Source organism: Gouania willdenowi, chromosome 12, assembly GCF_900634775.1.
Source record: "Gouania willdenowi chromosome 12, fGouWil2.1, whole genome shotgun sequence".
Lineage (NCBI taxonomy): Eukaryota > Metazoa > Chordata > Actinopteri > Blenniiformes > Gobiesocidae > Gouania > Gouania willdenowi.
In genome coordinates, this window is record NC_041055.1 from 22759985 (window position 1) to 22904163 (window position 144179).

Below are 144179 nucleotides of genomic sequence, written 5' to 3' on the forward strand. Positions count from 1 at the left end.
TTAAATATTTGAAGATAATGTAGGTACGTTTGGGCTGTTTAAGCTTTATTTCAAACCCCATTCTTTTAAGGAATCAAAATATTTTAGTATGACATCGATATGTGTTTTATCTACACAATAAAGAAAAGAAAAGTGATCTTCGGTGAAAAATCTTGAGCAGGTGGTGCCAAATTCATGCATCTCTTACAATGGGGGGGATGTTGATCTCACATTGATTACATTCGATACAAATGTGTACAGTTTTTACTAGATAAGTACTATTCAATTTGAAACCATGCTTCTTTCAATGACGACACCAAGTTTCTAAAACAAAATAAAATTGAAGTTACATAATTGTGCTGGACCTTGTTAGCTTCAAGACCACTGCAGTATCTTTCTTACGGGGTGTAGACAACCATACATTCATCATAAGAGCTTAATTTAGGTATAGGTTTGGGCTGTTTAAGATTTATTTCAAACAACATTCTTCTAAGGAATCAAAATATTCTTGTATTACAGTAGATATAAGAAAAGAAAATTGATCTTCAGGGAAAACTCTTGAGCAGGAGTTTCCAAATTTATGGTTCTGTTACAAGTGGGGTGAATGTTAATTGATCTCAGATTGAATAAAACATGTTTGATATACATCTGTACAATTTTTTTCTTAAAGGGATCCCCTACTGTTTTTACACCTAAAACCTTTGACATTGTTAGAAGATCTGTGGCTAACAAAACTCATTATTTTGCACCATATTTCGTCTTGTAAACTTTTAAAACTGGGACTACTTTACCCTGTGTGTCGCCATGTTGAAATGACGTCATTGATGACGCCAATCGCCCCTTTTAGTTCATTGAGTTTAATAGGCGGTAAAGCATTCAGGATCATTTAGCAGCTTTTTCAGTCATAATGACAACTTGTGCTGCTTTGGGATGCTCTAAAAATCAGTAAAGGTTAAAAAAAGTCGATGTAAATTCTTTTGTTTACCGAAATTTGATCAACAAAATTTGCGCACTGAAAAAATCTGTGACCGCAGGGGGCGACAGTTCCAACTCTGCTGTTTCGTGGGGCGGCATGAAGAATGGCATGATCCCATCTTTTCTCTATTTAATCTTTTATTTTACAATTTCTAAAAACACACACGCATACACACACACACACACACACACACACACACACACACACACACACACAAAACAAGGATTCAAATGAAGATGAAACAAAACCATTTACCACCAGCCATGAAGTGATTCATTACAACCTCATTAGATCAGGCACTAAAAGTTCAGTTGAACTACCCTTCAAATGTTTCTCATCAAGAATCTCCTGGTGCTTAATGGCTACTGCAGAGGACCTTGTTAGCTTCAAGACGACTGAAATCTCTTTCTTACGGGGTGTAGATAACCATTAATTCATCACAAGAGCCTAAAGGTTAAGTGCAGCTGCTGACTAGGTGTTGCATAACCTGTAAAGGTTAAACAAGAGCTCAGCAATGTGGATCTAATTAAGATATGGTAATGCCAACTGTCACATTAACCTGTCTGACACGTTACGGGCTTATTTATTGGATTGGTGCATCAAATCCTTATGACAAATCCATATGGTTCATAAAGGGAATTCAAAAATGGTGGCAGCAAGGGTTCAGAAGGTTTCACGACCACCATATGGTGTGATTACATACAAGCATTCTGTGAAATATGTTGGAAATTGGTTACTATTCTGATTATTTGCAATGTATTGCTGCATTTCTTCATAACCCCCCCTGTTGACTCAGTTCTGATTTGTTCATACACGTCAGTTTGCTGATTAAATCAACCTCAGCCTGGTCCTGGTCCTGGTCCAAAGCCTCTGCCTCGTCCCTGAGGTCCATGATACCCTGATACTCTCAGCTGGACATACACCAAAGCTCGAAATCCTATTACAACACTACCGTCTTCCCAGCTCCAATCATGGTTTAATTAAAGTACGGTAGTCAGTCAGGGGACGAGAGTCCAAAGAGGACAGTGAATTAGTAGGCATGCTTGGCCCAGGAGGTGGATGATTTTTAAGTTTTTAATTTGTGTCTGTAACTGAGCTATGAGACATTTGTTTTCATGACACTACATTGAGCACATTAACCACAGTAGCTACACAAATAAACAAGATGGAATCATTTTGTATCTGTATACATACAGTATGTATCACAAACAGTGTTTGGAATAACGGCGTTTAAAATAACGGCGTTAGGTAACGGGGTAATCTAACTAATTACTTTTTACGCCGTTACAACGCCGTTAACATTACTGAACGTTAAATGCGGTGCGTTGCATGCATTGATTGAATAAACTGTGATTCGAAAGCACCCCTGGCTTCGTACGCAGCTGTAGTGAGGAGGTGGGTTAAAAACAAGGTGAGCGATTATGATTGGCTAAGGCGGCGTCATGTTTCATGGTAGCCAATCAGAGCCAGTGTTTTTACACATGTGCCAGCACACGCGCCACACACGCACACAACCACTACAGATTTGATGAAGCAGCAAGAGATGGCGAGCGTGGAGCAGTCCGATGAAAAGTTGGCATTTTTAAGGTGGCGATACAAACACTACTTTAAATTAATTGTGGTCAAAGGCAAGAACGTACATGTGAAGTGTTCATTATATCCAGTAGCGAAGACTTTGTCGACATCCATTGTTAGCAGCTCAAATTTAATGAAGCACCTCACGACACACGCATCTAAAAAATCTTTGACATATAGAAACTTTTTTATTTTTTTTTAACAGTAACACAAATAGTTACTTTCCTTGGTAATGAGTTACTTCTATTATAGAGTAATTCAATTACTAACTCAGATACTTTTTGGATCAAGTAGTGAGTAACTATAACTAATTACTTTTTTAAAGTAACGTTCCCAACACTGATCACAAGTGAAAGACTTTTATTTTTTTGTAAATCTCACAGTTTGTGAGGGTAGAAACCAGCTTTACGTTGAATGACTTGCAGTTAGTGGCGTCCATTGGGTCACTGTAACACAATGCTGCCATCCCGGAGCAGCCTGGTGCTATTTGTGGTACAAGCAATGGCTGGCAGTGGCAGAGCAGGAGTATGAGATGCACTATGTCCACATGAAGTATTGACCGTAAGCAGAGATGGCGGGATGTAATCTTAGCTACACAATGCAATTTCACAGAGGCCAATGAGATTGGGAGACGAGCCAGAGACAGAATTTACTACGTGGGATAATAGAGGCTTATATTTAGAAATATTTTCTATTTTCATCAAACTAAAGTCACGTTGTATTTTTTATTAAAATCTACAAATGCAACTGATCTCACCCAACATATGTGTAATTAACTATAAAATGAAACACATTTTGTATTTAACAAAATAAAGGGTTTTTTGTTTTTGTTTAAAAAAAAAGAACATTAGCTCTTGCTTTTTAAGAAGAACTGTTCTGCATTTAAAGGCGAGACGGTTCACTCAAATCTCCACAAGATTTTTCCAAGCCAGATTTAACCCATTTGTATGTATTATTTCATGAGATACGTTCTCAATCAGCCAATGTTATTTGTTGTTTTTTTTTTTATTTATACTTTGACATGTGAATGGGCCATCTGGAATATGTACTTGTTCAATATCAGCATTACTTTAAGCCATAAATCTTATGCAACATTTTTTTTTTTTTTTTTTATACCCCTCCCCGCCTATTAACAGAGTGACTGAAGTTACACAAGCTGTGTGCGAGGGGTAAACAGTTGGCATGAAAACTAATCCAACTCAACATGAGTCCAGCTGAGAGAGAACACACACACACACACACACACACAAAAAATAAGGGATGTCTTTTTTTTTTTTTATTTATAATAACCTTCAAATCTTTACATAACACAAGGCTGAACATGCAAAATATTGGAACTACTGTGTGCAGCCAGCTGCAGCTTTGAGTAGCCGTGAAAAGAGTGACTTTCTCGGTTCACTGCAGGTTCGTAATATCATGTAAATGAAGGATTTGATTAAAGGGCAGATGGACAGAAGAAACAGTCGTAAGTACATAGGATAATAGGATATAAAGAAAAACTGCTCACCTTGCATCATTACACTGAAAAGTGTTTTTCTTATTTCGTTTTTTGTTTGTTTGTCTGTTAGCAGGATTACGTCAAAGGTACTTGATGGATTTTGACAAACTTTTAACCAAAGCTAGACTCCACGCCATGGAAGATTCAGTAAAATTTTGGGGATTCAGAGCCATAGACTGATTTTGGATGAGTTTCAAAAATCGAATAATACCTACAGTATCTTTCATCATTAGCAAAATTTCTAAAATTCATATCTTGGTTTGTAATTTACGAAACTTTATGAAATTTGACTCAGTTGTGTTGGCTTGGTTCCTCAACACGTTTATCCAGATTGGATCTGGACATTGATTTTACATTTGGATTTGCATCGTTATTAATGAAAATAGAAATGACCATGGTACCATGATAACTGCCACTATCTGAAAAAGAGGATACACGGTGCGTGGTGGAGGTTTGTAATCTAGTTTTCTATTGATCCATTACTATAACACCAATATTCCATTATTCTGATGTACTTCTCTATCCACGCTATACTCATATCTGGATTAACGTCCACCCCAGCATTGAGTGGCCCATGTTAAGGTGTCTGATGTATCAAAACAGAAACTCAACCTGAAAATGCATTTACAGATGGTTGGTTAAACATAATTATTAATAAGGGTAATTTGTTGTTTCACTACAGTTTTATGATTAACAAAGCACACTGGCTTTGGGAGCAGTCGGTCATTTTGTAATCTGTGCAGTATGTCAGAATGCAAAATTGGATGTTATCTGATTACTTTGGTGTTCAAGTGCACTGGACCGATGCTTGCATTTTAGAGTTTAGACTGCAGAACAAATTTGAGGAATAGTGTCTTTTGCTATGCATGGAAATGTGTGGGAGGACGCCAATGCAAAGAGGTGCCTGTATGGCGGCCTGGCACACAGCCAAACTCAATGCTGGATTCTAACTACAACACCTTTTTAAGCTGTGATATCCTCAAGATGTTCAACTAGTTTTCTGATAACGACCCGTGGCACAGACTACGATCACACTGGCTTCACAATCTGTTTCACCGCGCCATCTTTCCTATAGCGGCTCAGTGGGAAACAGCACTGCTGCCAGCACAGCAACAGGAAGCGTACATGCTGCATCGACATCTTTATTTCTTGATGCGCTTAATAAAGAGAGAGATCTGGAAAATACAGCTAAGTGAAGGTGTGATCACAACCATTTTCAAAGTACTGCCAGTGGGATGAAGAGAAATAATGGTAACTTTAGTATAGATATTTACAGATTAACATCATGGAGTTCAGAAAAATTGTTCCCACGCCTGCTGAGAGAACTGTGTCCTTAGGACTCTAAAAAAGATGTTACTACAGTTGGTGGCATCAGTTATCTATGTACAGTAGGTGTTTCAGTGTTTTACAGGGATACACACTAAACCACGTTTAAATAGACAAATTAAAAAGCCCAAACCCCTTTTTCCTTATTTACTGTATTTGTCCTTTTTTTTGCCATTTTTCATCCCAATGAGCTATTTTTGCCTAATAAATAGCAGTTGTTTCCTTTTTTCCCTACATTTTGCCTCTTTTTTTCTACATTTTTGCCCTTTTTCACTATTGTTTGCCACATTTTGCCCTTTTTCCACTAGTGTTTGCCTCATTTTGCTCAATAAAGCTACCCTTTGCATTACATATTACCCAGTTCCTCTTTATTTGCTTATTTTTTGGCCACTCGTGACTGCTTTTTGCCCATTTTAGTCACTTTTCACACTGTTCTTGCCATGTTTTTGCCACTTTTGGACCATTTCTGGCTCCCTGTTACCATGGCTGCCTCCACTTGCTTGTGAAAACAAAAACATAGTGGACCGGCCCACTTCGGGTCGACGACCCACCGGCCAGTCCACCCCTGGCTTCAACTGTGAGACAGAATGTGAAAAGAAAATCCAGCAAATCACATTGTATGATTTTTAAAGAATTTAGTGGTAAATTCTGGCCTTCACACACCTGTTACTTCTTCATTAAGAAGCTCTTCTGTCCTCCACTCGTTACCTGTATTAATGCCACCTGTTTAAATTCATTATCTGTATAAAAGACACCTGTCCACACCTTCAAACAGTCAGAGTCCAACCTCCACCATGGCCAAGTCCAGAGATCTGTCTAAAGACACCAGGGACAGAATTGTACACCTGCACAAGACTGGGATGAGACATTCTACAATAGGCATGCAGCTTAGTGAGAAGTTGAACTTTTGTTATTGACTAAATATTTATTTTGTCCATTATTAAAAATTACAGATATTTTGAAGTGGGACAACTTGCACAGTTGGTGGCTGCCAAATACTTTTTGCCCCAATGTATAAAGTTCCCAGATCCAAAGGTGAAAAACAAATGCTAACCACTAAATCACAGCCTTTTTGTTACAATAAATGTGTGCCTTTTTGTTCTTTATATCAGCTATTCTCAACTGGTGGGTCGGGACCCTAAAGTTGGTCGCAGACCTGTACTGGGTGGGTAGCGGCCAGCTCGTCAAAAATCAATATAAGAAAATACAGGAAAATATATAGATTTATTTTTTTTAACTATACTGTACAAGTGTGTTTTCAACAGATATTTTTGAAAAAACTAAATTTGGTTGGTTAAATTCTGAAAAAAAAAAAAAAAGTGGGTCGTGATTTAATGACTGTGGCCAAATGTGGGTCCCGGGGTGAGCCCAAGAACCCTTGTAGAGAATCAGAAATACTTTATTTATCCCAGGGGGAAATTACTTGTTACAGAGGCTCACAAATTATTACAAATAAAAAGAAACATAGCCACTAAAGAAATAAAGAGAAAAGAAACAAAACAAAAAAAGAGTGCACACATAACAGTGGGAAAAAAATTACACATATATATATGTGTGTAATTGGAGAAAAAAATAGCAATATTTTTTATTTCATTACAAACCTTTGTTCCTTCAGGATATATGTTTCTATTGCTTGTATGTATATATATATGTGTATTTATATATATATATATATATATAAATACAAGCAATAGAAACATATCCTGAAGGAACAAAGGTTTGTAATGAAATAAAAATATTGCTATTTTTTCTCCAATTCAACAAAATTTCCCTTTTTTAAATACATAAAAATTAGGGGAATAATTGTAGATATTTTATTGAGAGAATAATTTTTTATTGTCATTGTACAACAAAACCCCACAGAACATTCAAGTACACTTAAAGATTCAAGCCAGAACAGACACAGTTATCATATAATAATAAAAAACATAAGGTAAAAATCTGTCTGAGCATTATTTATGTACAGTATTTATGATCTAATGTGTTCCTCGGATGTTGGCTGTATCCCAGCATGTGTGAGAGGTGGAGAGAGGAGGCGGATATCATGAGCCACACTATGTAAATAAGCAGCAGCAGCAGCAGTGTGAGCCTGCCCTGCCCTGTAAGCCCTGTGCCTGTAGCGGCTACACCGCAGTGACACCCAGCCTCTGGACGGCAGGAGCCCGGGCCGTCGGTAGATGGCGGTAACCCAAGAAAGCTGATCCAGCGGGCTGTCGGCCACTCTCTGCCTCAGTTTGCAGCACTCACACAGCTGAGGAAGGCAGAGGAGCTGCTCAACACTTTGAAGGACACCACAGGAAACCTGGGGAGAGACACGGCGGCTCCTGTCCACTTTTACGCGCCGGAGACGGAAGCTCTCTGTCCCCCTGTGAACACGGAACAACCCACAAGACCATGGAGGAAAAGTCGAATTCCTTCTCCAGCAACAAGGACGACAAGGCGGATGGGAATAATGTTTTTCAGAGGCAAGACTCGATACAGAAAAATAACACGGGGAGCCAGAACACCAAGGACCATGGGAACTCAGTGGGCTTCAAAGGGGAGCGGGAAGAGGCCATGGTCGGCTTTGACGATCTGGAGGGGGCGTCCAGGGCGTCCGGTTTTATGCAGAGGCAATTTGGGGCCATGATGCAGCCGGGAGTCAATAAGTTCTCCTTGCGTATGTTTGGCAGTCAGAAAGCGGTGGAGAAAGAGCAGGAGAGGGTGCAAACGGCCGGATACTGGATCATTCACCCGTATAGCGATTTTAGGTAAGGGGCTGCAAACAGACACCTGCTCCTCACCTTTATCACCTCATCATCAGCACAGGGTCTGCTCTGCACACTTTCTCTCTCTCACACACACACACACACACACACACATGCGCACATACACACACCAAAGCGCTAATCTACCGCTATGTTTATAGCCCAGCTCACAATCCCTGTTTCACTGCGGCATTTTTTTTTTAAATTATTATTATTTCTCATCCGTGCCAAACAGCAGAGGAGACGCATCGAGGCTAAAAAGGTGCAACAGAGAAACGTCCTTGAAAAAAGGATGGTGAATGTCACAGTTTGTGTCCATGCTCCTTCATTGCGACATATTCTACCTGCATGGGCACAACGTGACAATGTGCCACTGCACCATCACGCGTGTAAACATTTCCCAGTAGGAGGCTGGAGGACGACGGGGCCTGTGTGCATAAAAAAAGATGCGGTAAAAAAAAAATCTAAATCACGAATGAATGTGATAATGAGGAAAATGGCCGTGTTGTGAATGAATTATTGCATAGTGCTGTTCACTTGGTCAATGTGTGAGGGCTTGACTGATCATTGTGGGGGGGTTTGAAAAAGACCCACACAGGGGGGTTCATTGTGTTTCTTATTGTGATAATAAAAAATAATTTTTTTGCCAACCTTGCAAATGACCCTACCACCTACCATACATGCTTTATTGCATTTAGGCTCCTGGAGAACACATGCAAGCTCTCACAGGTAGTGCAACACCATTGGTGCACATCTTCCATCTTTCTTTGGCAATCATTCAATGGATCAAATCCATTATGTAGTCTTGGCATGCCATTTTTTTTTTTTTCTTTTCTTTTTTTTATAGCTGGCACTGTTCCAAAGTGGGTATCATCAGAGCAGACCTGGGCAACTTATGGCCTGGGGGCCACATGTGGCCGTCAATGGAATTTGTCCGGCCCTCAAAAGTAAATGCGCTGAAACATGCACAATTACAGAAACACATACAAAAAGAAAAAACAAGCTCCAAAAACACTCAAAACAACAAAAAATGACATCAACAACACAAAAGATGATTATAAAAAGTACGCAGAGGTTAAACAGACATATAGAGGACAATGCAAACACAGAAAATGATGACAAAAATGCACAAAACTACTCAAGCACACACAGAATCACCGAAAAACTCGTAAAATTTGTTTTTACCACCTGTATAATTGCTCATTATTCCATATTATTTTGATAATGTGACCCTTGGATCAGACAATGACATTTATTTGGCCCTCACTGTTAAGCCTGGATGATATATTGCTTCAGAAAAATAATGCGATAAACGATAATAGTACAATTTAAAAAAAAAAAAAAAAAAAAACCTTTTCACTGTATTTCACTAATTATTTGTCACAAGACACATTCATATCAGTGAAATTAGGTCAAATAACACATATGCCTAAAAAAAACCGCCAAACAATACAATAGATATAGTATGTTGTGACCCATACAAATTATTACTGCTTTAAATTGTATTTAGCAGTGGGGGATACAAGCTGATTTCATGCATATTTTGGGGGTCCCTGACTAAAAAGTTTGAGAGCCACTGCCATGAAGCAATTTTCAATTAGACCATTTCATTTTAAGGTCTGTGCTGAAAATAGAATTAAGTAATATTAAAGTGACTTCATTGTATTACAAAGAAAATACCAAAAATCTTTCCACTTTTGCTAAGAAAATGTACAGACGATAAATATTGAGCCCTAAAATATATTGTTTTATACATGCGTTATTGCTCAATAAGTCGGTATAGCATTTATTGTGACAGGCCTACCCACTGTGATAAAAGTTGCCCATCTTTTCATTCCTTTAAAACTTGATTCATCTGCACAAGCCAGTTTTGACTGAGCAGCCACTCATTTGCACACCACACTGAGTTTCAGCAGTAAACAAATGAAGCGCAGGTACATGCAGGACTGGTTTGCTCATAGGCTTTGTGTTTACACTCCACCACCTCACCAATTAGCCATCTCTTCTGGCCAGCTCCCAGCACCAGCATCCCCATGGCACAGCTTGATGCCCTACCATCGTGTGCTTTTCCGCTGTAGCTACATGTAACATGCCGGGACACGCTGCAGCCTCTGCCTCCATCATCAGAGCTGTCCGTGGTGCTGAACCGAGCCACGAGGGCCTGAGGATGCAGCACCGTCTCCCCTCTTTCCTTCCTGCTGATGATTTCAGAGCTGCTTGCGGCTGCCAGCTGATTTCTCAGCATGGGAGCTGCTTCACTCCAAGTCACAACTTTGCAGTGACGGAGAAGCTCTGCTTGGCCTATTTGAATAAACGCACATATATTTGCACTTAGCATGTTTGCAATGCTGAGCAGACAACACTCTGATCTGCATGTATCCCCTGGAAGATTTCAATGCACTTTCCATAAATCTACACAGAAGCAATCCGCGACTGACACACACACACACACACACACACACACACACACACACACACACACACACAGTGACAGACATATATGCATCATCATGTACACAGATGTACAATGATAGTGGGCCCGGATTAGCACAACACAACAGTCAATAAGCTTAAGCAGAGTCTGAAAACAATTGCGTAAGAAGATTGACCCCGTCTAAAAGATGGACAAAGTGAAGGACCTGAAAACTACCATTAGATGCAGACCTGTTTTTTTTTTTTTTGGATGGTTATGTGATTAATTCAGCAGATAATTAGTTGCAATAACTTTTTCCTGACTTTAGGAATTTTATTTTATTTTTTAAATGGGTTAAAGGTAGGCTACCCCTAACATATTTGACATTTTCAGTTTATTTGGGGTGGGGAAAAAAAAGTAGTTTTCTTTTACCTAAAGCAGTTTCTTTTATTTTTTTTCAATCTTGGGGTCACTTGGAATTAAAATGGGATTGTCTGAAATGTTCAGTAATTGATAAGAAAAATTACCGAATTAAATTATATTTTAATTATTATTCTTTGTTTTAATAAAACACCACACGGTTTCCCAAAACTGTAATCTGTACATTTGTTTCCTCAAATATAAATCAAGTTAAAATAAAATACCTTATAAAAATATCTGAGGTGGGGCATCTTGTCACTTTGTGCACTAATTCTGGCTACTCTGAATTTGTAACACACTATAACAACCATGATCAAAAACTAATTCTGGAGATAAAATGTCTCTAGGGTCACATCCTGAAAAATGTTGATGCATAACCTATTTCTACTTATTTTCCTCATTATTAGGCAATTATTTGTTGCATATCTTCAAGCAGCTGCTACGATATCATACTAATTATTACAGTGTTTATTTGCATTCGTGAGGTTGTTCTTTTTGATCACAAACTAATTTTCCCTGGTCATAGTAAACAGGGTTCAAGCCACGGTTGGCTACAGTCGTTCTGAACATGAGTGGGTTTTCCCTGGGTACTCCGGTTTCCTGTGTGTGTGTGTGTGTGTGTGTGTGTGTGTGTGTGTGCGTGTGTGTGTGTGTGTGTGGGCATAGTGTGTACACATTGTGCTCACCCTGTTCACTGCCATTCGCTCCCGTGTCCCACAACACTGAACAGGATAGCCTTTTAAAAACCGAGCACAATTATCACAGCATAGTCTTTTTTTAACAATGTGTGTTATGTAAGCCCAGTTTGTGAATGGCACCCCTATTCATGCTGGGTTAATAAAGCTCTGACAGTGTTGGAAACTCAATATCTGATATGTTCATTGTGTACACAGATGCTGCTCAAATATTAATGGCAGGTTAGTAGTATTAATTATTTATAGATTTTTTTAAGGGCCTCATCTACTCATGTAGGGCTTCATACACTTCTGGTTATAGTGAGAAGAGGTTTTTGTCCTTTAATTAAAAATACTCAGATGTTTTTTTTTCTTTTTTTTTTTCTAGCATATGCTTTAAAAAGCTTGATTTAAATTTATTGACAATATAGCTTTCATTTGTGTCTAAAGTGTGTTGTGTTGGAAAATTTGAACAAACCTTTATTTTTACTCATCTCTAGGCAATCATTAGCATTTTACTATTATAAATACATTTCAGGGGTGGGAACCTCTGGGTACGAGACGATACAAAGCTCACGATAACGATTATCTCACGATATGACGATACCGCGATTATCAATAAATTGGTCAGAAATCAATCTACGATAATCTGACATCATTTTATTTCATATCTCTGAAAGACAATAAATTGAAAAAGTGTCCTATGAACAGTGACACTATTTTAGTGCAACATTTCTGTAAATAAGCGTCAACATACCAATGTAAACGAAAAAGTATCTCCAATAGTGCCAGTACCAGTGACACCATTACAGTGAAATATTCCAGTAAACAAAATATTGGTTCCTTCAACAAACAGTGACAAAAATTCTATGAAGACCTACCTGCACATTTTAGTGAAAAAGTAGAAAAGGTTTTGAAAAAAATAAAATAAAATTCGATACTTAGCGGGAGCATATCGATAATCGACCGTGCGGAAAAATATCGCGATATATCGCCGTATCGTTATCGCCACAATCCTAATACATTTATTGTGAAATTGTCAGAAGATTCAATTCAACTTTATTTGTATAGCGCAAATTGCAACAACGATAGTCATCACAAAGTGCTTATTAAAATATGAAATTCAAATTCAGAAGATCATAAATAGTTTGAATCATATTGACCTAAACACATATTTCATTTTTGACCAAATACTATAATCTATTATTTCCTTGATTTGCTGATTATCCAAACATTATTTTATTCTACTTTATGTCTTGACTTTCTTAGCATCACGTGACCTGCGTTTGTGTGGTGTGTGCTTGTTACATCAGTTATTGGATAGGAACTGGTTTGCTGATTAAGGCTGTGTGAGGGATCCCTCTGTTGCTTGGCAGGAGTGTTCTGGCATTGATTAGGACAGATCACTTGTTAGAGAGAGTAAACCTACAAGACAAAATGTGCTTGCTTGTTTGAGACTAAATGATTCCTGTAATGATTTTCCTACTCTGACCAGAATTTATAAGACTTCCCCTTCTGTGAGGTTTGTTTTTGTGTGAAAATGAGAAAAATCTGACCCCAGAATGTAAAAGTATTCACTCTGGCAGTGATGATTGCATCATATTGGCAAGGATAACGTCGTAAAAGCTAGAGTTCAGTTCTAAATAATCATCAACTGCAACTTATTTGGACACAACTTCACGCGTGGGACAGTTTCTGCTTGTACAGAAGGTGCAGTTCTTGTTGTAGAACTCCGCAGGGCCACTGTTGGCTGGAGCTACTGGAACTCATTCAGGAATCGGAAATGCAAAATAAATGCACAGCTAGTGCTGAGGCAGTAAATTACTGTTGTGTGCACTGGATTCTGGAACAGGCTCAGTTGTGTGGGGGGATGTGTTCTTGTAAGGGAACCACTGGAGCAAAAGATTTATATGGTGATCATGTATAAGGAGCTGGGTGCTATCAGAGCTTTTGTTGGAGTTGCACTGGCTAACCCAGGATGGCCCATAACAAAAAAGAACTGTGAGGGGTTTTATTTAGCTTTAAGACTTTGTAAACACACTTTTTTTTTTATATTCTCAAAAGAAAATCTGTTTGGGAATCGTTGATATATTCCTTTGAGCAAGCTTTGATGCTCCTTTATGATCTGATTTTCATAGAAAACTCAATCTTTTATTCATTAGATGAGTGGGTGTCTCAGAGGTCATGTTCAGTATGTGCACCACCACCTACCTAGATCAAGTTCAACATAATAGTGTGGGTGCTTTGTGGGGATTTAGTAGTAACGATAATGGATATAACCCTTCAGAGACCTAAATAAAATAGTCGTGTTACCTAAAACACAGGCCGCATTATAAGAAGCTTATTAAGTAAATATAGAGTTTTGTAATGGTATAAGAAATATTGTATGCCAAGTGTTGGAAAAATGGCTGCACTGAAAATATTTATCTATGAAAAAGTTGTTGCCATGTAATTATCTCAGTTCTAATATGACGCGTGTTCCCAGTACCTGAAAATAAATGTTTCGAGCCTCATTTTGGCTGTCCACCCTCTCACCTTCAGATATTTAAATTCATGCATATTCAGAGTAGTGCATGTGTGAGGATCCTGCTCAGAAACAGACGACAAGTCTTCGATCTTTAGAAAAAGGCTTTGGTTTTTCTTCTTGCAGGTGCGTAGAAAAAATGTATTTCCCACTCAACAAGCACTTGCCCCGGATTCAAACCCATGCAGCCTTCAAGGATGTGACAAAGCAAAAACAAAGCCTCCACGCTAAACTCACCTTAGGCGGAACAAGCAAATATGATTTTATAAAGTGCATTGTGTTAGCTGAGGTGAACTCGAAGTGTGAGTTATTCATTTGTCATGCTCATTATCCTTGTTGTGTAAATGTCCTGCCGTTGTGCACGCTCGAAAAGGAATGAAAGTCATCCTAAAAGCCCGAGTGCATTGTGTGACATATATAAGCAGCTCCACGGGAATACGTTTTATGCCTGCTGGTGTAAAATCACCTCCAGTGGAAGTTTCAAACAACCTGGAAGTTCCAGTTTAGATGAGGTGAGGAAAAATATCAGACATAGACAAAGCCTGAATACATTTCTCCAAACAGTCTAAGAATAGGTGGTGAGTCTGTTAACTAAAAATGCATTTACTTAAATTTACTTTTGAGTCAGACTCTGGAAACTATCTTAAGTCTGTGTTCAGTGCTTTGTAAAATGTCTCAAGGTTGTAGTAGCCATTATGGTAAAATATTTTAGCAATATTTAGATAGCTTTTAATAATAGTGGCGTGGATTTATACAGCCCTTTTTGTGAGTTACAGAAACCATTATTCATTCACATCAGTTATACCGGTGGTGGTAAGCTACATTGTAGCCAGAACTGCCCTGGTGCATACTGACATAAGCGTGGCTGCCAATTTGCCCAACCAACCAATTCATATGAGGCAATGTGGGTAAAGTGCCTTGCCCAAGGACACAACAACAATAGCTGTTTCCATGACAGATTTTCGCAAAATAAAAGTGATATTTCTAAATGTCGACAAAGTATAATTGCGCTTTGAACTTGTTTCCATTCCCGGGAAACTTCATCCCGCGAGGAAGATGGACGCTCCAAACTCACTGACACTGAAACTCCTCCTCATGAAAGCGTACATTTTTTTTTTTTTGCGATATTTGAGTGTTTTTTCAAAATTCATGTGTTTCCATCACCAGTTTTTATTGCGCTATTTAGAGTTTGCGCATTTCCAAGGGTAATGGAAACACAGCTATTGACTAGGATGGAGCGGGATTCGAACTGATTCAGTTATTGGGCGACCCAATGTCCCACTGAGCCACGCCCCCCTGTGGTTTTATAAGCTTGTGTAAATTCATAAAGGTGGTTTAAAATAAAAAGAAGACAAAAAATCCTACTGATAAAGAGACAGTGTTGACAAAAAGGTAAAGAACGCAATGTATTAAAAGTGAACAATCATCCATCCAAGCATTCAATGCAAGAGACACTGAAAAACTTGTCCACATCCATCCATCCATCCATCCACTTTCTGACACACGCTCCTTTTTCAGGTTCCCAGGAAGAATAGTGGCTAATATTTCCGTTGTTAATGGAGATCTTAATAAACAGTGACTCCAGTCACCTTTAGTCATGTTTTTGGATGGTGGGAGAAAAATAAGTGTAGCGTACCCTGAGAAAGCCCAAGCAAGTACGAGGAGAACATGCAAACTCCACACAGAAAGGACCCACGTGTGTCTCCAGACTCTTCCTTGTATCTTCTCCGTTGCGTCGCTGACTTTCTGTGTGTTGCTCCACAGGTTCTACTGGGACTTGATAATGCTCATCATGATGATGGGGAATCTAATCATCATTCCTGTGGGAATAACCTTCTTCTCAGAGCAGACTACCACAACCTGGCTGGTCTTCAATGTGGCTTCGGACACCATCTTCCTGGTGGACCTGGTCATGAACTTCAGGACGGGGATCGTCAATGAGGAGAGCTCTGAGATTATCCTCGATCCAAAAGTCATCAAGATGAACTACCTAAAGAGTTGGTTCGTTGTTGACTTCCTCTCCTCCATTCCAGTGGATTATATCTTTTTAATAGTGGAAAAAGGCTTTGACTCAGAGGTATATAAAACGGCGCGCGCTCTGCGTATCGTCCGCTTTACCAAGATCCTCAGTCTTCTTCGTCTGTTAAGATTGTCCAGGCTCATCAGATACATACATCAATGGGAGGAGGTGCGTATATCATTTTAGTCAGCTGAAACAAAACAACATTAAATGCTTTTGCACCAGCTTTTTAAAACATTCAGGGTATTTGAGCAGCATGTGTCGACCATGACTGAATGCATTCTATGGTAACAACCTTGAAAGGTTAAGGACACCAGCTCCAGGAATAAACACTTCTAATGGAGGGCTGTCAATCACTTTTGCCTAAAAGGCTTATCAGTGGATAACAAGAGGTAGGATCAGTTTTGGCCCATTGATGGGTGAAATTCATGCAAAATCTAAAATCAAAAGTAATTACCTCCATCCCCTAGTGGTGCAGTCAAACTGCAGATATGGATCCACGGCTTAATGGACGTAAGGTGTCTTCATTTTACAAGAGAGCACAACAGTGTATAAGTCCCGGGGGGACCAATATAAAGGAGAATTGAAAGACTTTGTATCCATGGTACCTTGTGATGACTGTAGTGGGTTGTGTATTAATACCTCAAGGTTATGCCCCGCTGGACTTAACCAAGAGCGATACAATATTACCCACTACTGAGTCATTGCACTCCCTGACTCACACTATTTAACCAGACTTAAGTGTTCTCCATCTCCTGGTAATGATTCCATTACACTTTCCGATCGAATGATCGTGCTGCTCCGTATCTCAACCTTTGAGTCTATTGTACATCAAAAATCACAATGTGTGCATCGGCGTGCCTCCGTTTTTGAATTGTCGGTTAGTTATAATGAAAATGGCAGATCATCCAATTCCAAGGAATGAGCTCCCTTACCTTGAATGTACTTGTTCTCTCAGCGCTTGCATTTTGTTCATTGCATTTGTGCATTTGTCATTTGCTTTAGTGACGCAAACTGTGTAGGTGTCAGGCCAGAAACAATGCACATAATCTTTGGAGTGCACATCCTGTATATCAGACATAGGCAACTGGCGGCCCCGGGAGCCACATCATTGTGTGCGGCCCCCAAAACAAATCCCCAAAAATTGTATTTTAAGAAGTTTGCAGGAATATAAAGCACAACATAATAAACAAAATAACTCCCAAAACACACAAATCCACAGCAAAATGCACAAAAACACACAAAGTGACAACAAACACAGATGCAAAAACCACTTAAACAAACCGAATGACTACAAAAGCACAAAAAACAACAACACATTACAGAATAGTTCCGAAGATACACAATCTGTCAACAAAATTACACTGAATCAGAATCAGAATCAACTTTATTGACCAAGAGTGTATGAATACACACGAGGAATTTGTCTTGGTGACCTGTGAATGACAAGAAAATCCAGAAAGTGACCCCAAAAATGCACAAATTGACAACATAAATGCGTAAAACGACAGAAAAATACACAAAATTACAACAAGAACACAAAAAACAGCAAAAACACACATTATGACTTCAAAAACACACAAAATGACTACAGACTGACAAAACTACTAAGACAAATGTTGATAATGTGGCCCTCGGATCAGATACAATTACATTGTGTGGCTCCCGCTGTGATAGAGTTGTCCATCCCTGATCATCATCAGCAGCAGTAGAGCCTAACTTTTTAATATGAATATATTATTATCGTCAGTATGAACTGCAGCAAGTCAAAACTTTAATAAATGAGCATCATGTCCAATCCCCAGCACCCATGCCATGGATCAGTGCGCATTTATAGAGCAGGAAAAGATCATCTTTGTGCTTGGTTAACAATGAGCCCGGCTGACTTTTACAGCCTCTACGTTTGCCTATATATTTCTGTCTGGGTGTATTTTAAACAGTTTTATATAATCCATGCTGCGTAGTGTGGCATTTGAAAACAATTGTGTTATTTATGCCTCACTAGAGCAAATCTCAAATTGTGCCAGCGATGGATTAGTAGTAGGATGTGCACATGCAAAGAAGCCACATGTTTAAAAACCACATTTGAAATAGGCCTGGGCAATATATCAATATTCAACAAATATCATGATTTCTATTTTGGGGATATAGGAAATTACAATATCTCCTGTAATGATGTATTTTATTTTTATAGCTTTTTTTTGTATTAAAATACTTGTCTCGCTGCTTTCACTACTTTTCACAACATGAAAAGAACCGTTACATGGATTATTAAGTGCATCCTAACCCAGACCTTTCCCTAAACAAGCCACACTATGGAACTCACTCACACGTGCTGTCCCTTATAGGAGAAAAAGCCCAAAGTGGCACACATCATGTTAATAAATTTGCATGTGTTGCATTTTACATCAGCAAATTTAACCCAGAATTGTCTTTCTGGTAAAACAGGGGTCACCCCGCATTTACTTGCCAGGATTCAAACCCACACAGATGTATACAGATGACCAATCTAGTCAGTGCCTATGTCTATATATTATAGATTTTTGTATTAAATCAACTTTTATTTATACTGAAACATTGTGACAAACGATTTCATGTGTCACAGATTTGAATTTTGCTGTGATAAGATATGTAATATTTTACGAAAATCCACTTTTTAAAAAAAACATAATGGTTAAATTGTACAAACATGTTGCGATTGCTTAAAGTTGTTAGTAAAATAGAAACATGATGGTTTCCTGGGAAACCAAATGAAAATCAAACAATTGCGTGAATTTGAAGGAATAGAAAGTGTTACATGTTGAAACTTAATATGATAATTTAGTATGAAATGGGGATGTCCCCATACGACTTTTTTACTTCCTATACGATACCGATATTGCAGCCTTGAGTATTGGCCGATATATCGATCCGATATCAGCACGATAGTCAGCAACAGTAGATATGAGAAAAACTGACCCATTTATTATTAACCAATTGGTTACACACATTTTAACCTTCATAATATTATCTACACTATTCTACAATTGAATAAATATAATGTATATTGGAGAGTTTAGATGCAGTCCGATAAAATCCGATATTCGTTTTCTGGCTGATATCTGACCGATATCTGATATCACTATCGCATCGGGACACCCCTAGTATCTAATAAGTGCTTTCAGTTTCTGAAAGGTTGGTGACCCCTGTGATGGTAAGATATTACTAAGTTAAAAATGTATATCGTTTATCACCATTTTGAGAAAAAATATCGAGATATGAGTTTTGGTTCATATCGCCCAGCACTAATTTGAATCACCCACTGGTTGTTTTTAATGGTTAATAAATAGTAATAATGATACAGTGGATTTTATGTATCGCTTTTTTATCATAGACACTCAAAATGCATTACAGAATGAAGGCGTTATTCTTTCACTCCACACTTACTGTAATTCTCTTCTACTGGTATTGTAAAGATTAAAATGGAGAGCTAAATCATATTCTATTGGGAAATAGTGTTTTTTTTTGCAGCCTAGATTGACGTCATATTCGAGGTACAAGCGGGCTGCACCGCAAGGTTAACAAAAAAGTGCAGTATGTATGCAGCAAGACATTGCAGTATAGGGATGTGTCATAGTGGTCTGATGCGACAGCAGAGCTCACAGCTCTGAAGTTCATCGCTCTCACGTCATTTCTCATCTCCTCCAATCCATTTTTTTGAATGCCAAACTCAGGCTCCGACATCCTCTTATGTTCTCGCTCCTTTCCTCATTCACACTTGCCTTTTCTCACTTTCTCACACTCTCTCTCTCTCTCTCTCTCTCTCTCTCTCGCTCTCTTACAGTACGTCTTCCCTAATAAGCAGCCTCTATTTTGACAGAGATCCTTGTGTGCATGCTCAGTAGGCTTTAAAGATGCAGATCGTGTTATTAGTTATTTTTAGCAGAATCATATTAAAGACAGTGAGTAATGAAACGACAGCGAATCAGACACATCCGCTGGAGATGTTAGCGGGGGGTGGGGGGGTGGGATGAGGAAGACACTCAGTGGAAGATCATTCCAAGCTGTCGAATGATGTTAGATGGAAGGAAGCAAGATCAGGATTTTAAAGTAGGGACAAATGTGGCCTCCTGCCATTGTAATGGGCTTTGAGTAGTGAACCGTCTTCACATCAGTTTGGGACAGAATCAGTTAGTTATACAGTCACAGTCAGTTTCTACCATAAGTCATCTTCTGTCCTTAGTGTTCGTCCATCGTTCCATCATCTGCTGTGTGCTCCCTGCCCCCTTCTTCACTTTGTCACCCTCCATTCCCTCCATCTGTGGAGAAAAGTAGGCTGTGATCTCATTTTAGCTGGCCTATAATGGTCAAAACCATTTATAATAGGGATGCACCAAATATTTGGTAACCGAATATATTCGGCCGAATATTGCAAAAAAAAGCGAATTTCGGCCTTCGGTTGAGTGAGTTAAAAGCAAGGCCGAATAGTAGCGTATGAGGCAATCAAACAACGCGCAATGACGCAGTGTCTGAGGCAATAACGCTGTGTCCGACGCAATGACGCAATCAAACAACATGCAGTGACGCGGTGTCCGACGCAATCAAACAACGTGCAGTGACGCGGTGAAAAGGACAATAATTCATTTGTTGTGGGTTTATCCACTTTAATGCACTTTAGTTTTTTTTTTTGGAATGCATGTTTTGTTTTATTTGAACTCCGAATATAAATGAAAAACTTTGTTGTGCTTTTTTTGAAAAGCAAAGGCTATTGGATTATTTAAAAAGTGTCAGAATATTCAATAAACATTTACTTTCTTTAAAAAACATGTTTAAAAATGTATTCTAGGCTATTTATGCACTATAAAATTGTGAAAAACTTAACAACTGCATTCGGTATTCAGCCAAGCATTTATATTTTATTCGGCTTCGGCCACACATTTTCATTTCGGTGCATCCCTAATTGATAAGCCCAATTTCAATGTTATTCTCCTTACTTACCTTCTTGCATGCTTAAAGTGTGTTAAAATGTTGTGGGATCTGTTGAATAATGATTCCCTACTAAGGAAGTGATTCATCCTAATAGAGCAAGCTATGCAATTATATCACTCATTAGAGACGAAAGGTAAATGACTTCATCTTTCAGGGACAGTTAACTGACAATGGTATATTTTTTTACATTTGAATGTTTCATGGGGAAAGTTACAGTTGAAGTAAACAAACATATTTTAGTTCAGTCATTATTCAAAGATACATTTATTTGTGCCACACAAGTAGGGTTGGGCATCGTTTGAATTTGAACGATTCCAATTCCTCATTTTGATTCCAATTCTTAACGATTCCGATTCTTTGAAGAGTCATGGTCAAAGTTTACATGTTTTAAATGAGCTAGATAACCAGAGGTCCTTCTGGATGAAATAGCCTGAACCGCTCGTTGAATTTCAATTCTACAAACTTTTTACTTTTTATGAACTTTACTTGGAATTTATCCCAGGGCTGTTTTCAACTAGTATATAAATCTACGAACTTTAATTCTTTTCATGAAACACATTACATGATACATATCCTGAGTGTCTGATGCTGCAGATCAAAAGTAGGAATCGAAATTAAATTTTTTTTAACCATTTTAGGAGAATCGGAAAGTTAATCAATCGGAAATCATTACTCGATGCCCAACCCTAAGATAGTTCTAGTAATTGCAACATAAGGAAGTCATTAACGGCAGTCATCCACATCCATCCATTCAACCATTCTTTCTTGTTTTTCTTTCTTGGTTATTGGCGTTCCACAACCACCTGCTAATTTTATAGGGTTGGTTTTGAAACATCTCATACTTAACTTCACGTGAGGTAAAATACTAATATCAAGCTATCAAGTCTGAGGAATGGTCAGTCCATAACAGGTCTAACACAGACACCCAACAACAGACACATTGTTCACTCCTGTTCATTTGCACCTACTGACGCCCTATAACACGTAATTCTGTTCTGTTCTGTGTGAGTGCTGTCTTCAGCCCATCATACAGTGATGATCCATTCTACTCATCAGCATCAGTCTGCAGGCTTAGGTTAGTACTGTCTGTACACATGGGATACATTCAAATCACAGACCGCCATAGGAGCTATTGAACCGATACACCACCCACTCTAATTAAATTAATAGTGCAATCATTAATGAAGTGTAAACTCACTTATTGAACACTTAATGGTTACCATAATTTAACATAAGGCTGTATGCAGGCTGGTCCTTAGTTATATTTACAACTTGCAATTTCATTCAGCAAACATTTTTATCTAAAGGGACATACAAAATTTAATCGCAGTAGTTTTTTTTAAAGAGCAGAGGGCGCTATATCTATTTATCCTTCTCTTGTCCAGAAGTGTAGGCAGCGGGCGGAATCTTCTACTACTTTCTTTCTGGCCGCCTACTACTCCTAAACATGTTCATAATTGATTCCTTGCTTTAGCACCGAAAGAATATCTGTAATATTACGTGAATATCTGTAAAATCACGTTTTTCTATTAGCTCTGCCTGCTAGCTCATAGCATTTCTTCTTCACTGCAAGATATCTGCATGCCAACCGACCACTAGGGCCCTCTGCTGGTCCAAACAAATATCTGATGTAAATACAGTGAAATGACTGTTTTTTTTAAACGTCTAATTGTTAAGGCTCAAAATACATTTTCAGTTGCACTTTTAAAAAGAAAAAGAACTATTATGCAATTTTGCATTGTTTACTATAGAACCAGAATTTGAATTAATAGGCTTCTTCTTCATTTGTATTATTCCTTTATTTATTTCATTCAAGATTTATTTTTAGTTAAATTGCATTGTTAGTTTATCAAGGTATTCTTTTGACAATGAAAAATAAAAGGAAAATAATACAGTATTTTCAGTCATCATTTGTCAACAGTCCCATTTTGTAAAATAAATCGTGAGAGAATCATATCGTGAACCCAGTATCGTGAATCAAGTCGTATCGGGAGTTGAGTGAATCTATTAGCACAAAGTAGAGCACAGATATTGATGTCACTTTTGTTGTTTGGCTGAACAGTGAATGTGACGCACGACAAATCAAGAAATACTTTTGGATCAAGCAAAGTGAAGCGTTTAGCACCCGAAGAGCACTGTGTTTAGTTTTTTTTTTTTTTTTTTTCTTTTATGGGTTTACGGACCCAGCTGAGGATCTTAAAGTAGATGGGAATGTGTTTTTGATGCTTCATTTGCTGCCATAAAGTGGATCAACATTTCCTACTTGGCAGAAGAAAAACAATTTCCTAGTCATAGGTTTCAACCTCTAGCCTGTAGCAGTACGCTAGTGAAATGTACATAAATAACAGCAGGATACTTGCACTAATGCACCATGTAATTAAAACAGCTTTCAGGGGCATTTTGTGCCCTGTCATCTATAATTTCACAGGCGTTCTTCGATGGTTCAAGGTCATTTACCCCCCCCGTGTTGTGATTCATTCCCCTTATGTTTCTCTTATTATTTAATCTACTCAGAGATTCTGATCTGATTATCCCAATCACCTCAGAGTCTTATTTATTTATTTATTATTATTTTCCCTCCAAAACATTCTGTCTTCTGTTACATTTTGATGTTACCTAATGCACCTGCTTTAGGGGCTGCAATCCAGATGGAGTATATCTTGGCTTATTGTAGTTTAATAAAAAAAAAAAAAACAGAAATCTGAAGTAGACAAGTGGGAGAAAATCTTCTAGTGAGTCCTCGGAGCTCCCAGTGCCACATCTGGCTCATCATCACAGTCAGCAGGCCTCACACCAGAGCCCCAAAAGCAGAGGCTCAGGCCAGGCATGTAGCAGCAAAGCAGACCCTCGAGGAATGGTCCGAGTCTTCCTCAGACCGATTTAGTAGATGTCAAACAAGAGCCAGATTTGTAAAAATAATGACATATGTATTGTTTTATATCACATTACTTGGGTTGATTTGATTCTCTATTTAAAATAACTCATTGAGAATCCAGATCATGGTAGCACAGTTAGTCCTTACTGGTAATTTTGTATTTTTAACACCATGTCGACGCCTCAGCAACAACGAAAAACCCAACCGTCAGCCTGGAGGTAATGAGACATTTGTGGGTACGTTAGAGTCACCGAGCTGCCATTTTCTCCTCTGGTTTATAATATGTAATTAAACAATGCCCACTGAAAAACTACAACTGTATTGATAACCAAAATTTTAACACGTCGAGAGGAATTTCCAGTTTTGCTTTCTTTACTAAATGCCTGCATGATGAGTTAGTCATTGACGTTAATTTTTAACCTTCAACATAATATCTACAATATTCTACAATTGAATAAAAAAATTAAAAATTAATTAAAAAAAAACAAAAGTTAATTTAAAAAGTCCGGAAATTTTAATCCGATATCTGATATTCCTTTTTAGGCTAATATCAAACCGATATCGACTCTCATTATTGGTGAATTTTCTTGGGTTGTGATTAACCAATTTTTATTCAATTGCACTTGGCTATGTTGGGTTGGTTCTTTAATTACCTTACCAAATTTCACCTGGATTGCATCCGGACTTTGCATTTCATTGTGCTTTTTTAAGGAAAAGAGAAAATGGTGCCTATATATTTGGACATACTGTATCGTTATTAATGGGAATAGAAATTTCTTACAGGCCTTTTAAAGTGGATCACTGATCCAAATAAACGCCAATATTTTGGTAAACATGATATTTGGCGCTTGGCGGAGGTTTGCCCTCTCCTGTGCCCTTATTATTGCATGTTTTCCACATTGTAAATCTAGAAGAGGATGCAGTTGATTAAGTTATGTCATTATGTCATTACCGGATTTGGGTGTGCAGCATAAAGAGTCCGTATGAATGATTTTTTAAAAAAATTTCATTATTATTTTAGAGGTGAGGAGGCTCTGAATCATTGATTTTGGTATATTTTATGACTTGTTATGCTATAAAAACTATTTTAGACAGGAAGTAGAATTAAATGAAATATGAATACTGGCAATAATATGCTGTTTTGTCTTCTCAGCAACCTCGGGTGTGCTGGCTGACTGTAGAACATCATGCAAGGGATCTGTTTAATTACAGCGTCCCTGTAGGGCTCCCTCCTCAGGAGCAAAGGTTCATGATTCACAGTCAAAGTAAATTGATCTGAAAGGAGGAAAATGTGAGCCGCCTGACCTGGGTATCCAGTTTACTGTGTGGGAGAGGAGGAGGCTTTAACTACATTAACAAGGCTAAAGTCGGTGTCCTCTGAAATAACCAGTACTATTGTGTGACAGAGTGACATCTAATCTTTTTACAGCCTCTAATCCTACAGAGCAGGTCAATGTAAAGATGCAAATAATGACAACTGCCAGATAAGAATTTTTATTCTTTATTTGTACTAAAATAGAAATCTAAACTATTATCAAAATTAATACACAGACCCTGTCCATAAAATTAGAACATCATGGAAAAGTTGTTTAACTTTTTGAATGGAATGATGGAAATTAAACTTTGATAGATTATAGATTCAGTGCCCACAAACAGGAATTCAAAAAATTACAATAATGTGGTAGGAAGTTCCTCACCCGTCTTCCTCCAAACCCTTGGATCTTGATTCCCGAATGAAAGGCACAATTTACTTTCATCAGAAAAGAAGACGTTGGACCACTGGCCAACAGTCCAGTCCTTCTTCTCCTCTTTTTTCTGCAAAAACTGAGAAGTAAATGTGATTTCTTCACAGCATTCTACTTTTTAATTCCTGTTTTCATGGGTTTTATGAGCTGGAAGCCCAAATTATGTAAAAATTAACAAATAAATACTTGTTTAAATTGTAGGCCCTGATTCTATAATCTACGACAGTTTAACTTTTTGAATGGTATTATGGAAACTAAACAACAGTTCCATGATATTCTAATTTTTTGGAAAGGGTCTGTAATATCAGGCAGCAGTAGTATTGTTTGGTCCTCGTTTTTTTGTCTCAATGGCTTAAATATGAACAGCCATTACCTGCACAATTTGGTTACTTTAATTATTTAGTGACTAATGCAGTAAATTAGAACAACGTGCAAGCGATGTGACAATATTATGCCATTGTGCTGCATTTTGCCCTCTCAGCTCCAGGTCATTGGGTGCCAGATGAGGATTAGTGTGCCTCTGTTGACAAAGGCCCGCTGACGCGATTCACCTGCTCCAAAATAGGCTCTGCCAAGAACTCAGAGTCTTGATCCCGCGGCTCCACTCTAATGCTAGAGGGCAGGTGCACAGTCACCGATACAAATACTCCCAGACACACACACACATGCGCGTGGAAGCTTTGCTGAATCATAAATTGCTGAAGTTCAATTTTAAGAAACAGTATTTAGTGCAGTGGTTCCCTACCTTTTTTGGGTCGTGACCCCATTTTGGTATCAAGAATTTCTGGCGACCCTAAATACATTTGTTTTCTAGAATTAGTTTTTGATCATGTTTGAGCTTCAGAGAATAATTTAAAAATGTATTACATTTTTCAGAATTTTCAGACAACCCCATTTAAACTCCAGGCGATCCCACATGGGATCCTGACCCCAAGGTTGAAAAACACTGTTAATGCCTCCTGAATAGATTCAGTTCTATAGTTTTTTATCATTTCCGGTCATCTTACGCCTGGGGTGGGGCTAAGACTGACACTTTATTTGTTAATTTTCCTCTCTAGCTCTCACTCTCACTCTCTCTCTCTCTCTCGCTCTCTCTCGCCCTCAAGTAATGCCAATGCGTACGCCTAGGGGTACACTAGGGGTGGAAACCTCTGGGTACCTCACGATACGATACACGATATAAAGCTCACGATATGACAATACTGCGATTATTGATATATTGGTCAGAAATCAATCTAAAATAATCTATGACATAACAAGAAAAAAAAAAGATTTAGTGTAAAAATACAATGTTTATTTTATATCTCTGAAAGACAATACATTGAAAAAGTGTCTTATGAACAGTGACACTGTTTTAGTGCAACATTTCTGTGTCAACATACCAATGTAAACAAATAAGTATCTCCCATAGTGCTTTTTGTAAACAAAAAATAGGGTCTTTCTTACCAGTGACACCATTATAGTGCAATATTCCAGTAAACAATTTATTGGTTCCTTCAACAAACAGTGACAAAATATCTGTGAAGACCTTCCTGCACATTTTAGTGAAAAAGCAGAAAAGGTTTTGAAAATAATAAAACAAATCTTAAATTTAAAAAAAAAATTGTAATTTTTGTTTTTAGAAAATCGATACTTAGTGCGAGCATATCGATAATCGATCGTGTGAAAAAATATCGTGATGTATCGCCGTGTCGAAATATGGTCACACTCCTAGGGTACACGTACCCCCGTTTGAAAAACACTGTCTCAAGGGAGTTAAGATGCATTTTATTGTTCTGACCTTGTTTTGTGAAAACTAAATATTTTTTACTCATTATCTGCATACATGTTATGGCTGATGCACAAAAGAAAGGCTGAAGATAGGATCAGTTTATCACAGTGAACAGAAAATGGCATAAATAGAAGGATAATGAAAAGCAGCGTGGCTTCATTATTACGGCTTTCTCAGAAATGGCATTTAGTTGTAGGACACACATGCAGGAATGTAGCGCGCTGCACGAATGTTCTGTGAAAGAAACACGCTGAAGCAGAGCCGCCGGGAGATGACTGTACACAACAGCTTCCTGTTATGTGATGAGATTTGATGTAGTGTGGTGTGATGGGATGAGATACAGGAAGTTGGAGATTGTTGCAGTATGTTTGTGTGTGTGTGTGTGTATCTGGGTAGTGTACGCCCTGTCACCATGAGGTGTGACGTATACAGTAGCAGCTAAAACACAACAAAACCAATGCTTCTGCTATGATCCACCTCATTTCATGGTTCATTGCCAAATAATGACCCTGCAGAACAAGACACAGGAGAGGAAAAGTCAGTGTTTTAATGTTTGAAATCAAAAGTTACAAAATACTTTTTAAGTACAGGTTAATAACTATTATTTTTCTTTTGAAATAATAAGTCCACAATGATTCACGGAGGGATGCAGAGCACAGAACGTGCACAATTATTGATGCAGGCGTACGTTTTTGCAAGAATGCACAAATCACACAGCCACAGCTGCACAGTAGGTTGTTTATACCTAATGTCTTAAGAAGAACATTGTGTCTTGTTCTTTTTTTAAAAAAGGACGCTCTCATCCGGTTTCACTTTGGCATAATTTGCGTTTGCACTTTTTCCTCCTATGTGAACACAGAGGGAAAGCAGCTTAGTCACAAACAAACTTGAGGAAGACATGACATACTGCATGATTGACCTTTTGCTGCAATGGCATGTAGGTTAAGGCCTATATGCTATTCTTTGTTGCTCTCAGGAGATACTTTAGCTTTTTTAATTTGTAAGGGTCCTTGGTGTTCCTTCAGCTTTGGTGTTTTGGACAAATTTGCTCTCCAATCACATCAAGCTGACTAGTTTGCTTCAATCTGACAACGTTAGTAAACATAGCGTCTGTTCAACAGGCTTTTTAATTTACCTCCGAGCAGTGATGGTGTACACCTGCAGTTTTTTGATGGCAGTGGCTATCCGTACGGTTGCCGTATCAATATACCGACATTCTATTCGTACGCAGTGCCCCTATCTGGCCAGTTTAGGGAAAGTTATAGGTCAGTCATTGGCCAGTTTAGGTCACATGACTAAGACTAAACGTTACCCTAAACTTAACTCTAACCCTAAAAATTGTTGCGATATTAGGTTATAACCTAACGCTAACCCTAAACCTAACTCTAACCCTAACCCTAAACTAACCAACAAGAAACAGGCAGAAACGCACCAAAACACTTCCACCTCCACCCCATTCCTCATAACAGGTAATGGGGTGGAGGCTGGAACCTGGGATGAGGTTCATACCGACCCAGTTGCGGAACAAACAGGCTCCCACTTCTGTCCATCGGCTAACAGTTCGATGAACCCTCATACCACACCACACGACACATTAATTGACGACAGGGTGTCCAAACAGACACAGAATGGGGAGGGTGCAACCATCCCCCCCACGCTGTTCCTTGTCCCATATTTACAACACTGCGCTCACACCGCACTATCCTGATACAAACTCACAAAACCTTTTTTGATGAGTGGCACAAGGAAGAGAGGAACACGAATAACAAGCGTCTAACCCTAAGACGCTACATACTTGTACTTCGGTTACCATACCAGTAGCACCCGGGGTTGTCCGCACACCGCAACCATACAAATAGACACTTTCTTTTTTGATTGACAAGGTTCTTGCCGAGGAATCCTCCGGTTAGAGGATTTCATTTCTGCTGTTTGCAGATGATGTTGTCCTATTGGCCCCATCAAACAGCGACTTCCGGCTCTTGCTAGGACAGTTTGCGGCTAAATATGAAGTGGCTGATAAGAGGATCAGCACATCCAAGTCTGAGGCCATAGTTCTCAGTAAAAAAAAAAGTGGAGATTGCCAACTCCAGCTCCAAGGAGAGGTTTTTCACAAGTGAGGTTTGGATGTAGCGGTAGATCGACTGACAGATCGGAAGGACTAACCTAACCCATCCATTTTGGTGAAAAGAGAGCTAAGCCAGATGGCAAAGCTTCGGTTGCTGCTCCTCCACATCAAGATGAACCAGCTAAAGTGGTTAAGGCATCTAGCAAGGATGCCTCCTGGAATTCAGTGGAGACCCTTAGGCCAGCCTCGGACATGCTGGATGGATTCTATCTCTTGGCTGGCCTGGGAATGCCTTGGGATCACCTCAGGGAAGCTGGTAAAAGTGGCTTTAGGGAAGACTCTCTGGGCCTTTCTGCTGAGGATCTTGCCTCAGGGACCCGGACCTGGATGAGCGGCAGAAGACGAATTTACGAATGGACAAGTGTCAAGCGTTTTGTTGTTTGTTGGGGTTTGATCTGCTTTAATACAGCAAACATTTTTTTCTGCAAATTAAATAGATGCTCCTCCGTGCCATTTTGTGGCATTAGTCTGCTCAGTTATAAGTACGTTTTATATAAAATCTACACATCCTACACAAAATTAGGACAGAACTAGCAAAACCTGCTATGTATGTAAATGTACTGTATATTAACAACACTAACACAATGAAGTGATAGTGATAAGAAGTGTCCACAAAGGCGAATGTTGGAGCAAATTTGCTGAGCACTTTGTTATGGAACAGTGATTTCAACATTTCCTCTTTTCTTCTTGTACATTTTTTCTTAGAATTACAGCAGTTTGCATTTTGAAATTTGCTCAGCAGTTCAAAAAAAGATAGAAAAAGAAAACTACTTTATTTATATATGTAAAGAGAGAGAGCAGCGTTTTCTAGAGTATGGCAACACAGTGTGGAGGTTTGCCTGTTTGCATGTTCTCCTTGTGCACAGGTTTTCTCTGGGTAGCCTGGTCTCCTTACATAGTCAAACATGTGTGTATGTTGAATATGAAAATGAATGAATGGAGTGAATGAGGATGTAAATGTGTATCGGTCTTCATGTGTTGGCGTCATGTCCAGGCGGCATCCCTGCCTTGCCCGATGTGAGATGGCGTACAATCCCTAATTTGCTTCTTTGTCTTGTTATTTCTGATGTTTAATTGCCATAATAAGTTAACCTCTGTAGTGCATGATTTGTAGCTGGATAACAGATGCATGTTTAGTGTAGACACACTCCCAACAAACAGTTAAAGTAGATGATTGGTTGTCTCAGCAGAAGTAGAAGCCTCATCCTGTACGTGTTACTAAAGATCATGACAGGTTAGACTGTCTGTTGGAGTGTGGGAGTCACAGCCTGCAGGCGGCTTAATAGCGCTGTCACATGTCTATGTATGTAACTATCTGCCTGTCACTCGCTTGACATTTTGTGCGGAGGGAGGTCTTTCCCTGTTAAAATGAGTCACCGACTATGGGGTGGTTATTATCACTGTGAGACAATGGAGAGGTTTAGTCTGTAGGGCTGAGAGACAGGTGGACAATTAGCATGGTAATCATCATTCACACATGCATGCACAACGTGTGTGTATGCACTAACAGACACAAACCCCAGCTTAGTGAAGGACTCTTCTTCAATTGTGCAAAGCAAACCTAAATGAAAGACAATGGTTTCTCCCTCCCGTGTTGTCCGTGTTCTTGTCTTCTCTGTTTTAAGACCTTCTTTGACGATGAGCATAATGTGCCTTGAATTGTGTTCTGGCTCAGCTAACTGAGGAAAGCTCACGCTTGGCCCACGGGGTGAAAAATCCCAGTCTGCAGTGCCTGAAAGAACAAGTTTCCCCGCAGATTTAACCCATTTCCCCCCTTGCCAAGTCACTCAGTGCTCCTTCTGTTGTTCGTTGGTCTTGTTAACTGCAGTTGAACGTGTTAATTGCTTGTTTGCGTTGCAGAGTTAACTGTCAGTCGTGTGGTTAGCGTAGAAGCCAATGTATTGCTAAAGGCAAATGATTTTAGATCAGTGTTTAATGAATACGTTTTCCTGTTTCAGCCAGGGTGGAATAGCGAACATGGGATTTGGAAAGGCCAACTGACATTCTGAGTTTGATTTCTGGCTGGTATTTCCTTGTGCAATTTGCATAACATAAAATCTGGTGTTAGTGTAAGTCAGACATCGCAGCATATTTCATAATGACATTTACTGCAGCAGTCGCGCAGGTAACGGATTCATTTTTGGTGTCTTCGTGGACCAAGATTCTGACTTTAACTTAATACAGTACGTAAATAAACGAGGCCCATCAGGGCTTGGAACCTAAACATTCCTGTTGTTAAATCGTAAAATATTTAAAGCTGCGCTTCTAATTAGAGATATTAGCGATAAAATCAGATTTTGGTATTGGTTTTTGCATTGATATTAAAAAATGATATGCGCTGTTGTTTGAGACAATGTATTGAAAACTTATACGGCACTTTTTCAATAATTAAAGTTGTATAATGTGTATTAATAAATGTTTATTTGTTAAATACATCCAGTAGTGGATCACATTAAAAATGAGCTTAACCTGTCATTTCCATGGCGATATATGGGCAAAACTTTCATTAGGGGCACATTTGGAATGTTGAAAATCATGGAATTTAAAGGTGACAGTGGCTCACGTTAGCTGTGTTGTATGACCAGCAATTCGTAATCATTTTTGTTTAACAAGGGCTTGAATGACAAAGGTCTTTCCATTGCCTTTTTGTGGTAACGGAGTGGAATGGAAAACATGACATTTGATCACAGCCATCACACACTGAGGCACTGGTTCCTGTTGTAATACCTAATGTCCTTCATTGCCTTTTTAAAAATTGACATCAAAAAGTTGTTCTCGGGTTTCCATGGTTACGGTTGATGATAACTGAGTGGAAAGGAAAGGGAAAAGTGCTGAAAATTGTCAATCGAACCTGCATTACAAAAAAACTAGGGGAACGAGAAAGCTCGGATTATTCTGCTTTATTAAGAAAGACACTTGATATTTCAGTGGGTACATTTGTTCCTGAAAACAAAAGGTCAAAAAGTATTGGGCCCAGACATATTCTTCCCATATCTACCCCTAATAGAGATGGGCGATATTGACAAAAAATTTTTTATCACGATAACGATAAAAATCACGATAAATAAAAACTATAAATAAAATAAATAAATAAAAAAATTCACAACTTAATGTATGTAAACAGGTTCCTTACAAACACAAATAAATCTGAATACATCAACATTAGACACATTTAAAAAGGCTACAATAACTGCTGACTCAAACAGCTCATGAGCTGATATTTGTGCATGTGGATTACTATTAGTGTTATTGTATGTGATTCATTTATTTCCTCGCTTGAAATACAGTGGAAAAAATAAAATTTTAAAAAAAGCACATTATGAGCACAAATAACTTCAATAGGGTTTTTACTGCTGATGAAATATAATTAAAAAATATTGCGTTTAACAAATTGGGATGAATGAATAGTGACTTTAGTTATTATGCTAACATTTATTTCACACAACGTGTGACATGTTTAGCTTTTATTCTTCCATACAAGTGTTAAATCTGACCATAAACAAATTGGTGACTCTCTGTGGTTTGATGACAGTAAGACGTGTTATTTTTACTTGGTTTATTATTCCTTATATGGAGTGGTTAGCGTTAGCACTTAGCTCAGTTTGTGTGTCGGTGGGTTAGCTTAGCATAGTTAGCTTTAGTTGAGTTTCCAGTTCATAATCGTTGCTGCGGGTTCATCTCTGTCCCCGTGTTTGTGGAACTTTGGGTGGATCTGACGGAGGAACTTGAATCGGTTCGCTTTGTTGGATGGTTATCTGGTTTTAACTAAGTAGCGGTCCGGGTTGTATCGCAGCATAGTAGCTTCTGGTAGCCATGACGAACACCTCACACACACACAGACGGCGGTGTGTGCGGGGGGCGGTGGCGGTGCACACCGTGCACAGCTTCCGTAAACAACGTTCCGTTCCAGAGAATTATAAGTTGTTGACAACAAACGGGGCAGTTTTGGCCCGTGGAACGCGTTTTTTTTGGGGGGCATTCTTGGCTAAATTGAGGGACAAATGGCCCGTGGCCCTCGCTAATTTACGACATGGGAATTTATCGTTTATATCGAGGAATGACATATTCTTACCGGTGAGAATGTTTTTGACGATAAATCATAAACAAAAAAATATCGCACATTCCTAACCCCTAATGAAAATTTCGCCCATATACTGTACAATGTGACCTAAAATAAGGTTGTTGGGAAGAGGTTCTATGTATTTATTATTATCTGTAAATATCGGAAATCAGTGAAGAGCCAATATCAAAGATCTCTGCAGCTAACCACGTGTTGCGTATCCTGACTTGATGGATCAGAGCTGCTTTGGCAGCATGAAAAGGCAGACACAATATTAACTTATAATAATAATAATATTAATAATAATTTGTAAGAGGTTGGCAGAATGTACAGTTTTAGAAGTGCATTGTCAGTGGTAAAAAATAATATTTGACACACCAGATGAAATCTCACATTTCAAACATCTTAAAATCACAATCCATCAAGTTTGGTGTTAAAATATCACTTATGTGATGGATGGTTTTCCAATATAAGTTAAAATCACATTTCCCATTAATATCACACGTGCAAAAGAGCCAACGTTGGCGTGACCGTTCAAGAAACGTGGCCGCCACACTTTGCAGTTGCGAAGGTTGTAACAAAGACACATGTAATACTCTCTGGGACTTCATTCCTGCAGGTCGACTTATAAGAACAACAGCTGCTAACTGAGCTTTACAGGTCATTTCTTACCCTGCCATCACTGTGAGCCGATGTATGACATTTAAAAGGCTGTACACTCCTCCACTGGGAGTACCTCCGTATTTCTCTGTCTGTATCACTCTTTTCCTCCTTAACTGTTGCTGTCAGTTTATCTCTCACTCCAGTCCTTTATTTGATGTAAGATATAAACAGACATGTCTGCACAGTGAAGAAAGTGAGATAGACAGAGAGGCCAGCTTGACGTTGAAGGGAAGTAACTGTTAAAATGAGAAAGTAGGCTGCCCTGGACATCAGGCAGTCTTACCCACCCTTAAAAAAAGAGAGAAAAAGGTTAATTATAAGTATGTCACATAGAATTAAAAGTTATATTTTATGCTACGCAGATCACTGAATTTTGCCTCTTACATTTTGGAGCTATTAAAGATGCGCACATGCCCTCAAACCACTGCCATCGCCTGTTATCATGCATGAGTGTTACTGTGTCATCCACATCTGTATTTCCTTACAACTTCTTCTTTTTGGGGGGGGGGTTTGTTTCCAAGTTTATGTCAGATTTTCTCTTTAACAATTTTCCCTGTTCCATAATTTTCATGAACCCTCCTCTAGATTATTGAGCCATTTAAAAACCTCCAGCAGAGGTAGCTTTGATCATCTGTCCACCCCATGTGGGATATCCCCCTGTGCTCGGTGTGCACTGTACAGTAAGCAGACAGATGACAGATATAGGCTTGGGAGGGGGCTAAAGAGATAAGTGTGGAGATTAGGCTAATCTCTGTTATTTTTGTTAGCCGAGGACATGGGTGGCGGTTGCTGTGCGTGTGCTGGTGGTATGTTAGGGCAACGTATGGGGTCATAACGAAAGAGGGGAAGTCTTCTACTGAGCTGTGAAAGCTCTTATAACCAAGGTTGTGAGCACACTCCATAGTGGAAGGTGTGGATTTAGGAGTTTATCAGAATGTTTCAGTTTTACATTAACCTTGTCTCCAGACGTGGTCATAAGTTAACACTACATGTAGAGTAGTGCACGTTCATGTGCAGTTGAAATAAATGTCAGAGCGACTGACTGACTTGTATTGTGCATTGCTTTTTGGAACAATGAACTAATATGTCTCCTGAAATGTATGGTATTAACAATTATATTTAATTATAATTATAACTTTTTCTTTCTGAATAAGGAAATAAAAATCGCGATAATCGTGACTACTGAATCGCAATACTTGATAAATTGGAATCGCAATATTAATCGAAACCAGCACCTAAGCATCGAGATTAAAGTGGAATTTTTACAAAAGCGAATCTTCGCAGCCCTAAAATGAACCAAAATCCACCAAAGTCTTCCTTGCTAACAGAACAAAAAACACTCAAATATCGCTAAAATGTTTACTTTTCATGAGGGTTTTGAGATGTTTTGTTTTTTAAATGTATTGCAAAAGCGCTATGTAAACACTTTTTCCGCAATTATACGTCGCATGACGTGACGTACCTGGTCACATGACCATGACGGCAAACAACAAAGGATTGTGGAGTGTTTTAAGGAGGTTTTGAGCATCCATCTTCCTGCAGCAAAGTCTCACATGATGAGATTTCACAAGTGTTACGAGGCTCCACAACGACCTTCAATGGAAACGCGTTCAAAGCGCAAAAATCTGTAATGGAAACGCAGCTACTGACGACAACTGTGCTGTGAGGCAGTAAGGCTAAACATCTTCCACAGCGCGGCCCAATCTTCCAATCAGCTATTTGAATAATTGAGCAGTCTCTGCCAGTCCATCGGGGAGTTTGTCCTCATCCGTTGAATATTTAGAGGAGAGCGTTGTACAACTATTCATGACTCATAGTCTGCAATGATGCCTTGCGCTAATTATTTAATTGGTAACCAGTGAAGCCTTTAGATTCCTTTTGTCTTTCACTTCCCAGGAGTTAATCTTTGGTTGGATGAATTTAGTCAAGCACCCTTTTGTCCATCTGTCACAATGACAGCTGTGCATGTCATTTGAAATCGACTTGTTCATTTCAATTCATACCAAAGCATTTACTCGGTCTCATATAAAGCCGTAAACTATTATTATACCACTGAGAGGTATTAATATTGGTGTCGATGTGTGGCCACAGCCCAGATAGGATTATGTAGCTTATCAGCTGTAGTCATGACGCTACAGCGACCATAGAAAGTGGTATGTGAGACTAGATAATATTGCTGTTGTTGCACTCTGACTCATATGACTGATTACAACATCATCCTGCCCCCTCGGCTGTGTGTATTTGCTGGTTGCGTAGCACCCCGTATTGTGCTTTTTGTCTATAGCTATCCCACTTGGTGTCGAGATGGCTTCTAAACGACCCACATTTGAATTCCTGTTGTAAATCATCACCACGGTATCAAGAGCTGTGCATTAATGGCCATTAGGGGTGTGACGATACACTCAGATCACGAGACGAGACACGATATTGGGTTCACGAGAACGAGACGAGATTTTAAGAAAATGACAATGACAAAATATATACGACTGGACCAACGGACTTTTATTTAACCGAGTTGCACATGCATTTTGAAATGTTTTATTATAAATCTTTACATGCATGATGTAAGCGTGATCTTTTAATAACCACCTTCTTCCACAAATTGAAACTAAAATGTTCAAAAGTTAAAATAAAATAAATAAAATAATTCAATTATTCAAGCGCAAGCAATATTATGTGCAAAACCAAATCAAAGTTCTACTCTGTCAATACAGAGTACAAACAAATAGTGCAAACAGAGCCTGACCAAGTATGTCATTAACAACATGCTGCAACTACACAGCCATGTTCTTTTAACTGTTAATAAACTTGTTCTTCACAAATAGAGGGTTTTTACCGACGTCACTTTCTGGGCAGTAACCCGGATGTGCGGCCATGCTGGAGGTAAGCGGTTGTTGACACTACATGTTGGAGGCTCACGGAGGTGTACTCTGTGATGGATAAGTCACAGAAAAGCTCCTCAAAATGCATTATAGATGCAAAGACATACAGGAAAGGGCACCGAATTTGGAAAAAATATGGTTTAGTGATGGTGCAGATCCATACGAGTCGGCTTCCTGGTCTTGGATCAATGAGAGTCTTCCGTCTCTTATGTATCCTGATTTCACCAAGCCCATACGCAGGCTTAAATCTTATAGAAATTCGGAGGTTGGTTGCGGCTGCAGAGGCTCGCGTTAGCAACAGATTTACTGTATATCGGCAGATAACTCAGTCAGTTCTAATAATTTCAAAGTGAACCTGCAGCGTAGTTACTCTAAAATAGTATACGACTGCCAGGCAATATTAGATTTAGGCAAATCAAATAGTTATAGTCCGTTACATGTGACTACTCTGGACTTCGAGCCTCGGATTGCTACGCCGGCTACATCAAGCGGCCTAGGAAGCAGCGGAGCCTCGTACTAGCGGTGTCCGCCAGCGGAGGAGACGTAAGCATTATGATCGGAAGCAGGAGCAGGGCTAGCAACCAAGCTAGAAGCTAATCCCCACAGAACGCTACTTCCTTCCATCCTACGTTCTAATGTCCGCTCCCTGGAGAACAAACTGGACTACCTGGAGCTGGATTTAAATGCATATGCATCAACAACAACTGGTGCAACAATGGTGAGCTAGTCTCATGTCACTGCTCTCCTGATGTAGAACTACTGACTATAAAATGCAGACATTGTTCTCCCTGATTTGTTTTAGCTTTCTGCAGTCTGACCGGTTAGTACAGCCAAAAACACGGCAATAATTCACCATTTCCTCTCAAAATTTGGAGTTTGCTCGTTTGTGTGCTGTTTGTAAACCTGCCTCTTATCTCCAAAATGGCAACTTCTGGGTTGATGACGCTGTAGATGTCGCACCGTAAAAACCTTCTATTGAAAGTAAAACTAGAATTTACTCCTCCTCCTCCTCTTCTTCTATTCTTTCTCCTGCTTCAGGTTCTGGCAGGCGAGATGTAGCAAAGGCGCCCCCACAGGTCACAAATAGAAGTTTGGATAGCTCGCAAAATAAATAAATATAATAATAATAATAACAATCTCGCGAGACAGATTTTTAACGCTCTCGTGGCATGACATCTTGTCACACCGCTACTGGCCATGAGTTAGGAAGGGTCCTTCCTTCTTGCTGATGTTTACTTGAGCACAGCAGGTCATCCCTTTACAATCCAGTCAAATCCCTGCTTTCACATTGACACTAATCTTTACTGACTGTCTTCTTAGCACAAGCACAACTACGTCAAAAAAAACCTCACACTCCTGCTCCTTAACCTAGTCTCCATAACAGAACAAAGCTTCTACTTCTTCCCGTCTTTCTTTTTTTTTTTTTCCAGTGCTACTCTGTGAATTCATAGCAGCTGTAATTAAATCAGATGTACATGATGTTTATGTAATATGTTGTATTAGTCGACATCGTGAAAACATTAATGCACTAATATGGGTCACTTGTATGGTCACAGAGCCTTTATTTCAGGAGGGAGAATATCTTTGTTGCATTTATGATGTGGTTCTATCGCTTTATGAGTTTTAAGCTCCTTAATACCTATCAGAAAATATGATTAACCTCATGTTAATATTGACCTGTAATTGAATATTTGTTTGGTGAATATTTAGTCTAGAATAATTTTGTCGGCCTGAAGGAATGTCGTCCTATGGGGAAATTAATGAATTAATTTGCATACCAAATACAGAAAAATTATTTTTATTTTAAAAGATACAAGATATTTTATGGTATCTTGTTATTTGCTTGCTGTCATAATCCTCTTTATATAGTTTTCTCTCCATTGAGGTCAAAACTTACTGATTTTATATTTAAAAAATGTATATTACTATTTCTTCATTGTTTTGAGTCAAGGTGGTTTGTTTTTGCACACTGCTTACTGCTAATGTTTGGTAAACCCAGTGTATACCACATGATTTATTAGGGAGTGAGCTGACATTAGTTTCTGGTTTCAGGTACAAATCAATGGAACATTCATCCAGGAACGCATTTACTTGTTCTCTATAAGCAGTGAGTGTTCTTCATAGTGCCAAAAAGCATTTAACCTCACAGAAAACCAATGTTGGAAAAAAATAATGATAGAAAAATATCAGTTTGATGAATAGAATTACATTCTTAAAGTGCCTTGTAATTTGTCTTGATTAATGAATATGTTGTTTTGAGTAAAATAGAATATTCTTGTTGTATTGTGCATTAAAAGGCAAATTAAATTGTAATGGCGCGTTTCATACACAAGGCAATTGAATTTGCTTTACATGATTTAAAAAGTGCAACAGAAAACATTTACCAGTTTAAAAATCAATTAGAACATTCGAATCAGCAGTAAAAACATTTCAAATCAGAAGTAAAAACTTCAAATCAGCTATATTATGATTAAAAATCTTTAACTTGGATTTATTAATGTTCACATTGGATACTGACTTCAGCCTGCTTGCAGTTTGTTCCATTTCTTTGCAGCATAGCAACTAAAAGCAGCATTACCATGTTTGCTGTCAGAAATGCAATATAAACCATATAACAGAACTATTCATTCATTAGTACTTTTAGTCTCTCTGTACAAACAGATGAACTTTATAAGACGAGAACACAGACCTCATTTTTGCCCATATTGTGATTTAAAGTGTACAGCACATGCTTCCCTACCACTACTACATTACCCATAAACCACCGCGCTTAAGGGAGCAGGCACATTCTCCCATATTGTGATTTCCACAAGTGGTATTTTCTCATTTTTGGTAATCCAGAACGTCACTAAAATTGAATCGCCTGTTCCTTGTCCCGAGATCAACAATTCCTGAAAATTTTATCCAAGATTAGGTTATCTTGCTAACAAACAAACAAACAAACAAACAAACGCAGGGTAAAACATAACCTGCTTCGCGCTTGGCAGAGGTAATAAGCATACCTGTCAAGTATCCCGTTTTGGCCGGGAAACTCACGTATTTTACCCCTCTTTCCCGCCATCGTCCCATATTAGTATTTTCCCATAAATATCCTGTATTTTACTGTAATTATTATTAAAAGATGCCTTACTAAACTGAACGCCGTCACGAGCCTTGCGAGAACTACCACCTGAAATGTCCCGAGTGGCAGCAGAATAGTGCCGACAGCGGCAACAAACCCGGAAACAACTCAGAAGAAGCGATGGATGATGACAAACAAATGACTGGTGTAAATACGTTGTAAAATGTGACAGAGAGTTTACCTTCCTAAAGAGCAGCAGGATGTGACACAGTTACACGTTCTGTTAGATTAGTAACTGAGATTTTAGCGTGAAAAATCATGAAAAACCATGAAAAATCAGCCAATCACAAGCGCCACAAATAAACACTGCTTTCAAAAAGTGTTAAAGGATGTAAAGTCTGCAACAAATGTGTTTAATAAGTCATTAGTGAATACCAGAGAATCACATGAGTGAGCATGAGAAATTATAAGAAAATATGTAATAAAATAAAATGTAAATGTCTAACTTAAAGACAAACAATGTGAAATTAACAGTATATATGCGACGTGTTGACTTGTATATGAACTGTAAGTATATTAAATAAACATGTGCTTCACATTCATGTTTTTATTTAGGCTGTTTTATAATTTAGGAATTACAGCTGGGCAATACATCGTGAAAATGTATCGAGTTTTCTATTTTGGCGATTTAGAAAATACAATATTGCATATAAATATATAGCGATCGTAATAGATCGTAGCAGGCGCCAGAAAATTTCCCTTATTTTCAAATCCAAAACTTGACAGGTATGGTGATAAGTAGCAGTGCTAAGCGTGCAGGTCTTCCTCGCTCCTTCCCATTTCAAACAGTCTCTCAGTGGCATCTCTGTCCTTTTTGTGTTTGCTCACTGTTTTGCTTGAAACATCATGTGTAACATAAATGGCACATAGCTCTCGATGCACTCAATTACAAAGTGATTGTATAATCTCTTACTCGTCTAAAGCCTCAAATTCCTATTAATGTTCCTCACATTGCTTAGAAACAAGCTATTTAACTAAGGACTTTTGCCCGTTTACCCACCAGAAGGACAACTTCCTTTGTTATAGTATAGTAGCAAAAAACATACATATTGCACGTACTGTTCATCCGTAAAAAACGAGTATACCCACATGCTCCACCAAGGAAGTGCATGCAGGAAGCATGCTGTGTCAGATGTCGCCCCAAAAGATGCTGCTTCTCAAATGTTTCTGTGAATAGTAGAGCGAAGATTAAGGCAGAACAGAAGTGTTGAGGTTATCACGCTCACACGACCAAAATAGACGCCGAGCGGGTGAGACAGCGGGCAAAGCAGCTAGGCTTGCGGTAACACTGTGATGTGCTTAAGTACAAAAACAGGAGAATAAATGCTGACAAATGACAGAAGTGATGGAAAATGCGGGAAGACGAACTGCTCTGCTCCCACGGGGAAAGAGAAAGAAGTGTTCTTCCTCACCATCATTTCCAAAGGGATGAATTCTGTGGTTAAACGAACGTATCGATTGGTTGGATTTACAGTGAATAACCTCTCTTTGTCATCATATTTTCTTCAACAACAACAACACACAAAGACACACACATCAGTTCCTTGCTGTCTGATGTTTTTCTGTATCCGCTGGTGTAGCGTGCAGCTCTTCCGGGGCTGTGTTTGGCGCTCAGCAATTTGCATCTGAGGTCATGAGGTTGAATTCAAACATATGCAAATCAAACACGTTTCTGAATTTAATTCACAGTGGCTGAAGAAAGCAAAGAAAGAAAGATCACGTGTAGTTTCTGTGTCGTTTGAAAGCTCGAGCAGAGTTTAAATGTTATACAGTATATATCTAAGGCAGACATTGTTACATTTCTCATTTGTGATGGCCATGATATACGCACCATCCATCAGTGGGAGAAATATGTTTCTTTTTTATGTAAAATATGTCTGTGAGTCAGAGTGGGAGTGAGTTGTGTGGGATGAGTCGAATGTGTTTTGTTTCTCTGACATCTATATCAATATCTGCAAGGATGACTGAGAATTGTTTCATAATCTTTAGTCTTTTAAATCGGAAAACCTTCAAAGTCAAATTCAGAGGCGCCAACAACGACCACTGGGGATATAAGGATATATCCTAAATCGGCTAAAAAGAAGAGATTCAAATTGATGCAGCACAGTATGTGCTTCGATACTCTGCTTAAACAATAGGGGGTGCTGTGACTGTTTTAGTGGCGCTAGCTTTAGCTGCGGGAGAAGAAAACCCGACCCGAACCCGTCCGAACTGAATGAAGTCGCTGTGTCTTTAACCACGAACCGGATTTAACCCGATACTATGCGCATGTAGAGGCAAGTTATTTTCAAACTTGTGCATCTTTTTTCGCGATAATCGCAACGTATCACCTGATTTACCTCTTAACTGTCCCAACCCGGCCAGAGCCCGTGGTATAATGAAATTAAGCTTGACCCGTTGGTACAGAGCGACACAGGACACACACAGACTTTCAAAGTAAAATTCTGAGTAAAATTATATCCTAAATTGGCTGAAAAATGATGCAAATAAGAGGGAATTATAATCGATACAGCACAGTATGTGCTTCAGCACTCTGCTTAAACAATAGACCCATTTCATTGTGGACAAACATGAGACACGTGACTGACGTGCGCACGCATACTCGGTGCAGAAGCCATGTTGTTTACATATGTGATGCTTGAAAAATGTAAAAATGGCAATGAATGAATTGCTGTCAAGGCTCGAAAATAGTTGGTAGTATGTAGAAAGCTTTTCACCTGAGGACGCAGTCGCTTATTTATGGAAACTCACTTTAAGTACAGGTGAACGATTGTGGGACCCATGCAGCATTCCCGAAAACGAGTGGTCATCCGATGTGCGCTGCAGGCCCGATGTTCAATGGCCAGACATTTATACATATCTGATCGAAAAAAACCCAGTGTATATACGAAGGAAAACCTAAAAGCATACAGTTCTCTAGATTCTTATAACTACTTGTTATGAACTGGCTACTGTACTATTCCTTGTATTTCCACGTGTTCTGATCAGTTTCATTGGATGAGTTTCCATCTCTACATTAAGTCTCCTCCTCACTGTCCCACGTCTGTATATCAGTCCATTTTCAGCTTTTTATGGTCACTTTTTACTGGATCCAGACTGAGATAGAGCACCGTTCGCTCCCGTGCACCTTCGCCTCAGCAGCGATTACGTTTACACAATCGCTTCTGAACAAACGTAACGTGGTTATTTGCCAACTTTATGCTGTTTATTTGTATCATAACCCGGCTGATTTTTACTTTATCCACAATGTTTCAGTTCTCTCTCTCTCTCTCTCTCTCTCTCTCTCTCTCTCTCTCTCTCTCTCTCTCTCCCCGTGTGTGTGTGTCAGATACATTACGTCAACTGGCAGCCTCTGTTGGATAGCATACAACCATAAGTCTCGTCTATTCTTCTGAAAAGGGTGCCCACCAGCCGGTATGTTGTAAGATTTAAGTAGTGGATTTATGATACTCCTATTTGTGCAATCAACAACGCAACGCGATGGCAACCGTTTCAATCGCGTGCCGATGCTAGTACAATGCAGTTCTCCAGTTGTTTTGCACTGAGCCTGTGCGCGCATGCACCTAATTTAGTATGCACATGAAATGGGTCTATATACACACACACACACACCCTAAGAAAAACATTTGATATGTTGTTCAACTTTGTGGTGATAAATGAAGAAATGTGCAGTTCATCTTGGTTTATGAGTTCAAACAGTTGAAATGGTTTGTAAGAAGGTTATAAGATGAAAATATATTGGTTAAAAAATTTTTTTTGGACAATTTCAATAAATGGAAGAAGAATCTGCATTTTTCCCTCCAAAATTTGATCTCTATGTATTCAACTGCATCATTACGTCCCAATCTTTGATTTCAGTTTTTTTTTTTTTTTTCGAATCGTGGACGAGGGCTGGGCGATATATCAAGATTCAAGATATATCGAATCTTATATTTTGACATAATAGAAAATTACAATACTGCCTATATCAATTTATTTATATATTTTATAGCTTATTTTGTATTAAAATACTTGTTTGAGGAGTCGCTGCTTCCACTACTTTCCCTAAATAAGCCACACTACAGAATTCACTCACATGTGCTGTCCCTTATCGCAGAAAAAGATTTAAGTTACACATATTGTGCAGCTGTTTGGTAATACTGTGCCTGTGGGGCATTGGAGCTGACTTTAATGAGTTAAAGATATTTTATATCGTATATATTTGAGAAAAAATACAGAGATATGAATTTTGGTCCATATCGTCCAGCTCTATCGTGTACTCAATGTCATATCGTTAATTGAGTGTATCCTTAAACCCCTAACGATCACGTATACTTAATGCACCTGGACATGCATTTTTATATTAATTTATGCATATATTTCCATAATATCTTAGTTTTACACTGGTCTTGTTAAAAAAGGTGCACTGTCACACAAAGACTATCACCACTGTGTTAAAATAAAGATACTCCACATTGTATAGCATATGTCTCACAAAGAGGGAGAACAGGCAAACTAAGCAAACCATTGGACTCTAAACTGATCTCAGCTCTATTTTGTTTTTGCCTCAGGTTCAAACTCAAGTCCTATATAATTTATACAGCACTGAACTTTTGACTTCACATTTTTTTTTTCTTATGACCTTAAAAAAGCCCAGCAGTGGCAGAATGCCACGGCTGCTGACTTGATAAATGTAGGATTAACTTATCAAAGATCTCTCTGCTCTTTCCCTGCTTTGCTGCTGAAGCACAAGTGCACGCAGAGAGGGAATAATGCCCCCCCCCCCTCTCTTTAAGTGTTCTTTTATGAATGAAACACTGCTTGTTTCCTGTGCTTTTAAAGATCCTATTGATCAGTGCTTGCCTTTTAATTAAGTCTCTGGGTGGAAATTACTTTTGGGCCTCATTACCTAAATGTACATCATCTGGATTCAGAGCTTCTTCTTCTTCTTCTTCTTCTTCTTCTTTTTTTCTCTTTAACTCACTTTGTTCTTAAAGTGAATTATTGTCAGGAATTCCCTTTATCTTCTCTTCCTGTTCAGTCGGGTTTATTCCCAATTTCCCATCTGCCTTAAAAGCTGATATGCAGACTCATTGGCTTTTTTTTTTTTTTTTTTTTGTCGAGCATACAGTAGTTTGAAGCTTAAAAATAATGCCAACTCAGTTCATGATTGCTGAGCAGTCATTGCTGAACTATATGCTTTTATCACCATAATTACGCATTTTATTCTAGAACATAAAGAGATCGCCTCTGTACCTGAAGGTGGTTGAACACAGACGTGAACATTCACATGGAGACAGGGTCATCTATAATGGGGAATAAAGGGGAGAGCATCCATAAAGTCAGCAAAAACGATGGTCCATTGTTCAATGAACGTGTGATAACCACATTTATTTATCTGAATAATATCCACTGTTACCCAGGAGGTTTATTATTATTTGGGCCATAGTATATAGTCATCTTAAAGATGTAAATCCTTGTTTAAAATGTGTTAAAAGGGACCAAAAATGGTGGGAAAATAGGATTTTAAAAATCACAGAAATTGGTTAAAAGTAAAAAATTGGACAGAAAAAGTGGTAAAAAGGGTTAAAAGTGTCAATATTAGCTTAAAAGTGGCACAAATGGAGGGGGGTGGGGTTAGGTTATGGTAATTTAAAAAGTACGAACAATTAGTTTAAACTGGCAAATAATGGGCATGACAAGTGTGAATGTGATTAAATTAGCAATAATAAGCATGAAATATGATGAAGAGAGGCTAAAAGTCACAATAATGGGTCAACATATGCAATAAATGCCGAAAATGTCTTGAAAGTGCAAACAATGTGCAGAAAAGGCATTGTAATCTGATGGAGAAGTGGCAGAAATGGAAGTAATGTAGCAAAATGCATTAAAAAGTACAAAAATATGGCAAGAAAAAGTGATGAAAATAGGTTAAAATATGTCAGGTTTAGTGTAGTTGCAGAAAAAAGGGTAAAAATAAGCAAAAATAGGCTCAAATTGTCAGTTTTGTGAGGGCATCTGGCGACCCCCTACCAATGTCTTAGGACCCAAAATGGGATCCTCACCCTAAGGTTGAGAACCCCTGGTCTAGAATATGTAAAAAAAAAAAAAAAAAAAAAAAAAAAAATCAGCCACTGTAGGTTTCTCCTAAGACTTTCTACATGATATGGCTTTCACATCTACGTACATTCAACTCTTGATTTGTTTGACTAAGCAAATTCAGCTGAGATCCAAAAGAGGAGATTTGCAAAAAAAACCAACATTAAGCAGGAGACTTCCAGATATCCCTGGAAGCACTTTGGTCATCCCTCTATGTAATAGCCAGTGGTGGATTTAATCCCCTCAAATTAGTCCCATGCTAATCCTCACTAACCTCAAACAGAGGTCACTCATGTCCAATTTGAAGATGCATAAAGAGCATGTTGTAATTTTCTAGGACCACAGCTTGATGATGTGCTTTTTCTTTTCACATGGGGCTCAAAAATATCATCTTACATTTCACATCAACATGACTGATTGGGTCATGCAAAACTTAAAAGTAAAATTCAAAAACACATGTTAATCGACTACTCATTGAAATTGATGTACCTCCTAGGGCTGGGCAATATATTGTGATTCAAGATATATTTGGTTTTCTATTTTGGCAATATAGAAAACTCAATATGTCGCCAATATCGAGAGACAGCATATCAATAACTTTTATAACCTGTTTCGATTCATACAATCAATTTTCTATATTTCTGAGATATATATTTTTATCTTATTTTGTATTCAAATACTCATTTTAGGAGTCTCTGCTTTTGTTACTTCTCAGAAGAGCATCAAAAGCACAGTTGGATGGATTTCTGAGTGTATCCTAACTCAAACCGTTCCTAAAACAAGCCACATGACAAAACTCACTCACACATGCTGTTCCTTAAAGGAGAAAAAGGCAAAAGTGGCACATATTGTGCAGCTGTTTAACTCATTCACTGCCAGCCATGTTCAGAGCAGCCAACCCCTCAGTGCCAGGCATTTTAGATGATTTTCATTGATATTTCAAGACCCATAGAATATTTTGTCCTATGACAATCTGAAATATGACACCAGATTCTGAAAGATTACACTCTCTACTTTCATCAGAAAAAATATTTTTGTTTCTAGCTTTTTTCAGCAGTTGAAGGCAAGTTTCACACAAATTGCCAGTTTTTGCTTTAGTGACACCTCAACATCGGTTTTCTTCTATAAAGCTACAAAAACAACACTGAAACCGGGCTTTTGATGGCAACATTATTATTATTTTGCTATCTGTCAGAGTTGAATAGATTTCTTACTGTATTTTGGCCATCCTCCAAGTCTCTCCCCCCGTCGGTCTCCCCACACGCAACTTCCTCCTTATCCCAGTCATGCTGTGTCACTGCTTGCCCGTTTTTTGATTGTTTTATTTCACCATCGCAACACTCTCAATAGTCCACTTAGGTTCCACACATGCTCTGGTCAAGTGTGAGCTTCTGTGAGCTGCTGGGAACTTCAGCATCACCTCTTGTAGTGCCATTTTCTGTCTCGTAAACTCCTTTCCTCTCCCTCTGAGCTCTGCACACCACGGGTGATCTCTCATCCAAAGGTGCACTGCTGCCACCTACATGTCACCAGTTGGTCACTACATCATTGTACAAGTTAGATATTCACCGAAGAGCTTCGTCATACTGTCTCCTAGCAACCCCAGCCAAAAAACACAATTCACGTGTATAGACGTGAATGGCACTCAGTGAGTTAAGAAACGAGCCTGTGGCATTTTTCATCAGCAGGACTTTATTGAGTTAAAAAAAAAAAAAAATCAAGATTAATATCGTATATCGCCATTTTTGAGAAAAAATATAGAGATATGAGTTTTGGTCCATATCGCCCAGCCCTAGTACCTACATTTTTTTTGTCCTGTAGGACTGGTTTTTTTTTTTTTTTTTTTTTTTTTGGTTTTGATCGTCTTCCTTTTCCAGGTTGAAAGTCTTTTATTTGGTAATGTATTTTAAAGTGAAGCAATGTGAATATGTCTCCATGGCAGAGATCAAGTTAGAATGTTAGTTTGTGTCACTATCATATCAAATCTTGACTGTTGGTCTTCTGTATTAGTGGATTATGCTGACCTACAGTATGTCCCATCCTTTAGTCAACTGACAGCTTGATACACTTCATTTTTGGCTTATATTTCACAGGAGCCAACTGAGAGTGTTCGTGGTGCTTTTGGCTCCCTGTCAGTGCCACCTTGCCAGCAGTCACATAGTTTATGAAAACTTTATGGAGACTAAGAAATGAAGCCTAATCTGTTTCACATTAGACACAGATGCTGGAATTATGTTATTCTTGCTGTTAAAGCCTTTTCTATGTACACAGTGCCTTTATCACCTCGAGACACACAAAACTGCAATAATGAAGTAATGAAATATTTATCCGATGGAGGGCCTTCTTTTTTCCGTTTCAAAATTGACCAAATTTAGTTTTAGTGTTTACCCATTTCCACGTCACGTTAGACTTTTTCTGTTTTGTTTTCATTTCATCATCTTTCCCTGTTTAGATGACTTCTCTGGCTATTAAACTTCCCGAAATCATGCCAGTTATGCTAAATATGGTTAATAGAGTCAAATACTGTTGTCTATTTTGATGATTTGCTAAAGCAATGTTAGCCACACTGCTAGACGTTAGGGCTGGCCACAAAAAAAATTATTTAATCGATTTACCGAATTTGTAGATGAAAAACCATTTTTAAGTTTAAAAAAATCAAAATAATAAAAATTAAAAAAAAATAATAATAATTATTTTTATCACAGTTTATTTTGGACTTTTTCGTGTTCCGTTCTTGTGGGTTATCGTAGCGCGATGTGAGCCAGCCCCCTCTTTGTTTACATGTGTTTACCCTTTGAGTAGGCTATATGTGTGCCACAGGCATGTTTAATTTTTTTTTCGCACTATGCTGAGAATTTTTCTATTCAAAAATTGGAGATTTTTTTTGAGACAAAATTGCCCAGCCCTACTAGACGTTGAGCTATTCGTTTGACTAGTAGAATTCCATTGGAAATGCGTGATATGTCCCCAAAACCTTATTTGTCAAACCTTTTACAATCACCATGTCAACTAATAAATACACCAACAGCTAAACTTGTTTTTGTACCAGAAATCTCTTTAGATTTAAATGCAGTCATAATAATCTGAACCTCTTTATTAAAATGAAAAACACATTTCAGATGAAGTTCTGCATGTGTTTTCAATCACAGGATAGCATGATGACCACTCGAACCTTAACATGTAGTGTGAGATTTTGAATGGGATTATCAGCGGAATTCAACATAATTGTCAAATTTTCTGAACATTCAGATTCAATCACTAGTTTTCCAGTGAACAATACTGTGTAAAAAGTGGGATATTGTCCCAAAACATGCATGTAAAGCATTTCTGTGTCATGTTGGAGCCCCATTTTTTTCCATCTGTTTTCTGTGATCATGGAAAATCTGAGACCCTAGTGAACGTTTTTTTGTTTTATCCATTTTCATATCCTGGGCTGCATGCATATCTTTACAATACTGGATCTAAGCAGAAATACACAAACTTAGGCGGGTTCATATTAGACTGACGGGGACAGAGAGATATTAGATCAATTCTGCATTGGAACTTGTGCTGTTGAGCATTGACTAGTTTGCTAAAACTTTGGAACTCACCAGACCAGTGATGTTTCAATGCATGGTGTCCCATTTTAACTGGTAACTGACACAGGCACACCACTTTCACCAAAAATAAAAAGATATCGTGCTCACTATTAGGTACACAGGCTCTTTATCTTTACCATAATATATGAATTCTCTTTTTGAATTGTCATTTTCTGATTTCTTTATATTTTGCTGAACCTTTTGTTTCCATGTTGTGGTTTTAATTAAAACAAATATAAAAGCTAATGAGGCCAATAACTTGTTTAAACACTGGATAATAGAATGATTTGTATTATTTTGTACAAGTACATTATCCTTCCACCTGAACGGCTTCAGATAACTTAAGAAAAAAAATAATCTAATGCATATTCCTGGTTTTAACAGCACACAGTTCTTTTTTTTTTCTTTTCTTTTGTTCTTCTGATTGGTCGTTGGATAAAACAAAGTGTATTATGTATGACCACTGACCTTAGTCCTGTGAGTAATAATTATTTTACTATCCCATGGCTAACTTTAAAGTAAACAAGCAGTTTTAATGACTTTTAAAATCTCTCCACTCAGGCTTTTGTAGCTCAATATACTGTAAGTCCAAGGTAACAAAGGCTTTCTCAGCAAACCTTTACCAGCATCACCCATTTTCAATATATAACCTCTGTTTTTTTTTTGTTTTTTTTTTCTTTTTTCTTTTTTCTTTTCTTTTTTCTTTTTTCTTCTTCTTTTTCTCTTTTTCTTCTCTCTCTTCTTTTTCCCTTTTTCCCTTTTCCTTTTCTTCTGTCCTTTTCTTTTTCTCTTTTCTCCTCCTTTTTTCTTTTTCTTCTTCTTTTTCTTCTGTCTCTCTTTTCTCCTTTTCTTTTCTTTTCTTTTTTCCATTTTCTTCGGTCTCTCTTTCTTTTTTCTTTTTCTTGTTTTTCACTTTTTCTTCTGTCTCTTTTTTCTCTTTTTTCCTTTTTTTTTTTTCTTTTTTTTTCTTCTTCTCATTCATTTTCTCTTTCTTGCATCTCTTTCTTTTTTCTTCTCTATTTCTTTTTTTTCTTTCTTTAGATTTATTCTTCTTTCTCTTTTTTCTTCTTTTCATTTCTTTCTCTTTTATAGATGGCGCGGACGGTTCCATCTTCCCTGTTTTAAGTTAAAAATCAGAAATGCATGATTGACTAATTTCCAGATTCTTCCCAGTATTAATCTGCTGTTCAAAATGGAGCCAAATGCGCTCCTACTGGTTTCCCGTCTTGTTGTGGAAACATCCTGTGGGAGTTATGTGTTGTTGTCTCACAATATCACGCTGTTTCTGTATTCCCCCCCCCCCCGTTTTCCTTCTTACTTTCCTGCCCTTTGTCTGCTACCTTTACCTATTATGTCATCCATTTGTGATGAAGGTAAACATATGCCCACGCAGAGCAAAAGGAAAGTGAGAGTTCTACTAAATGAGGAGAACAGACGTAGGCAGCAGGAGAGATACTGGGAGCACTGAGACATCCAGGCTGTGAGCTCGTAGCTAAATTTAGCCTTTCAGGGCAGCGCAGTGTATCTCCCAGTGGATGAGTTGAACTATGGAGGGATCCGAGCATACGCTGAGGTTCTTGTTCACTTCTCTGTTCTGTGGGTGGACAGTACACTATGCTTTGTGTGAAAAAGGGCATTCACAGAGGGTTATGGGGGGGGGGGGGGGGGGGGGAGGACCTGAAAAGTCGTTCTAAAGGCTTGGTTTGGGAATATTTCAGCATTGCATAAAATTCAGAAAGTAGGTTTTTAAACACTGGTCAATAAAACTCATGATTGTTTTAACATTAACCATAAGCGAGGGAGGATAATGTATGTAGCACAGTGTTAATAACACATAATGGGTATCTGATTTACCATTCAGAATAAGCCTGCATGATTATGGTTATTTTGATCAATATTGTAATCATGATTATAATCACAATTATGATGTCAGGGGGAAAAAAAAACCTGTTTTTAAACAAACAATATGTGTACAGTTTACAGTAAAATGAAGTTTTAAATAAAAATTATACTAAAAAAATAAAAATTAAACCAATCATTTAAAGAAAGTCTCTATTTGTACGGTTGCCGTACGGACAACCCCGGTGCTATTGGTGCAGTTACCGAAGTACACGTACGTCAGGATTAGGTTATAACCCAATATCGCAACAATTTTAGGTTTAGGGTGAAGTTTAGTCTTAGTCACGTGACATGACCTAAACTGGCCAAATAGGGGCGCTGCGTACAGAAAAAAATTTGGTATATTGATACGGCAACCGTACGGATAGCCACGGGCCAATTTAAAATGTACCAAAGGCTACTAACAGAATAAATACATTATTACAGAGTACAGAGCCAGTATTTTCCATGTAAATATTGCCGACAATCAGGTTAATTTAATCGTGGCAGCCAAAATCATGATCATGATTAAAATTTGATTAATTGTGCATCCCTAATTCAGAAAACCTATTTGTGTCTTGTCAGCGTTCCCTAGTTTGTTCAATAATCAATCAAACTTTATTTATAAAGCCCCTTTTTTACAAATCCATCTGTAGAACAATTGCTTCACATAACTTTGCTAACGTGATTGACAAACATTTAAAATTATATATATATATATATATATATATATATATTTTTTTTTTTTTTAAATCAATGCAAAATAAAGTTACAATAATTCACCTCAAATTGTGTTGAATAGATTTCAAAAACTACTGACGGACCTAAAAAGATTGAATTATCTCTTTAATATAAAATCAAATCAAGAAGATTGTGAAATGTGAGTCCTACTGTCATTATTTAATTATAACTTTCACATTTGAAGTATAATTATAGCACATTTTTCTTACATTAATGTTTCCAAATTCTCTGCCAGTAAAGGCGGGGTCAGCCGTGCATCATTGTCAGTGTTGAAGCAAATTAATTCTGTCATAGTTGTTACAAAGGTTAAAATAATGCCATTTTGGAAAATAATTTGGACAAATATGTGTTATTGGAAGAAAAAAAATTGAAAAAATAAAGTGTTACTTGTTATTTGGTGATAAATCTTACCATTATTTGTAATATTGTTATGGAAAAACGTGATTAGTGATGTTTTGTTCTGTTTTAAGTCTTAAATTTGAGAATGAAAACCCTAACCCTGGAAATGTCATTAATTTTTCTTGTTGATTTATGGGTAATTAACAGATAATGTAAAGGTAACCCAGAATGTATTTTCATTAGCAGAGAAATGATCACATTTCAACCTAACAATCTGGGAAATGTGGAGGGTTTATTATGCAAAACGGACCAATCAGCTGCAGGGGAAGCCATATTTTTTTTACTGGAAGAGTAATTGAGCTTTATTGTGAGTGATCTTGTGGACTAACTAACCTGGAACTAAGAAATGGGTTTCACATGTTAATGAGAGGCTGAATTAGTGTTTGAGTCATCCAGGCGTGAGTTCAGCACATATGCTCACTCACCCTGCTGATGGCTTTCTATTCTCAAACTTCCTCCAAATTAAATCGCTGCACCAGGAGTAACGTAACATTTATCCAAGCGCGCGCACACATGCACTAACCCAGCGGTTCTCAAACTTGGGGTCACAATTTGAGCCCATTTTTGCTTATTTTATACCTTTTTTCTGCAACTACACCAAACGGTCCATATTTTAGCTTATTTCCATCACTGTTTCTTGCCGTATTTTTGCTCCTTTTAATAATTTTTTGCTACATTTCTCCCATTTCTGCCACTTCTCTATCAAATTTCATTGCCTTTTCTGCACGTTTTCCACTTTTGAGACAGTTTCGGCACTTATAAACCCTTTTTACCACTTTTTCCACCAAACGTTGCATATGTTGACCCACTTTTAACTTAGGCTGAACGATTAATTGAATTTGCAATATTATCGCGATATCATAAAACGCGATTTTCTAATCGCAAAGGCTGCAATTTATTTATTTATTTATTTATTTGTTTAAGAAGTGCAGTCCACATGTTTACATGTTTCATGAAACGTGAAGTTAGTTAGATATGTTGAAGAGGTAAAGCCACAGATTCGTTTGCTTTATTGTTGTAATCTGTGTTTTAGAATTTACATTATATATTTATTTAAAGTTGAAATAAATCTGAAATTGTTTATTATGAAAAAGATTGATTTATTGCTTGTGTTCATTGAAAAATACATGACAAGAGGCCCTTGAAAAAATAATTGCATATTAAATCGCAATCGCAATATTGAGGAAAAAAAAAATCGCAATTAGATTATTTTCCAAAACCCTTTTTTCACCATATTTCATGCTTATTTTTGCCAATTTAACCACAATCACGATTTGTTTCGCCCATTATTCTCCAGTTGAAACTAATTATTTAATGACATTTTGCCACTTTTTGTGCTCTGTTTTTGACCACTTTAATTTGCAACTTTTAACCAATTTCTGTGGTTTTTAAAATCCCATTTCACCAATTTTCCTACTATTTTTGGTCTTTTTTTTAACCCATTTTATTTTTATTAAAACAAGGATTTACATCTTTAAGATGACTGTATACAATGGTCCAAAAAATAATAACCTTCCTGGATAACAGTGGATAATATTCAGATAAATAAATAAATAAATGTAGTTATCACAGATTCATAGAACAATGGACCATTATTTTGCTGTCTTTATGGATGGACCCCAGAAAGCTCTCTCCTTTATTTCCCCTTTTAGATGGTCCTGTCTCCACCGTCATTATTCCAAGTGTGTGCAATCGCTCTGTCATTCATCTCTAAACTCTGCATTACGCATCCTCTGCCCGTCGCACGTGTGTTTTCCCACCAGTCTGTTTATTTTGGAAAGCATCTGTGTTGAATTATGCACATCGCAACATCTGTGAGTGCACGGAGGTGATCAAACACACCCACACACAGGCACGCATACATGAACGCACACCCACAAACATGCAACTGAATGCTTTTGTGTCCGAGCCCCGGGCCCTCAGCTTCAAAGGGAGCTGTACTTTTGAGCATTTTAAGGATATTTTTAGTCGGTTTTTGTTTAGTTTCGCAGGATCCTTCATTAGGGGTGGGAACCTCTGTGTACCTCAAAATATGATACGATACTCACGTTAACGGTTATCTCATGATATGACGATACTGCGATTATTGATATATTGGTCAGAAATCAGTCTACGATAATCTATGACATAACAAGAAGTGAAAAAATGCAATGTTTATTTCACATCTCTGAAAGACAATAAATTGAAAAAGTGTCCTATGAACAGTGACACTATTTTAGTGCAGCATTTCTGTAAATAAGTGTCAACATACCAATGTAAATGAATAAGTATCTCCAATAGTGCTTTCTGTAAACAAAAAAAAAAGGGTCTTTCTTACCAGTGACACCATTATAGTGCAATATTCCAGTAAACAATATATTGGTTCCTTCAACAAACAGTGACAACATTTCTGTGAAGACGTTCCTGCACATTTTAGTGAAAAAGCAGAAAAGATTCTGAAAAAAAAAAAACGATTAAATCAATATTTAGCGCAAGCATATCATTAATCGATCGTGCGAAAAAATATCGCGATATATCGCCGTATCAAGATATGGTCACACCCTATACTTCATGGTGTTTGTGGTGTTAAAGGGATTGTTACAAAAATGTGGATAAAAATTGTGTGTTTTTCACTAACTTAATTTGTCACTTCTGTCCCTTTCTTTGACAGATTTTCCATATGACCTATGACCTGGCTAGTGCAGTGGTAAGAATATTTAACTTAATAGGGATGATGCTGCTTCTGTGTCACTGGGATGGCTGCCTACAGTACCTGGTGCCTCTTCTTCAAGACTTCCCCCCCGACTGCTGGGTATCCCTAAACGGTATGGTTGTAAGTATTGCACATTTTTCCTTTTTCGTTTGTTGTTTTTCAGGAGTTGGATTTTTAAATATGCATCACATTCATCCAGTTACTGTAAAAAGCTTCCATTTCCTCCCTCACTTGCTGTTCTACCCCTTGTCAACATTCCCATTTAGCACATACCCAGTTTGCAGTGATTAGAGTGGCAGATTTATTACTTTAAACAAAGAGCAGAAACATTCGGTTCCAAATCTGCACGCTTGGTTGGGTAAAGAAAATGTTTTGTTTTCCTCGTGTGAAGAGATTCTGCCGTCTTGGAACCATTATCGGGTTCTGCGGATGTATTTTTAATCCTTTGCAGCTGCTACTTGAAATTAATAGTGACACTTATTTAAGGTGATTTTAACTAAAGGATAAAAAGTGTTGCTATTTTATTGTAAAATTGCATTGAGTTATTTTTTTATAAATGATTTATAATAAGGATTATGAATAATCCTTTATCCATTCCATTCCTCCGAGCAATTACTATCCTTTCTGTGTATTTTCCTCAAATGTGCGTCTCCCTGCTAATATTTATTTTAAAATGGTCAAATCTCCATTTATTTGTTTTTTTTGTCTCTGCTTTTACAATTGTGCCACTTATATCAGAAATTCTTTGATAGATTTAAAAAGTAGTTGTGCATGATTTCCGTAAAATAGGTGTTGATTCTGCTAAGGTGTATGAGAATTGAGAAATTCTTTTCAAATCCTAAAATAGATAAAGTAACCGATGTGCATGTTGTGTTTTTGCATCCATAGTGCTAAATAGTAAGGGTGGGACGATATATTGTGCAACAAGAGATCATATCGTCGATGGTGATGCATACCTCTCCATCTCTGCTAAATCTGTCCCAAGCGAGCGTGTCTTTTCACCTGCAGGAGGCGGAGTCAATGGTCTCAATTGCTGCCTAAAAGTGTAGACATTCTCATATGGTTGAAAAAAATAACATGTCCATATCGTCGATTAGGGTTGGGTAGTGTGTGTCTAGTGTGCATAACGAGATTTTGAAGACATCAAAGTTCATGCATGGATACATACATTTTTCTTAGAAGAATGTCATGACGATGACATGATTTTATTTTACTTCACGTCATGAATTGTCAGTCCCTTGACAGATCACCAGTCCAGGGTGTACCCCTGCCTATAGCGTCCAATGAGAGCTAATTCAATTGTAGAATACTGTAGATATTATGTTGAAGGTTAAAAGTTATGTAACCAATTAGTTCATAATAAATGGGTCAGTTTTTCTCATCACTACTGTTGCTGACTATTGTTCTTTGTTTGAGTGACATCACTTGTTCAAGCCTTTTTTAATATTCCACACTAGAAAATAAGTAATAAACGTATGTATTATTCGTGCTGATATCAGATCGATATCGGTATCGGCCATTACTCAAGGATGCAATATCGGTATTGCATCGTGAGTAAAAAAAAGTTGTATGGGGACATCCCTGTTAAATACTAAATTATCACGTTTTCACTTTAAGTTTCAACATGCAACACTTTTTATTCCTCCTAATTCTTGCAATTGTTTTTTTTTTTTTTTTATAAAAGAAAAGAGAGAAAAAAAGTATGTATGATTCATGCTGATATCGGATCAATATCGGTATCGGTATTTCTAGTTCGAATGGACTGGCGTCCTGTCCATGGTGTACCCAAACCTAACGCTCATTGACAGTTTTTTAGTAACTAGAGATCACCAGGTGGTTGATTTTAGTCGGTAGGTTGACAGATGTGGAAGTTATTGCCATGACATAAAGCATTTCATTATTTTGCTAAAAAAGAATTGCTGTTAGTTTAACAATCGTTATTCTAACTCCTCCATGTCAGTAGGTGGCAGTAGATAGTTTTACATTGTGTGGTTTTTAATACATAGTCATTCAAACTCAGTTAGCATAGGCCTCAGTTTGAGGTTTGGATCCAAACCTTCTTCTTTCTGCAGCATCTTTCCAGCTTCTATTTCTTCTGCCTTTGACTCCAGGTCAGGCAGACTGTGGCTGCACTTATTGTAGGGATGTGATATTATGGAATTGCATGCAAACCTATAGGGTGCTGGTAATTGTAAATGCTTGCCTTTGGATATGCTATGTAGGACCACCATTACTGTGCTTCACATGCACTCTGAATGTTTACAGGCATCAGGCCGGAGGAGCAAATGTCAGCTTTCCTTAAAATCACGTTTCTCTCTTCTTTTTACTTCAAGGGCATGAGTTTCAGAAGTAGCTAACATGTGTTACTCATTCAGACATTAGCTTTCTCTGTTTGAGCCAAACTACACTGTAAAATGTCATTTCCCACGTTCAGTCAGTCGTCGCTTTAACCGATATCGCTGAGCATTTGACTAACGGCTCCTTTGTGTTGGCCAATCGCTTTATTCAGCTTTAATCTCCAACACTCAGTCAGATTTACGTCATACAGCCATCGAGCCTAAAGATAAACTACCTCTTGCGTTCGTGCTTGGTGGTGTTGCTGCTCCTGCTCACCATGAATCAGTTACATGGTCTTTCTTGTATGCAAATCAATATGAAAGGGAAACGGTGTAAAAGGCTAATTTGCTGCCCCCTGTGTGCCAGAATCATTTGCACAGCAGAAAGCTTGAGCCACGGCTGCAGATTTCTAACGGCTTTTCAAACAAAGAAGGCTCAAATGTGTTTTAGGAGCTTACGAGAGGGGCTTAAACAGCTGTGATTACTACTCGGAATAAATATTTTCTCTTTGATAACACAAAACCTGCTTAATAATTAGAGCGAAACAAGATTGCAATGATTCCTAGGATCCTCACACACGCACTGTATATACAGTACGACATTAGCAACGTTTGACTGTCGCTGCTTCTCCTGCAGGCACAAGGCACATAAAACAGGTCTCATCTTTCTCTTTTTTTTAACATTTATGATTTGAAATCAATTTGCACACAGGAAACAATTGCGTTGTTTTTTTAATTACTTGTGCAGATGCATCTAAACACCTGCTAGGTTTCAGCATCACTGCTGCTACAATTAAACTGCTCCCTCTATGGACCGAAACTCTCATCTACGACGATTTAAATCTCAATATTTTTCATCCAAATAAAGTCAGACCAGAAATGCAATTAAATTACTAAGTAAAATGTTCTGATTCAAAATGCCACACAGGCACATTTATTAACAGCTGCTCACTATGTGACACTTTAGGCTTTTTCTCCAATAAGGGACAGCACTTGTGAGTGACTTCTGCAGTGTGGCTTTTTTATGGGAAGGTTTGTGTTAGAACGCACTCAGAAATCCATCTTTTTGTGTTTTTCATGCTGTTCTTAGAAAGCAGCAACTCCTGAAATGAGTATTTTAATACAAAATAAGATATAAAAAGCATATATCGATATTGTGATTTTCTGTATTGCCAAAATAGAAAGCTTGATATATCTTGAGTCTCGATATATTTTTTTATTTTTTATTTTTTTTTCCTAAAAAAATGCACAATTTATTTTATTTTATTTTAAAAAAAAATTGCCCTAAAAAAACCACAATTTTTTAAAATATATTTCCTTTGAAAATGTGTTCATCTCTACGATGAAGCTCAATAAGAAATTCTTTATTAAAAAAAAAATATATATATAATGTATTCAATATCATTTTTTTTTTTATTTGATAGCATTTCCTTGGTGTGATTATGTGTATCATAGTACTGGAGAGCCACTGTCCTGCATGTTTTAGAAGTCATCATGCATACTTATCTCCCAGCGCTGTATAGGCCTAATTATGACCTTATAATTTGTGTTGAAACAGAAACATGAGATACAATCAAAACCAGTCCTAGAGAGCCCCAGCCCTGCATGTCTTGATATATATCTTTTTACAAGTGATAATTTGTCTTTGGATTTAGTCAAACAAAACATTTTGTCGAGAAAACATTAGATGTCATGGGTACTTGTTATTAAACTTCTTGAATTTTCGATGCGAAAATCACATGAAATTATTTAGCGCAAGATTTTTCACAATATTTGATATGTTCATTGAGCCATATTTCAGAGATACATTTATGATCTTGTGCTAGAACACGATACATAAGGTTGATGTCCATGTCATACAGCTATTTCCATTTCAGGAGGTGAAGTCCATCAAATGGTGAGATTTGACAGTTCAGTCTCTATGCATTCAACATACACATGTTTACAGAGTGAAATGGCATGAAAATGCATGTTAATCCCAAAACATGCGTCTGAGGGTACATTTCATGTCATAATGCAGTTGCCTCTTGATTTTATTTAGATAAATGAATAATAATAATAATAGTAATAATAATAAAACTATAGTAATATTAATAATAATATTGCCATTTCCATTTCAGATTGGAATTCTCGGATATCTGTCCTTTTTTTGTGATATAGAAAACCGAAGATATACAGCCAGCCTTGCTGTGCAGACTCCATTACTGTGTGTGTTGTTTTTTATATTGATAATTTATTATTAATGGTTGATATGTGGCTCTCAGTGAAATGTTTTGATATTCCATCTTTCTCTCCCTTTTTCAAATTAATCAATAATTTGTGAGACCCTAAAAAGCTCTGAGACTTCCCTACATGTGACATATGGTCCCCAAAGGCTCTTAAAAGTGAAAAATACTGTAAGGATGAGTAGCCAGAATGGTTATTCTGACTCCGATGTGGTCGAATGAGCAATTTGTGGAATCTTTTCCCCGTGAATCCTCGTAGTGCTCCAGGCCTGTTGGCTCACAGTGGTCTGGCAAATCCAAAGTGATCAGCCTTTCCTACATGTGGGTTCTCTCTTCTCAGGCCGTCCCAATATATGAGCATTCTTTAGAATTAAATCATTCATTCATTCATTTGGAATGCAGATTTTAAACATCAGTAAAACATTGGCCACGGTTGCATAATATTTTTTTAATTCAGGAAATAGTAATTCCGAATTGAGGCTTACATGGAAAACTGGTTCATTCAGCTTTATTCAATTCCGCTTTAGGTCTGGGGGTTGGGAAGTGTTCTGATCGGACAGGGGGCGAAAGTGATGTATTTATGTCGATCGGAAAAAACTCAAAACAAACCTTTTCTTTTCGGCTCCAAGGTATTGTAGAAGAAGACCACATAATAAGAACTGTTGTCACTTTTATTTTGATTGTTGTTTTGAAGGAGCAGCTCCACAGTAACATACTGTTTCACTTTAGTCCACTGAGCAGGAGACGGAGATAGGAACTAATCGCCGGTAAATAAAACTCTGGAAAACAATAACCAGGAATAAATATTTCTAATAACAGGTACAATGATAAACTTGGTGATATTACAGCCTGTGCAGCAGTATGGGGACACATTTACTTCGTCTCCTGGTTTTAGTATCACCCATCCGATGAAGTCTGTTCCGTTTGCCGATATCCGTGTGTGTATTAAGTCCATTTGTTCGTGTGAATGTCCACATGTTTATGCTTTTGTCCATTCACTCCTTTCATTATATCCATGTTTTCTAAGGCTCTTATTAAATAAATAGTCTCGGCTCGAGTCCAGGTGGCCATCTTGGATTATGTCATCACCAGCGCGTCATCGCGACTGGAAGAGCATTAATGTTAAATATTGTTCTGGAGGCACTGTCCTGCATGTTTTAGAAGTCGCCATGCGCACTTGAATTATCTTCCAGTTCTGCATGGGCCTGATTATGACCTTATATTGTGTGTTGAAACAAAAATATTAGATATATCAAAACATGCAGGTGTTGGTTATAAGGCTCTTATTAAATAAATAGTCTCGGCTCGAGTCAGGGCGGCCATCTTTGATTATGTCGTCACCCGCGAGTCATTATGACTGGACAAGCATGCTCAGAAACAGATCATTTTGAAAATGTTGCCATGTGAATGTGGAACTTTTTGCAAACACAATTGGAAACAGAAGCAACAATTTAATGCAGAATTAAGCGTTTACAAGATAAAGGAATTATTTCAACCAGCCACCTAATTCAGATTTAGGTTTAATTCAGAATTCCAATTTTTCTTTGGATTTAAGTGTGTACAAGGTCAGTTAAACAGTTATTGTGGATTAAAGGGGAATTAAAGCTCTCATGTAAACATAGCCATTGTTGTCAGCGACATGATTGATGACATGATGCTGTGTTCAAACACACTTGCGTCATATTTCTGTGCTGCTATTGTCTGTGTACTTTCCGTCTTTAGCTGTGAACAGAACACAGAGGCTAAGCAGTGCTGCAGATACTGCTGAGTGGTGCAGTCCGGACCGTAGGGCTGTTATCTTCTTGACTAATGGCCTGAGAGTAGCTTCTTACTCTTTAGGGGCTGCATTTACTTAATCACCAGACGAGATAATGTTGCTATCACAGTGTTGGTCCAAGGTTTGCGGGTGATGTGCTGTTGCATTCACGTGTTTAACGTACAGAAATGAGGATGTGTGTTTAGGACCATGTGCGTTTCACTGCATGTGTGATCAGTGTTCATGGCCAGGCTGGTGTTAAGATAGAGAGAGCTGAGAATTCATGTCTCAGAGAGGGAGGCATGAATCAGAGGAACAGGCACATACTGCAGGTATAGGCCAGCCTAGCCATGCATGACCACTTTTCAGCATCAGCCACGCTTCCTGCTTTCATTTCTGTCGCTGGACCGCCCACAACGATTTCATCTATTTCATCCCTCAACCCCTTCAATGGGTCAGTTGCAACTGCCAGAATCATAGTTTAATTATTCCACTCATGAAATGGCATTAAACTTGATGCATAAGTTTCAGCTACTAATGGAGTAATGGCTCTTTTATTGGTTCTCTTCCTTTGTTGCACTTTTTTTTTTTTTTGCAGAGTAGCCAGCTTTTAATTATTGTGCTGTTTTTTCCATACTTCTTGTGTCCTAGTTTGTTCACATTGTCTCCATTTTTTGGGGTTGTTGTAGGACATAGGAAAAAAATATATTTTCTGCTCAGTAGGGATGTAATGATTAATTGTACGGCAGTTAAAAATCGATTCATAGGTATCACGGTTCATATTGATACTCTGAAAATTGAATCGCAGTACTTTCTTTAAACAGCAGAACGCGCTAGTGGAGTGGAAGGAGGCGGTGCTACTACTTTCTTTCTGGCCGCCTTCTACTTTTAAACATGTTCATAAATTTTTCTTTACCCCTTTAGCACCGAAAGAATATCTTACGTGAATATCTGTAAAAGTCATGTTTTTCTATTAGCTCTGTCTGCTAGCATAGTATCTCTTCTTCACTGCAAGAATATCTGCATGCCAACCGACCACTGGGTTACCAGCGCCCTCTGCTGGTCCAAACAAATATCTGATGTAAATACAGTGCAATTTTTTTTTAAGTCCAATTGTTAAGGCACAAAATACATTTAAAAAAAAAAAAAACTATTATGCAGTTTTGCATTATTTACTATAGAACCAGAATTTAAATTAATAGGTTTCTTCTTCATTTGTATTATTCCTTTATTTATTTCATTCAAGATTTATTTTTAGTTAAATTGCATTGTTTTGAATAGTTTATCAAGGGATTCTTTTGACAATGAAAAATAAAAGGAAAACAGTACAGTATTTTGTAGTTTTTTTCCCAAAAAAAATAAAGGAATATTTTTCAGTCATCATTTGTCTACCGTCCCATTTTGTAAAATAAATCAATAGAGAATTGTATCGTGAATCGAATCGTATCGGGAGTTGAGTGAATCGTTACATCCCTCGTGCTCAGCCTTTTATGATAGACACTGATAGGTGCTTTTTTTGTCTTTATTATTTTATATTATTACTGTATTGTTACCATACTAAAATATGCGATTGCGCATTTTGTGTAAATGTCATGAGGTTTTAAATAATATTTTCTCATTTTCAAATATGGTTACATTTTTTACCCATATTATTGAAATTTTGTTGGAATGAAGGGCCCCAAAAATTGATAATTTTTTTCAAAGGGGGTCGCAAACAGAAAAAGCCACTGCCATAAACAAAATACCAAGAAAATTTGTTCCACAAATATATGTATATATATTATACATATTAACATTACTGACAAAGTAATGCAATTTTTCAAGTAAAAAAAACAAACTGAGGAAACACTACCCCACACTCGTAACAAATTACGAAAGCAAACACTGAAGTAAATAAAAGTAAATCATACAAAAAAATTAGTTAAAAAAAAAGTTAAAAAAAAATGTAATAAAGTAAAATAAAAACAATGAAAAAAATAATTATAGGATATCAGATCATTAAAAATAAAAAAAATAATTGAATATTATAGGGTACGTTAAATCATACAACTATGCTTGATTCATGATGTGATAACATTAAAAAGATAAATGTACATAATTAGGCTTCTTTAATTGAACAGATGGTTTAACTGTTGTTCCCAGTACCAGAAAAACAACTTCCATACAGTTTTTCACAATAAGAGCCAATAAAAGCTAATTGTATTCTATTTTTTTAAAGCTATTTTTTTTAGTTGAGACTTATAATTGTGCTATCACACCAGAAGTTGGTGGCATTATCTCGTTTAGAATAATGTCCCCATGCAGTAACATTTTTATGAGAATGTCTTATTTTCTTCTCAAGCTGAAATGCACAAACTAAAAGGCCTTTAAAATTGCTAATTTTCTCCTTATGTGTAAACCAAGTACAAAGCCACCCATGTGCGTTTCTTCCCTGCCAGCGTCCAAACATTGCATTGCAGTGCCTTCTGTGCACTTCCACAGAGAACAGCTTGTAGTTTGATTATGTAATTGAAAGAAATGAATATTGTGCATCATTTTTCTTTTTTTTTTTTTCTCCCCCATGTGTGCACATGGTTTTTAGAGAATTATAGGATTGAGTGATTAAAATCCTCACCTAATGCAAATGTTTTTCGCAATCAGTGACTTTCTCGGTAGTTCCGGATATGTGTACATGCAGGGTGGATTTACATGAAACAACAAATTAAAAGGGGAGAAAATATGGCGCTTTAGTCAAAGTATGATATTAAATCCAACCGCAAGGACATTAACTCGCAGTCGTTTCATTCTTCTTGGAATTTGTTTGGGGAAATCCTTGTATTTTATTTTATTTGGCTGTTTTTTTTTTTTTTTTTGTGTGCTTTTTTTCACGTCGTATTTTGCTTCCCTACCACCAAAAAACATGCTCTCAGATCATTAATAGTTTTCAGATCATTTGAAATAAAGGCTCAGATATTTACTGGACTTCTTTAATATAATAATAAACTACTGTCGATACATTACTTGACGATGCCCTTTGCTTTCTGCACCAGTAGCCTAATGATCTTTTGAATAAGGTTAGAGGGCATAAAATGCATGTTCTGCACAAGGCAAATGTATTAAAACCAAGAAGATTGTATCATTTGTTAGAAAAGTGAGCACATTTCTGTAGTATAGCAGTAACATAGGTTTTGCAGTACACAACATATGAATGTAGGGCTGCAGCAAACAATACATTTAGTAAATATTTTAACAATTAATCGATTAATCATAAAAGAGAAATCACATTTGGCAGGTTTAATACTTTACTATCTTATTCCCTAACTAAAAGATTTACATGACATAGAAGAAAACACATAAACATACAATAATCTAATGACATAATTTCACATGACCTTTTTAAATAGGCATTTTTATCCCCCGCCGCAAAGTGTGGAAGGGGGATATAGTTTTGGACTCCCATCAGTCTGTCCGTGTAGTTTGTCCGAGGTAAAGGCTTTTCTCAGAAACTGTTTAAGATACAATAACCAAATTTGGTGTGTGGCTTCAGGGTATCAATACCTTGAGGGAGTTCGAAAATGAGAAGCGTGCACCTATTTTTTTCCGGAGTTATTGCCCTTGTTTTCTTTTCTTTTACTCTATTCAAGGTATTTTCAAAGTGGACAGCTTTTCTTAGAAACCATATAAGATACGATGACCAAATTCAGTGTGTGGCTTCAGGGTATCAATACCTTAATGGAGTTCGAAAATGAGAATGACGCAATTTTTTTTTCCGGAGTTATTGCCCTTGTTCCGTTTTATGGACTCTGTTCGAGGTATCTTCAAAGGGAACAGCATTTCTTAGAAACTGTTTAAAATTGTTCATAATGTTATATTCTGATGTGATAAAATTTTCTGATGTATACATCTAAGTTCTTAGATTTAGGGCATTTAAGAAAAGGTTGTGAGTTATAATGACAACAAATCTGGTGAGGGATGTTGATGACTGTATTCTTGTTTCAAATATTACTGAATAAGAAACATTGCATATACAAACACAACACACTAAACAGTGCATAGATCCAGATTGAGATAAAACAAAACTTTGAATCCCCCAAAGTTCAACAATAAACAGTATAATTTTATGTTGAACTGAAAAAGTAAGAAAAAACAAGAGATTTTTACAATTTTTTTAGCTGTATTAATGTAATGCTTGGAGCTATGTTTTAATGCCAATGTCCTTTAATCTATAATAACAAACATTATTCTCTAAGTAATAATGGTATTTATTTCTAAGTGGTTATTCATATTAATGCTCACATTTTTATTGTTATTCATATATCAACAAATAAAGCATTGTTTTAAAACATTTAAAATTACAAGAGGGTACATGTGATTATATGCCCCGACTAAACCTAAACTAATGTAAATAAACATTGGTATTAAATACAATCTTTTTGATTGAGCTTGCAGTTAAAATTCACTACTGGTTTAAAAACCAATTCTTTGAATTTGTTTTCAAAAAATGAAAAGTGCGGACTTTAAAGGTTTTAAAGGTTTTCTTTGAGAAAGGCCAGACTGTTTTTACCAAAAAATATAGTCCAAGGTAGTCCATTAAGATAAAGTGCATTTATAATCAAACTCTTAGATTTAGAACAGAGAACTGCAATATAACTTTACACCTTGAACATCCAAATCTGTTCAGACACAAACTATTGCTCATTCAGCAGCTGCTGAGGCACATAGACACAAATACACTGTATTTATGTCTGTTTTTTTATTTTTTTTATTTTTTTTACCCCTGCTGCTTTAGAAACTCATTCATAACTTTCATTCAAAAAATGAGTCACTAATTAGCTGTGGCATGCTGCTCAGATTTAGGACCCAACGTCCCCACGGAGCTACCCCCAGCCTTTTATCACCTGCAGCCTCCATACCCACAAGTCACTTCCTGTCGGATCTTTTTTTTTTTATTTGCTCCGATCGCACGCGAGTGTGAGCGGCAAAAGGTGCAAGTGAGTCACCCTTGTTTATGTGATAACATCTGGCAAAGCTACATTTGCTTGTTTCTCCATGCATGCAAATATGTCAACACAAACACTGAGTGGGCCGATGCTGCTCAGCTACCAGCCACCCGTCCTCTCACACGCACATGCTTTGGAACCCGCACGTGAAGCTTTCTTGCATGTCGTGCTGTGTTCTCAGACAAGAGTGCAGGAATTTCCTTTGCAACATACGCTAAAGCAGAAATGGCCAACTGCTATGATCACAGTGGGGGCCACAGAAATATGTTTCTGATCTGAGGGCCACATTATTAACTTTCACGTCAGCATTTAGAATAATAATGACCAATCTAAGCATCAATACAGTAAAGAATAAATGATTTGTATGTATTTGTATTGTGGGGTTTTTTTTTTGTTGTGAATTTCCAGTCATTTTGTGTGTTTTTGGAGTCATTTTGCATATTTTTCTGTCATTTTGGAAATTATTGTTGTCATTTTGTGTGTTCTTTGGGTAATTATGTGTGTTTTTGTCATTATTTTGTGTGTTCTAGTTATTATTTTGTGTATTTTTCTGTCATTTTGAGAATTATTGTTGTCCTTTTGTGTTCTTCCAGTCATTATGTTTGTTTTTTGGTCATTTTGTGTGTTCTAGTTGTCATTTTGTATATTTCTCTGTCATTTTTGGAATTGCTGTTGTCATTTTGTGTGTTTTTTAAGTCCTTATGTGTTTCTTTGGTATTCTTTTGTGTTTTCTAGTTGTAATTTCGTGTATATTTCTGTCATTGTGTGAACTTTTGCTGTCATTGTGTGTTTTTTGTTATTACGTGTGTTCTCGTCATCAGTGTGTATTTTTGTTGTCTGTTTTGTGTAATTTTGTCATTATTTTGTGTATTCTAGTCATTTTATGTCATTTTGGGAATTTTTTTTTTGTCAATGGTGTTATTTTGTATGTTCTAGTCTATGTTTTTCTGTCGTTCTGTGAAATTTTGATGTCATTGTGTTTTTTGAGTCTTTATGTGTTTCTGTTGTCATTTTGTGTGTTCTTTCAGTCATTATATTGTTGTATTGTTTTGTTTGTTTTTTGTGAATTTCCAGTCATTTTGTGTGTTTTTGGAGTCATTTTGCATATTTTTCTGTCATTTTGGAAATTATTGTTGTCATTTTGTGTGTTCTTTGGGTAATTATGTGTGTTTTTGTCATTATTTTGTGTGTTCTAGTTATTATTTTGTGTATTTTTCTGTCATTTTGGGAGTTATTGTTGTCCTTTTGTGTTCTTCCAGTCATTATGGTTTTTTTTGGTCATTTCGTGTGTTCTAGTTATCATTTTGTATGTTTATCTGTCATTTTTGGAATTTTTCTTGTCATTTTGTGTGTTCTTTGAGTCATTAAGTGTGTCTTTGGTATTATATTGTATGTTCGAGCTGTAATTTTGGATTTTTTTTCTGTTGTTTTGTGAAATGTGTGTGTTTTTGTTGTTATTTTGTGTGTTCGAGTTATCATTTTAGTTAATGTTCTGTCATTTTAAGCATTATTGTTGATATAATGTGTGTTTGTTATTATTTTGTGTGTTTGTGTTGTCATTTTTGGCATTTTGTGCATTATGCTTGTGTTTTGAGTGTTTTTGGAGTTATCCTGTGTATTATGTTGGGCTTTGTGTTCCTTCCAACTTTCTAAATTACAAATTTGTTTTGATGCTGCACAAAATTAAACAAAGGGCCATGTTTGGTCCCCGTGCCACTAATTGAATATTGTTCACAATCTGTGTGAAGTTGTTTTTTCGATACAAAGCAGCAAATGTTGTTCAGACAAACCTTCTCACCCGCCTTTGTAACAAACAGCTAATCTGCATGGAGATGAGGATTGATGAGTCATCCAAAGCTAATGATTAGCTGTAAATGTACTCATTTAGTAAATGTCAGCTGATTAACAGTGTGGAGTCAGTCATAGCAGGGAATGTTGACGGAACAAAAAGAACATATTGTGATGTGTGTTATGCACTCTCTAATCTTGTGGTAGCGGCACAAAGAACCCAGAGTTTAACGAAATTTCTTTGCGCTTTCGTATTTCTTTCATTTGCTGTTCTGTCGCAAAAGAGATTCTCTACGAAGAAGCGCCTCCTCAGCACTCCTTCCTTTTTTTTTTTTCCTAAAGGAAAGGCAGCGCTATTGGAGGAGTCAGCAACTCCACTGTGGAGCTGTCGCATTTGTCTCTTGGTGGGAGCTAACGGGGTTTCACAGATAAAACCTCAATGGGATCGCTCGATTGCCGACTTGAGCCTGTTCAAATCCCCAGGGAAAAGCCGCCCTTACACATTTGACATGTTTTGTGTTACTGTGGAGCCTAAAGCCTGCTGCTCCACTTCACAGACATTACTGGTACTTCACCGACAGTGCAGTATATGAAAAATGCTAATTTGAATGCTCTTTTTATGCTACCTATTAAACATGAGCAAAAGGATTTAGGAGTTAAATATTAAAAGATTTCATGGGGTTTTCAAAAATAATGAGATAAAAAAAAAAAAAGCGTTCTTATAAATCTTATAAAACTGCCGTGCGGCAAAGGCAGGCTTGAAACAAATGATTTCATTTAATGCTGAGTCGCTGTAAGCTGCCTCATTCAAAGGTAGGCAGGTACTGATGCCTGACATTATTATTAAAAAAAGAAAAAGCTGTACTCATTCAAACACCAGCACTGCTGGCCCGTGACTGAATATCAAACTCACTGGAGCACAAAAATAGTTGGAAGCTGATGTGTAATTAATGAAACCAGGGTTTAATAGCCAGGTTTAGGATTGAGCTTGGGTTTCAGTTTACGCTGTGTGGAATTTCAGACGCTGGCCCCACATTGCTGCGAGCACGCTCAGATCAGATCTACCCCGTTCCTTCCTCCTCCCCAGAGGTTTCAAAATGTTTTCCTTAGATTCAGCATTAACCCCAAGCGTCGTGAATCCTGCAGAAAGAACTCATAAATCTGCCTTGACCAGCATAGATATAGAGAAAGACCTTTAATGTATCACTGCCCCAGAGCACATCCTGTCACTATGTATTCATGCTGCAGTTGTTTTTCTCTTGTGTTGTCAGGAAAAACTAACACTGTATAGCAGAAGTTCACATACTTGCTTATTGTTTATCAGGCTTTAACCACCACCTTCCCTTCTTATACGATTGCTGAGAAAACTATGAAACGGAGGGGTTAAAACTTGTCTTGATATTCATTTTGATATTTAAAACTACACTAAATGACCTTTTGTTCTTTAAACACAAGCTCTAAACTACTGAAAAATGACTTTTGCCCACTGAAATCTTGCAGTTAAAAAGCTTTTTTTGACAGCACTCGCCTCTCATCCTCTTTTATTTTGCTTGTTATAAAAGATGCAAGCTCAAAACTGGAATTGTGACATCTCCATACAAGGGGCATCTTCCTTTTAGGTTCATTCAAATGTGATCTGCTTTGCCTGACATGACAACAGTGGGTAGAAGTGAGCAGGAAGGTAAAAAGGTAGAAAGTTCAGACGGTGAAGAAGACATTAGGCTCTGAGGCATTAAAGGGATGTTTGGTTGAAGTTCAGTGATCCATCAAAGAGAATCCTGTCTATTCTATCCTCCATTGCCTTGCAGTAACTCGTCCCCCCCGTCTCTGTCTCCCTCTTCCATCTATCCAGAACGTTTCCTGGGGTAAGCAGTACTCCTACGCCCTCTTCAAAGCCATGAGCCACATGTTGTGCATCGGGTACGGAGCCCGGGCACCCGTCAGCATGTCTGACCTGTGGATCACCATGCTGAGCATGATTGTCGGGGCCACGTGCTACGCCATGTTTGTGGGCCACGCTACAGCTCTCATCCAATCACTGGACTCCTCAAGAAGGCAATACCAAGAAAAGGTAAGAAGATCAATAACTACACAGGTGTGAGGGTGAAGACGAGGCCGGGATCAGGGTTGGGGGTCCGTTAGAATTGTAGTTGCGTGATTGACAATTAATTGCAATTATGATGTATTTATAATTGTAATTTGCTGTTGTAATCATAAGTGAATTGTAATTGTCTTCAGAAAAGGTGTAATTGGGATGGAAATCCTATAAAAATGGTCCATTGTAATTTGAGAACCATGTTACAGTTCTATGGCTTACACATACCAAGTTAACAATCGTTAAAATATGTTTCAGATCAAGTGTACCTGTCAATTTTTATTATTTTACCATTTAAAAAAAAAAAAGAAAAATAGAAATCGAAAGCTATACTGGAAGAAAAAAGGCTCTGATGCCTACACCAAATCATTAAAATCTATATTTTTATGGATAAGGTAGTCTAACAACGTAACCAAGGGATGAAAAACAAATTAGATTTTTTTTTTGTATAATCTAAAGCTGATTTAAGACTTGGCTCAAAACCGACCTGTTATCATAAGAGATGCTAACAGAAAGCTAACAATTTTTTATTATATTATTTATTATTTATTTCATTGTAATTGAAATGTAATAATTGAGAATGCAATTTTAATTGACTTTCAGGGGAAAAATAATCATTGTAATTTTATTTGTAGACATATTAGCAATTTAAAAATATAATTGAGCCCAACCCTGGAGAGGATACGGTGTACATTCTGGGACATCCTCAGGTCCCAGAGTGATGTATCTGGTATGAAAACCTCTGTTATTTGTCAATCCAAACCCCGTCAGGAGACACGACCTCAGGCTTCAAAATAAAAGTCATCAGACTCAACGGCCTCAGGACGTAAAACACGACTGGACGTTGTATTTTGAAGATAGATTTGGATACGAGACTGAGTTAAAAGCTGTTATTTTCTATTTATTTTTAAAGTTTAAGATATATCAACGTTTTATTTATTATGTATTTATAAATCAAACAATACGTTGATGTATTTTAACTTTAAAAAAAAAAAAAAGAAAACGAAAGAAAGGCTTTTCAACTTACTTCGTCATGTGTGCTTCTAGTTCCTTCAAAATAAAATGCCGTCTTGTGTTTTACGGCCTGAGGTTGTTCAGTCTGATAGACAAACTATTGATTTTTTTAAACGAGGCCTAAAAACCTTTTTTATTGATTTTATTCGCTGTTGGTTTTATTATTGATTTTATCTGTTAAACTTTATCAGCCTGTTTCTGCAGCTTTACAAATTAAAGTTATTAGTATTATTACCGCTATAACTCTCATATACAACGTTCAAATCATCTCATTTTTGATACACATGTTAACTGTCCATCCCTAAACAAGAATCAATGTGAAAAGATTTATATATATATATATATATTTATACTTTTTTGCCTATAACTTGGCCACAAATTGAGATACAGTAGTGCTCAGACTAGTACCTAATGAAAGTTTCCTTTCAATGTGTGACTTTGACCTTCACTCAAGGTCATATTTAAGGTCAAGGTCCGTTTTCTGTTTTGCCTGCGTTAATATTATTTTCAATTGAATTTGTAAAAACACCAATATTAACGGACATTACTCAACAACAAAACACACACAATAAGATGTCTTTCACATGGACAATTCTTACAATTCAGAAATGTGTACTTTTAACCAGTTTTATGATGTAGAATTTTTTTTCCCACAAACGGTTTCAATTTTCAGTCTCCGAATACGTATTCGCATTGCCTAGTTATTATTATTATTATTATTATTATTATTATTATGATGACTTTTGAGACTACTTCAGTGTAGGGATAAAGCGCTATATAAATCATGTTCATTTTACCATTTCCCATTTTATTTGACGGCGTTTGGTTTGACAGAGGTTTTGCTGAGTCATGATACCTCACTCTGAGACCTAGGATGATTTTGTTCCTGTGGTTTTTGGATTTTAGTCTTCCCGTTAATAACGACAGGTGCCATGTTCTTAATAATGGGTTCATTGTTTAACGGTGTGTAATGCCGATGATACACATTTGAAGGGTTTGCTCTTTCTCCGTCACTTAAAATCCTGCTCATTAGAGCGAGACTTAAATAAATGAGGTCTTTGTCTCTTTATGGTGCAGTGTGATCAGTGCTCAGTGATCACAATATCTGGAGCATTGACAGGGAAATGGGATTTTACAGGACCATCACATAAAGCCAAAGGTTCAACAAATGTTATCAACCACCTCTCTGTCCGTTAGACGCCACTGAGCGTATTTTATTCTTTGCTCTTGTTACAGCCACTGTTATTACATCATTTCTTTTTGAACCAAAAAAAGAAAAAACAGAAGAGAAAAAAGTCATGCAGAGGGATTATTTAACGTTTGAACCGAGCTGCCATCTGTGATCCCGCTGAGGGGCCTGAGCAATTCCCAGAACACACACACACACACGGCCATGACTGATGCGCTTCGTGTTTGCACGCAAGACGCTTGGTTTAACCCCCAAACTTCGCCTGCGTTCATGCAGTGAAATACCATGCACATACTGTAAAGCAGATTATATTCCTCTGTGGCATGTCTCAATCCAATCCAAAGCTATGCTCTGATTAAAATGAGTGAGTGACCTTTACCTTATGTTTCTCCTTCTGTGGTCAAAAAAAAAGAAAAAGAAAAAGGGAAGCTCGGTCATGCAGATATGTATCGAACAGATGGTTTTCAAACTATTTCTTACAAAGACAATGACGTGTTTTTTTAATGGTAAAATTGCACACATTTTATAATTATATTATATTAAACTATTAAACTAATGACCAACTCAAATAAATGTAGTATAATGCACTCAAATAAAACTTTTTATGAGAATTTACTAAAAAAATTCTAAAATTCCTTACTTTTAATTTCAATTACTACATTTTATGAGTGTGGGTTGTTTAGTTTTTTTTTTTTTTTCTCCCATTGAACAATATGTTTTTTTTTTTTTTTTACAAGTTTAGAGTCTATTGAATAGTTTTTCTTAAACATAAGCTGCAGCTGGAAGCATTTTTCATTTAAAATAGGAGGAAAAAAAGGCATTTTAGTGAAGGAAGGTTGACAAAAACGTCTAGCAAGTTTTGTTGCCCTAAAGCAGTGTTTCTCAAATGGGGGTACGTGTACCCCTAAGGGTACACAGTGGCGCTATAGGCACTATTTGCGAAAGAGAGGGGAAAATTAATAAATGAAAGCTATTGAATATTTTTATAATGGAGTATTCTGTCGATTTGTTTCATCGATTAATCGAATAATCGGATAAATAAATCACACTTTTGTGTTTGTAAACAACCATATCAATAGTGTGTTACGGAATATGAAAGACCTCTTAAAATGAGCATGTAATTGTCAGTTATTCCTCAAAATGTTATTCTAAATTATTTTTGAAAACTTCAACACTTCAATTTAACAGTAAACAAATACCGGGGGAAAAAAAATAAAAATAAATATACAACCTATTTCCTTAGGTTTATCATAATAAAAAAGCAAAACAGATGTAGCCACTGCTATAGCCCATCTGGTATGACCTGCAGCTTCAAAAACATCAAAAACATTGATTTGTACAACAAATTAAATAAAGTCGCTCATAAGTAACTCTATATGCTAATGAATGCAGCTTTGACCATATTTAGCATTTATTGAGCATTTTTGAGTAAATATTGTTTAGTTAGTTTGTTGTTTTTTTTCTTCCCATTTTTATATTTTTGTCGTTTGATGTATTTTTCTGTCATGTATGTTTTTTTGGAGTCATTATGTGTATTTTTGTATCTTTCTGTTGTCTTTTTGTGCATTTTTTGTTTAGTTATTTTTTTTTTTGCCATTTTAGTGTGATTCTGGAGTCACTATGTGTATTTTTGTATCTTTCTGTTGTCTTTTTGTGCATTTTTTGCATAATTATTGTTTTTTTGTTGCCATTTTAGTGTGATTCTGGAGTCACTATGTGTATTTTTGTATCTTTCTGTTGTCTTTTTGTGCATTTTTTGTATAGTTATTGTTTTTTTGTTGCCATTTTAGTGCGATTCTGGAGTCACTATGTGTATTTTTGTATCTTTCTGTTGTCTTTTTGTGCATTTTTTGCATAATTATTGTTTTTTGTTGCCATTTTAGTGCGATTCTGGAGTCACTATGTGTATTTTTGTATCTTTCTGTTGTCTTTTTGTGCATTTTTTGTATAATTATTGTTTTTTTGTTGCCATTTTAGTGTGATTCTGGAGTCACTATGTGTATTTTTGTATCTTTCTGTTGTCTTTTTGTGCATTTTTTGTATAATTATTGTTTTTTTGTTGCCATTTTAGTGCGATTCTGGAGTCACTATGTGTATTTTTGTATCTACAACTCATTGTGTATGTTCATTGATGTACTAACAAAAGACAAAAAGTCATACATCAATAAATCTCAGCGTATTGTGTTTATGCAGGTGTAAATGAATGCATGAATGTTCTCATTGTCAATGGTGGAGCACTAAATGAAGAAGTACACACCATAACTCATACTAGTCTAGGTTGTAGCTGTAATTCTTCTAAGAGTCACCTTGTGTCTGAGGACATGCGGGCACGCTGAGCTGCCATTTCACTCATTTGCGCCTTGTTTGTGGAAACATGAAGTCATTTCCACAGTATGTTCGAAAGCTTGCCCTTGCTGCTGCTTCATGATCATTCCAATCCCAAATGGCCAAAAAAAGGATCATAACTAATGCTTAATTATTATTTTAAATAGAAGTTGACAGTGCAGGCATTTGCTTTTGGCCAACATCTTGAATGATGCTGTGTTCAGATTGGAGACATTTTTCTCATAAACTCAGATTAGCGTTTTTTTTTTTCTCAGATGATTTCTTATTGTTTAATGGATTTTACAGTACTAATAATATCAGCAGGTTCCCCAGAGCAAACATGAGAGCTAATCGAAGTGTGGCAAGCCTCCCGCTCAGCATGTGCCGTGCCGTACATCTGCTTCCCAGCAAATATGTTCAATCTGCATCCTATTTGATCCTTTTAGTGTCCCTCCAGACAGCTCTGAGGCTATTAATGCCACGGTCATGATAGCGATGCCACCAGTGTGTAGCCGAGTCCAGACCAGGCTGATCTGCTGCGTGGCCGTGCATGTCAGTGGAGCAGGCTGAGGAGCAGCAGGGCGCTGGGCCTTAAGTCCTCACATTCATCACTGCTGTTGGCTGGAGAAGGGAAAGGGGGGCGATTGGAAACATGGATGGGGAGCAGGCTAACAGGGGGTGTGGGGTTACATGTGATGCAAGTGCAGAGAAACGGGGAACAAGTAGGAGAAAAAAATGAAGCAGATTGTTCGTATTTCTATTAAAAATCTCCTCTTTTAATTAGTATAATACAGTGTTTGTCAAATGGGGGTACGCGATGGCACTACAGGGGGTACTTGAGAGAGAGAATAATAGCAATTGCAAATTTTGTTCTGCATAAATATAATGAAACCCTATTTTTATTTTCATTATATTTTATTGTTTTTCACATTACAAATGTTGCTATTTTTTAATATATGTTCTTGTCGTGTGCACATTGTTTTATGTCACACTGTTTTGATTTGAAATTGAATTGAGTGGAAAAATAACAAAGTGATAGTCTTGGGAAGACCGGAAATGATCAAAAACTATGGGAAAAAAAAAAATCTATTCAGGAGCCACTGAATCAGTGTTTTTCAACCTTGGTGTCGGGACCTCATGTGGGGTCTTTTTTTTTTTTTAACTTAACACAATCTTAAACAACTGTATTTCCATACTTTCACTTTGTGAATCTAGTTCAAATAAAATGCAGTAAGAACAAATTATCTTTGGGGTCGCCAGAAATTCTTCATATCCAAATGGGGTCGTGATCCAAAAAAGGTTGGGAACCAGTGTACTTCCTCTTATTGGAAAAATTCGATTCTTTAAAATGTGTGTCATCACTCCTTCATTCCATTTATAGTTCTTTTTAAACAGTTTTTTAAGCAAAATGTTGTAGTCGGTTTTTGGCATCTGAAAATAAGACAACAAAAGTTAAGCACCCCATTGTTAATCACATATGTTATGTAGAGTTATGGAAAGCTGAGGGATTAAAAACAAGTTGTGGGCATGATGCAGATTCAAGATATATGGAGTTTTCTATTTTGGCGATATAAAAGAAGCTATAAAATAAAAATATATCATAATAGGTGATATTGCAATTTTCATTGTTAAAATACTCGTTTTAGGAGCCGATGCTTTTCTTTCTTTTCAAAACCGCATGAAACGCAAAGTTTGATGGATTGCTGAGTGCGTCTGAACCCAGACGTTCCCCCCTAAACAAGCCACACTACAGAACTCACTCACACGTGCTGTCCCTTAGAGGAGAAAAAGCCTAAAGTGACAAATTTCTTGGAGCTGTTTGATAATAAATGTGCTTGTGTGACATTTTTCATCAGCAAATTTAACCCTAGAATTGTTTAATGAATTAAAATTATTGAGATTTATATTGTATATTGCCATTTTGCGAATAAATGTCGAGATGTGAATTTTGGTCAGTATCGTCCAGCCCTACTAGAGTTGTGCTGAAATGCTGTTACATCTGTGTATGTGTGTGTCAGGTGTTTTATTTCAGGACTCGACTGAATCCTTTCACCCTGTACATCGAGGTCTCATGATTCCTTATAGAATTCAAAATAGCATCCAAAAATACTCCACTGCTAGTGAGGTATAGGTAGTAAAGAATAACCTAGAGGAAATGAATGCCACACGAGTAGGAATGACTGCGGATTGGAGCACTTTTGACATTTGGGTTTCGCACGCTGCCACATTCAAAGGAATATTTTGAGAGATTTTAGATGTGTGCATTTTTGACAGAAGGTTTAGGGATTAAGCAGCAGTCAGCAGCTGTTAGGTTAGTTCAGCCCAGAGACCAAAGGCAAGGGACTGAGTCATTGGTTTGAATTTTTAAAATGTATTATTATTATTATTATTATTATTATTATTATTATTATTATTATTATTACCCCCGCAGCCCTGAAAACGATAACAAGTGGGTCTGCAAATGGATGGATTTATTTATTTATTTATTTATTTATTTATTTATTTATTTAAATTTATTTATTTATTTATTATTATTATTATTATTATTATTATTATTATTATTATTATTATTATTATTATTATTATTATTATTATCCTAACTGAATAATGATAAACTCTAGAACAGAGATTCTCAACTGGTGGGTCGGGACCCAAAAGTGGGTCACGGACCTATACTGGGTGGGTCACGGACAGCTGGTCAAAAATAAATGAATAAATAAATAAATACTCAATGTCTCTCATGCTGGACTTGTCTTTTATTTTGAAAGAAACTTTTCTTTTGATAGGCATGCTGTGAAATTCATGTTGCACAGGAATTGTTTTTCTTTTTTTTTTTTCTTTTTTTAGTGGAATTCTTAAAAAAAAAAAGAAAAAAGTGGGTCGCGATTTAATGACCGTGGCAAAATGTGGGTCCCAGGGTGAGACCAGTTGAGAACCCCAGCTCTAGAATATGTAGTGGCTGCTTATCCTCCAGCATGGATCTGTTTACGTGTAATTTGTAAAGTAATAAAATAATAAGTTCTCTCCAAAACTATGATTTAAAACTAATCCCCTCTGGGAAGTTCAAACCCAGTCATTTCCTGACACTTGCCATGTTTCAGGCCGAATTAAATGCTATGTTTGATGAAGGAGGAAAAAACCCATTGAAAGGGAGAAACAGACCATCTGTTTAACTGGTTTTGTGTCAGTGGAAATAAAGGAGAGAACTGAGCAGCACATATCACATGATTTTAAGACTGGAAATGATTATTAACCAATTGCACAAAAGTAGAAATACATTCAGAAATTTAGAGCAAAAGGAATGTTATCTAATTAGCCCCAAATATAATAATAATAAAATAAATACATTTAAAAAAAAATCAACTTTCTGATGGTCCTTGAACGCCCCTTGTTTACCGCACTACAACAGAGCGACAAAATCTCTGTATTCTTCGCCAGCTTCGATGCCAACATTAGGGTGACATTACGTATGGATTTACTCAGGGATATTTTATGAATTAATCAATCTGTCCAGGTTTCCAGGGACCCTGAACGCATCTCGGGCAACCCATTAATTTACAACAACGTAACTCGGCTAACATTAGCTTTATCTGAGAATTTTCACCAGTTTCTGAAAGCCAAAGAGTTGTTCTTTACAGCCAGTATCATGTCATGTTTGAGGACAATAACAACTTATTTATCTACTGTATTGTATTTTACTTTGACAAAAGGTAAATTCAAGAAAACATTGGGTACTTTTTGAGTATGCCAAAGTCGGACCAAGTGTCCTCTATTTTGGAAATCAAAATACAGTCACCCTAAACAACATACCGGTACTCTACAAGATAAATAATAATATATAATAATATAATAATAATTAATTATTAATTACTTGTCTCACTTTACTTTGAAATAACTTGAATGGAACTTGAGGTGTCTGGGGATAAGCAGTAAAGCAGTTAGGTAGTTATTTAAATTTATAAATAACTGGATATTTAGTTTATTTAGGTAAAGCATTATAAAAAATTGGTAACACTTTAATTTATGGAACACCTTTTAACCATTAATTAGTTGCTTATTAGTATTAGTTACATATTGGCTTTTAATTACTCGTCATTAAGTACTTATTAATGCCTTATTAAGTGCTTATTAATGCCTTATTAAGTGCTTATTAATGCCTTATTAAGTACTTATTAATGCCTTATTAAGTGCTTATTAATGCCTTATTAAGTGCTTATTATTGCCTTATTAAGTGCTTATTAATGCCTTTTTAATGCCTTATTAAGTGCTTAATAATGCCTTATTAAGTGCCTATTAATGCCTTATTAAGTACTTATTGATGCCTTATTAAGTACTTATTAAGGCCTTATTAAGTACTTATTAATGCCTTATTCTTATTAATGCTTTATTATATACTTAATGGCAGTCTCGCAGTCCAAACAGTGTTAGGGTTAGGATTAGGATTAACGTTAACCATAATCCTAACCCTAGCATGTTGAGATCGCAATTCATATCCAACAACTTCCTTATTTACAACTAATAAGTAATAATTCTGAGGTTATTGTGGGAAAACTTAGTTAATGGCTCACTGGTTGTATAATAAGGCCATTCAGAGTAAGGCATTAATAAGTACTTAATAATGACTAATTAAGAGTCAATATGTGACTAATTTAACATGCTAATAAGCAACTAATTAATGGTTTATAGGTGTTCCCTAAACTAAAATGTTACTAAAACATTTTGCATGTGCAATAAAGCAAACCAAAAAAAAAAAAAAAATGGCCATTTTCCTCTGGGCTAAGCCGTGGATGTTTCAGAAACCTAGAGTCATCATCGAGTTGGTATGTTAGTTGTGAACCTTGTGGTGCTTTATCTCTAACGTTTCTAAAAAGGACCCAACAATAGTAGAACATGTGTATCCATCTTATTGTCCTTTAGATGACATACTGTACATGTTTTAGATCCATTTCTCTCAATCAGAGACCAAATTGAGCACATACAGAAGGCACCAAACTCGATCTTGGTGCAATAATTGTCCTTTTTGACGTGCTCTGTTCTTTATTGATCAACTAGATTTTCCAGAGGATTCACCCTGTGAAGCAGTGCATGTGTTTCATTTGGATAGTTAACAGAGCAACCAACAAATTAGGACTCCGTGAAGAGGTTTTGCCCTCAGTAGGAGAGGAATGGGTTAATTTTGTGTCGAGTGGCGTATTAATCTGAGTGGATGAGAGTGGAGAACAATGTAAAGGCATGAGGATGAAGAGCCATGTTAGCTGGAGTCCTAATTGCTTTTAAAGCATTGTTGTATAATTATCTTAATTATGTAATAGGACTACAATTTTTAAAGTAATAGAAACGAGCCCTCATGAATACTTGACACGGCGCCCCAGAGAGGACAAACTGTCCGAAAAAGCTCAGCCGTGCCACTGCGGACACTCCTCAACTCAAAATAAATCAATTTCCCACAAACAAAAGCTTGGGGCCTTATCACCTTTCTGCAGCTGGGAGTGGAATCAATGAAAGAGCCATTGTGACTGCAGCGTCTTCTCTCTCGGTGACAAATATCTTTTAGCGGCGCTGGACGAGGAGTCAGAGCCTCTGGGATGGGGGGGCTAAACCACACCGCCGCTAGTGGCTCTCACCCTCTGCTATTATTACCAGTGGTTAGAGAAATACTGTGTTTGAAATGGCTAACACACTATACTAGGAGTGTGACGATATCTCGATATGGCGATATATCGCGATATGCTTGTGCTAAGTATCGATTTAAATTATTTATTTATTTATTTTTTTTTATTGAAGATTTATTTTATTATTTTAAAAACCTTTTCTGCTTTTTTTTTTACTAAAATGTGCAGGAACATCTTCACAGAAATGTCACTGTTTGTTGAAAGAACCATTATATTGTTTACTGGAATATTGCACTATAATGGTGTCACTGGTAAGAAAGAAACTATGTTTTGTTTACATAAAGCACTATTGGAGATACTTATTTATTTACGTTGATATGTTGACACTTATTTACAGAAATGTTGCACTAAAATAGTGTCACTGTTCATAGGACACTTTTTCAATTTATTGTCTTTCAGAGATGTGAAATAAAAAATATATTTTTTCACTCAATCTTTTTTTTTTCTTGTTATGTCAGATTATTGTAGATTGATTCCTGACCAATATATCGATAATCGCAGTATCGTCATATCGTGAGATAATCGTTACCGTGAGCTTTGTATCGCGTGGCCTAAAACACTATACACTACAAACTGAATACCATAGGGACACCAACCTTTCTGAAACTGTGAGCTACGTCATAGGCACTGTATAGTCTGAAGGGCTACCAGTTAGAAAAGCACCTCTTAAATTCTTCATTTTCACGGAATGATAATAAAGGAAGGCTAGCAGTGACTTAAAACTGTGGGAAATTTTGAGGTTTCAACATAAAACACTTTATTTCTTTCAATTTATGCAATTGTTTCATAGAAAATCCACCTTGTGTTTTTAAAATATATCACATTAAATTTAACATATTATTGACCGTACTCCAGATATGCAAATTTGTCAGCGTTTCAGTGAAATTAAAACTTTAAAGATGGTTAATTTAATACAAAAACTTTATCACGTGCAGCAGTATTTACCTTTACTAAGTACTAACTGTGTCTGTCATGTGTATTTATCTTTGTGAGTTTGAATCCTGGAAAGTAAATCAAATTTTAGATGGAGCTCATTGGTGATTGTAGCTCCTGAGGGAACTTCACATGGTCCATGCGGGCTACCTGGGGCCCGCGGGCACCGTGTTGGTGACCTCTGTATGATTAGGATGGTGACCGTACTTCCATGTTTCCTAAGATGTATTTCAAACCTACAACGACACAAACCTGAAGCACACTGAGGTTAAATATCTCCGTTGATTCTCCACCTTTGAAGGTTCTGAAAACATTGGAAAATGAGTAGATTAATGATATATTAAATGAGTAGATTATCAACATGTGGTCATTTGAGCCATAAAACTCACGTAATTTCAGCATTTCAGAGATTTTCAGTGAACTTCAAAACAAGAGCCCACTTTACAAAAGTGTTTAAAAACTATTGGAAGACAAGAAGAGATGCATTTATTTTGAAAAGGGGATGTTTGATTTTAAGCTTGAAGCCGGTGTCATGGTGCGCACGTGCACTACCGAATATCGAAATTTTGCTTAAAAAAAAAGATGAATTCATTTTTGTTTTTAACGTGAACGGACACGTGTTTTATTTGTTTATTGGATTATGTTCGGGTTAGCGTTATAATCTCAGCATGGAGGTAAACTCAGACCGTGACACCAGTGTCACAGACTGAGTTTACCTTTGTACTGAGATTATTTTACAATCTCAGTATGTGACTGCTACGTACTGAGATGTACCCGTGCTGGAATTGCTATGCGCAATGTCATACAGAGATTGCTGTAAAAAAATAAATTTAAAACATCACATCAGTTGACCAACGATTTAAAAATCGACCAATGATAAAAAATAAAAAATGACTGTCATGATCAGATTGCTCATTTATATGAATGCAACAGCTTATTATTGTAAAGTTACATTAGATTAACTGTTATTTATTGCAGTGTATAATATGCATATCATGTTTTTTTGAAAAATAAATAATTCCTTTTCGTATTGATTTTTATTATAATCATGTTTTTTGGAGAATAAACTATTCCTATTTGTATTGAGATTGCTGCATGAGACACTATTGCTTTACTCGAGTTGTTGACTTAGATTGTCACTCACTCAGCACGGCAGAAGTAGCAAAAATCACAGCGGAACTAGCAAAAATTCATTTTCCAGTAGTGGGCATGCTCATAATCAACCTCAGTACGAGGTAAACTCAGTCCGTGACACAGGGACGATTTTACATTCTCCTCGCAATGCATCATGGGGTGGTTGAGTATGACTATTGTGCCCAACGTGCATACTAATAAAAAATGTCCCAACATAGTATACATCTGGGTCTTTTATCGCATACTCAATCTTTTCATACTATCTAATGTGAACGCACTACATGCTCATTTTGACGTCAAACTTAGTATGAGTAGGTGGTATGTTAGTATGCCATTTCAACCACAGCCACTGCTTGTGTTCAGGGAAGGATTTTCTCTTTATCACATGACCAATATAGTTGGAGTACTTATCAATCAATGCTGATTTAGAGGTTTTTTTTCTTTCTTTTTTTTTACCATGTTGGGTTCAGCATTTGCCTTAATTTTAACGTCTATAGTTCAAATAGTTTATTTATAAAAACAATAGACATATCTATTGTCAAATCTCTAGAAAAGTCATCCAGTGCACTGACTTCACTCCCAGGTAACCCTTAAATTCAACTATTATTCAGGCTAACGCTCATTTAAATCCAAGTTTTGACACAAAAACTATAACTAACTCCATTGGACTAATTAAAGGCATTGTGTACAATCCTGTTCAGAAACACTTTTTGTTATACTGGGTAAAATGGTCCTTCCATCCTGGGAGTAGTCAATACATACCAAACCAAAAAACATAGACCTCTGTAGCAGCTGCAATTCTGTAAAAACTCTGACCAATCCTTGCCATTTGGTACGGGTGGAAAGAACCAATCAGGCGCCTTCATGTCTCGTCCTGCCCTCACCTCCCTTTGTCTTTTCTTTATTCCTGCGTGCACACTCGAAAATGTGCTAAAATGGCTTAGTCAGCAGAGGGGGTGGAGCTTAGAGGAGGCCTTGCTAGCTCAAATCTTACTGGCTTTCGAAAATTGCAGACTGCACCTTTAAGTGTGCTTTAAAAAGGGAAATAAAACACACTTTCCTGTAGACAAGATATATTAGCTTGAACAATTGTCAATGCAATGATGACTACTTTATTAGATTTATAATACATTGTCAATATTTAAGAACAAAAATATACAAATAACAACTACACACATGATTATAACCTGAGTCTATTATCTATATCCCAGGGGTTAAGTTGTTGTTGCTGGTTGCTGTTCTTTAATTGTGTGGCTGTGGTTATAAGGATGGGGTTTCGTGCATGGGTGGGAGCACTGGGAATGTTACCTTGGTCTGACATACCCCCCGGCCTGTGTTTGTTCTTACCTGCCTGTGTCTTTAACCCTCTTCCCCTTCAAAACAGGACGTGACACTGTGACTGCGGGAGGTCACAGCTTGTCCTCAATACACAAACACAATGTTTATGGAGCTTTGCTGTTTATTGTCTGCAGCGGGGTTTCTCAAATGGGGGTACGTGTACCTCTAGGGGTACGCTGTGGTACTACAGGGGAAAATGAACAAATGAAAGCATTCAAAATATGGGTTTATAATGTATATTTTTAGTTAAAAATTATAATTATTCTAAATATTACCAGCAATAGAGAAAATGACACCAAAAACAAATGCACTAAGAGACAAAAATGCTTACCATCAACACACAAAACACAACAAAGACACACTAAATGGGAGAAAAATACACAGGATTATTACATAATGCACAAAAATAACAGAGAAACATACAAAATGACATAAAAAACAACAAACACACAGAGAGATAATTTAAATAATACCAACAACACACAAAATAAACTGAATAATAAAAAGAACTGACAAATAAGAACAAAACCCACAAAATGACACAAAAACACACAAAATTAGATAGATAGAAATGATATTGATTAGAATATCAACTGAAAATACAAGGGTCTTGATCCCACATCACGAGGGTGATAAATGACTGTAAATGATAAAAACTTTAGAAATAAATCTAATCTGGAGGCACTAAATACTGTTTCATTCCACTTATTTACAAAGATAGATTCTTTAAAGTTGTTTTTCTGAGCAAAATGTAGTACAGTAGTTGAAAAAAGGGGGTACTGGGTTAAGAAATAAAAGAAAGGGGTATTTACATTCAAAAAAACATTGAGAACCACTGGTCTACAGTATATCATACTGTAAATGGCTATTAAAAAGGAATAGATGTATTTATTTTATTGGTGATGCTGCTTGATTTGGTGTCTAAGATCTCTTCTTTGGTGTCTCTTCCAGTACAAGCAAGTGGAACAATACATGTCCTTCCACAAGCTTCCAGCAGACATGAGGCAGAAGATCCACGACTACTACGAGCACCGCTACCAAGGCAAAATCTTCGATGAGGACAACATCCTAAGTGAACTCAATGACCCGCTCAAAGAGGTGAAACCGCTTTTCTCCTAATAGGCACGGGCGCGCTCTTTCGGAAGTGTTCTTTGCTTCATGAATTTTATAAAACTTCAGTTTCCATTTGATGGCTTCAGCGCTATTTTTAGAATGAAACGATTACACGCAACGATTGCCTCAGACAGATACGCCTTTACAGATGAGTTACATTTAAAGCATGATTTCCTATTTTTACTGTATTTTAATTTTTACATTTTATTTTACGCTGTGATTTTTTTATTAAGGAACTTTTAAAAATGCAGTTCTCAAATGTAAAATAAGAGCAGATGACATCTCAGGGTGCAAGGTTGAGCTAAATTCCTCAGAGAGAATTCAGACAAAAACATCAAACTCTCTTTTTCACCTATTTTTCTGTGATGTTGAGGCCTTACAGTTGAGTGATTACGTTTTGCAAAATTGCAAAATAGTTGAACCCAAATGAGACACTTATTACAGCTCCACTGTTTTTACAAATGTGGCCTAAAACCTTTGAAAAGAAATCATTTATGACTAGCAACACTCATTATTTTGCACCATATTTTACTAACTTTTAAAAATGTAATTTACTCGTAAACAAAAGAGGATTACGTCGACATCTTTAACTTTTACTGATTATTTAGAGCAGGGGTCTCACCCCGGGACCCACATTTGGCCACGGTCATGAAATCAGGACCCACTTTTTTTTTCTTTTTTTTTTTTTTTAGAATTCAACCAACCAAATTTAGTTTTTTCAAAAATATCTGTTAAAAACACATACAGTATAATCTTTAAAAAAAAACAAAACATAAATCTTTATATTTTCCTTTGCAACATGCATTTTTATTTATTTTCTTATTTATATTGATTTTTGACGAGCTGGCCGCGACCCACCCAGTACAGGTCCGCGACCCACTTTTGGGTCCCGACCCCCCAGTTGAGAATTGCTGATTTAGAGCAACTAAAAGCAGCAAAACTTGCCATTTTGACCGAAAAAGCTGCTAAATAACTTAAAAATTAATGCTTCGCTCCAATAGAAAACAATAGGATGTTTACAGGCAAATGGGGCATTGTGACATCATCAATCACGTGATTACAAGATGGTGGAACAACTTTAAAACGGTGAAGTAGTCCCATTTTTAAAAGTTAATAAAACATGTATGGTGCATAACAACGCGTTTTGTTAGGTATAGATCTTTTAATAAGTACATTTCAAAGGTTTTAGAAAGATTCCTTTAAGGCAGGGGTGCCAAACTCATTTTTATTCAACGGCCACATCCGACCCAGTTTGATCTCAAGTGGGCTGGACCAGAAAAATGCATGTTTTTGTGAAGGAAAAAAGCATAAATTCAGGCAAAATCCAGAATGTTAATCAATTTGTGAAATGTATTTGACTTTGCAGCTAATTTTCTCAAAGTTTACAATATAATTTGCCAGAATTCTGTGGGATTATTTGCTAGACTTTTCCAGCTTTTTAAAAGTAATTGCGATTTAATTTCACTGTAAATAATGTAGTATTGCAACCCCCATCATATTTTATCTACAACTTATATGGTAATTTACAAAAAGTCATGTTTTTGCTGTAATTTCTACTTTGAACAAAATCTTCCTGCAGGCTGGACTAAATAATCTGGCAGGCAGAATTTGGCCTGCGGGCCTTGAGTTTGACATAATGTGCTTTAAGGCAGTGTTTCTCAAATGGGGGTACGTGTACCCGATGGCACTACAGGGGGTACTTGAGAGAGACAGAGAGGGGAAAACTAATAAATGAAAGCATTAAAAATATTTATACCAGCAACTCTCAAAACAACAAAAACACACAAAATAAGAGAAAAATATACTGAGTAATAAAAAAAAAACAAACAACAAAATACACAAAATGACAGCAAAAACACACACACTGAGAGAAAAATACTTACTATTACCAGCAACACACAAAATGACAAAAAAGACACACTAAATGAGAGAAAAACACACAAGATCACTACAAAATACACTAAAATAACAGAGAAACTATAGAAAACGACATAAAAAACAACCAAACGACAACAAAAACTCACGCACTGAGGAATAGAATCATTTAAATAATACCAACAACACACAAAACAAGAGAAAAACACACAAAATGATGATAGAAATTATTTTAAATAGAAGATGACCAGAAAATACCAGGGTCAGTGTTGGTCCAACATCAGGAGAGAGATGACCATAAATGAAAGAAACTTTAGAAATAAATCTTTTCAGGAGGCACTAAATACTGTTACATTCACTTATTTCAAAAAATGTATTTTTTAATTTCATCATTATGCTTTATAGTGGTTTCTTCACAGAATTCTGAGCAAAATGTAGTAGTCGGACATAAGTGGGTACTTAGATTCAAAAGTAAGAGAAAGGGGGCTTTAAGGGAATAGGGGAAAAAAAAGATGTACATTAAAACTTCTATCAGAACAACAATCGCTCAAGATAGTATACATTTTTAAATAGTACTAATACTCTTTAGACAGAATAGAAAAATTGGCCTGTCAATGTTCCTGATGTCAGGAGGGAGAGTTTTAGGCAAAGGGGGAAGAGAGAGCAGCTAAAAGCATTTGCCCCGATGGTGGTGTGGAGGAAGTTGATGGATGAGGCCGACCTGAGGGGCCTGCTGGGAGTGTTTGTGCGAACCATGGGGCAAGGTTATGGATGCTTTTCAAAGTGTACTGTAAGATTGAAAAGTTATACAATGGGGAGCTTGTGCAGCTGCTGAAGAAATGGTGTAATATAAAAGCGTGGCATGGGTTTTTTTTTTTTGTACCTAATAAAGAGCTTAGGTATGAACTGAACTGTGTTTTAGGTAATAGAGGTAATAAAAAGAATACTGAAGTTTATTCGTAAGTCAGGAACAAAGTTCCCGGCTGACCTCATATCTGCACATTATACGGGTAATTATGCAGCGGTATATGGAGAAGAGAGGAATAAAAAGCTACGCAGGCGTTGGAATCATGGCCATCTCTCATGTAGCCCCATTAAGTCACCATGCGGGGATGAGAGCTGCAGGGTGGGAGCTGCTACACAGCCAACATAAAAAAGGGAAGGTACAGGGGTTTTAAACTGCAGCTTTAAACCTGGGGAATTCTGCAGCCAGGTTAGCAATACACTGTATTTTACTCTGAGATTGTAGTAATAAACAAGTAGGGATGTAACGATTCACTCAACTCCCGATACGATTCGATTCACGATACTGGGTTCGCGATACGATTCTCTCACAATTTATTTTACAAAATGGGACTGTAGAAAAATGATGACTGAAAAATATTCCTTTATTTTTTGGGGAAAAAAAAAAACTATAAAATACTATACTATTTTTCTTTTATCTTTCATTGTCAAAAGAATTCCTTGATAAACTATTCAAAACAATGCAATTTAACTAAAAATAAATCTTGAATGAAATAAATAAAGGAATAATACAAATGAAGAATTCTGGTTCTATAGTAAACAATGCAAAACTGCATAATAGTTATTTTTAAAAGTGCAACTGAAAATGTATTTTGTGTTTGTATTATGCACGTTTGTATCGTGAATCAAATCGTATAGGGAGTTGAATGAATCGTTCCATCCCTAACACACACACACACACACACACACACGTCTGTGACTGTGTGTGGGTTTGCGAGGCTGTTTAAATCTCACATGAGAAGTGAAATCGCTTCACACGTTGAATGTCATGTCAAGGTCCAGATGAGGTTGTGGTGCAGATAGACGTGTAGATGTGGTCCAGACCGACCGACGCGTTATGAACGTGATCTGGAGGTCCGTGGTCGTCGGATGTTTAGCGGGAAAACAAAGTTTGCCTCAAAATAGGTTTGCGTTAGTCATTTGTAGTGCTCTTCACAAAATGCAGTTCAGCATAGATATTAAAGTGAAATATGATCCACAGCAGTGTTTTTACTGAATCTTAATTTTATTCCTAGCTATAAATAATTGTCCCAGGACTCTCTTGCCTGCTTTGATTCATTCAATGCAGTATAAAAGTCACCTTTCGGTAAACTTAAACTTGTTTAGGACAAGTAATCCATCACATTGAAAGGTTTGTTGCTGTGGAAAGAGATTCCTTTAAAAAGAAAAAAAACGAGAAGTAACCTTTGTTGTTGCATTCAAGGACACGCCAGCGTCCACCCATTGATTTGTGGCTACTCAAAAGCATCACATTAGTCAGAGTTGGAAAAGAAATTGTGATTCAAGAATAAAGGTGTGTTATGAGAAAGGAGTTGTGGATAATCTCATCTGTCTTATTCCTGGAGCTGCTTCACTAAGTAGAAATTAACCAATTAGTCAGTCGTAATAATATAATATTATTTCTTGTTTGAAAGGTGATGAATCTTTATATTTAATTCCCGACTGCCTCAAAAAGATTAATCAGCTGAGGTCGTACTATGGTAACGGTAATTAATTATACACTGTTATTGTTCTTGTTAGTGTTAAAGACTGTTCTTAGACCATTTCTTGTACCTTGATGCCCTACAGTGCACATTTTGGTGACTGAACATTTTTTGTTATAGTTTTCAGTGACTACTTTTTTATGGGATCAATGAGATTATTGAAAAAAAATAGAGGTGAACAAAAACCATATCTAAATTCAAAACTCACGTATACAGATTTCAACCCAACATTCCTGAGATTTTCAGAGACCCACCATTGTGTTACTAAGCTTCCTGTTAACTTCAAAACAAAAGCCCTAATTACAAAAGCGTTAAAAACTAATGGAAGACAAGAAGAGATGCTTTTATTTTGAAAAAGGGGATGTTTGATTTTTAGCTTGAAAACAGCCCCAGGATGAATTTATGTTCTGCTCGCAATGCATTATGGGACTAGTGTACTCACCGTGCATACTTAAAAAATGTCCCAATATAGTATACATCTGGGTATTCTTCGCATACTCAATCTTTGCATACTATCTAATGTGAATGCACTACATACTCATTTTGATGTCAGACTTAGTATGAGTAGTATGCTAGTGTGCCATTTCGAACATAGCCTTTGACTAATAAAAAAAATATATAGATGTGAATGAAAACTATATCAAAGTAGATTGATATTCCATTAACTAATAAAAACGAGGCTATGATGTTCACATGGGATAAAAACCAATCAGAGCAAAGTTTTTTTGTTTTTTTTGAAAGGTATCCAATCAAAAGTAGGTATTATTGTTGCATGGAAGGCTGGACAGGCTGGTCAGTGATCCAATAGGAAGTAAGATGATTGTGCTTGTGGAATGAGACATAGTGATCACGTCAAATCCGTCTGTGTATTGAGAAACATTCACACCATCCCATATCAGGTCGATAAATGTTACAAAACCATGTTTAATGCAATTTATGGTGTTTTTTGCTAAATTTGACTCACAAACTGTCGCCCCCTGTGTCCACAGATTTTTTCGGATCACGGTTTTTTTAATTAATCATCTCTCAGTAAACAAAAGAAGTTTATATCAACTTTTTTTTTTTTTTAAAGTTTTACTGATTTTTAGAGCAACACAAAGCAGCACAAGTTGTCATTTTGACTGAAAAAGCTGCTAAATGATCCTAAATGCTGCACCTCCTATAGAACTCAATGGACTAAAAAGGGCGACTCAAGTCACCAATGATGTCATTTCAACATGGCGGCGCACAGGGTAAAGTAGGCCCAGTTAATAAAACGAATATGGTGCAAAATAATGAATAGATTTTCTAATAAAAACAGTGGAGGATCCCTTTAAGGCCTACTTTCTTTGCTTTCTGTCCCACTGCCTTTTACTCTGCTGATAAACAGTCTTTCTATGAAAAAACCTGGCAAAGGGAGAAAAGTGTTTCCTAGCAAAAATACAGTTTATTAACATTAACTCACACAGACTGGGAACTGCGGACGATACTGGTTTTCATTTTGTCAGTATACAGTAGTGGTTTGAGGAGAGTTAGCCCTCATACGGGGTCAACGAGACACCACTGGAGATGCCAAGTGTTCTGTTCTTTCCATCTGCACAGCCACAGAGATGTGTGGGTGAACACACAACAAGCTCCTAATCTCCTGCTGGGTCTGAGGGGACCGGATGAGACCAAAAAAATGGCCTGCCGCCGGCACCAGAGGGCAAACTCATCAGGATCCTTGTTGTGTGCCAAAACATTTGCTCTCAAGAGATGCAGTGCTTTAGAAGTATTAGGGATAAAGAGGCATCCAATTCATTTATGTCTGTAACAGCAAGAAATGGAAGTGTTGTATTTATTTTTTTTGCTGTTCAGGTGGCTTCATCTGTCTCATTTATTGCATTTTTTTCCCTGTTTTTTTTTTTTTTTCCATTAGGAAATCGTGAACTTCAATTGCCGTAAGCTCGTGGCCACCATGCCTCTGTTTGCCAACGCGGACCCCAACTTTGTGACAGGAATGCTGAGCAAGTTAAAGTTTGAAGTATTTCAACCCAACGACTACATCATAAGAGAAGGCACTGTGGGAAAGAAAATGTACTTCATTCAGCACGGCGTCGCAAGCGTCATCACCAAGTTCAACAAAGAGATGAAGCTGACAGACGGCTCATATTTTGGAGGTATGTGTTAATATATGGGAGAAAAACACATTTCAAATAACCCCCTTTTATCCCTGGGGTCCATTTGGTCCTATTCAATGTTTATCATGAAAAAATAATAGGAAATAATACTTTTCTTTTTTGGAGCAATTTATTGGGCATGTGCTGAACACATATTGCACGCGTTGGTGTTTTTCTGGGGTCAATTTGACCCCAAGCTGTTTTAGCTGTGTAAAACGTGTGTGTCTGTGACCCACCAGTGGCCTTACGTCCCAACACCTGCAGGTGCAGAGTTGATACTTTTGAGTTGATACATGACATTTTATCCTTGGGGTCAATTTGACCTCATTCAATAGTTTTTTTTGCTTCATATTTCATGACTTTTCCTATTTGATGATTGGTAAATGATTTGATGATTAAGCATACATTGAACATGATATTTTTTCAATGTGCTGAACACATATTGCACACATTAGTTTGACCCCAAGATGTTTTAGCTGCGTAAGACTTGTCTGTGTGTGACCCACGAGTGACCTTACATCGCCACACCCACAGGTGCAGAGTTGATACATGACATTTCTTTCTTTAACCCTCTTGTTTATCCTTGGGGTCAGTTTGACCCCATTCAATAGTTTACTTGGTTGTTTTTTTTTGCTTCATATTTCAAGACTTTTTCGATTTGATAATTGAAATATTATTTGATGGGTACAATTTCTTAATGATTAACGTGCTGAACACATAGTGCATGCCTTGGGCGTTGCTCTTTAGCTGTGTAAAACAGCTTACATCCCCACAACTAGATGTGCAGAGTTGATACATGACATGGGGCCGGGGGGTTATTCATGTCTTCAATTTTTGGAAAATAATGTATTTTCTGGAGGGAAAAATCCCTGGGGTCACATTGACCCCAATGGTAAAATGTGTTAGTAATATTTGAGGATAATAGGGGTATTAATGTGCTTTGCCATCGATCACTATTGAAATCATAAATTATATCCAGTATGTTAGCACTGGGAAGTTACCAAGATGTTACTCCTCTATACATGCCGGTCCACCACTTTCATACACTCATAAAGTGAGATGTGAGACTAGCCCAGGGCTTTGTGTTTGATGCTGTTTGAAGTTAAGTTAATGTAAATGTGGATTCTCATTAACCAGTGTTGGACGTTAGTCAGTTTCTGAGGTTGCGTAACTTCTCATCTGGTTTGCTGGAGACCAACCAAGACAGAGCAGCAACTATAGGCTCTCCTTCTGTGTCAAATCAAGAGCAATTCACTCCACCGTGCTTTCATTTTCTGCCTTCCCAGCTCGCGCTCGGCACGGATCCCGCTCCCTCGTCAAAACATCAGAGCTATCATTAAATTTTTAAACGTCAAATGTAATTTCGCTGCACCTTGTTTACGCCGGCGAAATCTGCAGTCGCACATTGTCGAGTCTGATGGGAATTTTTCCTTTTTTAGAGGTTCGTGCATATTTCATTTTCCGAGTTCATCCCCCATCATGATAGGAGGTTGACGAGTCTAAGAATACCTTCACTATAGTGTGTCTGTTGCGTGCAGCTCATGTCCCTCAGGAAGGCAGCGAATCCAAAAAAAAAAAAAAAAGGAGTGAGTCGACTTTTTTTTTTCTCCTGCTTGCTTGTTCAGGGTTACTGTCGCACACCCTCTCCTCATAACACGTGTGTAAAACTGCCTGATTTATATGTTGGAATTCAACAGTGGGGTCGACTTAAATCCAGCAAAGAGTTATACAGTGATTTGTATTCATGCAGCTCAGGTTTTTGGCTTTAACTTTCCCGAAACAAATTTGCTGTGGTTAAATGGAATTCATGAGAGAAATGGGGCATGTCAGGATAGTAATGTGCTGACAAAATAAAATGAAAGCTTTATAGGAAATAGATGAGTTAGATTTTTCCCAGCTTTGACTTCATAGTTTAAATATAATACTATCATACCATACGTATTTAAAATACTATACCATATAGTGGTGTACATTGCCATGAATCTGACGATACGATACGATTCACGATTTGCATGTGACGATACAATTTATCCCGATACTAAACAATACGATATATATTGCGATTTCAGTATATACAAATTTCACCTTTATGAGTACAAAATAGTATGCAATACAGTTCATTTAATTTTTTGCAAACTTTCGAGAACAAGTAAAAGGTAACTAACTGTAATTCAAGTAACAATATGAAAAACAAGTGGTATGTTTATCAAACTGTCAAATTACATTTTTCCAAAAATTTAACTTTTGCTTCTACAACAGATTCTGATTCTTTTAAGTTCTTCCAAGCTAAAATGCATTAAGGAGGTAGTTTAACAAGGTCTTATCTGGTTCTCTGACACTTCGTGACTGGGTGTTTACTTGCTACGCATATGTTCGCGCAATTAAATGTTTTTTTCTTTATGAAAAACAGGATTTAAAAAAATTGATTTAGACATTTTTTGGATTGACATGATAATCGCACGGTGAAATATCACAATATATTGTCGAAGCGATTTTTCTTACACCCTTAATACCATACATCGTATTTTTGAGGAAAATGTATTTTAAGAAAATAAAATGTGTCCTATTACATGTGTAAAAAGAGCTGAATATTTTGACATTAGGCCATTTACATTATTATGTATTAATAATGCATCAGCTGCAGAAATATTATTTGTTTTAGATGATTAACATTTGTATGGGATTAAATGTTCAGAATTCCTTTAACCAAACTTCCACACGTTGCAGACTCGTCTAATGATCCTGAAGGGATTGAAAAACCAAACTAAGATCGAAAAAAATGTAAAAATGAATAAAACCTGTAGGGAAAAGAACAAAGAATGTTTTTATCATGGAATAATGGAGCCTGCAAACAAAAACAGAGGCGACGGTGGGGGGCAGTGCAGAAAAGGTGTTAAATTAAACAGGAAAGTCCTTACGAACTATATATATCATAGACTAATAGCTCAAGAAGAAATCATTTGATAGCATATATTAATAACGCAAATTATTATGTTCACTGCATTGGCTAAAGCTAACGGATTGCACCTCAGCAAATAATCATGACTGCGAGGCTCACCGGTTATAGTAAGTTTTATGCAGTTTTTGCTATTACTCAGTTTTTCAATAATGGTTTCTTTTGGGCTGGATTCTAAGTCACAAAGCATAATGGAGCTGCAGCGGTACTACACGTGTTAGAGGACGGCACAACAAACAAAGGACAGTGATGCGCACCACTCACAATGTATTTAAACATACACTCATACTACTTACTCACTGATGATGGTCAAAAACACACCTTCTTTAGTACATTTTTGGTCACAATTCTAATCTTGTTTCCAATTCACGATTTCCAGTCTATTGAAGGGGTAATAGATATGCGGCCAATTTTGTAACAAACTATTTGTGTGCACACAGTACAGTCCGTGCGTCCGTACCTTAATCCGTACGGATTAAGGTGTCCAGAACCCTGGACAGCAAATAGTGTCACGATTTGATGACATGCATACGAACGTCAATACAGACACAGAATGTATTACACGCACACAAATGGTTTTACGCGTTGCAATTCTACACACACGGATTGAAGCACGCGCACACGGATCGAGGTACAGACACACAGATTGTATTGCGTGCACACACACCAATAATGGCCCCATATCTAACATTTAGTTACCCCTTCAGTAGACTGGCAATCATGAATTGGAAACAAGTTTAGAGTTTAGAGAGACAAAGACTTATGTGTCTGTGTTTTTTTTTGTGACCATCGTCAGTGAGTAAGTAGCGGTAGTAAGAGTGTATGTTTAAATAAAGAGTGTGCAGCCTTTTCTCTTACTGTCCCTCCCCTGCTGTTGTGTGTCTCACTGTTCTTCCTCTTCTCAGATGAGTCCCACTTTCCTTACCACAAGGCCAAACCTCAAACAAGAACTCAGTCAGCAGGGGAGAAAGAGGAAAGAAAGCACAGAGCCTGGCCGTTGGATGCTATCAGCATAGTAATGATAAGGACATCTAAAGGTGGACTGTAGCCCCAAACCATGCGCGGTCATTGCTACACCTGCAACAGGGTTGGAGTCAATTATAATTACAATTATAGCGTCATTGTAATTGTAATTTTTTAAATCTGTTTCTATTGTAGGTAATTTACTTTGTAATTGTAATTGCCATGAAAATTTGATAAAAGTTGTCAATGATAATGTAACGCAAAACTGAGGAACCATGTTTCAGTTTTATGTACAGTTGTACACATATGTAGTTAACATTTATTAAAATATGTTTCATATCAAGCTTTAACACATTTTACTATTTAAAAAAAAAAATGTAATTGAGGGGTATGATGACACAAAAAAAAAGCTGACACCCACACCAAAAATATGAAAACCTATATTTTTATTGATAACGAAGCCTAACAAGGTAACCGATAGATAGGAAAATAAATTAGATGATAGATATTTGTTTTTAATGTATTTCACAGCGGATTTAGGACCAGTTATCATAACTAGGGTTGTCCCGATCAGATATTGATATCGGACATCGGTCCGATACCAGCCAGAAAACTAATATCAGATTTTATCGGATTGCATCTGAAATCTCCAGTATAAGTGCTCTGATAATTTTTTGTTGTTTTTGTCCCCGCCCTCAGTTGTTCCCATCATATACTGACGGTAAAAAATAAATAGTTTGCACTTTAAAAGTATAATGTATCATCCCTTGATCAAGCCTTTTCTGACATTCCACACTACAAAATAAGTCATAAAAGTATGTATGATTCATGCTGATATCGGATCGGATTGATCCAGGTATCGGCCAATACTCAAGGCTGCAATATTGGTATCGTATCGGAAGTGAAAAAGGTTGTATCGGGACATCCCTAACCATAACAGATGCTAACACAAGAAGAAGGTTAAGTTTTATTGGGTTATTTATTTCATGCTCAGTAATTGTAATTGAACTTTAGTAATTAAGAACGTAATTGTAATTCACTTTCTGAGGATAAAAAATAATTGTAATTTAATTGTAATTGTAAAAAAATGCTGGTCACTGTAATCATAATTGAATTGAACACGTAATTGTAACTGAAGAATGTAATTGCCCCTGACTTGCAATGCTAAAAATATATTGTGGTAATCAAAGTTGTGCCTAAGTAAGCAGGATTACAGTGATATTAATATTATTATGGATAGGACAGAGTGATGCTGAGGGACGTTCAATGCCACAAGGACAAATAACTAAAGAAAATCATTCCCTGTGGGCTCAAATGTCTCAGTGACACATTCTGCCTTTCCTCACGAACCAGTCATAAGGAAGGAGAACTGGTTGCCAGGGGAAAGTGTGACACGCGCTCAATGCTCCAGGGGTTAGCGGTGATGCTTTGTGACACGTGTCAAGCTACGTGATGGCTAGTGTTAACAGGGCTTCCACTTAGCCACAATAACACAGAACTTGTTCACACAAAGCTTTACCAGGTGACAGGGGTCATTATACCGGAGTTACTATTGAAGCACAGTCTACAGTAAATCAGTGTGTTTCAACCTTGGGGTCATGACCCCACGTAGGGTCCCCTGTAATGTCTACAGGGTTCCAGCAGATCCTTAAAAAGTCTTAAAAAGCATTCAATTCATGACTCTAAAAATAAGGCCTTTATTGTTATTAAAATGTCTTAAATCAATGTTTCAAAAGTCTTACATTTTAACACATAAGTATGATTTTATGATTGCAATTAGTCTCACATTTCAAAATAAATGTATTGTTCACCGTAACATCACGTAATCACGACAGTGGAACCAATTACAAAACAGAAATGTGGTTGCAGCGGGACTTTCAACAAAATGGGTAAATGTAAATTTAACAAAAATTGCCTGTCCAACAAAGATTTTTCTTAATGATTTTTATTTTTTGCATTTTTGTTGTTTTATAGATTTTGGACTATTTCTGTAGTCATTTTGTGTGTTTTTAGAGTGATTTTGATTTATTTAGTCTGTTTTATTTGTGTATTTTACTGTCATTTTGTGTATTTTTGTGTTTACTTTAGGGGCCACCAGTTGCACATCTATAATCAACACTGGGAAAAATTGGCCCTAACCCTATGCAATTGATGTAACTACAATCTTAAACAACTATTCTATACTTTCACTTTCTCAAATATAGATATAGTTCAAATAAAAATATCTAAGCTGTCGTATCTCGTCACTTTTTTGCTCTAATCCAGGCTACTCTATATTTTTAACACAGTATAATAAACAAAAAAAAGACTGGGGTCACCAGAAATTTGTGAGGTCAAAATGTTGCATTCAGGGTCTGTCAGAATTCTTAATCAAAATTTTGAACGTTACGGAAATGAATTGTTACATATTTGTACAGGCCTGCTTTACACCATCCCATTTGATCAGATTTGCTGTTTTTTGACCAAATACGTAAGTATTTAAGGATTTCTAGATCACGTGTCAAACTCAAGGCCCTGGGGCCAAATCCGGCCCTTTGGAGCATCCAATTCGGCCCTGAGAGTAAAAATGACAGAGAACACATGAACTGTTGTGTAAATCTTAAATTCACCAATTTAATGAAACTCTACAATATGTTTAGGGGCTTGCATTTTTCCTTTGTTTTAATTACATGAATGCAGTCATTTTTAATTGCAAATTGTGAAAAGAACTCTCAATTTTGCCACCAATCTTGTAATTTTACCACAAACAATTACACAGATTTACTCTAAATTACACAAAAAGTGGTTACAAAATTAAGAATGTTTGAAGTAAATTGAACTGATATTGAAAACTCCGGCACAATGATGTTAAAGCAGAACGAAGTAACTTTTTCACCCTAATAAATCCTTCTCATAGTCCCTGTGAGGGTTATACGAGTGTTTATGGCTTTACGGCAGCCCAATACAAACACACTGTCGTCGCGGCAACAGGAACGCACCCAGCGCTCCATCAGGCAGCACACACACAAATATCTATCCATCCCTCCATCCATTTTCAGAGCCGCTTTGTCAGCACACAAACACATCACACATGTCCACACTGCCTTCCGTATTACTCCCACATCATTCATTCATTTTACCTGTCTCTCTTCCTCATACTGTTCACGTGGTCACATGGGACTATATGTGTGAAAGCACCCTTAGTGTCACTGTTGTGTTAGGATTTTTCAGTGATCGGTTGCTACCGTCTTGGGAGAGCAAATGTGCACATGTAGCTGTGGGTTTACCACAGTGACATAACCAAAAGGGACTTTTAGGGGGAGCGCTAAGTGCAAGTTACTTAACTCTGCTTTAAAACTTTTCTTCCCCCCCCCACCTAAAATCTTTGGCCCACTTGAGATCAAACTAGTCCGTATTTGGCCCCTGAACACACCCCTGCTCTAGATATTGCCTTCTGGATGGGAGTTTGTTGATTTTGTAGAAACAGCAATCTTGTCTTTATAATTAGCAAATCTCTTGTTTGTATAACTCTTCACCACTAGTGAGGTTTCCTGTCACCTTCTCCTCGTGTGTATGTTCTGGTGTGTGTGTGTGTAACCCAACTACCACTGACACAGAGCTTTTCCATTATAAGAGCTCTGTCGCCCTTTTTCACACCCGCAGCTTGAGAGTGTTGCTCACGCTACTTTCATGACAGCGCTAAGAAAGATCACACCCTAACAAGCAATGAGTCTGTTTTTTTTTCACACAAACTACTAGTTTCATGTAAAGCTGTCCTTACATTGTGACAGCTTTAGTAAATATCACAGAAAGTCACTTTTATAGGAGTTGCAGACTGCACCTTTAATCTACAACTTCAAAACAATGTGTGAAAATTGTAAATTATTTAAAAAGAATATGTCATGCAACTTATATCTGGCTACTTTAATTGTAAATGAATAGGGTCTCCTTTGTAAAATGTAGCTAATGTTATTGCCAGAAGTGTGATAAAATGGCCTCTACAGCATAAAATAATCCTGTTTGAATAAATAAAACATATTCAGGCCCAGACCTGCTTGGCTTCCTAGATCTAACGGGATCGGGCAATGACAGGCTGGTATAGACTTTTTTCAAACCGCAATTGTTGACATCTCCAAGGACTTGTTTTACAGACACTGTATTTTTATACATTTTTATTCATTTATTTTGCACAATTACAGAATAATACACATTATCACATAAAAGGTGCAAATGGGTAAACAGTGCAGGAAAAGGCAGAAAGCTTGAAGAGCTTATTTGAAGCCTTTACCTAATAATTAGTAATCAGTAAAGAACAGACACACACCATCATCATCATCATCATCATCATCATCATCAAGAGATTTCTAAAGTGACCTGGAATTTTATTTACATTCAATGCAAAATACATAAAAAATGCATATTTGAGAAATCTTTATATTCTGAATGTTTAGAACTGGTAGTTTTTGAAATGAAGGAGCAGAACAGGTGTACCGATCTGTGTTGAAAAATGAACATGAACCTGAGTCATTTTGTCCTCATGTCAGACTAACTTAACGCTAAATATAGATGTCTTTGATACAGGCTGCTCTGCAGTGTTGATGATGATGTATTAAGCTTTGTTGAAGCTGGGAAACAGGAAACCATGTTCCTGTTAAGTTATACACACCATTAGAGACCAGGACAGCCTTGTGTACGCGTGAAGGTGCAGCTGACTTCTTTATTATATTATTATGAGACTATTATCCATAAACAGGATGATGAATTATCTCACTGTAATGTAAGTGACAGCACTGCTGACGAGGCTCTCCTTTCATTTACTTTCACATTAGCCTCCTGTACCCAGGGTTCATCTGTATGCTAATAAGCCTTGTTGTTCCACTGTAACCATTGCTGGTTTTTTTAACCTGTTTTGTTTTTCTCTCCTGTTTCTCTCTGTCTGTGCAGAGATCTGTTTGCTCACCAAGGGCAGGCGGACGGCGAGCGTGCGCGCCGACACGTATTGCCGACTCTTCTCCCTCTCCGTCGACCATTTCAATGAGGTGCTAGAAGAGTACCCCATGATGCGGCGCGCTTTCGAAACGGTCGCCATCGACCGATTGGACCGCATCGGTAAGACACGCCCCTACATCCGTGTGTGCCTTTTCCTCTGATTGATCGGAACTCTTGCCTGTCATCGTGGCCTCAGTGTTCGTCTGCCTTTTGTTCTTCATAAAAAGCATTGTGTCTGCCATCTTGTGCTGCATGAGCCGTTTGCTATCTTCTCTCTTCGTCCTTTGGTCTTAACACTCCGAAAAACAAGTGTCTATGTTGTGACCAGCATTAATCCTCCTAAAGAACTACAGTGATGTTTTGTGGTTGGATTAACTGGGAAGGCGGTGCATGTCGCTGTCCGGCGGGGGGAGTCAGGCAGGGTTGGGGTCAATTATCATCTGCATGATTGCGTAATTGATAATTAATTACAATTAGATTAGGTTATCCTTTATTTTATCCCAAAGTGGGGAAATTCACACGCTACAGCAGCCAAATGCACAAAGAACAAGCAAAGAAGAAAGCTAATGTAAATACAGATAGAGTGAGGAAAAACTAAGGCAAAAATATACAATAAAAATCAAATAAATAATGAAAAATAAAATGAATAATAGATATTGGTCAAGATAACAGTATAGTATAAAAAAAATAATAAAAATGGCGTGATTGTAATTTTAAAGATCTGTTGCTGGTGTAATCGTAATTAAATTATAATTGAGTTTAGATGATTCCCTTTATAATTGTAATAAAAATTGTCAGTTTCAACTGAGCAACCGTGTTACAGTTCTATGTACAGTTCTACACATACAGTATGTAGTTAACAATTATTAAAATATGGTTCATATCAAGATTTATTACATTTTACCATTTGAAAAAAATAAATAAAATTTCAATTGAGGGGTATACTGTCACAAAATAGGCTCACACACCCACACCCAAAATATTAAAACCTATATTTTCATTGATTAGGAAGCCTAACAAGGCAACCAATAGATAAGAAAAAAATCAGCTGATTTTACACAGGGTCCCCACAGTCATGAAATTACTGGAAAAGTTATGGAATTTGAAAAACCGATTTTCCAGTCTTGGAAAGTCATGGAATATTTTAACTGTTTTGGAAAAGTTATGGAAATATAACCTATTTTATTTTAATGTTTAAAATATGTTCAACTCCAAAGATACACTTAAAAAAACACGAAATGCATACGCACAAAAAGATCTTAGCGCTTCAGGACTAAGTCACAGAAATTTGGCGAAAAGTTTTGGAAAATAATTGTGAAAAAAGTGTGGGAACCCTGTTTACAGCTGATATAGCACACGTTATCATGAGAGATGCTAACAGAAAGCTAACACAAGAGAAAAGTTAACTTTTATTAGGTTATTTATTTCAAGCTCAGTAATTGTGATTAATTGTAATTTAACTTTAGTAGTTGAGAATTTAATTGTAATGTACTTTTTAAGGGAAAAATGCCGGTTATTCCAATCGTAATTGAATGCGACTAATTGAAAATATAATTGTAGCTGAAAAATATAATTGACCCCAACCCTGGAGTCAGGTCACCCCCTCGTTGGGTTGGTGTTGACCCCTCCACGGGATAACAGCGAGTGGATGGAAGCTAACCTCACATGCATGTGTGTGTTTGACACTCTTTCCACTCATCTGCACTCCTGGGTATGAGCAGCACCCCGTCCTGTATCAGAGTTAAAAAAAAAAATAAAATCAACCAGACATAAAACTTCTAAAAGGGAGAACAGGGAGAAAGCAGGACTAGGTGGCGATAGAGAGCTGGAAAGAAGGAGCCTGTATCTCCTCTATCAGCGAAAAAAATCAATTACTCAAACTAATTGTACTACATATAAACATGTGAGTTTAAGGGGGCACATGTATGTAATCTAAACTGTTCATTTTTTGCACATTTTCTCACGTTTTGTATCGTAAAATGAAGTTCTAAAGTTCAGTAGTCCCATAACTTAAATTACACACATTACAAGTTTAAAAGAATTTGTCATATGCGAGGTTTCTTCTGATCTGTGTTCTGAGTTAATCTCATTAGTTTTAATAGACAGTGATGTCTTTATTCAAACATCCTCTCCACGCAGATGGATTTAAAAAAGTTAAATCTCCAAAGCTGACTAGAAATGTTTTCATTTCTTACATAACAGTATAATAATCATTAAGCTTGGCTTGAAATGATGAAGTAACATCTGTGTTTGTTTGTTTTATATCATGCATTCCATACATTTCCTATTTTACTCCAAGGGTGGGAATGTTTTGAAATGACTATTAAGTGCATTTCTTTCCTTATGGGAAATCTACAAATATTTGGTCATATTTGGAATATGTTGGCTCTGTCCACCTTCACAATTGATTATAAATTTTATATTCTAGTAACATATTTTACATGATAAGGACGTGAGGCTTTGTCTGCTCCAATTATAGTAATACTAGGGGTATCCCGATCCGATATTGATATGGGTCCGATATTAGCCTGAAAACGAATCAGATTCAAATTTCCGGATTTTCCTTTTTTTTTTTCTTTTTTTTTTTGTAATTTTTTTTATTCAATTGTAGAATACTGTAGATATTATGTTGAAGGTTAAAATGTATGTAACTAATTGGTTAATAGTAAATGTTCTCTGTTTGAGTAATAATAGTAATGATATCGGATCAATATCAGTATCGGCCAATATACAAGTCTGCAATATCGGTATCATATCGGGAATGAAAAAGTTGTATCGGGACATCCCTAAGAAATACCACTGTATGGCAAAATACTTACTCAGATGGGTTTATGTGTACAACATCAGGTATCTACAGGTTGCTTTACAAAGTTAGCTTTAAAAAGGTCTTTTTATATCCGAGGGCGTATTAGAGCCACATTAAAATAAAAAGATATCTGAGCATTACAAGATTAAAGTCGTAATATTTTGAGAAAAAATTCGTAATTTTATGGGAATAAAGTTGTCATTTTATTAGATTGAAGTCGTAGTATTTTGAGGGTAAAGTTGTAATATTTTGAGAATGAAGTCGTCATTTTATGAGAATGAAGCCGTTTCTTATAAAACTGGTAATGGTACAGTGCTCAGAATTCCCTGTTGGAACAAAACGCAAACATCGGTAAAGTCGCCAAAACTGATGACAGTGTAGATGATGATGGGGCAAAAGGCTCAGTATTTCACCATGTGTGAAACCAAAACGGAAGTAAAATCTTACTAAATGCTCTACATTTTCCCTAACGCACGAGTGACTGCAACATAGACGAAATCCTGTTTGTATTTACATTTCATTCTCATAAAATTATGACTTTATTCTCGAAACATTGCGACTTTAGTCCTGAATGTTATGACTTTATTCCAATGTAATTACGATTTTTATTAAAATACAACTTTATTCTGATAAAATGACAACTTTATTCTTGAAATATTATGACATTACGACCAGATTTCTTTTTTATTTTAATATGGCCCTAATACGCCATCATAGTTTTTTGTTTAGTAGGCTATTTAAAAAAAAAGTTTCCTAAAAAGAAGTGTTTTTCTCTAGTAGACGTACTTGTACTAGTAGTAATTAGTTTAAGGTCGTCATCATTAAAAAACAAAAAGAACACTGTTCTACACATTAGGAACATGTTTGCAGCGGGCAAACATCTTTCAAATAAAGTAAATCATGTAGTATTGAAATCAATAACATCCCCAAATGCAAAGTTTGCTTTATGATAATGCTGTGTCTCACCACTATAGTTGTTTCCAGTTCCTGCATCTTTTTATTTTTCTTAATAATCCATTTTATTATTATTATTATTATTATTATTATTATTATTATTATTATTATTATTATTATTATTGTTGTTTTCCATTGTGAAGGTGTGTAGAGCCAAAATGCAACAACTTACCAAACCAATGTTGCAATTTAGCCACACCCTTTTATTGAATGACGTCAGAATCCACAGATTAACTCCAATCTACACACTGCCAAGACTTTGTTTATGTTAAACAGAAAACAAAGTCACATGCATATAAAAAAATAACATGCATTGCATAACAATGTGATGATTATTTATTTTTTTCCTGTATAAATGTCTCACCATCTTTTTCCCCAAATTTTTTTTTTTTTAAATCTCAATTTCTGTGTTTTTTTTGTTTTTTTGTTTTGTTTTTTGTTTTTACCTGTTATTGATTTCTGCATTTGTGTTGTAGGCACGACGCTATTGGAAATAGCTGTAACTCACTCACTCACAGAAGATTTAACGATTATTGTGGTCAATCAGAATCTCCGAAAGAGACAATTTCTCCTCCTGCTTGCGTTCATACCCAACTAAGTGTAAACAGATTTATAATGCTGAAGCTTTTGGAGCGTGATCGCTTCATTGTATGTCAATATTTCTTTACCTTTTTTTGCCTGTGGTTTAATGCTGTGACTGAAACCAATTATATATCCAGTACTGCAATGCTAACAATTATTTTTAGTTGGTTATGAACGTGGATAAGAGGAGATACACTTTTATATCAGATCAAGTGTGTGTTTTTTTTTTTTTTTTTTTTTAAAGTAACCTTTGTTGCAGTTTGCCCTTTACTACATACTGCATGCTCCTCCTCGACCTCTACAACCCTAACCTACATTTGCCCTTTTATGAGAACTAGCAGCTGAGTCAGCATGTCTCTTTAATAGTTGTTTGAAACATTTCTCTCCGAGTGAAGTCGATCCAAAGCATCATTTCAAGCTAACAAACAAAAAAAAAAAAAGGGGGGTTTTGTCTCATACAAGGGAAGATACTTTTGTCTTGATCCGTGCTGGTTGTGCCCTTTTCTATTTGAACTGCATTTGGTTACATGCTTGTCTTGCTCTAAGAAGGAAAGAAAAAAAAAAAAAAAAAAAAAAAAAAAAACGTAACCATGCTTTGAAACTCAATGACATGTTGCACATGTGACATTATCTTTTATCTATCTAAAAACTATTTGACCAGGAGTCCGTCTTGAGACGAGCACATCTCGTTTTCAAGAGTGTCCTGGCCGACGAGTAGGCACCAGGTAAACACTTCATTCCAGCTCCAACATAATCGAAACTGAGGCTTGCTTAAATGGATCCGGTCTCTAATTCACTCTCCCGAGAGTTTGACCTCTTGCTGAAGGTTAAATTAACTGGTAAAATCCCAGCATCAATGACACATAATTTAAGTCCCCTGCAAATGTTTTGAAGGACACATTCAAGTTGTGTAAAGCAGAGACAATCAAGGAAACAAAGAGATCTCATTTGAATGTTACATGTCATATTTGAATCACTGAATAATCAACACGATTATGAGCAGCACATCCACTTTTCTGAAAAGTGATATTCAATATTCAGTCTTTGAATCCTTTGTTTGTTCACGGGCAATGCCATGTATTGCAGATTAGTAAAGCTTTTACTAATGCACTGCCACATAACAGAATAGAGCTCATGTTTTTATTTTGATTTAAATCCATGCTTTCACCACCAGAATAAGAGTTTATGTTATCTTCATTAAAACAATATTAAGTATAATATAATTTGATGATATATAAGAAAAAATATATCATCTTTACAGGCTTCAGCATTAACTTTCAGTTAATATTTACATTTTAAGTTAAATAATGAAATAACTTGCTTTTAGAAGTTAAATGTTTAGTCAGTTCTACAACATATCTATAAATTGAGTAAAGTAATATACTAGGTCATTGTTAGTGACGTATTGTAAAATTATGTAGACTAATTATGAATTGAAGTGAAATACATCTCAGTCATGTATTTTGAGCACGTTCATCATTAATGATGTTTGTTACCATTATTTGATATAAATGTGTGTGTGTTTTCTTTCAGTCTGCTTCTGTTTGGTATCATCGGTTACTTATGTCTTAAGGTTTTGTGCTCAGATGCGAGTTACGGTAAATGGTACTGGTAAAATTCTAAATTTAAAATTGTATTTAACATATGTAACAAAATCAGGCTTGTCATGTTTTTTTAAAAAAACGTACAAAAATATATGCAGAGTAGCAGATACTAAAGACAGCAAATATGACATCCACGTGGTGACGAATCACCTCCACTGACCCAATATGAAGGAATACAAGTAAATGTCAAGTGCTCTGCAGAACGGCAGGTTAAATAGCTTTGCGCTTTGACTTTCTGCCATGAAACATGTTTTGGCCAGTGTCAAACTACCACTCTGCAGGAATCTAACCTCACCACTCACAAAAGCAATAAGAATGTAGTTTCCCATAATGTGCACATGGCAGAAGGTCTGACTGCACACTAACTAAATACACATGCTTTGGGCTTTTTTATTGCTTATTTTGCAGAATAACCCACAGGTGCTTCTAACTATACTCAGCGAAGCTTTGCATTAATAATCATTGCTGCTAATATCCATGCCACGTTGCGTCATCGGAACAAAAAAAAACATATAAATGTGTGCACTGGAGTGTACTGGAGTCTCCTGGAATAAATATAATGAAATGAATATATGTTTTGTTTAGACAGGATTTACTGCATTAAGTTATGTAACATCTGTTTTGACAAAGTTGTGGTGGCTGAGTAAGTAGGCTTTTATTAATCTGCTTTGCACATACAGGTTCCTTCATAGATGTTACAATGGATTTACTGTAGCAGCTGTCAGAGGAAGATCACAGAGGGCTTTACTGAACAGAGAAAACGCTGACATCACTTTAGGAACAAGAAAGCTTGACTGAAAATACTGAGTTTGACTTTGTTTAATCAACCTGCTTGGTTTTTAGCCTCATAAATATTCTTTAAGAATTTGCATTTAATGCTAGCCTGCTCTACTTTTAGATATTTAACTCAACTCAACCTTATTTATATAGCGCAAATTACAACAAAGTCATCTCTCTTAACAAAATATAAAGTCCATAGTAAGAAAAAGAACCAAACAAGATCCACATGAACAAACATTTAGCGACAGTGGGAAGAAAAAACTCCTTCTCTTTTATAGGAAGAAATCTCCAGCGGAACCAGGTTCAGAGGTGGCAAACAGAATAGGACAGAAGGACAGACCATCCGAGTGCCTGAGACAAGTTGAGCCGCGAACCAATGACCAGTCCATCTGAGTGTCCCAGACTAGTTGAGTCGCGAACCATTGATCTTGTACTGGTCACATGTAATGATATATGGGGTGGACATCAGTGTAAATGGTGTGAATCAGTGTGAGCAGTATGATGGTTTATGCAACAAGGGACAGAACTATGTCTGACTAGACATCATCCCATTGCAGCCCATTTGAGCTGTGTGTAGATGGTGGATCGTGTTTGGTGTTCTACTATATCATCTTGGTTTTTAGTTCCTATTTTTAGGTTTAGGGCTTTTTTCCTCGTGGTTAGGTTAACGCTATTATATAGATATATACTCTTTAGCAAATAAGTTTTGAGTTTAGCCTTAAAGGTGGAGAGAGTAGCAGCCTCCCGTACTAAGACTGGGAGCTGGTTCCAAAGGCGAGGAGCCTGGTAGCTGAACGCTCTAGTGTTTTCTCTCTTTCTTACTGGTAGTTTTCTTCCTCACGGTTACTGTTTCTGTGTATCACTAATAAGAGATAAATTACAGATAAATACACAAAATGACTCCAAAAAACATAATTCAAAGAAAAATACTCAGACTGACACATAAAACAAGAAAAATAATAATAGAAAATGAACTAAAGAAAGGAAAAACATATAAAACCACACAATCCCTTTGCACCTTTCCTGTATTAATGCTCATTATTCTAGTCTAAATGTTTTAATAATCTAAGATTTTCTTACACTGAAGACACTAAAAAGGAGTGTGATCAAACTGTTTAATCACAACATTGACTGATATGAAACGTTTTTCAGAATCAGAAGTACTTTATTTATCCCAGGGGAAGTTACTTTCTTTTACAGAGGCTTGAGAACTTTACAAAAAGAAAAGCATAACATAATTAAGTTCATTAAAAAAGGATTAAATACAAGTTCACACATTACAGTAAAAAAAAAAAATAATAATAATAATACCACCAATAACCCAGCGGGTGCAACTGGATGTACAGATCTCTTGTGATCTATTTTCCGAACCTGAAAATAATAAACATGTGTTGTCCTTCCAATCTACAGAATTTAACCCCATCACCTTTAAAAGTGCAATGCAAGAAGCTTTGTAAGTCAACAGTAGTCTCACTGCTAGTTCCTGGTGGTTGTTTTTAGCTCTTAGCTTCTCAACCCTTGTAGTAGTGATTGTTAACGTCAACAGCGGGGATGGATTTGGAGAAAAAAAAACAATTCATCAGAAAGCCCTGATTCATATGGGGTGACTCACTGGCAGCCTTGAGAGGACTCCGTCCAGAAAACGCTGCTAAATGGTAACACTTGGGCGGTGAAAATGTCCCGCCCTCAAGGATAGGGCTTTAGTGATTGATTGACTGTAGCCAAAGCCTTCGGCATAGTAAAAGTCAACTCTGTCTTCTTCACTGACAACGTTTCACAGCATGTCGATACACAAGGTCACCAATAATTACAGGAAGCACATCCTCTAAAGACTTTTTGGACAGTCGGTCAAAGCAAACGTCACACATATGTCTTTGTTCTTATCATTATTACTACTACAGCTCATTCCACTAAAGACCAGTTCCGAACAATTTAGTAGCACTTTAGCATTTTACCAGCGTGGCTGGCTTTTAAAAAGCATCTGTCAAGCCTTTATAATAACCCACTGGCCCATGTGACATGTGACAGGCTGACAAAGTTTTACCCCTTTGGGGTTAAAATGCTCTTTATAGCACAAAGCTGTTTGTTTACACCCAAAATAAAACTATTGCTGGCAATTTGTTATAAAATCACTTGGTTATTGCTAAATTAAAAAGCATTCTGTGTTAAAATGAAGTCACAAAACCATATCAAATTTTAGTAGATGATTTAGCTTTTGGTCCAAACCTTTAATAAAGAAAAACCTTGTTCTAGCTCTGCTCGTGTTGTGTTTTAGCCGAGTTTTTTGTGAGATACAGATTGTGGCCCTAAACTAAATAGTGAAGCTTAGATAACTTTGTCTTTTCTCCTTTAAAAAACTGTCCAGTCTTGTCTTGTGTGGGTTTACCTTATTGGTATTCCTCTGTGTTCCACTGTCCACATCAGCACTTTCACAGTCTTTCACACTTTTAGTAATCTTTGTCTCCTTATGTGTCCTTCACTCCTTTTTCAAACTGTATATTCCCCATAGTCATTACCATTAAATACCCTTTGTACTGTTTCTATTCAAAATGACAGTTCGTAGAGAGCATGTGAAGATGCAGTTTGTGTAAACCTGGAAAAAGTTGTAGCTTTATATTGACGATTTCTGGTTTTTCACGAGTTTTTCTCTTCATTGATACAAGCTGCATCTTTATTGTTCCAATTGTAGATGTTTTTCCTGTATGACCAAAGTTTGCCACCGCTGTTTGTGTTCACCTCTTCTGACTGCACTCCTACAGGGAAGAAGAACTCATTGCTGCTGCAGAAGTTTCAGAAGGACCTGAACGCCGGCGTCTTCAACACGCAGGAGAACGAGATATTGAAGCAGATTATACGCCAGGACAGGGAGATGGTGATGATGGTGGATCGCAAACAGTCCGTCACCGGGATGAACTCAACGCCAATGTCTGGAAACTCCATCATTAACTCGCCAGCGCAGCCGCCGTTCTCCGCCGCCTTTGGCTCCAATCAGCTCCAGCAGTCCTCCGTCCCCATGACCTACAGTGCTTCAGCCATCGCCAACGCCACCGCTGCCCGCATGCTGCCAGTCGCCGCCGCACAGGGGGTCTACCCGGTCCCCAGTGTCTCACACGGCAACCTCAACTCTTCCTCCACCAACCCACAGACGCCTATCCAGCAGCAGGGGGCCATCATGTCGCCCTGCTCCTTCACCGCTGCTATGTGTAGCCCACCCATGCAGACCCCTTTAGCCAACAGGAGCTTCCAGTACGGCTCACCCACAGCCTCCCAGCTGTCACTGATCCAGCAACCCATGGCCCAGCCGACCCTACCACTACAACCAACTGGATCGAGTACTGCTGCAGCTTCTGGTGCACAACAGCAACCGCAGCAGCAGTCGCAGCAGCAGTCGTCACCTCAGCAGCAGCCACAGGTCCCTTCACCTCAGAGAGGAGACGTCCACAAGAGCACGCAGGCTCTGCAGTCCGGCAGCTTGAGTCGCGACGTCCGACATTTATCTGCCTCGCAACCGTCACTGCCACATGACACATCCCTGGGGCCCAGAGCACACCCGGCCTCAGGAGACTCTCTGGCCTCCATTGTGCCACCAACAGCCGCGGCTATGCAGGGAATGAATCTACAGAGTGGCCTCCGCACTACGGTGCCCCAGCGGGTCAATTTATTTCGGCAGATGTCGTCAGGAGCGTTGCCTCCGGTGCGCTCACCTGCAGCGGCGGCGGCGGTAGCGGCGGCAGCAGCAGCAGTGGCAGCAGCATCATCATCGACCTCGACTCAGCACAGGGAATCCCCCGGATCCAGGAGAGATTCCGTGCTGAGCGGTACAGAGACTGAGCAAGACAAAATGCGTTTTGCCTCAAATTTATGATCCCATATTTCTGCTCTTTTTTTTTTTTAAATGTTACTCTTCATTGTTAAAGTGGAGGTAGAACAAAAAATGTGTAAATGAGGAACTTTGACATTTTTTTTTTAATTTCACTCCAACTTTCATTTAAAGCAACCTCATAGAAATCCTGTATGTATTAAACCTTGTATTATATTTTAGACACATTTGTCTCCCTAAACTTAAGAATGTATAATATAAAGATTTTACAGGTACATGTCTTGGATGATATATATGTATGATATTTGCTCATATATATACATATATATGAGCAAAATTGGCAAGTGCGCATGAGAGAGAGGGGGTGGCTGTGAGTAAACGTGTGTTGAATCAACAATATTGGCAATGGCAATTTCAAGCTGTAGTATAAACATGAGTCTTCCTTTATAAGCTATATATATATATATATCTGTATATAGATAAAGATATATATATATAGATATATATAAGATTTTTATTCCTTGATTTTTATCAGTTAGAGTAGAAAATTCTTATCTAAGCAGCTTTAGACGGACAAAAAAAAAAAATGCAAGAACTGATGATGAATAAAATCAAAAGCACACACTCGTAAAAATGAATCCTTTACCAATTGTTTTGAAAACCTCCTCTAAGAACGACACAAAATGCTGTAATGAAGTATTATTGTGAAACTCCAGTCTGCTGAGCCACTATAAACCCACCACCACCACCACCACTGAGGCTCACCTACAACCACAACAGTGTTATGGGTCCAAAGGGAATAGATAATAGTAATGCTGCTGTTTATTTTTTTGTTTTTTTTTTGTTTTTTTTTGCTTTGTTTTTACTTTTGAAGAAAATGGAGTGCGACGACAGATGTGGATGGTTTCTATTGTTTTCTATTTCTAAGTTCAGATGGCTGAGATGTTGTATAATTGTTGCTTAAAAAATTTCTGTGTATATTTATAATATTTATAAACTAAAGATTATCACCATTATGCAATAGACTGTGACATAAAGATTATTAAAAAAAAAAACAAAAAAAAAAAAGCTATGTGTGCTGTAAATAGTTTTGTAGATCTATAAGGTACTGTGTGGTGCATTCTCTATCATAGCAATGTCTTACTTCTATCAGGAACCTGGATATCATCTATACGCGGCAACGTTTCTAAGTGACAAAAATACATGTTTCATAAGAGATGAACAAACCTTAATGCAATAGCTGGCAACGCTTGTTGCAGATGCCTGAAGGACAAATCACTTCCCTTGCCTTCTCTTTTTCCGTATGTTTCCTAATTGTGATATCATTTCTGAAAACACATTAAGATTACTTTGGGGGGTATACGATACGTACCTTTAACACATTTATTTCAGTTTTTAATGCATTTTTTTTCTATCAAACGTTACATTTATTGACCCTTCTGCCATATTTCACAGAATTTTATTTTAAATACTCATTCTGTGTGTGTTTTTGTTTGTTTATGGATATCTTTCAGATATATTTGAATGAATGAAGTCATAATGTACCCTGTCTTATTACACTTACTGTAGATGAGGACAAGCCCGGTGTGACATTTTCAAAACTCTTCGTGAGGTTCAGAAAATGCTGGTTTGCATTAAGGTTTCTGTCTCATGTAAATCAATTGTCTGGGCTTAGTGACTTTAAACTGACCTGAAAATCAAGACAAAAGCATGTTTCGTTTTTTTGTTTTTTGGTGTTTAAAAAAGAAGAAAAAAAAGAAAACAGCTAAAAAACAAAAAAAGTCTATTGGGATATGTGGGTTTATTGTATATAATAATTCAGCTAAAATAAGCCAGCCATTAGAATTCCCAGGTCGATTCGCGGTTCATACAGTACGCATTGTGCTCAAGGCTTTCCCGCAGTCCAAATGTGGTAAATCATTGAGTATCTATCAGCAAATATTCCATCAGTTCATAGTGACTAAGCCCTGCGATGTACCATTCACTACAGACCCGTGTCGATGGTGTACCAAAAACATTTCAATCCACCAATGTCATGAAAGCATGCGCTGTCACAAATACTTAAAAAGATACTATCTCGAAAAAATGTTAAATGTATTGTTCGCTCATGTTTGGCTCATTGTCTGTCTGCCTAGATGTTTTATCTGTGTGTGAACAGAGGCGTTGACTCTTCTTCACACGGACATTCTGAAGTATTTGTGCCTAAACTATAGCCATGTTCCATCCTTTGTTACGAGTGGGGTGCATTATTGAGACCCGGGGAGGAGGGTAGGGGGATTTTGCTTGTGCACACCACCGGCGCGTTCATTCTTACTATACTCTACGTGTTTTTTGTCTCTGTGTTTTTTAGACAAAGAAAGGAGTTCAACCTTTTGGTGATGGCCAAAATGTCTGTCCATCCAATCGGTATCTTCACATGCAATGTTGACTTCTAGAGGCAGGGTTTTCTTTTCTTTTTTTTTTTTATTGATAAAAAAAAAAAAAAAAAAGAAAGAAACACACTCAGTCAAGCTATAGAGGACTATTTATTGAGGTTGTGTACACATTTTTAGAAAAGTGCAATCTTAAGGTAATACAGTATCACGCTCATCGAGGCATTGTACAAAAATTTGGAGCACCTTTCTTTCTACCTTTCTTTGTAGCTATAGCCACTGATGCTTGGGTTGAATATTGATGTGCGGAAGGAAACTGGCCAAAGCAAAACATTCGGAGTCATTGTCTTGGTTTTAAATTGCACTTTCTGATTTACTAATATAAAGGGATAGATTATTTTACGTAGGATAAGTGGTTGAATGAATTAGCGACGGGGAGAGGAGACATTTCCAACACATCTCGTTTGTGTTTCCAAATAAAAGGGGAGATGTTCCGTCGACAACGAAGAGCGCTTAATCGTGATCATGCCATAGTGTATAGGAACTGGTCCACAGTCGAGATGGATTGCAGCACTGTTGGTTTGTGCTGTTTTTGATACTTGCCTTTGGAGGGAGAGCTTCCCAACTATGTGCTTTTTTTTTTTCTTCTTCTTCTTCTCACTATATCAATCGCAACATAACATACTGGAATGGGCATTAATGGTGATGTATAACACAAGCTAATGAGCGTACATATTAGCAGTACAGAGACTTTCAACAAACCAGCACATATATTTGTATTTTTCTTTTTGTTGTTTTGTTGGTTTGAGAAATAAAGGAGATGCAAAAAGAACTGAAAATGCCCAGAGACGAGAACAACCAAATGTCAAGTTTGGGTTTTTTGTTTTCCACAGGTTTCTATTATGTTTACTTGATGATTTGAGTGATGGAGGAGGAGGAGGAGGAGGAGCAGGGGACACAGAGAGCTGTTCGGGCCCTCTTTAAACCACACTCGCAAGGTCTTTGTTTAGCTCATACATAATCCAAGGCTTTGAGAAAAATGAACTGTCGGTGGGTTACTTAATACGGACCGAAGAAAGAGAAATGTAAACTTTCTTACAACAATATGCAGACAAACAGTGTTTGTCAAAAAATCTTTTTGATTTTTTTTTTTTTTTTTTTGGTTTTTGTTCATTTTGTTTGTAAATAATAAACCTTGGAAAATATAGACAATAAACAACATATTGTCATTTAAATGGCGTGAGTCTCAGTGTTTTGTGGCGGATGCTGAGCTGAGTGATCGGTTACAGTTTGACTGAGAGAAGATCAAGATAAAGCAGGGATGGAAACGGAGCTCCTCCATTCATGTGTCCCCTCCAAGATATTATAAACGAGACACAAAAAAGGATGAGTCGGCGAAAAAAGCTCAACACATCCGTCTGTCACCACACAATGAGCAGAGCTTCCATTATGGCCGTGATTCAAACAATCATATTTGTATTGAAGATGTATTATTATAATATAACAACACCATAGCATTGATTGATTTTGGCAAAGTTGGCTATGTCAGCTTTTCATATATCATAACCCTGATTGCTTGTTTTGTACTGTGTAAGCGTAGCTGTAAATAAAGCCAGAATGGTGTTTTATTGTTAGTATTTTTCACAAAAAAAAAAAAAAGAAAGCCCTGTATTCTAATCCTATAGGGTTGCCTGTGTGATTCCCTTAGCTTAGCATAAAGTCAAAGCACGCTTACTTCCACTTTCCAGATCAATGTTTAGTCTTTAATGCATGATTCATTGATCAAAGATGCAATATAGTTCCATTAGTTTTGTATTTTTAATTAAAAAACAGAAAAACGAGCAAACAATGTCCTTTTTTCCAGATATAGGCAGTTATCACACTTTAAAGACGTAATAAACTTCTATACCCATTAATAACAATACAGTTGGTCCAAATGTATTGACACCCCCATATTTTTCAAAGAAATTGCAATAAAATATGCAATCTGGATACGATCCAGATGAAAGTTACTATGGTAACTGTGGAACCAATCTGAAATAACACAAATTTCAAGATCGGTCATTACGAATCGAAATATGAAATTAAAAAATTTTGCACATTTTGATTAATCCAGGTTTTTTTTCCAAAATTGAATGGAATCTTCCATGTTCTTTGGTTAAACTTTGGTCAAAATCTGTTACGTATAATTGACGTAATCCTGCTAATACGTAGATAGATACCTTTATTCCAGACTCGGGGTCCATAAAAAAACATACAAACAAACACAAAAGAAACACATAAAAAGGTCTAACAGTCAAATTTCAAAAGGCACTTATACCAGTGCTTCCAGACCTCAGATGTGCAGTGGTTGGCACTGTTTGCAATGTCATTTAGCCAAATTATTAAATGGAGCCAGGTGGAAATATTACTTTCTTGGTGGAGGTAAAACAAATGTACATGTTCATTGCCCCAAATGTAAAAGAGAAACACCCAGGAGGACATTTCTCAAGCTTTTTTTTGTTCGTTTTTAATTCAGCTGTGGCATCATTATTCATTTATTCTGAAACAAACATTTTATTAAATCCATAAACGTTCTGTAAGCATTACTCATAGTGTAGCTCATCCACTTACTGTATCTGTCCCAGAAACCAGACTACTCAGAGAAAACCATGGAGAACATGCAAACTTCACAAAGTAGTTGAAGGTTAATGTTGCATAACCACGACACTTCCTGTTGTCACGGTAATAAAACAATAAGTTAATAGTATCTGCGTCCTGCAGGCTTCAGGTCTCCACATCACCTGCTGAGAAAAAGTACATTAGTGAAGAAGAACAAAGCACATCCATTAATCTTTCTATTCAACTAGTGAAAGCGCTCAACTTCATTTTAATTAGAGATAGAGATAGCCAGGCTTAATGGGATGAATGAATAGCATGATTAGCATGCTTAAACACTTGTAATGGAACCACAGCCAGCACTGTTAACCACTTAAAAAGGGAAGAAGAACAAAATGGAGAGAAACAAGCTATCTCATCGTCTTTAGGTGTATTCTGTATTTTAGGTTTTATTCTGTTCAACATCAACTCCATAAATATGTGATTTGCATATGTAGCAGCTGGAGCATTGCTAAGGGATCAGGGTTTGGAAAATCCACCTTGAATCCAATAGGGATATAAAAGACAGGGGATATCCATCGCTTTGAGTTCACCTATAAATATTGTGTTTTTATATCTTTATTTTTTTTATTGCAGTATGACTTTGCCATGAATGAGGATAAACACAACCCAATGTTTTCTCTTTAGTTACGCAAAGCAAAAGATGGTATTTACATCGGAGAACAATGCAGATTAAAAATGTATCTAAATGTAAATGTAAACATAAACATCACATACAGTAATTATTCATTCATCCTTTCAACCCACTTTATTTGTCCAGGCCTTACTTTCACTACATTTGATAATACAGACTCCTATAATGGGCCTATTAATCACTTATTAAAACTTAGCCACTTTTTTAAAACACATTTACCAAAAAACTAAGTAAAAAGTAGATGTTTTAATGCAGATCAACCTCTGTGTCTTTCACTTAATGATCTGCATCCACAAGGTTAGAAAGAAAACTACAGATATAACGTAAAGCAACACAACATTAGTAATGATGTGAGCGCGTCTGTGGTGTGTGATGTTACTATAGTGTTTCAGAGAACAGTGTCAAGTTAAAGAAAAAATAAAAAGTGTTCAGTTGTGGGCGGAGCCAGGTAGAAACCCAGGGTTTCTATGATAAAAACCTGCCAGCGAGCAGGTTTAGTTCACGGACAATGTTACCGTGGTAACAGACGCAGAGAAGAACATACCTCTGGTTGAAACTTGAAAACGAGCCATTCATTTGATTCAGGTGAGTTCACCACCATCTATGGTGGTTTGCCCCCAGGCTAAGCCCCGCCCAACAAAATACATCACAATGTTGACAAACAATCAAAGGGTCTATTGCACTTTTCCAATTCGTTCTGACAGATTTATCAGGGGTTCTGAGTGCAATTAAACGCAGCATCACTGCTCGTGTCTCCACCTCCCAGTGATGTCAGAGTGCTTGGGTTGTGACTGATTAGTCGCCCCATGTTTTGCACCCAGGTGTGGCTCCTTTCCAATCAAGCGTCTTTCACAATTCAGCACTTTGGACACAGAATGATGGCTGGATCATTGTCAGTGTTACTCTCCTCATGTGCGTGCTGCGTTTTGTCCCATGCTCCCCGGTTTCCTCGCGCCTCCTACTGCTTTTTTGGATTTTAGAAGTTGTTGCATTAAAGATTGTAACGACGAGGTGGCGTTACTTATGGACTGTTACACTTATGAACTGTTTTAATTTAAAAAAAAGAGTCAATTGTAATACTGTGACAAACTGCACTGCTTAATGAAATTAAGACACATTTTTGTTGTATTGGTTTAATTAATTTATTGGTCAAATGGTGAAGCACATGGTTCAGGCCACAGGATTCATCTAGTGATAAACACAGAAAATACATTTCAGTTAATTGATAAATAACTGAGCAGTGACATGAAAGATAAACCATTAAATATGTTCTGGTATTTTGCATGTGACTGAAATGTGATCTTCAACAAAGCTTACCTGTGCATGCTCTCTTCCTCTTTCCTGAGGTGTTCGGGTAAAAGAATTCCCCGGGGTTTTGGACACCTTTTTATAGTTCCAGGTGGGAGAGACCAAGCAGAGACTAGGAACAGGGGAGCTGGATGTGTGTAGCTCAATGTAAATATGCAGTTTAATAATTTAGGAGATGTAAATAAGATTAATGATATTAATACAGGGTTAGTGTTTGTGATAATGTCTGTTAGGAAGTGTTTGTGTAAATATTTATGTTGTACTTTTAATATGCACATTATATGTCACCCAATGCTTGGTACAGGCTAATTAGTGGTACACCTGTATATAAGGACATTCATTCTGTTCAGTAGAGGGTGGAATGAAGATGGAAGTACACGGTGCTTGTGGTGCAAACTAAAAAAAATAAACAGATAAAACTGATGCATCAAAACCTGGAGCCTGGTTTCCTTATTGACAGCCTCCACTGCCACGGTTGATCCTTGACAACGATAGACTGGTTCTTTGAATGCTACGCCTGCCTAATTCTCTCTCTCTCTGGCACGTGACAAAAATGATCCAGCCATCACTGGACTCAGCAGAAGGTCATTTTTCTAGCAGCAGCTCTCATTCTGGTGGAGCTTCGTCCTCGGCGTGAGATCGGGAGAGATTCTGCCTGCAACCCTTATCTGGGCACTCGACTGGCCAAGGGAGGACCCCCGGAGCCTCCGTAGGAAGTGCCAGTCAAAGAAGACAGCCCAGGTAAGGAGCATCTTTAATGTAACAGCTTACAAAAACCAAAAAGGCAGAAGGAGGCACGAGGAAACTGGGGAGCATGGGACAAAACGCAGCAGGCACACGAGGAGGGTAACATTAGCTATGTTTCCATTACCCTTGGAAATGCGTAAAATGTAAATAGCAAAATCAAAACTAATAGAAACACCTGAATTTTGAAAAAGCACTCAAATATTGCTTAAAAAGTTTTGACGCTTTCATGAAAAAGGATTTCAGACGTTTCGACATCGAAATTTGTTGCAAAAGCACCATGTATTTTTCCGCAAATACACGTCACAGAGCATGACGTGAGGTACATGGTCACATGACCACTATTCTCTCTCTCTCTCTCTCTCTCTCTCTCTCTGCATTATACTCAAAATTATTACTGCCACGTTAGATGTGAAACAACAAAGGACTGAGGAGTGTTTATAAGGAGGTTCTGCGCATCCGTCTGTCTGCAGCAAAGTCTGGTGCGATGAGATTTACGACTTGAGGCTCCTGCCCAAAACAACCTTCAATGGAAACGCATTCAAAGTGCAATTATACTTTGTCGACATTTAGAAATATTGCTTTTATTTTGCAAAAAATCTGTAATGGGAACCCAGCTTCTGACAATGAACTAGTCCTCATTCTGTGTCCAAACACTCCTGGGTGCAAAACATAAGGCCTCTAATCACTCTCAACCCAAACACACTGACGTCACTGGGAGGTCGAGACACAATGACAAGAGCCCATGTTTAGTTAAATCATCTTTCCTGTGCTTTAAACATCATAAAGTGCTATTAGGGCTTCATACACATGCCCAAAGTGTTTATTTCATTGATTTCCTCAATCGTTAATTAAAGGGTGATTTGCTCTTTTCTTACTGCAGGGCGAGCCCAAACACCTCGCTCCAATTTGCTCTAAAAATCAGTAAAACTGTTTATTGAGAGATAATTAAAACCCTGACCCGAAAAAAATCTGTGACCATTGGTGGGCGACAGTTGTGACTCTGCTGTTTCGTAGACGCCATTGAGAAGAGAAGAAGAGCTCCGTGTGCATTAAATACAGTGAATGCACTTCTGCGTTGAGCATGGAAATCAGTACAAAACAGCAGAGTGGGAATTGTCGCCCCCTGTGGCCACAGATTTTTTTTTTTTTTTTTGGGTCACGGTTTTAAAGCTAGGGTTGGTGATTTCTGCCAGATACACTTTTAAATTTTTTGGTTGAAATTGTGTTTATGTCCTGGCAGAAATTAAGATCTTATGTGCTCTGAAAAAGGAACAAAGAAAATCTGTCAACTGTAGCAGCTGTAAACCTGTAATAACGTCGACCAATGGAAAAAAATAAACCCTTTTTTTTTTTTTAACCAATCACGTCTCCCTGCTCGTTCTCGATCCCTCGCATGCACGAGCTCACACTGAAAGCGTGTCCCCGCTGACAGTTAAAACAGAGTTTTTGGTCACGTTTTTTTACATAATGATAAAACTTGTTTACTTACTGCTGAATGAGACAATGACGTTTCCACACAATACAAGCGATGAGCTTGAGCTTATCTCTACTTCTCCAGCAGCGCTGCGCGTGCACATGAGTGAGACGGAGCACAGAGGGGAGGCTACAATCAAAATCATGCTAGTTTTAAAAAATCTCCTACCCTACCTTTAATTTATCATCTTTCAGTAAACAAAAGGTTTGCATCATTTATTTATTCTGTTTTTTTTTGTTTTTTTTGAGCAAACCAAAGCAGCTCAAGTCCTGAATGCTTCAATTCTTATAGAACTCAATGGACTAAAAGGGGTGATTGGCGTCATCAGTGACGTCATTTCAACATGGCAGTGCACAGGGTAAACTAGTCCCAGTTTTGAAACTTAATAAAATGAATAAGGTGCAAAATAATGCATTTTGTTAGGCATACATCTTCTAATGACATTTCAAAGATTTTAAAAAAAACAGTGAAGGATCCCTTTAAAGAATTAACATTCATTTTTCCACCACTGGTTATTGACTATCTGAGAAATAAAGGGCGCTACATCCCATTGATAATTTTATGGACACTGATACTTTATTGCTTTATTCTCTGTAGACACATCAGTAGGTTCACCACCTGTCAGTCCAGTCAAATCAGCATTCATTTGTCACTAGCTTTATCTTTCCAGTAGCAGAGACATGTTTACTGCTGGGATTAGAGGGAATTATCTCCTGTGAAATAAGTCTATAGTATACATTTACTGGCTTAGGCGTGACCTGGCAGCAGCTGAAGGTTAACGGAAACATCTGATTGCTAATATTTGATCCCTCAGAAGTCTTATCAGACGGTCAGCATCAAGAGTAAAATATAATCATGCAGTTTCAGGATAACAGAAGAACATGTACTCTAACCTTGGGATAACCATGAAATCCTTGTGACCTACACCTGAGTAAACTGATTCTTTAGATAATGCAGTAATTGGTTTAACTGTACCAGAGGTTCACAGTTTATGCAGAGGACGCTAAGGTGACAAACACAATGAACAATGTAGTTTTGAATGTGTGTAATAGTGCAGCATTTCAATTAAATTATTATATTAAATTATGTAATCTTATGCACCAAACCTATATCTGTTTTTTCAGTTTAAATACTTCATTTATCAGAATCAGGAAGAAAAAAAAAAAAACTTTATTCATCCATGAGGGGTATTTAGAATGATATCAATCAATCAATCAATCTTTATTTGTATAGCGCCAAATCATAAGGGGAGGCTAAGCTAGAGCTAGCACGGTCCGCACCGGCTAGGTCCTGCTTGCTAGCTTCGGTTTTGGTATCAGGGGTGCGGAACCGCTTCTCCAGATTGTTGATCCTCGCCTCCATATCTAACAGTACGCTACACTTTATGCAACTACCATTGTCCCTAAAGGAGGACGAGGAGTAACTAAACATCTGACACACCGGGCAGGAGAGCGGAGGGGAGGAGAGAGAAGCCATAGGTGCTAAATTTAAGCTAAGCTAAGGACAAAAGGAAGTTTAAAGGAGATTGTACTGCCTATAAGAGGCGAGATTGCTTTTTACTTAACCTTCGTACGTTTAACTGTACGGTAAAAATTAAAACAAGTGTTTTCAAGGCTAAAATATCAATGACAACAAGTTTGATTAGAGTTAGCAGAACACAGTAGTAGAGCGCTGCAAGCAGCGGTAGAGCGTAAACAGGAAATGATCGATACGTCACCATCGTATCGTGGTGATACGATGGTGTCACCACTGATAGAGAGCGGCAAATTTAAAACAACACTAATAATAATAATTATACACGCAGGCATAAAAAAGGAGCAAGACTACACAAATAAGATGTGCAAAAATATTGAAAATTACAATGAATACAAATAAGTTACGGAAGAATATTAGGGCCACAGAAGAAGAAAACAATTCTGAGGCTAAAAAAAACCCTCATGTACTTTTTTTTTTTTTTTTCTCCATGTAGATAAATAAGTCAAAAATCATTGTCGAGATTTTTTTAGGGTCACGGAAGAAGAAAAAAAATTGTCATGCACTTTGGGAAAATCAATTTTGACTTTTTTTTTTTTTTTTTTTTTTTTGTTTTTCATGGAGAATGCAGAGCAATGGCAGCTGCACACTGCTGGAAGTAAGTTTATGAAATTATGCAAATGAATGCTGAATTGATGTGTTTCTGATTGTTATTAGTTACTGAAGTACAGTTTAACAAGTTCCTCAAACTGCCTGCCAGGCATTTTATACAAGCAGTCAGCATAATGGAAAAAAAGTTCAATTTGATTTTCGTGCATGATTTTTTTTTTTTTTTTTTTTTTTTTTTTTTTTCTTCAATCTCGACATTGACATTAAATTTTGTTTAGTTTTTTTTTTTTTTTTTTTCCTGAGGCCCTAATATTCTTCCTTAAAGTATATATACATATGTGAAAAAAAAATGTTTAAAGTCAATGGCAGGCCAGATACTTAGACGTAAGCTAGAAATGAATAGTGTAGCATGTAATTTGTATGTCATCGTGAAAGTTGATTTAGTCAGGCTAGCCATGACTTTGAAAATAATTACGAGAACACGACAATAATAAATACTCTTATTGTGTATCTTAAATCTAACACTAGTAGTTTTCATGTGTGTCTACGACATTTGCTTTTGTCCTGCAAATGAATTCCTGCAGCAAAATCAATGCATTCCTAGCAACTTAACGCATGTCATTGTGTTACATTTTCAACAACCGCCTCAAGGCACTGGTCCCATTAGGAAGTCAGCGACAGTCCTCTCAGGTGCTCCTTGAAGGTCACACCCAGGGAGAAAACACGCTCACTAACCAACAAGGTGATCTCTCCCAGCTCTGCAGGGTGACTCATTTGTTCAGCAGGCACCTGATTATTTTTGTCTCATCCTTTAAAGCCCGTCCACTTTCCCATCAAGCGTCTTCTGTCTCAACCCTCTCGGTCAGCATGAGCGAGTTTACTCAGTCTGTGCAGTTCACACACTGATGAGGTCCTGGTGTCCTGGCCTGCTGCCTGAGTGCCCCCCCCACCCCCCACCCCCAACACCCCACAGGAACAAAAGCAAAGGACTCTGATTAGAATGCAGGAGGTGTCCTGCTTTCTGTTTGGCTTCATCTACCTGTTCTGTCTGCTCTCGCCTCACCTATTGTGCTCCACAAAAAGGATTGTACGTGAGAATTGGAGAAGTGAAGGAGAGATGAGGGCAGCAGGCCTTAGAGAGGAATGTTAAGCTCAAACTAAATATAAATCGTAGAGACTAAATTTTCACAACAGCATTGGTATAATTTATTACAATGCATTGCATAGTTTGTTTTGCATGAGGAGATTTTAAAACGTATAGCTACGGTGGCTGAGAAGTGCCAAACACAAACCAGGCAATGGCAATGCATGCCTCGGAGAAGAAAGTTCTGTTTCCTCAGCTGGGACTGAACTTTGTGCAAAAACTCTTATGAATGGATGGGCACCTGCATAAAAAACTTCTGTTAGTTGGACAATTCATTTAAAATAGACAGGAAACTGATTGACATTGTTTGGCATTGAAAAAATTAAGTTGAATGCATTTTTTTTCTTAATTTATTTGTAAAGTTTAGCAAATTGTTTACTGGTTACTGGCAAATACAAGGATTATTATTGAGTTTGATGCTTGGTTAATTTAAAGGGTTATCATGTTTATTTCCAGTGCCATGTTAACTGCAGAGATAAGCTAAGATACAATGGCTACAAATATTTGGTTAAATAAGTAAGTAAAGAATGTTTTACATTGTTAAAAATTCTGTGGTTTAAAAATACCCGAGTTAAAAGTACTAAGTTAACTTACTTTAATAATCTGATTTTGTTAAAGAATTTAGTTAAGAAGGATGAATAAATATTTGGTTTGGTTCTTTGTTAAAACTGGGCAAATGAATACCAGACAAAGATGTTAAAATACCAATAAATTAATATGTTGGGTAAGATTAAAAGGGTGAAAAGCTAAATTTGATTTCAATTCACAAATGGTTGTCTAATTGGTTTTGTACTGTGTATTTTCTTTTTGAGGTTTTTCACCTGAACTGATGTTCCGACCCACAGAAATTACGTTAAACAAAAATGAAAAAGTAATTGAAGGTCTGGTTCATTGAGTGAAGTCCAATAAAGAGCAGTTCCCTCAAGTCAGGAACAGCACAAAAATTGAGATTGACTTGACACACATACCACAACAAATGTGGCATTTGTAAAAGTGTTTTGCTTAAAAAATAAAATAAAAAAAAAGTACAACAAATTTACAATTTTGTAAACAAATTTAAATAATTGGCTAAAAATATTTACAAATAGTAAACCACTTTTACAAATATTGAAACAAATTTACATTAGCACATTGTAAGTGTAAGTGTTTCCATGTTTGTTTTTGTTTTGACCTTTTGTGAAAGTGTTGCAGCAATTTGTAAATTTGTTTTCGGCGTATTTGTAAATACTAAATAAGTAAATTTTAAATGAATAGACGATTGCTGTTTTACTATATCAATAAACATTGTCTAGTTGTCGATACAAACCTGTTGCTATGTAGTAGAATTTGGATGAGAAATGGAAACTAACCTAGACGCAATGCATTTCTTTAAAAAAAATACATGCAAGGATGCATAAGGTGAACCACTCAGTCTGTGTAATCCTTCAGTGTCAGAATTACCCCTCGGAGTCACTATAACTCCTCAAAATCAATATAAAAGGGAACAAAATATATTAAAATTAGTTTTGTTTTTATGTTGCTCTTTTAAACAGATATGTTTTATATTGTTGAACGGTCATTAAAATGATGTGAATTAATATATTAAAGCCCATTTCTCGGGACTTTAAGCAAAAAGTGGAAGTTGGTGTTCAGTAAGATATGTTTTACACTTTGTGCAGCAATAAAGGAAAAATATGTTCTTGTAACCAAACAAAGCAAATTATTTTTAATTAGGATTTTATCTTTTATTCAACAAGTGCACAATATGTTACACTGATAATCAGGAAGTAGAGGTTTCATCAATAAGACATAATAACTGACATTAACAAGAGGATGTAATTTTCCAATTTGATTAACATATATTAAGACAAACTTAATTTTATTAACATTTTATTTATTAGTACGTTTAGTGAACGTTAATTAAATGTTCCCATATCCTTGTTTAAACTCCAACAAAGAAGCAGAAATCATGGCGCTCCTTCCCACACAGAGATAACACTGAGAACACAAGGCATCTCCTCCATCGAGCAGCATCAGTGTGTCTGTTTTCTTCAGCGCGGTACCCAGATGTGCCATGAGTCACTTTAACCTTTGCTGAGAACTCTGCCTCCAGTTAGCGTTTAACCTCAGATATGACTGCTGGACGTCTGCACTGACCTCATGGAAGAGGTCAGGGGCTTCTTTTAAGTTCCATACACACACACACACACACACACACACACACAGTCGTTGAGTTGCTCGCTAATGGGAATCTCTCCATATCCACGAGGTAAGCAAAATTCAGCCTCAAGTCAAGAGAGCTTTAAGAAATCTGTGGATAAAATGATAAAACACAAAATGGATGACGGGGAGCTACATGAGGTCAAATTAACTATGATGAATGGTATGATATTAGTCAACTTTGCTTTATATCAGCGAGTCCTTCATGTTGCTGATGCGGCCATAGCTTCAGCACTCAGAGCTTTATTGATAAACTGTCAGCAGTCGTTGTCCGTCTTCTCCTTCATGTAATTTCTCCTTAAGGAGTTTTCTGCTCCACTGGACGATTCCTCAACTTAGTCTGTCATAGGAATAGGAAAAAGAGACAAAGAATGAAATATTACAAAATATGAGAAAATCATTTTTTTTTTTTTTTTTTTTTTTACGTTAAATATTAACCTATTTTAGATTGACACTTCCACTTGCTCAGAGGAAGTGATCACGGTGCGGTGAAGTGTTTCCTCACATTCAGCTCATTCAAACCAACCACTCTGCTGTGTCAAACAAGTGCATTGTGAGAAAAAAAAAAAGCATTATTGCCTTATCGTTGCCTTACTAAACCAACTAATGAAATATATCACAGTGCCGGTAGGTGGCAGCAGGGAGCATAAAAAAAAACTCATTAGTTGTAACAAAAATGTGCAGCTACCCTTCATCCGACCACTTCTATCTGTACTCTTGTTGTTCAAATCATTATACAACAAAAGCTTACATTTTTAAAGAATTATCAATGACGCATCTTTATTTTTATATATGATGCAACTCAAATAAAATTTAATGGAATACTATATTGTGCAGAGGTGTAAATCATACTGATATATTCTACTCAAGTAGTACAAGTAGTCATACATAAAATACTCATGTACAGGTAAAAAGTAGCTTAATTAAATAGTACTCAAAGTAAAAGTTACTTGTTGATTGGTGGTAATAAATCCTTGCAGTCCGATCCTGGTCGCTTGTATTTACATGCACCTGGAATTGTTCTTAATGCCGTCTACGAAACAGCAGAGTTGGAACTGTCGCCTCCTGCGGTCACAGATTTTTTTTTTTTTTTTTTTTTTTTTCAGGTCACGGATTTTGTTTATCAAATTCTGGTAAACACGAGGTTTACATCAACTTTTTTAACTTTTACTGATTTTTCAAAGCAATCCAAAGCAGCACGTTGTCATTTTGAGGAGTGATGGACTGATACATCGGCCGGCCGATATTATTATATAACATTTTTGCGTTTTTTTTTTTTTTTTTTTTACATGCATCGGCTGATCCGCATTATTTGCAGAGCAGAAATACTTTCTTCTTGTTCACCTGTTATTAATATTTGTTTTTTTTTTTTTTACTTGTCGTTCTACCTCATCTTTGTTAATTTCAATAAATGTTCCTTTTTTTTTTAAAAAAAAAAAATTGAGACTCGTACCATTTGTTATCATCATTGTGTAAGTTTTATGATGTAAATTGAAGGAGCAAAAGTAGGCTCCAAATATTGGCTCAAGAAAATGGGCAGTTCGTATCGCTCATCGGCTACGGCTGATGAAAAAAAAAAATTGGTTTCGACATCGGCCCTAAAAAATCCACATCGATCTATCAATAATTTTGACTGAAAAAGCTGCTAAATGATCCTGAATGTTTCACCTCTTATAGAACTCAATGGAGAAAAAGGGGCGATTGACGTCATTTCAACATGGCGGCGCCCAGGGCAAAGTAGTCCCAGTTTGAAATATGCAAATATGCTGCAAAGTAATGCATTTTGTTAAGCATCGATCTTCTAATAAAGACATTTCAAAGGTTTTAGGCCACATTTGTAAAAACAGTGGAGGATCCCTTTAAGAATGAAATTGATTTTACAGATAAGATCATTTCTCCCCTATTTTTTAATTTTTTTTTTCATGTACGTATACAATACGAGTCACTGTAGATTGAAGATTCAAACTGGAAACGGGAGCAAAATGCTCAACTTAGTTTGCAGAACTATCAGTCAATCATGTGTGGCAGTAAGTTTGAAACACAATAAACAAGGGTTACAAACATAAAGCGTAAAATAAAAAGGGAAATGCTTTAACTATGCCAATATCTTGACAACACGTAATCTAGGCTATACATTATTCAGTAAAATGTTTACAAGCTAGAAAACATAAAAACTGTGAAAGATTTACCATTTGTTTAAAAACTGCTTGTGTTGTCACCCGGTCTGTAGTGAGAGTGAAAGATTTATTGAGTTGCTGACTCAATCTGACAGTGCATAATAAACTAACTCTTCCCTGCATATTTTAAAAGGATTACATTCCTCCAGAGAAACCAAATAATACCGTTAGATTTATCATCTTGGCATCATTTATGCTGTAACATTCTACAGAATATATTCAATTTCCCCAGCATCAGCAACAATCAAGGTATCAATATGTCGCTACAAGATGACTGAAATGTTCAGAAATATGTTTGACGGCATAGTTTGTCTCAGTGTAATGAAATCTAACAGCCGGCAGGTGAAATTTCTATTAGGAGAACCATGGCATTGAACAATACAATGTGTCAACCTGCAAAAAACTGAAGTGGTAGTTACATCAATGGAATTTTCAAATGGTCGTCTACTTTAAATTGTATACACAAATACACTAGGCTGTTTATTCAAAATAAATCTGCATTGATTAACAATCACTTTTTCCCATTATGCTTAATTTTATTGAATCTCCTATATCAGGGGTCTGCAACCTTTACTCTCAAAGGAGCCATTAGTTTTCATTATGTAACAAAAACGCTCATTATTTGATATTTGTTTCTAAAACCAAAAAGAAAAAATGGAAAACGCCTTGTTTTCCAAATTTAAGCTCTTTTGCTTCGGTACAGAAAACGAAAAACACCTTCATCCGTTTTCTCCATTACAGATTGGCCAAAGTACGTGACCCAGAAGTGTACTCTCATCCGACGCTAACGGCAGTTCGGCATGACAAGATCGCTGCTTCCAACTGTGCATCCGAAACATGTCCTTTTCGCTTTAGCTGGTGTCGGGCACAGAACCTCCTCACGGACATTTCGGAGGATTTAGAGACTCCTAAGTGTTGCAGAGCTAAAGATATGGTGGAATGTGTAACGCATCACTTCTGGGTCACGTACTTTGGCAAATCGGTAATGGAGAAAACGAATAAAAGTGTTTGTTTTTCGTTTAGTGCACCAAAGCAAAAGAGCTTGAATTTGAAAAACAAGGCGTTTTCCGTTTTTTCACTTTGGTTTTGGAAACAAATATCAAATAATGAGTGTTTTTGTTACATAATGAAGTATGAATGATACATGGATTATTTTGCCTCATCTCACATCGATTAAAGTCCTCCCGGAGCCGAAAAAAAATACCTTCTCAATGAAGACAATACAGTGTATTAAATTCTATACAGTTGAAATTATGCAGAATAATGTTTGATTTAATTTGACTTGATTTGTATTGATCCTGTAAATGGAAACTTAAAAACAGGTTAAAATAAAATCAAATAAATTGACATCAGGAAATAAAACAGTATCTTGCATCTTCAAATTCTTACGCATCTACATTTACATGAACACAATGTTTTATAAAGAAGATTTTTTTTTTTTTTAGTTGATGTATTTGAAAGGCTTTAAAGTAACTTGAATTTGATTTGAATTTAATAGCTTCTGTAAAAAAAACAACTTTAATTCACTAGTTTTTTTTTAAAACTATAGGGAGCCATTACATGAGTCAAAGAGCCACATTAGGCTCCAAAGCCGCAGGTTGCAAACCCCTGTCTTATATCAATGAAAGACTCTTATGCATCATCCTAGATGAACTTCCTAGTGTGCAGCCTCTCGTCTCATTCTGTCACATGCTAAATGACTCATGCCTTTCATCCTACAGGCATGCGACCACTGCTTCTCTTAAGGGGTCTTGATCAGTAGATTATTTTATAACTACATCAAGGACACTGAACAATATCCCCTCTACCACTCTCCAGCTCTAATCTGCCTGAACAAGTCAGGAATAATACCTTGACTCAAATTCCACCCTATAACATGTACAAGTGAAGAGGGACATCAGACCACATGATGAACTGAGGACTATGTCACTGAGGACAGTACAATAAACAGAATTCAGTCAAAGACAGGTTGTCACATAGGGGGATCTTCATTAGCATGTAGCATCTTAGCATTTTTCTGATCATTTTCACACTAAAGAACTCTTCTACTCATGCACTTTATTGTCATTGATGTGTATGTTATAACTCAGAATATCTAACAATCACACTGAAAGGTCAAAGTCCTACTTTTGCACTTGTTGGACTTTTCTCTCGTAGCCGTGGAGACCCTGAAGGCCTCTGTCCAACTGGCCCGGTTTGTTTGTCAAAGAACTCCAGGAGAATTTTGGTTGTTTTGTATTTTATTTGTAATATTATGAAAAGCAGAGTTATAAGGTTACATAGAATACAGTGCTGGTTCTAAGTTCCTGTGCTAAGCATGCTAGCAGAGGAAGAAAGACCCCGGACAAAGCAGGGGAGTGGTTTTTATCAGTCTTCCGCATTCTAAGCCTGTGTGTGTATCTGGGTGCAGTGTGTGTCACATGTGAATGGAGAAATATTATCTGTTATATCTTGTTTTATGCAAGCGTGCATGCTGCAACGTTTCATAGTCGGCGCAGAAAAGTCCCTGACGCGATGAAATATCCCTTCACGCTCAGTGCATTTCCATGCAGCTTGAGAAAACCAAATATATAGTAAGAATAGATAGTAACTGTTTTTTTAAATGCATGTAAACAGGTTAGTTTGGCTGGAGTTGGACTATTCATAGCTCGAATAACACACCCAGATAATGAGATTGACAATCGAGCCTTAGCCATATTGCGATCAGACACACCGTTGCCACATGCACCATCAAAATGTCCTGGAACAAGGCGGGGCTCCTGGCGTGGAACCAAGCTGGTTGGACGGCTAAAGTTGAAGCCCTATACGCAATGAGCGACGAGGACTAACCTAACAAATTTACAAGTCTAGTTGCCTAAAATATACTGTATTGAGAGCTTTTTACACTGTATATAGGAAGTCTGCAGCAAACAGATGCTCAGGTTGTCTAAGGATTTTTTGTAAGTTCATCTAAGTTGAATTTATAATTGTGTTGTACATGGTATGTTATATAAAACTATGAAGACTTTTTTTCTTCTATTTAATTACATTATTTTTGAAACTTACTTGTAAAAGAGGGCGATTGAACATCAAAGAAATATTCTGTTTTTCAAGGTTTATTTTTTTTCATTTCTCTCTGAAGACTTTTCTGAAGACCAGATTTACTTTATTATAATCTGGCAAATTGTGTTGTATGTCACCCTTTGTCAACGTTGTGTGATTGTTCAAACCCGAATACAGGAAAATAAAAAAGTTACAACACCGGTATCTTTTTTTTTTTTTTTTTTTTTTTGGAATCCTAACAGCAGAAACACATATACAGCACATTAAAACCATTATGGTTGTAGTATGCTTACCTTTGAAATCAGATGACTAATTTACATATGAAGGTTATTTTTTTTTTATTATTCATATATGGTGGATACTGAGAGGAACACATCATTTAGATTTGTTTGAAAAATGAAATACACCCACACATCTCTTTTTCCCCAGATTTAAATGATGGTGGTCCTTGTTCAACTTTATCTGCTTCTTAACTCCTTCAAATCTGAACATAAAGTTTATTCTGATAAACTTCTCTTTGCATTTGCATGTGATGAAGTGTCACCAAAGTTCCATTACATTCTATCTCCCACTGTTTTAATGTGAATAACAACAATCTCACTTACTTTAATCATCCTTCTGTAATTTTGCTTCGTAATGAGGTCCCACTTACCAGTGGAAAGGATGTTTTAGCCAATTCGACACCTGCATTAGATAAAATGTTTTTACTTTATAAAACTACAATGCACACATTTACATGTGTTTTCTTTTTGTATTTACTTTATAATGCACAAAATGAGCTTGCAAATGGACGATATGACATCGCAGACTCAGTACAAGTGTCTACCGTCCACTTCTCAAAGGTAATTGGACAATCGATGATTCAGTTCATCTTCACACCCACTGTGCCTAGATACCTGATTAACTCATGTAATAAGAGCGGCTGAAAGGCCAGCCATCATTTCGTGCTGTGTGAAATCACTACAGTTCTCTTATTAAAGACCAAAGAGACGTCATTATCAGTTAAACAAACTAATGATGGCAACAAAAAAAAAGAATGTGTCCTAATCAACTGTTCGAGACAAGAGAAGAACTTCCAAGTGTAAATAAAGACATAAGGGAATTATGAATTTTTTTTTTATTATGAGTATTTTATAATAATTTAAATGTTTAAAAATGACAACATATAATGATGTTGACAAAAGCAATATAATTAATTCAGAAGTTTAAGTTTTTTTACCTCTGAAACTGACTAGTTGTAAACTTGGATTCTACTTGCATTTTAAGTAGGGCTGCACAATTAATGAGATTTTAATCGTGATTACGATTTTGGTTGCCACGAACAAATGAACCTGTTCATCTGCAATATTTACATTTAAGATACTGGCTCTGCACTCTAATAATGTATTTATTCAGTTAGCCTTTGGTACATTTAAAATTACTGGGCTAATTTTGTTAGATATTTTTATTTAAAGCTTCATTTTGTACTGTAAACTCTACACATATTGTTTGTTTAAAAACATTTTTTTTTTCCCCTAACGTGATAAATGAGTGATTATAATCGTGATTACAATATTGATCAAAAATAATGGCGATTATCATTTTGGCCATAATCGTGCAGCTCAGTCTTTTGAATTCCTTGAAAATTGTAAATGGGTTCAACTTAAACAGGCAGGTGTTTAAACAAATAGAGGACAGAGGGTTGACGAGGTTTGTCAGGAGAATTGATACAATATTCTGATTTAAAAGTCTCAGAACATATACAGTATGCTTTTTACCATTTTAATGACATAGATCTACAGTATCTAGCCTTCATATTGTTCGCCCACTCAAACAGCCAAGCTACTGGAGACTTTTTCATTCCCTCTAATCATACATCTTTCAGTGCAAAGTGATCTGTCACTCACCTGAAGTGTCCAATCAGATTTCCAGACATATCCAAAGCCGATTGAGACAAACCTCTTTTTCTTAATAGGAAACAATTTAAACCCAACGATCAATATTCTGATACTGTTTCTCGGTTATGTCTGCTATTCCAACTCTTTCCGGCCATTTATTTTGTTTGTTGAAAAGTGACCTGTCATCTGAAAATGCTTAATCTCTCTCTATTTGTTGACAAATGGTATTGATTGGCTTCTTTAGAAATATGCTTGTATTGTGGGGCTGAAACTGTCAAAATGATTAGAACCATTCAACTGTGGTGTCTGTGTCTATAACAATGACTATTTTAGCGTTGATCTAAAGCCACTGTTCCACTGATGTATCCTGAACTCATTTCCATGTATATAGAAAGGCTATTATGACGAGAAAATGACGATACTCTGACCAAAGTGAATAAAAAAAAAAAAGAGAGATTTTTTTCCCCTCCTCTGTATGTATTAACTATCACTATGCAGGGAAATAGACATTAGTTCACACAGTATGCCCAGGCCAACTCAATTCCTGGTCAATCAGTAAAAGTTAGTCATCAGCGAAGTAAACAGTAATCTGGTCCATTGGAGGGCAAATGGAAGCCAGAGGTTTCCCTCTGGTGTAGAGTTCCATCCCAATCCTAAAATCCATGGACATGTGACACCTAAATCCTCCTGCGTAACAGTAAATAATCCTGCCATCGTTAAACCCTGCCAGATTAAAGCAAATCCCTTATGAATTGACTTTTTGTTGTAATGTCCATAACCTTATTCATGGTAATATTACAATTCCGAGCTCGTTTATCTCCTTAGGGTCCTGTCACAAAAAAAAAAAAAAATGTGAACTGACTGCAGAATCAAAGTAACGTGCAGATGCAGAGGGGATTCAGGTGGAGAGGTGTCTGTTGTTAGAGCGTGAAAGGGATGCTTTGGCACGCTCCTCACAAAATACCAGTGTATTGGAGACTGAGTGACCTCTGCAGCCGCCTGCTAAAGCTAAGCTGTGGAATCCGTCTGTCAGACGACATAAGCTTTCATTTGGGGTTTTTCCCTCTAAAATTTATGGATGGGATCTGGTCTAATACTATTATGCTGCAGATGCTGTTCCCACGTCCCATGAAAGTGATACTGCAGTCCATCTGTTACCCCCTTAACTTGGAAAATATGCAGGGGTGTGTGGGGATTCACGTCTTTTCACTTTTAAAAAGTTGTGGAAAATCACTAGACGATACGATTTGTGCCTTGAGAAAGCAAGGCATTTGTATAGTGCATTTCATACAACATGCATTAGATCGGTGTTTCTCAAATGGGGGTATGAGATTTCACTACAGGGGGTACTACTTAAGGGAGAGTGGAAAATTAACAAATAAAGTAAATAAAGTATCAGTCTTGGTCCCACCCCAGGCGTGAGATGACTAGAAATGATTAAAATTTATTAAAATTAAAAATTACTCAAGAGCCACTAAATCAGTTTTTCAACCTTGGGGTCGAGACCTCATTCGGGGTCGCCTGAAATTTCTGAAAAATAAAATAGATTTTATAATTTTTTTGTCATTTTTTATTTATTTACTTATTTTTATGAAAACAATACACAATCTTAAACAAATGTATTTCTATACTTTGACTTTGTGAAATATAAATGTAGTTCAAATAAAGTGCAGTACAAAACTAAAATATCTGAGCACAAACTTAAACGAATTCTCATTAAAAAAAAAAAAAATTTTCGGGGTTGCCAGAAATTCTTTATCAAAATGGGGTCACGATTGAAAAAAGGTTGGGAACCACTGCACTAAATACTGTTTCTATCCACTTATTTACAAAATGAGATTATTTAAAATGTGTTATCACAGTTGTTTTTTAAAAAGTTTTCTAAGAAAAATAATGTAGTCGAACAAAGGGGGTACTTGGATTCAGAAATAAGAGAAAGTTGGTACCTAAGGCAAAAAGTTTGCTGCTTTACGAGATTGAAAAGTGCAACAAAAAACATTACACCAAGTTTGAAAATCAACAGTAAAAACATTAAATCATTAATGGAATGATTAAAAATCTCGCTCGCAGTCAAAAGCAGTAGAGACAAGAAAAGTTTTTAACTTTGATTTAAAAATGTGCACATGTGATTTTGACTTAAGCTCTCCTGGCAGTTTGTTCCACTTCTTTGCAGCATAACAACCAAAAGTAGCGTCACCACGTTTGCTGTGAACTCTGGGCTCCACTATCTGACCTGTGTCTATAGATCTGAGAGACTTGCTGGGTTCATACCTGAGTATCTCAAAGATTCTGGACAAAACACATTTAGAGTTGTATACATCAGCAGCATAACTTTAAAGTCAATTCTGAGACTGGCTGGGAGCCAAAATGTAAAAGACTTTACTTTGGTGGCCGTAAAAGCTCACAACACAAAATAAAGAACCCCACAACAAAAACCAAAAACACACACAAATACAAACTCCACAACACGAAAGCAGTCTGGTAAAAATCCATGAAGAAGAGTGAGGAAAGACACTTATATCAATGTTATTGTCACTCTTCTTCATGGATTTTTACCGGACTGCTTTTGTGTTGTGTTGTAAGCGTTCATGTTGTGTTGTGGAGTTTGTATTTGTGTGCGCTTTATTTTCGTGTTGCGTTATGGCGTTCGTCATTCTGTGTTGTGGAGTTTGTATTTGTACGCACTTACGTTATTAATGTTGCGTTGTGGCGTTCGTCATTTTGTGTTGTGGAGTTTGTATTTGTATGCGGTTACGTTTTGCGTTGCGTTGTGGCATTCATTATTCTGTGTTGTGGAGTTTGTATTTGTACGCGCTTACGTTTTTAATGTTGCGTTGTGGCGTTCGTCATTTTGTGTTGTGGAGTTTGTATTTGTACGCGCTTACGTTATTAATGTTGCGTTGTGGCGTTCGTCATTTTGTGTTGTGGAGTTTGTATTTGTATGCGGTTACGTTTTGCGTTGCGTTGTGGCATTCATTATTCTGTGTTGTGGAGTTTGTATTTGTACGCGCTTACGTTTTTAATGTTGCGTTGTGGCGTTCGTCATTCTGTGTTGTGGAGTTCATATTTGTATGTGCTTACGTTTTGCGTTGCGTTGTGAGCTCTCAGGGTGTTTTTTTGTTGTGTTGTGGGGTTATTCATTGTAAGTTGTGTTGAGCTTTTACGGCCACCGTACTTAACAGATATACATGGTTAAATATGGGGAAAAAAGTGAAACACAAATTGTCTCGATGCTTTGCCACTCACACCATCCTTGGGGTGCCGGTGCTACATGCTTCACACCCGCTGTGCATCTCAAAGCCTGATTCTTAGCGATCTACGTCAATTGTGGTAGAAACACTCCAATATTGATTAGTGCAGGATTTGGATGATGACATTAGCATGACTATCAAAATAATTTGGGGCAGGACCTATTAGATTAGAAATATGCACCCATTGCAAGGTAAAGAGTTAGATTTGTGTCTTTATTATTCAATTACAAAAAATTTAAAAAAATAAAATGAAAAATTAATTTAATGTTTTTTTTTTTTTTAATTATACTTTGAAGAGGTTTTTTTTTTTTTTTTTTAAATTAAAGTATTTTTTGGTTGAAACAACTTGTTGGTTTGAAGAATGAAGACACAAATCTACCTCCATAGCAGGGTTACATTTATATTTCTACATATTAATCTGTATAAAGTGTGTAGTTTGATGGCGAAGTGCTAGTCTTGTAATGTAAGTCACACAAAGCAGGGAGACATGAAGGTTATTATAATAAACAAGGTTCCTTCTGTTTTGCTGTTGACTCATCCTATTCTATGACCCACGCAGCCTCTATCAAATCTGTTTTAGAAGTAAAGAAATATATATTTCTTTGTCCTTTTTTCCACATCACAGGGATTTTTCTTGGCCTATTGAATTAGGTAGGCATTAGTTGTGGCCCAGTTTACATGTGAGCCCAAGCTTGTGAAATGTTGTAGACTAGATTTATTTTCTACTTGCAAAATGCCTAAACTGAACTCTAGCCTCACTATCCAGGACAAACACAAAACTGTATATATATATATATATATATATATATCCTAACTCTTTTGATTTATTTCAGTTTGCATCTTGGCTAAATGAGCAACCTGAGGAGAAAATGGGCTCTCACTGGAGAGAGAGGATTTTTTTTTTTAGGACAAACACAAACATAGCAGAGCATGAATCTGAGAAGATTTGCTTTCTTTGGCATTATTTTTCAGGAACTATCAAGTCATCTGTGGCAGCAGCTGTGATCATCAAATGGTTTTCAATTTCACGTATTACATCACACAGGGAACGGGCATGGACAGATGTAGTGCAAAAAAAAAGTAGCCAAGCAAATGCATATCGTCGGCCTGAAGTGGTAGCACACTGAGCGACCATGTGGCTGTTACGCAGTCAGTCAAGCCACGTCACTAAAGTTGCGTCATTAATGGAGTTGTAAACTATACCCATGAGTGTTTTGGAAAAAGCTGTTTTGCTCCCATGGGACGAGTGCAGACACTATTTTTGAACACAAGTCTAAATAGCTCTCAGTGCAGACAGGTGTTGGACATACTTGTGTAGGTGTGGTTATCACTGAAGAAACAAAGTTGCTGTGGATGGAAAAACACATTTTTCAGGCTTTTCCAATTCAAAAAGGATGACACTGCCATGGTAGTCATGGGATTGTCTGTTGTTTCTGTGAAATCCAAGTCATAGGCTAGATCAAAGTACCCCCTTTTGTCCGACGACAACATTTTGCTCAGAAAACTATTTAAAAACAACTATAGATGGAATGAAAGAGTGATAACGCACATTTTTAAAAATCTCATTTTGTAAATAAGTGGATAGAAACCGTATTTAGTGTAGTGATCGCCAACCTTTTTTGGATCGTGACCCCATTGACGCGACCCCAAAGATATTTTATTTTTCTAGAATTGTTTTGATCATGTTTGAGCTCAGATATATACAGTATATTCATATCTTTTATTCCATTTTCAATTCAACTTTATTTAGATGGCACAAATTCCAACAATAGTCCTCTCTCATTCAATTAAGTTGAACTAAATGTATACTTCACAAAGTGAAAGTATAGAAATAATGAATAAAAAAATGGAAAAATATATTTAATTTTTCATACAAAATTTGCCACATGTATTCTTGACACCAAATTGAGCAAAAAGTTACACTATGACCCTGCCCAAAACCAAACAGGAAGTCAGCCATCTTTGGTCAAAGGTCCAAAATGGCATTATGCCCTGGAAACGCATTTGGGCAAAAAAAAAATTTCAAAAAACTCATAACTTTGACACACAAAGTGCAATCAGCCTCAAATTTCACACAAATTCCATTTTTCCAAGCCTATTCATGACTGCCTTGAAACATTTCCCATCATACCTTGCGTTTTTGACTGGCGCCATTTACGGTCATGTTCACTGTGGCACGCCATAATAGAAAAATGCATATAACTCTAATATACAAAGTTCAAAGTGCCTCAAATTTGATACAAAGGATGACTGTCCATCCCTAAACATGACTCAATGTGAAAATTACCCATCATGCCTTGTGTTCTCAACTGGCGCAATTTGGCACGTCATAATAGAAAAACTGCTATAACTCATATACAAGTTCAAACAGTCTCATATTTGATACACATGAGGGTTGTCCAGCCCTAAACAAGACTCAATGTGAAAATTACCCATCATGCCTTGCGTTCTCAGATGGCGCCACTTTTAGTGTCGTCTGACGCTAACAGCTCTAGCGGAAAGACAATATGTCGTGTTGACCTCAAAATCATGTTGGATGAACCTAGACAGATGGGAGCAGGTTGCTGATGAAGAAGACACAGGCTGTGACCAGTGGGAGGGGCCTATGATCACCTCGCCATCACATTCTAAATGCTGTATCTTGGCTATTTTTCAGTGGATTTGTATCAAATTCACAAAGAATGATTTTTAACTGGTTTTCTCTTTACACTGGGTTTTTAACTAATACTACTGTGTAAACAGGCCTTCTAATTGGTTTTACTGGTTATACTGGTTTTTTGTGTTCTACAATATCATTGCTGTTGCTAGGTTAATACTAGGTTATTGCTACATTGTTACCATTGCAAGGTTAATGATAATGCTACATTAATGTTAACACTAGGTTCATGCTATTGCTAGCTAATGTTAATGCTAGGTAAATGCTATTGCTAGGTTAAAGTTAATACTAGGTTAATGCTATTGCTAGGCTAATGCAAGGTTATTGTTAATGCTAGGCTAATAGTAATGTTAGCCCAATGCTAATGCTAGGCTAATAGTAATGTTAGCCCAATGCTAATGCTAGGTTAATGTTAGGTTAATACTATTGCTGCATTATTGTTAATGCTACATTAATGTTAATGTGAAGCTATTGCTTGCTAATGCCATTGTTAGGCTAATGCTATTGCTAGGTTTATGTTATTGCTAGGTTTATGTTATTGCTAGGCTAATACTAATGCCAAATTATTACAAATAATAGGCTAATGTTAATGTTAGCCCAATGTTAATGCTAGGTTAATGATATGCTAATGCTACATTCATGTTAATGCTAGGTTTTTGCTGATGCTAAGCTATAGCTAGCTAATGCTAATGTCAGGCTAATGCTATTGCTAGTTTAATGTTATTGTTAGGCTCATGTAAATGCTAAAACATTTTTTCACATCGGATCTTTTCAACAACTACAGACCTAACCATAAATATAAAGTTTTAGCTGCGAGTATCGGGAAAAGAGGATATTTTTCACTTAGTGGAGGTTTGCATTCTTTGAGTTATCTTGTTTTGGTTTATTTTAAAAGATTGGTGTTGCAATTTTTGTGACTTCAGTCAAAAATCATTTTAGATTGAAGTCTGAGCCGCACAAATTCAGTTGTATTGTTTATGCAAATAAAAATCTTCCCTTTGAAACAAATCACACATATTGGTTTCATCTAATCGCAACACATCACAGGGATAAACAGAGATATTATATTTTATTGGTGGGAAAATAACTTTTTCCTTTTGCAATGAAGCAGGTTACAACAATCATTTTTTTTTTTTTTTAACAGATTACATCTGAGATATGATGCTCAGGAAATTCATTTAATTTGGGGTGCAGCCCCATCTTTTTCACACCTTGTCCATTCATCTGAATTCTCACATGCAATGATGATTGACGCTACTGAATGCGGCAGCCATTAGTCTGGTATTTGCCCATAGTGATAAGACATATGGTTAGGGCTGAAAAAGAAATGGAGATTACCTTCTTTTTTTTCTTTATTTCATTTTACAGTGCTTTTTGCCACTTTCAGTGAATATATTTCCATGACAAAGGGACCAGGTGATCTGTTCTCTCTGTTCTGATTTGGTGATTTTGTGTTTGCGTGGAAGCTGTGCTCGAATGGGGCTCTGAAGGTTTCTTTGTCACCCTGACATTGGAGGAGGAAAGCTATTTCTGGATCAGGGTTTGCTTTTGGCTCTGGCGTAGCATCCCAGAGGTTCATTGACCAGAGGAAAACAGTTTTGCTCCTTGACACAAACAGAGCAACCAGGCCAGATGATCCGAGGGCCACTTTCAAGAGCGACGTCAAAGTCAAATTTTGTTTAGTTGAGGCCCACTTTTCTTTTCTTTTAAAAAATAAATAAATACCCTATTTTACTTCCCCACACAAGTATGCATAAAAACAAAGCTAAACAATAATACACTTGGATGCGAATTCACTAAGATCTGAAATAAAGGCTGGTAAACCAGTTGCATCCCTAAATCCTTTGGTGACGTGGTTTCCTCACCTGCTGCGAGGAATTCACTAAGATTGCAGCAATGATTAGTGCACGTGCAGAAGTGGTGGAGACCGCCCTATTTAAATGAGCATTTTGCTCATTTAGTGTGGAGTGCAGAAAAGCACAATGACATTTGAAGAAGTTAAATTGGAGACAGATGGACTTCTGTCTGCTGCACAAACATTTAATAATGTAGAAAACTAAATAAATAAATAAAAATGTTTTTAAAAAATTTTAAAAAATACTTTAAAACCTAATGATATTTTCCCCCCTAATTTAATGTGGCTGCTCCGTCAGGTCCTGTAACTTTGCTCTGATCAGTCCCTGAAAAATAGGCAGATTTGGACAGAAACGAAGTGAAATGAAGATAAACAAATCTGATTAGTGAGTCACAATAAAACTAAAATGACTGTTTAAAAAAAAAAAAAAAAGGTAAATAAAGAGTCAAATATTAAGCAAAAATACAGAAAGGGGCCACAGTCTGGGATATTGTGGCTGTTTTTTATGTAAATAAATTTTTTGAAAAATGTATTTAGTGGCAAACTTAAGTTTCTGCCAAATCCTGTTGTGATTCTTTTTCTTTTGTTTTGATTTTCTTTATTTAATTTGTGTTCTTGTTTTCTTAAAAATCTGTTTCATTGTCTCTCAGGTTTCTCACTGTCGCGTGAAAGAAAAAGAAAGAAAAAAAAAAAACACCACGAAGACAAAATTTTTCCCTCCTGTTAGAAATTTAAAAAGTAATTTTGATTACATTGTTATAATTACTTCTGTTTAATTTAGTTGGTTTCCTAATATTTACAGATAATGCATTGTTAATAAATAAAATGTTGGTATTTTTCATGTTCCTGATAAATCACAAGATTTAAAAAAAAAAAAAAGAAAAAGATTTATTATTAATCTATTTAATGGTTGATTTTGAAAAGAGCGTAATCCACTCATACAACACATCATCACATCTGTTACCTTGCTATGGCTTCCATGCCATACATTGATTTTGAATCTTTTAACTAGGGAAAGCCTATTAATGCATTATTATTTTAACTTTATCACATTATTTCAGTCTATCGTAACCAGACTTGTACTTTAATAGCTATAAAATTTACCCTGGGCTGTAAAAGTCATCCCTATGTATGCTCAACTCCTCTCATTCTTTATTTCTGTCTCTTTCAGTCTTGTTATGCATTTCAAGCTTGTCTCCAGCATCCTGTCCTTGAGCCTGACTCACTGCAATCAAATTAGTCAATGTGACATAAGCAAGTACGTCAACTAAAACATCTTTTTTTTTTAAAAGATACAGTCCTTCATTTGATCTACACCTTTTACTGGGAGGTCAAGTTTGTACTGGTTCCACAAAGTGACTTGTGATTAAATCTGGTGAAAGGCAACAATATAAGTGACTTTCTTTTGTAAATGCAGTGTAAACAAAGAAATTCAAATTCCAACAAACAACAAATAAATTACATGAAGACAAATACACACGATAAAAATAACATGCCTGTTCTGCCGGTCCAGTAGATGGCAGTAATCAACCTTGTATAATGTAAATAAACCATCCTCTATTATATTTTTGCATTTTATTTTACATAGAAAAACAATCTACTGAAAAAAGAGTAAATAAAGTCAATAATAAAGTATTTGTACTTGTCACCTCTGTCTGTACTTTATTTGAGTATTTCTTTTTTGCCGACTTTTTACTTCTACTCCTTACTTTATGAAACATATATCTGTACTTTCTACCCCTTACATTTTAAAAATGAGCCGGTTATTTTTAAGACCTTCGAAGATGACGCCATGACGTAAAAAGACGCAAACATTTGGTTGACATTATCAAGTTTTTTTTAAAAAAATGTTAAAACTCTGCTCTGGGTTTAATTTTCTTAAAACATTTTATTTACAAATTGTATCCATAAAGTGTGCTAAATTCTCCAGTTCTTCATAAAGGGTAACATATTGAATTTATTTCCATATAACAGTTTTCCACACGTTCTTAAAAATGTTAAACTCAAAGCTGCTCCTGGTTTTTATTGAGCATTTGTACTTATTTTTTTTCTTGACACATTTTAATTACAAATGTATTTTATTATGAGTGTTAACTTCTCCAGGTGTTCAAAGGTTACAGATTTAACTTGTTTCCAGTATAATGGTAGAATTATATGCACATTATAATTCTGAGCTAGATGCTTATATAGATTTTCATGACACCATGTACCAGTATTCTACAAGTTCTTAAAAATGACATGGAATTTGCTGGTCTTCTTATTATTGAAAGGACATTTGTTTTACTTTTTTTTTTTTTTTTTTAACTTAAGTACATTTTGTAGCATGTACTTTTTTTTACTTATTCACTCAAGTAAGGGGGCAACTTCAATGCTTTTACTTTTACCAGAGTCCTTTTTTATTCAAATATCTTTACTTTTACTTGAGTACAGAAGACTTTTTGCACAATGCACTTTATATTTGATTTTTCTATCTTTTCTACCTCGTACATATATATCTTTATTGCTTTTTAAATTAATATAATTATTGTTATTGTACTTTTCTTTTTTGTGTGTTTTGTTCTGTTCTTTGTTTCAAATGTGTTTGTTTTTCTTTGTGGCATCCAGTGTGGACAGCAAAATAAGAATTTAATTGTACAGGGAAACATGTTTCCTTACTGTGCACACGATAATAAAGTCTTTGAATCGAATGCTTTTGCCACCTCTGCTAATGGAAGAGTAAATGGAGGAGAAATGTGTGGCTGAAATGGGAGTGAAGGAGCAGAGCAGCCAGGTAAACAGTGACAAGCCTGCGTGAGACTTATCCATATTGATGCTGTATTTACCGTTGCTGCCTCCCAGCGTTGACCAGAAACCTACTGTTCAATGCAATATTAAAAAGGGCTTTAGGTTTCAAGTGTTCTGAACTGCATGTGGACTATGAGAAGAAACGATATTGCGTCACTGCTGTAGCATCCGGGAAATACAAATATCCTCTGCCTTGGAAACGCCTGAAAAATGGACCTAAAGAGAAACATTGGGATTGTAAAACACATCCAGAAACTATATATTTACTGATAAATAAGTGCTTTCTATAAATGAATTAATGGTAAGCTAAAGTACTAATGCATTTCAAATTATTAGCAGAT

The 144179-nt window shown here is 36.8% G+C and overlaps 1 protein-coding gene across 1 annotated transcript; it reads left to right on the top strand.

Annotated features, from left to right (window-relative positions):
- The first annotated feature begins 7467 nt into the window (after positions 1-7467).
- On the top strand, positions 7468-112668 carry hcn1 (hyperpolarization activated cyclic nucleotide-gated potassium channel 1). The gene is made up of 8 exons (XM_028462942.1): positions 7468-8104; positions 15897-16320; positions 55687-55848; positions 70665-70883; positions 85464-85610; positions 91905-92145; positions 100988-101152; positions 110518-112668. The coding sequence occupies exons 1-8, from the start codon at positions 7749-7751 to the stop codon at positions 111621-111623; spliced, it is 2820 nt and encodes a 939-aa protein (XP_028318743.1). The 5' UTR covers positions 7468-7748; the 3' UTR covers positions 111624-112668.
- Positions 112669-144179: the final 31511 nt, after the last annotated feature.

Bases quoted from the DNA above. Each gene is read 5' to 3' on its own strand.
- hcn1 (XM_028462942.1), top strand. From the start codon at position 7,749: ATGGAGGAAAAGTCGAATTCCTTCTCCAGCAACAAGGACGACAAGGCG. The intron at 55,849-70,664 runs GTAAGTATTGCA...CCATCTATCCAG, and splicing joins TATCCCTAAACGGTATGGTT to AACGTTTCCTGGGGTAAGCA. The intron at 101,153-110,517 runs GTAAGACACGCC...GCACTCCTACAG, and splicing joins CGACCGATTGGACCGCATCG to GGAAGAAGAACTCATTGCTG.